Source organism: Schistocerca gregaria, chromosome 8, assembly GCF_023897955.1.
Source record: "Schistocerca gregaria isolate iqSchGreg1 chromosome 8, iqSchGreg1.2, whole genome shotgun sequence".
Lineage (NCBI taxonomy): Eukaryota > Metazoa > Arthropoda > Insecta > Orthoptera > Acrididae > Schistocerca > Schistocerca gregaria.
Genome location: NC_064927.1, coordinates 157512932 through 157657110, shown reverse-complemented (window position 1 = coordinate 157657110; position 144179 = coordinate 157512932). Strand labels below are relative to the sequence as shown.

The 144179-nt window shown below is 42.0% G+C and overlaps 1 protein-coding gene across 1 annotated transcript; it reads left to right on the top strand.

Moving 5' to 3' along the window:
- The first annotated feature begins 30196 nt into the window (after positions 1-30196).
- Positions 30197-111594, top strand: LOC126285085 (odorant receptor 46a-like). Its single transcript, XM_049984409.1, has 7 exons — positions 30197-30448; positions 47369-47509; positions 54881-55347; positions 66631-66730; positions 73921-74034; positions 90910-91065; positions 111523-111594. The coding sequence occupies exons 1-7, from the start codon at positions 30197-30199 to the stop codon at positions 111592-111594; spliced, it is 1302 nt and encodes a 433-aa protein (XP_049840366.1).
- Positions 111595-144179: the final 32585 nt, after the last annotated feature.

Below are 144179 nucleotides of genomic sequence, written 5' to 3'. Positions count from 1 at the left end.
CCATGGAGGAGCTCAGCCAGACTATGACCATCAATTGGCATGGTGCGATAAGTGCTCAGGAATAAGGTGAGGACCGATGTGGTGGCACAGGATTTTTTTGTCAGCTGATGTTTAAATGTCCTGATGGATCGTTCTGCTGTGCCATTAGAGGACGGGTGGAGCTGAGGGGATGCAGATGTGTTCGATACCATCGGCCTCACAGAGTGCATGGAAGGAGGCTGCTGTGAATTGGGGGCCATTATTGGAGACCAAGGTACAAGGCAGGCCTTAGATGGTGAAAACCTGAGCCAAGGCAGTGTGTGTGGTATCAGTCGTTGTGGACACGATGCACACCACAAGAGGATATCTGATGTATACATCCACAATGAGTAACCTCATAGATCCAAAGAGATTGATACGGTCCCATGCCCAGGCATCTCAACACATGGACCTGGAACGCAGTAAGTCCGAGATGCATACACGAACTATGGCGAGTACCAGAATGCCAGGGTAGTGCCATGTGGCCTCCTAAATACACGACAGTCGGAAACGCGATTGGCTGCAGATTTCACGTGATACGGAGGGTGGCGCACTCGCGCGGCGATGCTTGTGGCGCAGGTGCGAGTCGGAGAACACAGACCCCTATTGGGTATCCAGGTCAATGTCCTAGGGCGTGCACTCAACTTCCGCGCTTTCTGACACCATAGCCCCCTTTCCACTGCTTGCACAACGTTTATCAGAATGGATTACCACATTACACCATGTGGTATGCAACAGTTTGAATGTTTATTTAGAAATAGAAATCTAGTTTAGTCGCAGCCTGCTTCCCAGTTGCTGTTGTGCTTTCAAGAAATCTGCAACGATGTTGTCAAGATGCCAGGTAAGTGGAAATTCTGATGAGGGCCAGATAATTGTTTTACTTCAGGTGTGCATTTAATATAAAGACAAGTTGTATTCAGACCAGTTACAGTTCATTTCCAATTAGGTTCTGTTTAGTCATAGGTCAGCATACGATTTTAAAATGAATAACAGTTTGTGGCTACAATGTTTTGGTAGTACATAGATTTTTTATAGAGTGATAAGTAAATTTGAGCTAAATGTCATACAAAAACACATATGGTGAGAAGGTTGTGCAGCTTAGCTCAATGAGCACTTTCCAACAAGAACACAGGGTTATGACAACATATTCCAGGAAGCAAAAATGTAATAGTTGACTTGTTTTTAGTTTGCCAAACAGTTCGGAAGAAGCATTTATGAAATGCAACATTTGAGAACTATACATCCTCATGTTTGGCAGATATAATTCACGAGCAAAATATGTTTCCTACAAAAGAGAGGTAAAGCTGAAATGCTATGACAGATGAAACGTGGACTTATAGCAGTACTATTTAGTCATTAATGATGTCCTATTTAAACATAGAGATCTCAGCGATTCCCTTGATTTCTCATCAGTTGATTAATAACCTCATTTGGTGGTTGTGGTCACTTTCGTCCATGTAGTATTTTAATAAATTTAGGCTGAATGGAATGTGTCAAATATTAAAATGTGTAAAACGTATCAGGAAGTGAAGTCGCCTGCAGTACCCTATCCTGCGTCTGTTTATTCCAGTGTTCCAATGAGATTATGGGACTTAGATGCGACCAATTTATTTGTATCTATTCCCCGAAGTAACGATGTTCTTATATTTTCGTGGTCATAGAGCTACCGGCAAAATATGTTAGTCTTATGCTATTATGGAAGGCTACAGGAGAAATAATAACTCTTACTATTGAGAAACTCTTCTTGTTTGAAGTGTGGTCAGTTAGAAATGCGATCTCTTAAATGGACCCAAATACCGACCATTGAACTGGTTAAATGTGTCATTACCACACGGTATCACCTTTCATACAAATCATTGTAGTGGATGATGAGACAAATAGGGAATTATTGCAGGCACTATTTTTTAGGAAACGTACTACATGGGATGTGCACCTTCCGTCATTTCAGGGCATTATGAATTAACTTCTAAATGAATCAGTGGTGCGATGGAAACGATTTAGACACGAAAATCCCATGGGCTGCATTACATCTCTTATGTCAAGCTGTGGCCGGAATTAAATGATTACGTGTGAATGGCTAAGAGCAATGAGTATCCATAGATGGTGACTATAAATATGTTAAGTACGTGGCGAACGTAAAAAGTCTTCTTTTCAGTTGCTTGGCGATATGTTATCGGTATATTTATCTTGTATGTGCGATTTTGATAGTTTCGGTTATGACTACTGATTATGCATTTTTCAGTGAGTCAATTATATGGAATGCTAAGGTACTGTTCTGAGTTACAGGAATCAAAATAGCAAACTGAATGTCACCATGTGATGTTACACCCATTTATAGGTAAATTATTGTGAGTAGGGAATAGAACTATGAGGAATATCAAGCAGAATATCTTAAAGTCAGGAAGGACTGAGAAAGGAGGTAGTAAGGTTACTGTATGTCAAACACAGGAAGAATCAAACAAGAGAATTACAGTAAAGTTATGGATAGTGATTTCATTTTTATTTGTTTATAATGATGTTCGAGAAGTGTGTTTAATTGAAAAAATATGGATGGTGATTCCACTTTTATTTGTGTTCTATGATGTTTGATAAGTATGTTAATTGAAAATGGTTTTCTTTTCTCGATTTACTAACGGATCTCTATGTAGCTGCAATCAGTGCAGGAGTGCTCCCAACAGTGTAAGTAGAGTAGAGTGACTCTGGGAAACTGGTGCATGGTAGAGTGTTGACAGTCTAATACGAAATTTCTGTGTAGGGCAATGGTAATAAGCAACGCTTAGTCCTTGAGATGAGTAGTTACTGCATACTGTGAGGGAGTACATGGCTATGGGATAGTAGGCAGACAAATGAGTCTGAGAAAAAATGTGAGCCATGAATGATGAAATTAATCAATGATGTGGATTTTTTTAGGATTCACCACATCTTGACTGAGGGTGACATATGATGTGTCATTTTCATGAAAGCAGAACGATTAGATCCTATATATTTTTATTTCTGACAAACGTGTTAGAGATCCGAGTGTTAGATTCCTTCTCAATGATTCTGAATTAGAATAAGAACCTTACCTCTTTTCTTAAGAGTTATCTGAGGAAGCATATTTTTAAGAAATATTGTGTTTTGCGTATTTATGTTTGTTATCAGCAGTGTTTTGTTTGTAGAGAATGAAGCAGTAGACACTGGAGTACATGATGAAGCAGAGAGAGCAAGTGCAGGCCTGTTTCCTCCCTAACTAGGCAGGTGAGGAACATTTAGCTAGCCTGGGCAGTGCAGCGGCCATTTACTGTGGTTGCTTGTGATGGATGTCCCATCCTACGTCCAGGTGTGAGATTAAGGACCGTTAGAGGGAGCAAACCGTTCTTCTACTGACGTCGTCTGACCTGTAGATGCCCGGACTGTTTGCTTTCACTCATCTGACGCTGGTTGACCTTGGGCAGACACCATACTGTTGATGTTGGGCGAATACTGTCACCTGCAGCTGAGAGTGGCCAGGCAGATGTTCAGCCAAATGCTACAGCTTTAAAGCTTGTTGCAGTGCACGTACTAAGGTAATCGTATCTGAACGACAAAATAATAGCTCCAAAGCGAATCAGGAGAAGAGATTTGGCGAGAAGAAGACGCTTTCCTGACCGCTGTCATGATAATCTTGAGCAGAGAAACTACCATGCCAATCATGTCTCTCGAAATGAAATTCAGTTCGACACATTACAGCGTATCTCTGACTGAGACTGTAAGCATTTGCCAGTTGACTAGCAGGGCACGCAATATCGTGGAGACATCCGCAGGTACAGCGTGTGAGGCAGAGTGATGTCGCAGATCAAATGTCCATCCTCACCACGAGTCTTCAGCGACATCGTCCCACATTATTCCGACAAGTCACTTACTGAAGACATAGCCCACCCAGTGGCTCCATGACACATCACCATTGCAGTGTGTCAGTGAGCAACGAATTGTGAACCGTTAATACGGTGTGACATGTAGATTCAGTGTGATCATGGGTGTATTTGTTTGTCAGACTTCGCTAAAGTGAGTGTTTCGCCATATCTGGAGGATTATTTCTCTGATTGTGTTTATTTGTTTTAATGATGAATTAAGTATCTTACTGTTAAACATAATGATTTCTTAACAATCCTTTTCAAAACAGCTACATTTAATCGTTTTGATTTGGAACGGGTGAAGGAAAGATTTGAGTAAACATTACAGGGCAACACTCTTGAATTTTGATCATCTACATATATGTTAACATATTTATAACAATCTTGATATGTACCCTAGCTGTCAATGTTTGTGTACCAATAAACACATGATAGTCATTCTTTTATTTTATAGGTAACATTAAATTGTGATTGTGGACTTAGATATATGTTTGCCTTAACTTGAAAACACAACTACACAGTTCAGCATCATGAGCATAAGTAATTTACTTCCCTTGTTCTGCTGTTATGTATGTTGTACATTTTTGACACTAGCAGGGTAAAAATATAGCTTTTACATTCAACTTTCTTTCATATGCGGCATAAATTAATTATTTACAATGACAGTGAGTACATAACTGATGTTTCTTTCATACATTGCCTTATGAATAACAGTGATCACGCTAAAACATTCGATATTTCTGCTTCATTTCATATTACTATTTGAAATTAATTTTAATTTTATTCCATGTATGTGCTAGTGACTTCCAGTTAGTGTGAGATCCTGTAAATTTTGTGTTTTTATTCATTGTTCCATACTGGTGCTTACTCTCTTATGACAGAGTTTCCATTTTTTTATCCAGAAATTAAATAACTTGAGTGACTGAACGTTTCTGTTACTGTTATTTTGTGACACGCATTTTTGGCTATTTTTCACTCATGTTTCTACTTGAGTATACCATGGTATGGTAACTGATTTGATATAGCTATGCACTCATTATTTCAGTTTTGTTCACTTAGTTTACTATAGTTTATTCTAGTAATATTAAATGACTTGTACTTTTAGTTCTATTAGGCCATTTTAAGGTCGCTTGATAACTTTGTTCATCTTTAAGACACTGTTGCATCAATTGTAAGTTAATGTTGTACCGTTTGGTAACAAAAGTTAACTTAAGAAGAGTTGAATACTCAGAAGGTGATTGAGATTGTATGTATATACATCTATGTCATTTGTGTCATAATTTTGTTGTATGGACTATTTATTTCCACTTTAACAAATGTTGTGTATTGTATGCGAGGTCAAGACAAAATAGATTAAAAGTTGGTCCCTAAATTCACAGACCTAATTGAGATGTCATTGCATTATGCAACCTGCGTTGTTTTTAGAGAGCACAGTTAAGGAAACAATGTGAATTCATGTTACGAACGTGCCTGAAGCTAACGTTGCAACACAGGGCTAGTTCTGCCACTCTTTTTTCCACGAGATGTGTGATGAGAATCCACCTCATCTATCTTCCTGCTAATTTCCTTATATCTAATGTTTTTCTGTGCCACGGGCCTCTAAAAAGAAAGTGTGTCATTTCTTCTCTGTGGCAATGAACCTTTCCCATAACCTTGTCCTATCATTTAATTTGTTGTATGTGATTGAAACTACTGACTGAGAGTTTTCGTAATAACAACCAGTAGCTGTTGCCAGCTACTAAAATTTCGCAAGTAGCTGTCGTCTAACCAGGAATACAAAGAACTACGTTGGCAGGTAAAAACCCTACCCATCTTTGATGGCTAGCATCACCACAGGGATAGCGAAAGCGGCGGGTTCTTTAGTATGTGCGTGCACTTTACTGTTACGCAGTGACTGAGTGAGTACGGATGCACACTATGTGATCAAAAGTATCCGGACACCTGGCTGAAAATGGCTTACAAGTTCGTGGCGCCCTCCATCGGTAATGCTGCAATTCAGTATGGTGTTGGCCTACCTTTAGTCTTGATAACAGCTTCCACTCTCGCAGGATACGTTCAGTCAGCTGTTGGAAGGTTTCTTGGGGAATGGCAACCCATTCCTCACGGAGTGCTGCACTGAGGAGAGGTATCGATGTCGGTCAGTGAGGCGTGGCACGAAGTCGGCGTTCCAAAACATCCCAAATGTGTTCTATAGGATTCAGGTCAGGATTCTGTGCAGGCCAGTCCATTACAGGGATGTTATTGTCGTGTAACCACTCCGCTACTCGCCGTGCATTATGAACAGGTGCTCGATCGTGTCGAAAGGTGCAGTCGCCGTCCCCAAATTTCTCTTCTACAGTGGGAGGTAAGAAGATACTTAAAACATCAGTGTAGGCCTGTGCTGTGATAGTGCCACGCAAAACAACAAGGGACGCAAGCCGTGTCCATGAGAAACACGACCACACCGTAACACCACCGCCTCCGAATTTTACTGTTGGCACTACACAAGCTCACAGATGGCGTTCACCGGTCATTCGCCATATCCACACCCTGGCATCGGATCGTCACATTGTGTACCGTGATTCGTCACTCCACACAACGTTTTTCCACTGTTCGGTCGTCCAATGTTTACGCTCCTTACACCAATCAAGGCATCGTTTGGCATTTACCGGCGTGATGTGTGACTTATGAGTAGCCACTTGACCGTGAAATCCAAATTTTCTCACCTACTGTCTAACTGTCATAGTACTTGCAACGGATCCTGATGCAGTATGGAATTCCTGTGTGATGGTCTGCATAGATGTCTGCCTACTGCACATTACAATTCTTTTGAACTGTCGGAAGTACAATGCACCTAATATGAAAACCATATGTTTTTGGGGGTGTCCGGATACTTTTGATCAAATAGTGTATCTAAGAATAGTCCCTGGATGGGGTATTTGAATTATTTAGTATGTTAATTGTAATCAGTTTATGTCATTTCCCTTGGTAATCAGGGGTTATCATGCTAGTTATCATAGGAGTGATATCGTGGGGGATTTAAAGTTATTCTTCAGTTCCTATTAGGGAATACATCGTTTCTGATTCAGTTAGGCTCCATGTATAAGGCAGGGCAAATAGATCTTATTTTTCCAGCTAGCTAGTATATTAGAACTGTTTCCAGTGTCTAAGATAAATGTATTTAGTGTAAATGTGAGAGGTGTGAGAGTGATTTTTAGATTATTAAAGCGCTTCCATAACTGGATGATTTAAGTCTGTTCCTCGTCAGTTTCAGTAAAAGTATGCATTATCAGTACATGAGTGTTTTCCATAATACATTCCAAATTTAAGTTGAACTTTTCCCCATTAAACTGATACTGTTCATTGAATGAGCCTGCATTTTCTCAGCCACTTGTGTTCAAAGTAAGACGTATAGCAATCCCTTCTCAATCAGCAGATGGACCTCAGTCTGAAGAGTGAAATGAGCAGTTACATGGCCAAATTATTTCATGAATCATGTAACGTAGTGCATTGCCGTGGTTTGTGGAACTCGTTCGATTTGAACCCAACCCTTCATTGATTCTCCGACATGAACACAAGTCTTCAACATTCGTGGATCATTCACGCATGTTACTAAATTTCTGTGTTCTTTATCGTGGTTGTAATGGAGTTTTCCTTTATGAGTGTGATGGCATATGTGAGCACTTGTTGTTCAGGACGTATTCCATTTGACCTCCCTAGTAAAAGTCCTCTCTGCTGAGTATGCATTGGATTTCATGGTGCTATTGCTGGTAGTAATAAACAGTTTCGATTTTTTGTGGTGTGAATGAGTATACGAATGTTAGATCGGTTTCCTAATTCACATATGTTTCGTTATCTCGTGTAACCCAATCGTTATCATATTTGGTGAACCGATAAACTTGATTCAATTTTCGTGTGGAGTAGGTATCATACCGATGTAATGTACTTTTAAATGCCATTTTACAGTCTGTATTTGGTCCAAATTTAACATAATTGTTCAATACTATTTTCGGAGTGTATTTTCAAAAGTTGATCATGATTTCTGCATTGCAAGCCCTTGCCCCATCCTTACTGTTCTTATGGCAGAAACCATCATTAATGAGTTTAGATAAGATATTCTTTTCCCCTGATTAATATATTAAATTAAAAAAAATGTTTTTAGTTTTTAAAGTAACTGTCAAATGCAGACTATAAACGGGCCAATATGAATTATTAAAGAGAAGCGTGTGAATAAATTGAAGTAACAGCTTGATATAGTTTACTTACAATGGAAATCTTCCATATCATGACCGAACCAAGAAAGGCAAAGTGCAGCAGCATTCTGTTTAGCATTCCCGCTAGCTTAGGTGAATTTTTGATAGAATATAAATCTTACGTTTGTCTCCCCTTCCCAGAATAGCTGATAGCACCTAACTAAAAGATCACTTTCATTTATCCTACTCTAACAGGATTCACCATTCACCAAGAAACAGATCTCTCTTAACGGCCGGAGTGTCCGTGCGGTTGAAGGCGCTTCAGTCTGGAACCGAGTGACCGCCACGGTCGCAGGTTCGAATCCTGCCTAGGGCATGGATGTGTGTGATGTCCTTAGGTTAGTTAGGTTTAAGTAGTTCTCAGTTCTAGGGGACTGATGACCACAGCAGTTAAATCCCATAGTGCTCAGAGCCATTTTTGAATAAAAGAGGCAACTGGAAATCGGACAGACAGGTAGACTCTGCCTTAAGAAAGGAGAATAGATGATGTAGGCTTCTTGGAAGACTTCTTGGAAAACACGATGTATCTTAAAAGAAAATCTCATGCAAAACGCTCATACGAGCAGTTGTAGACTATTGCTCCACTGTCTTGCATCCTTATCAAGCAAGCATGACGAAAGACAGCGAACGAATTCGTAATTGTACCTGGTATGATTATAACACATCGGTACACGCTATATGCAAGTGTAACAGAAATGTTCTCGGAACTTTAATGGGATTCCTTGGATGAAAGACGAAGAAGTTCTCGCGAAAATGAATTGCGTAAATTTCGAGACCCTAAAGTCAAAGATGACTCTTTGCGAATTATACTGCCATCATCTTTTATCTCTCGTATAAGAGAGATTATGGCGCGAACAGAGGCATTGAGACATTTTTCCCTCACTCGGTATGCAAATGGATAGGACAAAAAAATTGATAATATTGGTACGGAGTATCCTCCGCCATGCTGGCTTACTGGGTTTCCGTATAGAAGAAAATGTGAATATCATCCTCATATTAGAAAAAATAAAGCGAATTCGCTCTTGAAATTGCAGTAAAATCGTTCTGGAACATGGACAGATGTTATTTCGCTAAAGATTTCGAATGGAGCCTTATTGATCTTGGTTTTTTCCAGTTTTTTCTTTCTCCAGACGTCATTAACGCGTCGCGAGACGGTCGGTTTATCTTCCTGAATATTTTAGTAATGATCGAAACGTTCTCTTTAATCGAGATTTTCTCACTTACGACAAGAACCTGAAGACTGAAAGAATCGTCAAGTCATTTGCTGGGTTCATTATCGCTCATCTGCATAACTTGTTTCATATTCCGAGTGATGGACGCTGAACAAACAACAACAGCTGTCCCTTCAGGGCACGTGATTAGAAAAGCACAAAAGAGAGTTTCGCCGATCAACATCAATTCGTGTCGGTCGCCTTCCGCTGTGAAACCAAGTAACAGCGTGTTGCAACAATGGTGGGACATCAGATACCGGAGCTTTGCATAATAAACAGCACATGGTGACGACTGCAGAGAGTTTGTTTCTGCTCTGTATCTCTTTTTCCCAGGCGTCGTTTCGATATAAAAATTTTAAGGTCTGGAGGGAGAAAGAGACATACAAGCGACACTGCCTAAAACAGATGCTTTTTTTTCCTTTTTTTTAAGGGGCGGTTAGTTCTAACGAATGGTGCAGTCACGCTAAGGGAGCCAGCGTTGTGTCGCAACGTGGACGATCGCTTCTTTTTAACAGCAGCGAGCGGCGCTCTCTCCACATCCTTCTAGACGAGGTCTGGACGCAAGGAGCGATATACTTGCTGCGGCAGAAGACTTGGGAGCAAGGCAGCCACGCCCAGGTAAGCAGAACGCTTTCACTCACATGCTACATAAGAAAAAATTTTCTACTCTGTAAACTCCTTGGCAGATTAAATGTTTGTGCCCACCAACGTTTGGCTTTAGTCAATAACGTTCTAGTCATCTGAGCTATCCGAACACACCACAAGGCCCGAACTGTACTCAATTGCGGCAGCGTTAGTGGTTATAGCAAAGGCAGGGTTTGAGTGTGTGTTGAACACATTGTTTCAGTATTTTAAGTCAACTGACGTGAAAGAACACTAAAACGTGCTACAAGCGTGGACGTCAGCAGAAATCTTACCAAGAGGGGGCATGGTTCTGAAATAGCCATTTTTACATAACTGGTTCGGTGAATTGGAAAACATTTTGTGCCCCAGGAATTAAATTTGACAAGAAGTTATTATCCCTCATTCATAGTTATTTAGTTAGTATTTTTAAGATAGATTACTTTTATATCTTAAAATGTGACCACAGCCACTTGAATATGCAAATTACATCCCTTATGTTATTAATATGTATATGTATTCCACCTTTTTTATTCGACGATCTTAAATCTCATCCAAACATGATTAAATCCAGTGAATCACGCAAGCTATAAAATAAAGACTGAAAATCTTTGTAACATTTTTTTTTGTAAGCTCACAGTGTGGTGTGTAACTAAAATCAAAAATCTGAAACACAAAAATCGGAACGACTCAGAATATCCTGTTGAATATCAATAAAGGTAACCAACATTAGTGGAGGAACAGGCTGTCACTCTGAAAAAAGCATTTTAGTCTGACGTCATCCACAACATCTTCTTTGCTTAAAAACACTTCTGATCACCTTCATGGTTTTATTCCATGACTCTCACGTTTCTTTTTTCTTTTTTTTAGCAGAAATTGAACAAAATGTGTTTTGAGAACTACACTTTTTGGTTTGGTTACGTAAAGTGTCATCTAAGGGCCTGTAATCGACTAGATGAAAATGAGAAACCTTGCAAAACCGCCCTCAAACTGGCCAGTAGAATCTACTCTTAACAGCCTATGGCAGGACCAAGGCATTCTGTTGTGCAGTCTGTCCAACTGGCCAGCAGAATTATTGCTCTATGAATGCATTTGGCGCTTAGTCACAACTCGTTGAGTTAAGCAAGGAGGACATACAGGGTGTAGTGTTGGTTTCTTTTCTCTGTGCCCAACTGTCTTTCCACAAACACGTCAGAAACTATACGAATTGATGTTTTCTTCGCCTGTCAGTATAGCCTGACCATTTTTCGTCCACACTTCAACATTGCAACAGCTGACCTGCTGTCCAGGCGTAACTAATGGCTTACGCTTGCAACATGTTCTTGCATGTATTAACCAACTTAAAAACACACTACTTGTTATAGCTATACTTATTATTATGCAAATGACGTAAACACTGATGTAATGTTGTTCAATACACCATCCTTAGTCACCAATAAATATCTGCACTTACTCTCTTATACGCTGTATTTTTTTCCTTCAAGATCTACGCTTTTCTCCTTGCTACTAATGCATAAAATGAGATTTTATGTTTTGACTGAAGCATTTGGCCTCATAGATTAAGTTCAATATTTTCAATACACCCTGGTATTTCAAATTTCCACATGAATCAAACGTTATTTCACATAAAATATAATTATATTAACTTCCACGTATATAATACAACCGCAATCACTATGTTTTACTTTCATCAGAGTATCTTCCTTCGGATTTAATGACTACCTTACAAACTCGAGGTGGACGGTCAAACAGTTTTCGTAGGTATCGTGAATCTATAACATTCCACACATCCTTAATAATATTCCAGAGATGTTCCTTGTTCGATATATTAATTTCTCTGATACGTCTGTCCACTTCATCCCAGACCATTTCAGCGGGATTACAATCGGGGTTTTGCCACGGCCATACCATATCAATCAGTAATTTCTGTTTTTGCTTTGATGCAATCTGCCGATCGATGTTTTTGGTCATTAGCCTGTTGTAAAGTGAGCCCTTTCTCTATTAACCGCAATCCACTTAGTATTGCATGATACTGAAAATGCAGTGGTACTGCTTCTGACCCATACATTCCTCTATTTTGACGATATCGCCAACTCTATTCCTGGCAAAACATCCCCAAACGATAAAAGAACATCCACCGCGTTTAAGTGTAGGTAGAACACACTGCTGCGCTACTCCTTCCCCTACAAATCGACAAACAAAAATTTTCTCCTTCTGGTTCCAAAAATTTCGAACTTCGATTCATCGCTGAATAACACCTTCTTCCGCTTTTCCGATATCCTATTACGATGTATTCTAGACCGTTTAATCCTCTTCTGTTTATTTACGGGGCTTAGAAAGGGTTTTGTTGCTGTGGCACATCCTTTCAAGCCGGTTCCACTCTCCTTTTTACTGTTGACACAGATATTCTTGTCGTCTTCATTTCTACCAATTTTGCACGAATTTGGGGCGCTGCTTTGAATATGTTTCTTATACCGGTAATTCTGATACATTTATCATCACCTTTAGTAGTTTTACGAGGTCTTCCTGGTCGTGGTATGTCCTTATTGCTACCTGTTGTCTTTCGACGGTGAAGGGTGTGTTGCACTCCCCCTATACACACACTACACTGTTTCGCAATTTGGCGAATACATAAACCTGCTTGGTTAAGTGCTACAATTGCAGCACATTTTTCTACGGACATCGTCACTAGTGGAGCCATACTAACGATGTGCACACTTCGATGTCACGAAGGAACTGACGTGCAGGAACCACATGCTGTGTATCGTAGCAATGCTTGCCGTTCGCTGCGGACATCACTTCACTACAGTGAACAACACAGGTGCACCAAATTCGGCGTCCGTCGGTACACAGATAAACAAACATATCAGATAGGTACATAACGTTTATGTACACAACATTGTTTGCTGGATGCTATTGTATCTCGATGACCACAAAAAAATCATGACATATACACAACTGTTGTGCTATAATTTCGCTTCCTGAACCGCACTGCCGGTATTAGACCTTATCTACAGAGAACTACGAGGGTAAATCAATTATTATCCGCAAAGTAGTTACAAATTTTTATTGTACACAAATAGGAAACTTACAAGAACATCATTTTTCGGCATAGTCTCCTTGCATTTCAACGCATTTGGTCCATCGTTGTACAAGCTTCCTGATGCGCTCCTAAAGAAGGTTCTCGGTTGAGCTGCGAGCCAGGAATGCACCGCCTCTTTCACTGCTCCGTCCGAGGCAAATCGACGGCTCCTTAAAGCATGTTTGAGTGGACCAAACAAGTGATAGTCAAAGGGGGCAAGATCGGGGCTATATGGAGGATGATCAAGTATTTCAAATTTGAGATTCTGGAGCGTTTCAACAGCGTTGGCAGCAGTATGCGGACGGCGATTGTCGTGCAACAACACAACACCTTCTGACAGCAATCCTCGGCGTTTGCTTCGAATTGCAGGCTTTAGCCTGGCAGTAAGCATCTCACAGTAACGTACACTGTTCAGTGTTGTGACCCTTGCCCCATAATGTTCCAGTACTGGACCTTCTGCGTCCCAAAAAACCGTAAGTATAAGTTTTCCTGCGGACGATTGGTCTTGAACTTTTTCCTGCACGGCGAATTTGGATGTTTCCATTCTACACTCTGCCGTTTACTCTCCGACTCGTAATGATGGATCCATGTTTCGCCACCAGTAATGATCCTGTCTAAGAAGTTGTCTCATTCGTTACCATAGCGATCCAAATGTTTTTTTGCAGATGTCCAAGTGCGTTTGTATATGCAACTGTGTGAGCTGTTTTGGAACCCATCTTGCACAAACTTTATGAAAACCCAAGTCTGTTGTGGATTATTTCGTAGGCTGAACCGTGACTAATTTGCAGACGATGAGCCACTTCGTCAATAGTTAATCGTCTGCCTTAGACAATCATTTCACGTGAACGCTCAACGGTTTCTTCATTTGTGGCGGTACACGGTCGTCCGGCTGTTTCATCGTGCATAACACTGGTGCGACCATTACGGAATTTTTCAATCAATTCGTAGACACTCCGTTGTGGCAAGACACTGTTCCCTTACTGCACCGCAAGTCTCCGATTAATTTCGGCCCCTAATGCGCCTTCTGACCACAAAAAACGGATCACTGAAGGTTACTCTTCTTCGGTGCAAATAGACAGCGGAGCAGCCGTGATTAACAGCATGGCAGCGATAACGAAACTAATCCAGCAGCTTGAAAATTGCAAAGATATAACAACTAATAAACAAAGTATGCGTCATCAACGTAAAACAACAGTACTGCCAAAATAAACAAATATATAACTAAACTGCGAATAACAATTGACTTACTCTCATAGATGTCATTTATTGGGTGTATTGAAATTAATTAGCGGTAGTGTAGCTCTGTCGCATAAAACTGAATGAAGAATTTTCAAACCATCACTGGTCTTACTCGTGCACAGACGAACGGTAAACTACTGTATACATTCTGCTGTGCAGCAAGGATAAGGGTAGTTTTTGTGAAACTTGTCGACCTATGACGAATACTCAAACTTCAGTCACGCTTATGTTGTATTGGAATTCGCGCCATAGGGTATTGACTCCTTCCCTTTCTGCAATTCGGAAAGAGCGTTACGAGTACAAACACAGAAAACATTGGTGAGACTATTTCAGCAATGTTCTTTAAAGGTTAGCATCCATATCGAATGCGGAACAGCGCCGAAACTGCCACCGTGCCAAGCAATTAGCATAATTTCTAGTGAACGATACAGGAAAAAAAGGTCCCAAGACAGTTAGTCATCGCTAAAGTTACAGTTCTGGCCGACGCAACACGCAGTGTTACTAGCAGCGCATAGAATGAATGCTAGAAGTTACGGAGAAATCTGCAATGAACAAAAAGGCTATCCCAAAATCTGCAATGAACAAAAAGGCTATACCCAAAATCTGCAATGAACAAAAAGGCTATACCCAAATTCCAGGACGGTGCTAGTTCTCCTCTTGCCTTCGCTTGTGGACGCCTATGTCCAGAAGTTGTATCACCTACATAGATCGAAGAAAAGATAACGTGTATTTATAATAGTTGTGCATTTAGAGAAAGCTTTTGACAGGCTTGACTGGAACAAGATCTTTGAAATACTGCAGGTAGCAGGAAGCTTGTACAGACGCAAGACCACAGTTGTACGATTCGAAAGAAATGACAGGAAGGCTGTACGACAGTGTTGCAGCTGTCCGTTATGTTTTTCAGTCTATGTATTAAGCAAGCAATGAAGGAAACTATCAATAAATTTCGAATGGGAATTAAAGTTCTGGTAGAAGAAATAAACATTTTAACATTTGCTAATGATATTGTTATTCCAGCAGAGTCTCAAAGAACTTTCAAGATCAGCTGAACAGAAAGCATAGCATCTTGAAAAGTGGTTGTAAGATGAACACCATGTACGCTGTAAGAAGAGTAATGGGATGTGTTGGAATTAAACCAGGCAATGCTAAGAGAATTACATAAGTAAGTCAGACATTAGAAGTACTAGATGGGTCCTGAAATGTCGGCAGCTTAACAAACAATGGCGTATGAAGTACAGCGTTATAAAATGCAGACTGGCATAAATAGAGAAGCAATTTTCAAAAGGAAAAATCCGTTACATTGTATACAAATTTAATTGTTAGGAACTCTTTTCTGAAAGTATTTATAGGGAGTGGAGCCTTAACAAAAGAAAAACGTAGACACTAAAAGATCAGTCGAGAACAGAATGGAGGATTTTGAAATGTGATGCCACAGAATAACGCTGATGATTAGGTCGATGGATCACATAACTAATAAGTAGGTACGGAATTCAAAAGCGAAGAAAAAAATTTGTGTCAAAGACCAAGACTTCCAACGGCTACAGCAACACTAGAGGTTTTCCCATCGTCATATGAGCCAGCGAAAACGAGGCTGTAATTTCAGAAGTGTGCTGGTCACATAGAGCAGAAAAGCTGTCGGTCTTTGGCAGTCAGATGGCCAGGTACATACACCAGAGATGTAAATTCTCGAGAACACTAATGAATAATGGTTAATTGGATGTTAATTCAATTTTTTCACTGTGTTTATTAGGCGCTCATCTTCGCCCAATTCAAGACAGAAGAGGAAATGCTGAATTCGGTCTACACTACGTGACAGGTCCACAAATGTATAGTTCTTTCGCCTGCTTTTGATCCAAAGGAATATTCCGACATATTTCTTGATTATTATCGAGTGTCAGTTAATGCATTCAAAAACCTGTGATCTATAGTGAAAACTGGTATTTCTAAAACAAATTTAGTAATCAAGCAACATTTCTCTCGATTGTTCTAGTACCTGTGGTAAGTGGCAATTGCTGTTTCAGGTAAATTGAAGTGGGAACAGTGGTGAGGCATAACTTGACTACAAGAAGGGATCGGTTGGTAGGACACGTTCTGAGGCATGAAGGGAGTACCAATTTAGTATTGGAGGGGAGCGTGGAGGGTAAAAATCATAGAGGGAGACCAAGAGATGAATACACTAAGCAGATTCAGAAGGATGTAGGTTGCAGTAGGTACTGGGAGATGAAGAAGCTTGCACAGGATAGTGTAGCACGGAGAGCTGCATCAAACCAGTCTCAGGACCAAAGACGACAATAACAACAACAAAAAATAATCAAGTGACATGGAAAGTTTAAAATGGCTAAGCACTATGAGACTTAACATCTGAGGTCATCAGTCCCCTAGACTTAGAACTACGTAAACCTAACTAACCTAAGGCCATCACACACATCCATGCCCGAGGCAGGACTCGAACCTTCGACCGTAGCAGCAGCGCGGTTCCGGAGTGAAGCGCCTAGAACCACTCTGCCACCACGGCCTGCTGCAAAGCTTAAGAGCGTACTATTTAAACCGATTATAACATATACAAGGCAATGCCATCTTATGATATAAAAAAATTACAACTGTGGTTCGCTTTCTTAAATGATGAATCCTATGCGTCTATTCCTCCTGATAATTGCTTAATTACATCGTTGATAGGACACTAAGTGTCACGGTGAGTGTTCTACAGAGCTAGGCCATTAAGTCGATCCTCTTTCACTGTCTTTGTAAGCCAAAATGTTGAAAAACTTCTTTCTACTGTAGCAATAGATGCAGTTGGCAATGCGGGTGGCCCAACAAGACGGTGGGGGAGGAGGGCTGCCCCACAGATGTATCCGCCACTGTGTGGGAAGCTATGGTCATGAAAGAGACTCAAATTTGTTCGAAGCAGCTGATCTACGGAAAAGCGATTTACACACAGGCATAAAAGTTTGTCCCATTTGGAACCTCTTGCCAAACTGCCATCGCAGGACAATTCTTCCACCTGCGGCTTGCCCATGTGAAAACCTTTTAAGACATCTACCTGAAAAAAATTATGACTCTCAATATATTTTTTCAACTATTAACAAAATCTCTTGTTTTTATTTTTGTTTGTTGATTGCGCATTTGGCATTTTAGCCGATGGATGTGAGTGTTGAATTTGTTGGCATTATAGTTACAATGTGTTGAGTACCTCAAAATTGTGCAGGATTTTTTAAGATTGCGACTCTGGGGACACGTTGGCATGTTTATTAAACAAGTTGTTAAGTGTCTCTGCATGCGGAAAATTTGTCAGAGATCACTTGACAGACTTTTTTTGTATTCTAGTCATGGATCAGCCTTGGCAAAACTATTTGTAAGAGGTAAATCTTAAGTGGCTGGTCTAACCGGAAATGAATAAGAAACGTATATACAGGGTGTTGTTACACATAGGTATGGCCACACTTTCAGGAAACATTCCTCACACACAAATAAAGAAAAGATGTTATGTGGACATGTGTCCGGAAACGCTTAATTTCCAAGTTACAGCTCATTTTAGTTTCGTCAGTATGTGATCAAATTGTAAATTTTCACAATCAACGTGTGTGGACTGATGAGAATCCGCACACAATTGTGCAATCACATCATTAGCACAGATTTTCTGTGAACGTTTGGGCAGGCATTGTTGGTGATGTCTTGAATGGGCCCCATGTTCTTCCACCTACGCTCAATGGAGTACGTTATCATGATTTCATACGGGATACTCTACCTGTGCTGCTAGAACATGTACCTTTACAAGTACGACACAACACGTGGTTCATGCACGATGGAGCTCGTGCACATTTCAGTCGAAGTGTTCTTACGCTTCTCAACAACAGATTCGGCGAGCGATGGATTGGTAGAGGCGGACCAATTCCATGGCCTTCACGCTCTCCTGACCTCAACCCTCTTGACTTTCATTTATGGGGGCATTTGAAAGCTATTGCCTACGCAACTCCGGTACCAACGATAAAATTTTATGACTTAATTATTCCCAGTCCATTCATTAATGTTATCGTTGTTTTATCATTTTCGCCACAGTCATTGTTGTGTGAAAGTTGACCATTGTTGTTAGCTTTGTGGAGTTTGTGAAGGGAGTTAGATTTAGCATTGTATTCTGTCAGTGAAAATGAATAAAGAAGACAGTGACTCATGTACTTGCGAAGAAAACTATAGAATGTTATCAAAGAAGCTGACAAAGAAAAGAAAGAAGTATGGTGGCGTTAGAGCTGCCTCCAAACGTTTAAGATTGCAGTCACATGAAACAGGAGAACCACGTAAGTGCAAAAACAATTGTTTTGATATTGTCAGTGATGAAAATAAAAGTAATATTATTAACAACATGAACCACTTTCAAAATCATGATGAAATAAACCTCTATTTAAGTGGTTTAATCACAGAGGCCCCTGTACAGCGCAGACGTCCTATTAGAGAAGAGCAGGAACCAAAGTTTCGTGATGCATCATATAAATTCAGTGCTTGTATTACCATTGATGGAAGTGTCCAAGAAGTACATGTGTGCAAGCAAGCATTTAAGTCGTTTCATGGAATAAAGAAGGGCAAGGTAGATCATTTACTGAAGAAACTTAAATATGGAGACCAACCTCTACGAGACGACCGAGGGAAACACAGATCCCGGCTACAGGCTTTGAGAGATGAAACAGGCGCAATAATAAGACGGCACATTAAATCATTTAAATGTCGAAACAGCCACTACAGTTTGACGAAGTCAGAAAAAATTTACCTACCAGTCTTTGAATATTAAAAAAGTGCTCCATATGTTCATGGAGCAGGCTCAGAACGCGTCGAACGGTACATACTGTACTATATTCAATTCAGATTTCAATATAAGTTTTCGATATCCACGATCTGATACTTGTGGCTCCTGCGATGAGTATCTGGCTAAGAAGAAAAATTTGGAGAAGGAACTGACTTTAACATCATCTGTTGAAAATAAATTAAGGCATCATTCCGAACTTCATCCAATGAAACAGCCCATGAATTGCATCTCAGAAAACAAAGTGTTCTATGACAGGAAAAAAAGGCAAAGATAGAATGAAAAAAAACCATCAAAGGTTGCAATACCGATGGACTATAGCAAAAACTTTCCTTGTACAAATACACTCCTGGAAATTGAAATAAGAACACCGTGAATTCATTGTCCCAGGAAGGGGAAACTTTATTGACACATTCCTGGGGTCAGATACATCACATGATCACACTGACAGAACCACAGGCACATAAACCCAGGCAACAGAGCATGCACAATGTCGACAATAGTACAGTGTATATCCACCTTTCGCAGCAATGCAGGCTGCTATTCCCCCATGGAGACGATCGTAGAGATGCTGGATGTAGTCCTGTGGAACGGCTTGCCATGCCATTTCCACCTGGCGCCTCAGTTGGAGCAGCGTTCGTGCTGGACGTGCAGACCGCGTGAGACGACGCCCAAACATGCTCAAAGGGGGACAGATCCGGAGATCTTACACCTTCTAGAGCACGTTGGGTGGCACGGGATACATGCGGACGTGCATTGTCCTGTTGGAACAGCAAGTTCCCTTGCCGGTCTAGGAGTGGTAGAACGATGGGTTCGATGACGGTTTGGATGTACCGTGCACTATTCAGTGTCCCCTCGACGATCACCAGAGGTGTACGGCCAGTGTAGGAGATCGCTCCCCACACCATGATGCCGGGTGTTGGCCCTGTGTGCCTCGGTCGTATGGAGTCCTGATTGTGGCGCTCACCTGCACGGCGCGAAACACGCATACGACCATCATTGGCACCAAGGCAGAAGCGACTCTCATCGCTGAAGACGACACGTCTCCATTCGTCCCTCCATTCACGCCTGTCGCGACACCACTGGAGGCGGGCTGCACGATGTTGGGGCGTGAGCGGAAGACGGCCTAACGGAGTGCGGGACCGTAGCCCAGCTTCATGGAGACGGTTGCGAATGGTCCTCGCCGATACCCCAGGAGCAACAGTTGCCCTAATTTGCTGGGAAGTGGCGGTGCGGTCCCCTACGGCACTGCGTAGGATCCTACGGTCTTGGCGTGCATCCGTGCGTCGCTGCGGTCCGGTCCCAGGTCGACGGGCACGTGCACCTTCCGCCGACCACTGGCGACAACATCGATGTACTGTGGAGACCTCACGGCCCACGTGTTGAGCAATTCGGCGGTACGTCCACCCGGCCTCCCGCATGCTCACTGTACGCCCTCGCTCAAAGTCCGTCAACTGCACATACGGTTCACGTCCACGCTGTCGCGGCATGCTACCAGTGTTAAAGACTGCGATGGAGCTCCGTATGCCACGGCAAACTGGCTGACACTGACGGCGGCGGTGCACAAATGCTGCGCAGCTAGCGCCATTCGACGGCCAACACCGCGGTTCCTGGTGTGTCCGCTGTGCCGTGCGTTTGATCATTGCTTGTACAGCCCTCTCGCAGTGTCTGGAGCAAGTATGGTGGGTCTGACACACCGGAGTCATTGTGTTCTTTTTTCCATTTCCAGGAGTGTATAAGGACAAATGAAGTTTATTATAAGCGACAGCTTTCTGTATTTATATTTAATGTTCATGTTTTGGCAACAGGGAACATGTTATTTTTACATGTATCTAGAGAGCGCAGGCCGAAAGGAGCACCGAAGTTTCATCGTTCCTTCATCATTTTGTACACAATTTTCCAAATCCAGAAGTCAGACATCTGGAGATCTTCTGTGACAATGCAAGAATGCCACTGTGTTCGGGTTCCTTCACCAACTGGTCCATACAGAAAAACGATTGGACTATGTAAAGATGACGTTCCACATAAGAGGTCATACGTACCTCGAATGTGATAAAAATCTTAGTATGATAGACCAAACTCAGGAATGTCAAATTCCAAAGAACTGGTATTAGGTTTTACAGAATTCACACACCCTTCGCCTTTTGTCATCAGTGATGTTGAGGAACAACCAGACATAATCAAATGCTGGACAGAGCATCTGCATAATACAATATCCAAGAAGAAACTCCCTTTCCACTCCAGGCCAATAAGAGAATTGGAAGTCACACGATACCATGCAGCACTGGATCGGTATAGAGGAACCTACAACGGAGCATATGAGCAAGCTTCATTACTTCTTCGTGGAAAGGAAGGGCAATATTCCAGCCTGAAAGACGGCGATTTCAACCTACCCTCTGCTGAATATGAAGGTATAGTAATTCTTTTATAGCAATATGATTTGAATTTTTTTTTATTTATTGAAATAAGTATTTTTTTAGTATTAGGCACATAGCTGTTTAAATTAAGGGATTCTAATGTTTTGCAAGTGACCTTAAAATATCTGCTGAGAAATATAGAGATTTACAAGACTTTAAAAGATTTTGCCTTAGTGAAGTGCAAGTGTATTTTGATCGTCTTTTGCATTAACGCACCATCGAAAAAGCATAGGACCATTTATAGATGATTATTAAGTGATTATATGAGACAATTTGTTGTAACATGAATTTGAAATCTTGTAGTTACCTGCAACATGTTATGGACTTGTCATATTTTTCTCTGTACGACCTGCCTTCGTAATAAAAATGCATCATATTATTGTAAATCCTATTCAGATGTGTATAATTTCAGCAGTACTCTTTCCCTGAAAGATATATTAAGGTCTGAAACAAAAAAGAATATAACTTGAAAAACTAAAATTTTATGAAACTTTAAACTTCGTCTCCTAAAAAAAAAAAAAGAATTGTGACTTACGAGGTTTTTCCCCTGGACTCTTCAATTGCGAGTCACCACTCCGCCTTGATACTCTTGTTTTTATACTCTGGTCATTTTATACTGTAAATACACGGATATTTTTGTACCTACAGAATTAACAGTGAGCTGTCGCAAATCCACGCTGCACACCAACAACGAAACGTTCTGGTTGGGAGTGAGCAACGGAGTGAACGCCACGTTAAAAAATACTTGTGTGACCAACATGGCAGCTGGAATTTCTGAAGAGAAATAGGCAGGGCCGCATTCTGCTACGCTCCACCTTGAAGAAGCACCCCACCTGTGCAGTAGCGGCACCAACTCCAGCACTGTGTGGCCACCGTCACTCTCGCTTTATTTACACGCTGCAGCCTCTGTTGCTCAAATTCCATGGAAAACTTGCACGTGCAGCTATAGCCGACTGCAGTAAATGGATTCAAATAGAAAAGGATTGTAGTAGTTACGCAGAGTACTAATTCAATACATCGTTCACCAGTAAAAGGAGCACATTTAATTTATACTCGGAATTTAAAAGGATTGATGATAACCATTTCGGACTTCATAAAAGTACAAAGTTTTCTTTTTATGTTACTGTACAAGAAACCATATTATTGTAGATCCTATTCAGATTTAAAAGGATTGATGATAACCATTTCCGACTTCAACGAAGTTAAAAATCTTCTTTCATATTACTGTCCAAGAAAACAGTGACTGGGCTAAAATTTTGGGAGCCTGAAATTACATGAGCAACCTTTTAACTGTGCAAGTGAACAGTAGTTGGCGTCAAATTTACAACTCGAATTTACATAACACAATAACTGCAATCAAAGTAAAGCCGCAGTAAAATAAATTAATAGTATTAAACTATCAAAATACTAATCAATGGAGAAAAGCAGCATTTAACTTTCAAGCAAATGAAAGATCCAAAGAAACATTTGAAAAACGCGTAACTCCTTCTTTGGCCGTGATAATAGAGCAGCCAAAAAATACTGGTTTACAAAATACACGCAGCCCAAGCTGCATGAAATTATGGCTAATCCTTTGCTGCCTGCGCCCAAACATTAAGGTGCAAGTCTAAACTCGCCGGTACCACTGAACGCCGGCCGTGATTGAAAACCAAAATCCTTTGCTGAGATAGGTCAAAATACAGCACCAATATAATCTTTATCAAGCCTCTATACAACATATGTATGCCCCGGAGCACCAGTAGTACAGGAGGAAGACTAGGTACAATAATTATTCAGTACCAGAGTCGATACGAAATACAGAGTGGAATGGGCAAGTTTCTAGAAAGACGATCAAAGCAAGCTAAAAATAATGTAAATGAAGAACCTTTAAAATTTACTCCCTAACTGGTATCATTACTGTGACAATAGTTCATTAACAAACTTTATAGCCGAATTAAGAGAAAATGAATCAATTAGAACTGGTCTAAGTACAAGTGACACATCGTGTTAGCTATTAATGACACTTATCAGCAGGTAATTTACATAAGAGTAGTGCACTTTAAAAATTTGTGGCCTTAGCGACACAATAAACCAAAGAGAGGGATTTCATATAACAGATAGTTATACACCATGACAGGGATTTCTAATCAGAAGATAGGTACTCAAAACATATATCTCAAACAATAACATTAGCGCGGAACACTTGACTTTCCTGTTATCCAAGAAGTAAATCATAGACCAAGGGGAAGCATGACAACGCTCAACAAGGCGCTACGGCAGGACCACCACGAAGTCATGCACAACACACACTTTCGTGTCTCTGCTCACTTCGCTCCCTTTTTCTTTCTCTAGGCGCCCGCACTCGCCGCCGCACGCCACCTAGCCGAAACCAACAGCCGGAAACAAAAGAGCGTGACTCGTGCCGAAAATGGAATCGATATGACTGATTTTACGCTGTTTCATACGCATGTCAGAAGTATGATAGAATGTGATGAATGCTGCTTCATACACCCGAGAAAATAATTAGTTTAAGCTCACATACACATGCTTCTATATGGTGCTCTACACAAAATCCTTTTAGTTTTCATACTATGATAATTTTTAATATTATAAGTCAGTCCCTCCTTTTTCCACATCGTCTCTACTAATAAGTTCTGAAAGCTTATATCTGCTTACACTTACCTGTACGATGTCTGTACATATACGATGTTCTCTGAGGCTTTTTTTGTTGTTATAGTTATCTTTGAACGGTCCGAATATTTTCATTGAAATGCCATTTCGCTAGTTTTAGGTACCGACATTTCTAACTTATATTTTTTGACTATTTGTAGATGTATATCCTTGAAGATCATCTGTTCTTTTTTCTATGTGACTGTAAGATCACCCAAAACCAGTAAAATATTCATGGTTGTATCAGGATTTATTTTTCTCCTGTGGTATAACAGTGCTTTCCAATCCTTAAGGATATCATAAGTGTATATGTTATTAATATTGAAATGCTACACTCTCTTCTTAGTCCTTGAGTAGCTGGTAATTTAGTATTGTATCCTCACTCCTTTCACTACTGATTAAATATCAGACGTTTGGTATATTATTCTCAGTATTCGAATTAAATGGCGGGATTATCCTATGAAGCTTGTAATATAGCGTAGTTTCGATGTTTTTAGGAAGATATTATCTATGCATTAATGAAACTTTCTAAATCCTGCTTCTTTTTCCTCTAACATTACACCACTTACTTTCTTACATCTGTCATTCATTAGCCTGGAATATATTTTATATTTGGAGTTGAGCAGGCTTAGCAGTAGTTTTCAAAGCTTTTTTGAGTGATTCGTTTGTTTAGTTTAAGAACTGTAGTTCAGAAACCATTCCTCAAATTTTAACAGTTCACTGCTCATTCTGTCCATAGCATGAGTTTAAATGTTTTGATTCTTTTAATGCTTATCTTAATTCTAATAATGTTATAGGGTTTCTCTCTGTATAATTCACTATCAGTGTCATCTTCTACAGTTTTAATGTCTCTACACCCTAAAACTTTGTAGCAGCTCTTCTGTGTTTCATCATGAAATATATTTAATCTTACTGCGCCTTTTCTGTTATATTGAGATGTTTCAGTGCTTTGTAAACAGTTAATTGTCAGTCATGTATAGCTGTTACATGTTGCTTACATATTTATCCCAGCTTGTCAATAAACTGTTCTAGTAAAAGCTTTTGCTTGATTTCTCTTCCTCCCCCATTCTTCATGATTTCATTTTGTCAGTAATTGTAAGTATTTTCTTCTGCTTGATTATTTCCCCAAATTCTTCATTTCATGTCCGTAAGCATCTCCATTTTCGAACTTTCTTCTTCTTTCTCAAGTCCACTTTCCTTTACACTTGTCGTTGTACTTTCACATTCTTCGTTCACATCTACAGTTGTTGTTACATTAACTATAAAATCTTGTAATCATATTTTGATGTAAATGTTGTACACTCTCTTCTCGCATAAGGTTTGGTTTTCATCGATATTCTTAACATACTAATTTCTGAAATAACGGAATTGTGGTCTGATCCGATTTATGTTGACTCTTGAAGTTCTTCTCAGTTTCTGTTTGAAACAATTTCTATGAAAGTTCCTACCACTCTAGCAATAGGGATTTTCCCCGCCCTAGAATTGAGGTCCCCTGTAGTGCAGAAATGATCTGTTTTTACTGTTCCATTCAGTGCCTTCTGGAGTGTGTCAGAGAGTATTATTATTATTACACCTGCTTTTTACTCTTCTAGGTCATAAACACCAACAACAGTCACGTGCTCAATATCTATTTTTAATCTTACGGTTATGATTCTTTCATAGACAGAGGAGTGGCTTAGTATTACTGCAACTCCAAGAACAGCTCTTCTGTTCTGGAAATTGCACCATGTATCTTCACATTATCTTCAAGTTCATTTGTACCCTTTGCTTTTGTTATCATGACTACATCGCGTTTCTGTAATTTTCATTCTCGTCTTAACTCCTCTTCTTTTGCCCCCTTACATTCCATGTACATATCTTCATTGTTCATTAATTTTGAACTCTCTTATTCTTTTATTGCTAGGTTCGATGTGTTTTGAATTCGTCTGGAGTTTCTCTGTATCTGAAGTTAATGAGAAATTGTGGATGATCTCGGTGTAGGTTACCAGCCTTTAGCAGAATAAGTCATGTGAAGAGGCTGCCACTGGAGGCTTCATGACCTTCCCGGTTTTTATTCAAAGTTGCCTTTCTCTTGACGAGTTGCTTTCCCAGCAAGTACAGAGTCTCATTTAGCATCAATTCCTACAATAGGTAAGGTGGCCTCATCCACAAGCTTCACCATGTCATGGTCCTCTTCTTCTGTTACTACGCCGAAATCTTCGTCATAAAACTGATAACGAGTTCCTACAAGATGTTATCATCTGGAACCAGGTGAATAAAGGTTTTTTAACAAAACATTGTTTTCCCTCCTCCGAACTCTAGGCTTGGCACCAGCCAAAGTGAAGCTGTAGTATGTTGAACACAGGCCACTTTCCATAATGTACTGGGTTCTAGTAGTTAAGTAGGCGTTGGCCCAGTTGCACTTGGGCAGAATAAGATGTGAAGTCTATAGCAGAAAAGCTTCACAGAACAACACTGAATGAAAGGAACGTGTTGTATATATGTTGCAGAGTTAGGATCCCAAATCCTGGCTGACGTTATGCACATTTCAGAATATCAACTGGCAGACTGAGTACTAGACGGTAAAAATGGAAAAGGCTTATCTCGAGCTGGTAAATCACAACAAGAGGAACTTCAGTCGCCAGTAATATGTCAGTCGTGTTTTGTTTACATAGATGGAGGCGAGTTAGTCGCACATTCTGTGGCCACGTCACCTGTGTTGGTGGGTCTGGGTCTCCTGATGCTGTGTGTTCCGCCCCTGGAACGCTAATGGCGCCACCTGCTGCTGCTCACCTTCGTGACAGACGCACGCGAAGGGCAGCTCTGATCCGTATGAATATTACATACATATATTGACGGGGGGCGATCTAATAAGACCGGCTGTTCCTTCTGTCGTCTGCAGCGAGGTGTCTGAGACTCCTTACGGGTTGCACCACCTACCACCTGCTGCAGATGGCCCCACCTGTCGGTACTTGCCTTCGATATACATACCCTCCAAGGTAGCCATGCACTGGGTTGCGGTGCTGTTACTAATTGGCTTGGTCGTTAAGTACACACCAACAGATATCTTTGTAGTCCAGTTTTCTCATGATTCTTTGTTCCTGCGTTGCGATAATGTTCAAAATAGATTGTATAGCGATCACATATGAGATGGTCCTACAAAAGTTGTCATTGCCGCCAGAACATCGTTATAGGATCCACGATGTATTTGATTGAAGTGTCATCTTTCTTTTTTCTTAGAGCCTGAGAAAGAAAATGTCTTTGAAACAACTGATGCGCCCAGTTTTGGGGTGCGGTTTAGTTTAGGAAAACACTTCAAAACCCTGGAGTAACATGAGATTACTATGGAGGCTGAGTCTTTGGGATTAGGCAGAATAATCTTCGAAAAAAAGTATAACACGCAAATTGAAAAGAAAACTAATTTCAAGTTTTTAAAGTGTCATGTTCAGAGAACAGTTAAAGAGAGCATCTGCAAAGGCGACTGCTTGCAAAACACTCGTATGTCCCTTGTTTAAGTAAGTCCTAAGCATTTGGTACCGATACCAGATAGAAACAGGGGAGACTAACCTAGTGATAGAATTGGCTCATCCAATTTAACAAGGAAAAATATCTTGGAAAAAATTGGTTCTTTCGCATTAACAAATCGTTGCCTGGTGTCTAAGAAGCGGTAAATGGAAATAAAAAAATATGGCATCCTTATAAAATTAAACCTCTGACCTGTAGATTAAATAGACTATATTTATTGACTGAGGTACCGAACCCAACATATATGTTCACTTCTTTACTAGTGAGGAACTTTATCTCTTTCTACACTGACAGAAAAGAAAAATGCAACACCCTCAAGGAATATCTTCAGTGCATCAGGTTACAACATCTGCATACTCTCAGATTATAATGTTAGTGATTCATTTGTTATGGTCATCGTTGATCAGATGGTGATCAGGAAGCCTAACTATGCCCACATTGTTTTGACCCTGCAGGGAGTTTGGAAGTGATCAGTGTTTGCAACATTCAGTCTAGGGTATAACCACGCCCCACTGATAAGTGCGTACTCTTGCTGAACAACTTCAACCATTTGAATGGGCTCACACTGTAGGCGTGCAGGAAGCTGGATTCATGTATCGACGGATTGCTAGACATGTTCGGCACAATGTATTGTTGGTGTGTCTCTTCTTTTGGCGATAGTCTGTGGAACATTCCTGCACCTGTAAACCAGCTTCCGGATGTCAACATAGAGCAGATACATGTCAAAATCAACGTGTGAGCAGTGGGAGCAGAGCGAACATTTAGCCACATGTTGCACTTGCTACGTCATCAAAGATCATTTGGAACCGTTTGTTTGTAGCAGAACTACAATCATGAGCGCCCTAGCCAGACTAACACTGACATCACGACACCCTCAAATGGTGCTCTATTACCGTGAAAGAATCGACTGGGACGGCACGGTTACCTTCAGTGACCAAAGTACTTTCTGTATGTATGCGAGTGGTGGATGTACACTTTAATGGCTCAGATCTGGTAAGCAATCTATTCTGGAGTGCAATCAGTCATGAGACACAATCCGACCCAAGGCTTGCATGGGGCCATTAGTTACACCTCGCAGTCACGATTGGGATTCTGAATCGACAGGTAACTGGTGCCCACTACATTGTGCAGGTTGTTATCCTCATGTCATTGCCATTTCTTTGCCAGAAAGATGGTGTGCTTTTCAGCAGAACAGTGATCATCGACCTAGGGCTGCTGTGACGAAAGATCCTCTTCATGGAGAACAATAACTGACCTGGCCAGCAAGATCACCAGATTTCTCGACAATTGAACTCATTCGAGACGTGATGAAGCGGGAACTTACTTGTTGTCTGGAGTCTGCTAGAACCATTGCCATATTGCAAGAAAAGGTGCAAGTTGCGTGGTCTAATCTATCACAAGATGCAATTCGGCACCTTTACGATCGTTTGCTTGCGAGAATACACGCCTGTGTTGCTGGAAGAGGGAATATACTAGGAACTTATGGGACTTTTTTGGTATCCTTTAGTTTTTTTTTTTTTTTTTTTTTTTTTTTTTTTTTTTTTTTTTTTTTTTTTTTTAATTGAGGTGGAGCCCCTCCACTCCTACACCGGCATGATGGCCAACACAAAAGTTCTACTGCCATCTCTGCATAAGGGTTAAGGGTTAGTATTCACTAAAGTGAGGTGTCGCAGGATGTGGGTACTGCGATGTTTGCGTACGTCTGGTCAGGATTAACCATTAATACGCGCTCATCTGGAGATAGATTGGTCGAAATCTGACGAAGGGTAGCGGTTTTAAGGGCAGAGGAAAAAAGTGCCAGGGCTAGAGCCAAGGGAAAAAAACCTCTGCGATAGTTAGATCGGGTGGTAAGAGCAATTGCGGTTTTCTTGCTGCCTGCGATAGGTTGTGCAAGGATAGGCTTGGTTAGTAGTGGGTATCATGCTTGTCGATACCTTGGCGTTGTGCGTTGTGCTGCTCGGCGGCTGGCGCTGGGTGCTGGTACGGAGTCCTCGTTCAGCGTCAGCAACCTGCAACAGTTAGGTTTGTTATCGATCTTGTGTCCGATAGGTCATATACCGGGGACACAGTGTGAGGGAATGTTGACAGTTGGTATCCTTTAGTGTGGTGTGTGTGTTTTAATTGGTCTGAACTTGATATCACACACTCCTACAATGATAAACTCTCACCTCACTTTGCAATAAAATGACCTTGTCAGTAAGAATGACGCATTTTTCGCTTTCCAACAGTCGTATAAAACTGAAGAGCAAGAATGAAATTGGTATCTTCTGAGTCACAAAGCGTGAAAAGCCAATAATAATTTCCAAAATTGCAGAAAGCGTCGCTTGAAGATATAATGAAGTGCCGGCTTACTTCATCTGGCGAGCATACCTACCACCGTGGCGTACTGGCAGGGTCCATGGCCAGCCTCTCGAGACAGGAAGAGACCGATGACAACGTAGCCTGATCCCTTTAAACATCAAACCAACCAACCAACCAGAAGGGAAGCCTTTGACGTGAACATCCACAGAGGATAACTCTGGTCTCCAATAATACAACAGATTCGTTTTGTTGACAGAGATGGCAGCGACAGAGCCGGAGCTGGTGTGGCCGCTGCCCCACGTGGTGAGAGGTCTCGGCATCCTGGGGCTGTGGGTTCCGCCCCCGGGCCGCAGGTGTCGCCACCTGCTGGTGCTCGCCTTCGTCATGGTCTCACACGTCTGCCTTCTCCTCACCGTCAACGCCAGCATCATCATGGACACGCCGAGCGACCTTCCACGACTATCATTCATTGCCTATAACTGCTTGACTTACATAGGTCTCGCTTCAAAGGTAGATACGGTAATAGGAAACATGATAAACTGTCTTACAATAAACAGAGTGCCATCTAATTCGATAAAAAAAATTCAGTGTACACACTGTCTTGTACTGCAGTGTTATTGCAGCAATGTTTCAGTTATCACAAATTAATTGTAAACAAACCAGATCCCCTATATCTTAGACGAAAAGAGTTAATTTCACGATTTTTTCGTACTCCTAGGTAACAGTCAAGTAATAATGTTCGAATGATATTTCCGCCATTTGACTGTAAAAATTTCTTTATTTTATATTACTATGATGATTTCGGCCTTAAGTCATTATTAAGTACAACGGTGTTGGGTGTAATTACACTTTGTTAAGTGAAGTTATCGGCAAGGTCTACTGAACTTGGTGTCCAGGCGTGTAGCTAAGTACAAAAGTCACTGACATATGTATATTGCAGACAGGTAGCAAACATGTTTTTCAGCTATAAAAGCAATTGAGCCAAAGGAACGTCACCATACAACACTGCTGTGGTCGAGCGGTTCTGCGCGCTTCACCCCGGAACGGCGCTGCTGCTACGGTCGCAGATTTCAATCCCGCCTCGGGCATGGATGTGTGTGCTGTCCTTAGGTTAGTTAGGTTTAAATAGTTCTAAGTCTAGGGGACTGTTGACCTCAGATGTTAAGTCTCATAGTGCTTAGGAGGAGGAGGAGGAGGAGGAGATTAGTGTTTAACGTCCCGTCGACAACGAGGAGATTAGAGACGGAGCGCAAGCTCGGGTGAGGGAAGGATGGGGAAGGAAATCGGCCGTGCCCTTTCAAAGGAACCATCCCGGCATTTGCCTGAAGCTATTTAGGGAAATCACGGAAAACCTAAATCAGGATGGCCGGAGACGGGATTGAATCGTCGTCCTCCCGAATGCGAGTCCAGTGTGCTAACCACTGCGCCCATAGTGCTTAGAGCCATTTGAACTCATACAACATAATTCCGTTTTTATACGTAATTCCATGTAAGTTGCTGCATTCTAGAGTATCTGTATGATTATTATGCAATTTAACTTAAATTCATAGAAAACCATCGACCCACTTTCAGACAATTTTTCTAGAGCTCTCGGATAGCACGGGGGAAAAAATTAACACCTAAATCATTCCGTGTGAACTCCTGAATGTCTTATCCTATCACAATAGCCGTTTCTTCCTGTGAAGGAGTGAGTCATAAGAATGTTTTGACTTCTGGAGGAGAAATCTGTTGGCTGTTATTTCATTAAGAAATATCTCAGAAACGGTAAAAGCCGTTGTTTCAACTATTGACTCCCCAACTCTTTTTTATTTCCGTGACATTCTCTCCTGTTTTTCATCATATAGTATAAGAAGTTACCCTTTCTTGACTGTTGCGATGTCGTCCATCAATTCTATCTGGTAACTGTTCGCTGCCGTTCATAAATACTGCAGAAGAGAACGGACAAACGTAGTGTAGGCAGCCACTACAGCAGACTCCTTGCATCTTCTAAGTGTCCTGCCAGTCAATAAACCGAAGTCTTTGATTTCCCTTCCACACTACATTTTCTTCGTGATGTAAAATTTAAATTATTCGTAATTGTGACCCCAGGTATCAGGATCAACGGACAGCCTTTGCGTTTGTGTAATTTATCGTGTAATGGAAATTTAGGGTAATTTTTTACTTGGAATTAATCATCAAACAGATCGTAAAGACGCGTTTATTATATGGTGACGTGGTTCGATCACCAAATGATTATCTTCAGACCTTCAAAACCATACTGATGGTCAGCGGCTGTACAGGGAATAGTAATCAGTGAATGGCGATAGTCTGCAGCTGACTACAGTCATTCAATGATTCCTGCTCCGTGTACAGCCATTGTCCATGAGTATGGTTTTGAAGGTCTGAAAATGATCATGTGGTGATCGGAATCGGTTACCTTGTAATTAGAGTGCCTTTGCGATCTACGCTCTTTTACAATAAGCATCAAATTATCTATTTTGATAGCTGACTTCCTCCAGCAATACTTAAAAAAAATTTTGCTGCTCCTATGGATGACTCCAAACTTTTCATTGTTCAGGGTCAATTGCCACTTCTCGCACCATGCAGATATCTTTTCTAAACCAAATTATAATTCGTCTGGCCTTGATATGAGTTTAATAGATAGTAAACTACAGCATCATTTGCAGATAATCTACAAGTGCTACTCAGATTGACTCATAATTCATTTAAATAGATTACGAACAGCAGGTAGCATGTAACAGTTGTTTAGGAACGCCAAATATCTTCACTATGTGATTTTCCATTCGTCACAACGAACGGTGACTTTCCTTACAAGAAATATCGTATCCAGTGGCACAGCAGAGACGGTACACCACAGGTACACAATTTAATTGGATGTGGCCTATGAGGATCACCATCAAAAGCCTTTTGAAAATAAACCAAATGTGGAATCAACTTGAGAGCCCTAGTGGATAATATACGTTACTTCATGTGAGTTAAGGTTCAATTGCGTTTCACACATGATGTAGATGTAGAATTGAGCAGTTTCTTCTGTTTCCATTGTTGTACTAGGGGCCTTCACTAAGTAATACATTTTTTTCTGAGAGTTAGTTGGTTTTATTCGGGATTCTAGAACACCATATTCTTTCTTCCCTACTCTTTGGGCACAAAACCGTGTTTTTCAACATAATCTCAGTTCACTGCGACTGTGGGAGTCTGTATGAGCGCATGGTACTGCTGGTAGTAGTAGCAGCCAACTTCCCGGGGAGAGCATTTTCCGTTGGGCAAAACAAATGGAAGCCGGAAGGTGCGAGATTCAGGCTGTAGGGCGGATGAGAAAGAACAGTCCAATGAAGTTTTGTGAGTTCCTCTCTGGTGCACAGAAATGTGTGAAGGCTTGTTTTGTCATAGAGGAGGAGAAGTTCGTATACATATTTGTGGCGACTAACAAGCTGAAATCGTTTCTTCAACTTCCGGGTGTAGTACAGTAAAGTTCAAAAAAATGTTCAAATGTGTGTGAAATGTTATAGGACTTAAATGCTAAGGTCATCAGTCCCTAAGCTAACACACTACTTAAACTAAATTATCCTAAGGACGAACACACACACCCATGCCCACAGTAAAGTTCAGAGTTGGTGCTTGCGCCATAAGGGAAGACATCAGGCAGAACAACCCCTACAGGGGCCCAGAAGGCCGTTTCCGTCACTTTAAGGATGCGGCTTTGAACTTCTTCTTCAAAGGAGAGGTTGCGTGGCGCCATTCCATAGATTGCCGTTTTATTTAAGGTTGAAGTGATGAACCAATGTTTCGCCGCCTGTGACGACTTCCGGCAGAAAATTGTCTCTATCAGCCTCGTAACGAGCAAGTTATTGTCGTGAGCATCTACGCAAAGTGGTAGGAGGACGGCGAAAATACGAGCAGCCGACAGTATCCAGAATGAGATTTTCACTCTGCAGCGGAGTGTGCGCTGATATGAAACTTCCTGGCAGATTAAAACTTTGTGCGCGACCGAGAGTCGAACTCGGGACGTTCGCCTTTCGCGGGCAAGTGCTCTACCATCTTTTTTTTTTTTAATCTGATTTTGTTCGCTTTTGGTCGTGGCGTCTGCTCGGTGCGGACGTCTTAAGACATCCGTTTAAGTTCTTGTTGGTCGATTAACTCAGTATTTTTATTACAGAGAGCAGCTAACCCTCTGACCGAACACGCTGAGCTACCGTGCCGGCAGCTTTGCAGGACTAGTTCTGCAAGGTTCGCAGGAGAGCTTCTGTAAAGTTTGGAAGGTAGGAGATGAGATACTGGCAGAAGTAAACCTGTGAGTACCGGGCGTGAGTCGTGCTTTGGTAGCTCAAATGGTAGAGCACTTGCCCGTGAAAGGCAAAGGTCCCGAGTTCGAGACTCGGTCGGGCACACAGTTTTAACCTGCCAGGAAGTTTCAGCCGACAATATGTTTGATATGCACACGCCTCATCACAGAATGCAGTGGTCGGAGGGTTGCCCGCCCTGTAAACCAGGGCAGGCGGAGATCTGTGGCAGATCTGACTACAGAGCGTAATGTTGATGGAAGCTTTCCGAAGGGCACCGTTCGATGGACATTGTCGAACACCGGTTTCCACAGTAGACGACCTCTAGTCGTTTCCATGTTCACCCAACGACATCGCCAGCTATAATTATATTGGACACCGAATGACTGAGACTGGACCGCGTATGAATGGAATCGTATTTTCTTTTCGGATGAATTAAGTCCATTGTTACATTGGATTGTTGCTTGTGTCTGGATATACTGTCATCCAAGTGACTGAATGCTCTGAACAGACATCACGCCGGACGCAGCGTTACGCTATGGAGGATATTCAACTGTGCTTCCATGCTGCGGTAGTAATCGTAGACAGGATGACAACTGAGGAATACGTGAACGTTGTTATGGACCAAGCACGTCCCTTCATGCTTGATGTGTTCTCGACAGCGATGGTATCAAGCAACAGGATAACTGTAAGTGGGACGCTGTCAAAATCGTAATATGGTGGTTTGAGAAGCATGATACTCAACTAATGTTGACGTCGTGGCAGCCGGACGGTGTGGCCGAACGGTTCTAGGCGCTTCAGTCTGGAACCGCGCGATCGCTACGATCGCAGGTTCGAATCCTGCCTCGGGCATGGATGTGTGTGCTGTCCTTAGGTTAGTTAGGTTTAAGTACTTCTCAGTTCGAGGGGACTGATGACCTGAGATGTTAAGTCCCATAGTGCTCAGAGCCATTTGAACCATTTTTGACGTCGTGGCCACCAAATGCTCTTGACATGAGAACGATGAAACATGTCTGGGACATTATAGGGCATCAGATCCAAACCCACAAACCATCGGCCAGTACTTTACGGGAACTGCATGACACGTGCATAGATATGCGGTGCTACATATATCCGTCATCGACTTGTCGAATGCATGCCAATCAGAATCGTTCCTGTATTGCTTCGACATGTGGACTATCACGTAATTAGCTAGGTGGTCAAAATGTTCTGGCTCATCAGTGTAAATCGCCGAATCTTCCGAACTATTTATGCAATGTTTTGTTACTAAAACGAACACTCTAAGATTAAAAGAAAGACGCACCACGAAGAAATTGACTGCATGGTATGGAAATTGGTAGATATGCTGTACGAGTACAAGCAAACAAACGATTATATGTTTAGAACAACTGGATGATTTATTCATGGGAAAGTGATTCACAAATTGAGCAAGTAAATATCGTCTTGATCCACCGCCGGCCCTCATGCAAGCTGTTACTCGGCTTGGTATGAATGACAGAGTTGTTGGATCTCCTCTTGAGGAGTATCGTGCCAGATTCCTCTGGATTCTCACTTCCTGGAGTAGAATTGTCTTCATTGATGAATTTCGCTTCGAACTGAGCTCCAACGACCAGCAAAGAAGTTTCTGGAGAAGCCCTAGATGCGGTGCGATACCAGCCTACCTGTCGCCCGCCATACAACCTTGAGTGGTGGTCTAGAATGTCACTTCTTTTCATAGCAGGACCCCTCTGGTTGTCATCCGTGGCACTCTTACAGGGCGGTGGTACTTCGACGATATTCTACGCCGCGTTTTGTTGCCCAACATGCTCGCCATCCTGCTTTTACATTTCAGCAACATAATGTCCACACACACACAGCGAGAGTTTCTACTGTTTCTTATGCTTGTCAAAACCGTACCCTGACCAGAAAGATCGACGGATCTCTCCCCAATCGAGAACGTTTGGAGCATTGCGGGCAGGGCCCTGCAACCATCTTGGGACTTTGACAATCTAACGCGACAACTTGATAGAATTTTGCACGGAATTCCTCAGGAGGACATCAAACTCTGACAATCAGCCCTAATACGAATAACTGCTTGCGGAAGTACCAGAGGTGGACCAACGCGTTTTTGCCTCGCTCGATTTGTGCAACTCTTTCTCTTGAACAAATCTTCTAATTTTTTTTGAAATGACATCTACCGATTTCCGTCACATTCAGATAATACCTTCGTGCTGCGGCTTTTTTTCTTTTTTGATTTCTTTTAGTCTTAGAGCGCAGTTCAACATGAGTCATATAGAGAACTGTTTCTGAACAGGATTTGAAGACATATTTTTCAGGGAAGGGGTGAAAATTCTGTCTGTATGGTCCACAAAAATCTACCCCTTGTACAGAAAACAATTCAAACGTTGGTATGTGGGAGGTAATTTTTTTATGTCCACCATTAATGCGTCTGTTGTCTTAATATTTCCACTAAATACGACTAATTAGTTATAACACATTGGTCTGTTGACAGAAAACAAGCTGTGAAGGGGATGCTGGAAAAAATATTCTGATATAAAAGTGCTGTCGCTATAAGGACTTTAGAAACCATCCATAACATCAGAGGAGAAAGAAAAATGTTGTCATGTTGTATCCAAATATATGTCTTAGTATTGCTAGGCCCATTTTGCATTATTTTTGGTACGTTAAAAGACGAATTTCGAAGATGCTGTAGCAACGATAACACATGGACACAAAATCCTTCAGCAGGAGGTACATTTGGGACTCCTTCAGTGCGAATGGTTATGTTCTAAATAAAACTACAAGACACTGTTTTTTCGCTATTTTACAAAGTAATGAAGCTTTGAGATATCGGCAAGAAAAAATGAATGTCCCAGTTAACGTCAGGTATTACAGAGCTGCCTCTGCCTCTGGTTTTTAAGAAACTCACAACACCTTCAAAAATCACGTGCAAGATTTTCATATTCTCTCGCTCGTTACGTAAAAAGTATTAGTCCTATAGAAAAAAATGAACACGGTCTTTTTGTAGGCAATTTCGGTTACTTACATTTTGTACTGAGATACGTTTTCGCTAGGGCGATGATTCTGACACAGCATCCCCTACATTCTCTGTCCCGAGTACATCGCGGTTTCAGTACTCTTGACTGCGTGTGAAGAGCACACGTGTTCAGCGACCGGTTGGAAGCAACACAAAATGGTGCTGGCGATAAAACAGTGTGTTGTCGTTGTCGAGTGCTACGTGATGTACAGTTCGCAGTAAACGTGTGCGGTACAGTCTGCGCAAGACCGGAACCGGTTTAGCAAAATCCTCAGCAAAGTTTGAAATGCAAAACTTAGTGAATCAGTTAACGTAGAGGAAGGTATCAGTGATCATAAGACTGTTATTGCACCCACGACAACGTGTCCTAGAAGTAATTTTAAGAAATGTAGGTAGATATTTTTGCTTAGCAAGAATGACAGGATATTTCGGATTATCTGTGCAGTGAGCATCAAATATTCGGTGATGATGCCGAAGATGTAGAGAACAAACGGAAAAAAATCAAAGGGATCGTCTAATGTGTTCTAGACAAGCATGTCTCGAGTAAAGTCTTAAGAGATGGGAAAGACCCACCACGGTTTAATAGGCGTGTTAGAAAACTGCTACGTAAACGAAGAGAGTTTCATCTCACATTCAAGAGAAGTAGAAAACGTAGCTGACAAATAAATGATGAACGAAGCGAAAATGAGCGTAAGGAGAGTAATGACTTTTAAAATAAAACTTTAAATCCTTGTCAACCGATGTGACTAAAAGCGCTAAGAGGTTTTGGTCCTATGTAGATTCAGTAAGTGAGACTAAATAATCTATTCATTCACTCAGTGACCATACTGGCATCGAAACAGAGAGAAGGCTTAAATACTGAATTCGATCTTTTGAAATTGTTTCACCTCAGAGGATCGTAACACGGTCTCTAATTTCAATCTCTGTATGAATATCGAAAGGGCAGATATTGAGATAAAGATCGCGGAACAGAAAAACAACTAAAATCGTTTATTGTGCCGCGCGGGATTAGCCGAGCGGTCTAGGGCGCTGCAGACATGGACTGTGCCGTTGGTCCCGGCGGAGGTTCGAGTCCTCCCTCGGGCATGACTGTGTGTGTTTGTCCTTAGGATAATTTAGGTTAAGTAGTGTGTAAGCTTCGGGACTGATGACCTTAGCAGTTAATTCCCATAAGATTTCACACACATTTGAACATTTGAAAATCGTTTATTAGTGGAAAATCTCCAGGACCAGATGAGATACCTATATGATTCTATAACGATTATGCAAAAGATCTTGCTTCCCATCTAGCAGTAATTCATTGTAAATCACTTGAGAAACTAAGAGTACCTACGAGTACATCTGTATGTACATCTACATGAATTCTATGAAAATAGTACTGAAGTGACTGGCAAAAGGTTCATCGTACCACCTTACAATAATTATCCATTATTCCATTCTCGAACAGCGCCCAGAAAAAAACACCTATATCTTACTTCATTTTATAATTATGATCGTTCCTCCGTATGTACGTCGGCTTCAACAAAATATGTTCGCATTCGGAGGAGAAAGCTGGTGATTTAAATTTCACGAGAAGATTCCGCCGCAAAGAAAAACGCCTTTGTTTTAATGATGTCCCCTCCAAATCCAGTATCATATCAGGGACACTCTCTCCCATTTTTAGCGATAATACAAAACGTAATTCTCTTCTTTGAACTTTCTCAATAATCCTGTCTGGTAAGGATCCCGCGCCGTGCAAGAGTACTCGAAAGTCGACGGACGAGCATAGTGTAGGCAGTCTCCTTAGTAGGTCTGTTACATTTTCTAAGTGTACCGCAAATAAAACGCAGTCTCTCATTTGCCTTCCCCACAACATTTTCTATGTGCTCTTTCCAATTTAAGATGTTCGTAATTGAAACTCCTAGGCATTTAGTTGAATTTACGACCTTTAGATTTGACTGATTTATCGTGTAACTGAATTTTAACGGATTCCATTTAGCACTCATGTGGATGACCTCACACGTTCGTTATTCAGAGACAACAGCCAATTTTTATACTGTACAGATATGTTTCCTAAATTGTTTTGCCATTAGTTTTGGACTTCTCATGACTTTACTCGACGATAAACGACAGCATCATCTGCATACAACCTTAGGCGGCTGCTCAGACTATCTCATAAATCTTTTGTTGTTGTTGTTGTTGTGGTCTTCAGTCCAGAGACTGGTTTGATGCAGTTCCCCATGCTACTCTATACTGTGCAAGCTCCTTCATCTCCTAGTACCTACTGCAACCTACATCCTTCCGAATCGGCTTAGTGTGTTCATCTCTTGGCCTCCCTCTACGATATGTATCTTCCACGTTGCCTTCCAATACAAAACTGGTGACCCCTAATGCCTCACAACATGTCCTACCAACCGATCCCTTCTTCTAGTCAAGTTGTGCCACAAATTTCCCTTCTCCCCACTTTTATTCAATACCTACTCATCAGTTATGTGATCTACACATCTAACCTTCAGCAATCTTTTGTAACATTTATATAGATAAGGAACAGCAGAGGGCGTATACACTACCTTGAAGAACAGCAGAAAAGCGACTTAAAGAAGTCGCGTTTCTGGTGTTCTTCAAGGTAGTGTTATAAGCCCTCTGCTGTTCCTTATCTATATTCTCTAGTGCTAAGAACTATGACACACTGTACTGCTCTGTAGTATTTCCTGTCATGCAGTCCAAGCAACAGGTAACACACCCACAGCGGAGCACATCAACGCCCATTCTTATCTCGCAGAGCGGTGCCAGCAGCGCTCCGAACTTCGCCGATTGCGCTTTCATTGTTAACCAGGTACGGTTCCACAAGGAACTGTTCTGCACAGCAACCATAGGATATTATAAGGAAGGATAAGAAAACAGCAATCAGTCGCAACCCCATAAGCTTTGTATACTTTCCTTCTGCTTAAACGCCAGTAAAAACATATGGTGACAAGCACTGCTGCGAGTTTGTTGGATCATAACTCACTCAAATGCACTGAAGATGGCTATTGATAGTCGATGGTTATTTATATCTGAAATCTAGATATCTAAATATGTAAGAGTAATGAAAAACCTACGGGACTGCGACTGATTGCTGTGTCCTTATCTTTCACTATGATATCATTGCTAACACGACCTGCTGAGTTGAGCTGGTAACTAGACGAACTGCAGATTACAAATTCGAGGCTCATAATCATCTGTCATACGCAAATAAAAGATCTTTTCTCATGTCTACATGTCTATTTCTCAACATACTCGCCCTGGTGACGAACATATTTCTCCCAACGAGAGACCAGTTTGTTTATATCTCCAGCTTAGAACGTTTGACTGTGTTGACGGAGCCACGACCTCACCTCTGTTTGCATCGCTTCATCACCATCAAAGTATAGTGCTTGTAGGTGTTCTTTATGTCTTGGAAACAGATGAAAATCGGAGAAGGCCAAGTTGGGACTGTGTGGAGCATGATCGACGGCAGTGAAACCAGGGCGTCCAACTGTTGCGCATGTCGCTGCGCTCCTGTGTGGTCTGGCGTTGTCCTGCTGAAGGATGGGATACTCCATGTGTGACTAACTCTTCGAATTCGAAACTCGATTACGGCACGTCATGTCTCACGCGCCGACAAAGTTACAGTTTGGAGCCCTTTAGCGGTAAATGGCTCCAAATATTTAGAAACAATAAACAAAATGTATAATGTTAATAACGTTTGTTTTATTTAAGAATTCTTAAGAGTTTCCAAAAAAAAGAATTCGAGGCATTACTTTTCAACACCCCTTTGTACGTAGCAGCATCGTCAACGAACTACCTTACCGGACTGTTGATCCAGGCTGACAAACCGGACATGTATGTTGAGAAGCCCCATTATACATTACTTTAGGTTCAGTGGAATAACTGCCTCTGAATATAACGTACTGGATTCTATAAGAAGTGATCAAAAAGTTTCTATTTGAGGGCACTGCTCCAGCGTATATGCAGCGAAGCGCGATTCCGATGTGACTGTACACTGAAGCGCCAAAGAAACTCGTATAGGCTTATCTATTCAAATCTATCTAAAAAGGAAGAATACGGCGATGCGGTCGGAAACGCTTATATAAAACAAGTGTCTGGCGCAGTTGTTAGATCGGTTACTGCTGCTACAGTGGCAGGTTATCAAGATTTAAGTGAGTTTGAACGCGGTGTTACAGTCGGCGCAAGAGCAATGGGACACAGCGTCTCTGAGGTAGTAATGAAGTGGGGATTTTCTTGCACGACCGTACGATCATTTCACAAGTGTACCGTGAATATCAGGAATCCGGTAAAAACAGCAAATCTCCGACATCGCTGCGACTGGAAAAAGATCCTGCAAAACGACTGAAGAGAATCGTTCAACGTGACCGAAGTGCAAGCCTTGCGCAGATTGCTGCAGATTTCAATGCTGGGCCATCAGCAAGGTGCGAATTATTCAACGAAACATCACCGACCTGGGTTTTCGTAGCCGAAGGCCACTCGTGTACCCTTGATGATTGCGTGACGCAAAGCTTTACGCCTCGCCTGGACCCGTCAACATCGATATTGGACTGTTGATGAGTGAAAACATGTTACCTGGTCGGAGGGGTGTCGTTTCAAATTGTATCAAGAGGATGGGCGTGTACGGATATAGAGACAACCTCATGAATCTATGGACTGGAACTGTTCAAGCTGGCGGAGGCTCCTAATGGTGAGGGGCGTGTGAAGTTAGAGTGATATGGAACCCTGATACGTCTAGATACCACTCAGACAGGTGACATTAATGTAAGAATCCTGTCTGAACATCTACATGTCCACTGTGCATTCCGACGGGCTTGGGAAATTCCAGTAGGACTATCCGACACACCACTCGTCCGGAACTGCTACAGAGTGGCTCCAGGAACACTCTTCTGAACTTAAACACTTCCGATGGACACGAAACTCCCCAGGCATGAACGTTATTGAGCATATCTGCGATACCTTGCAACGTGCTGCTCAGACGAGATCTTCACCCCCTAGTAGCCTTACGGATTTACGAACAGTCCTGCAGGATTCATGGTGTCACTTCTCTCCAGCACTACTTTACATGTTAGTCGAGTTCATGCCACATAGTGTTGAGGCACTTTTTCGTGCTTGTGGGAGCCCTACACGATATTAGGCAGGTGTATTAGTTTCTTTGGATCTTCACTCTTCAGTGTACAATCACCAATATGTAGGTAAAGGGTTAGTGTCGCATTTGTGTTTTCAGACATGCATATAGTAAATGCATGTGTGTGAGCTATAGCGACGTTATTACTAAACGCAGGACCTTTGTGATGTTATTCTTTTATTGGCTGCAGAATGACCAGAGTCGGTAGACATCCTCTGGAGAATGAAGAATGTGCATGGAGCAACCACTGTTGTGGAAAGGTGCGCGAAGTCCCGTGCTGCTCTCGATTCGATACAAGACAGTAATCTTTCGTCTGCAGGTCGTGGTCGCGTTCTCGCTTCCCGCGCCCGGGTTCCCGGGTTCGATCCCCGGCGGGGTCACGGATTTTCTCTGCCTCGTGATGACTGGGTGTTGTGTGATGTCCTTAGGTTAGTTAGGTTTAAGTACTTCTAAGTTCTAGGGGACTGATGACCGTAGATGTTAAGTCCCGTAGTGCTAAGAGCCATTTGAACCATTTTTTGGAGTAATCATTCTGGAAGGCCAGCCTCATCTGTTATGACGACGAGGGGGGCACTCGAGTACCCGCTCTGTTCTCCTACTCTCGCCCCACTCAATTATCACACCTTCAGTCCACTAAAAATGGCCTTCAAGAGTCGACGATTCCTGTCCGACGAGCATTTTCAACTGGCATTACAGACTCCTTGTCACATTAGGACACATTTTACGAAACGGCTATCTTCAGCTGATGTGTCAGTGGGATGATTGCTTCAGTGCATGATTAGCATATGGATTATGGATTTTACAGCCTTCGAATGGAAGATTTTTCATCGTCCCTTATGTTAGTCAAATACTCCTCAATCCAAAAAACATATTTGCCAAGACAGTCCATATGATCTTATGTTGGTTAGTAACTGATGATGTGATGCAGTGTGGGACGCCTTACAGATATCAACAATGGCAGGGTCTGTGTGGGTCAGCAATCGTCCGACTCCACAGCGAAAAGTCTGGAGTTCAATACTCTGTTAGTTCTTAATTATATTTGTGTCATATAATGCTTTTTTCACCTTAGGCAATGGTTCAGAGTCGACATTAAGTTATAGAGTTCCTCCACCACCCCACCTTCTCCTCCATGTCTTCGAGGCATGCTCTGGGTAGGTCAGTTCAAAAATTGAAGGAAGATGAGAGCATAACACATCGAGTAAAATCAAGCCTTGTGAAGCACTACAATGTTTAAATCAACCTTCGTGATGAGGACAGGTTTACTTTACTACACAAAGGTTGATTTAACTGCCTCTACGAATGGAATTTATGCAAACTGCAATGCATTCAAAAAGCACATGCTGCATTTGACTATTCTGTTCCTACAGAAAAAAAAAGAGTAGGACGTTTATGTAGAAAATTCAATGTAATTAAATTTTATTCTAGCTGGAGGCGTGGTTTTTGAGTTATTAAAGAGAACTATGTTTGAAGGTCACTTTTGTACAATTTTCTAAAATGGTTCGAAAATTATGTCCTCTAGCGACAACTTATCCCAGTAGAAAATTAAACAACATTGAATTTCGTATAAAAAGGTCTTGTTCATTTTTTCTGTAGGACTAATAGTTTGTACGTAACGAGCGAGAGAACGTGAAAATTTCACACGTGGTTTTTTAAGTAATTACTGGTTGCATAACACCCATAGGTAAGGGCAGATGCGAGCGGTTCTAGGCGCTTCAGTCCGGAACCGCGCTGCTATGGTAGCAGGTTCGAATCCTGCCTCGGGCATCGATGTGTGTGATGTCCTTAGGTTAGTTAGGTGTATCTAGTTCTAAGTCTAGAGGACTGATGACCTCAGATGTTACGTCCCATAATGCTTAGAGTCATTTCAACCATTTTAAGGGCAACTGTATTCGTTAGAGGTTTTGCCGATAAAACTTGAAAATGGCGCACTGCCGAAACTAGCCACTCCTTACGAAATTATAGGTCCACTTTCTAAAGAGTCAAACAGGAGAGGTACAAAACGGAATGATTTCAACCCGCAAGATTTTTGGAGGCTACAGAACCCAGGAGTAAGAAAGAATCCTCCGGCGGGATCGTGATACAGGGTGGTTAGCAGCAGAGTGAAAAGCTTGTAATGAAGATGCCTTCACTATGGGTCTAACATTCCTGGAGGAAAGGATACTGCACAGACATGGCTTACCCACAGGCTGTGGAACTGTTTCAGCATCGAAGTTTCAGTCAGCAGTGGAGTGTGTGCTGACTAGAAACTTCGTGGCAGATTAAACCTGTACCGGAACAGAATTCGGTGCTGAGGCCTTTCTCTTTCTTGGGCAAGTGCCCTACTATTTGAGTTTCCAAGTACGACTGACGACCCGGCCTCACGACCTTCCACTTCAGAGTGAAAATTTATTCTGAAAAAAGTCTCTCAGGCTGGGCTACGATATGTCTCCACAATATTCTTTTTACCAGGAGTGCAAGTCCTGCAAGGTATGCAGCAGAAATCCTATGAAGTTTGCAAGGTAGGAAGTGAGGTACTGGCTGAAGTAAAGCTATGAGGGATTGTGCTTGGATAGCTCGGTTAGTGCAGCTGGCCTAGGAAGAAACATGCAGCCCTAAGCAGGAAAATCGAAGCAAAGATAGACACAACTCACACAACTAACACCGACCGTCAGGTATAGCCAGAAGCATAAAACAAAGTTTCATTTGGATCCTTTGTCTATATGTTTACTTCGCGATCTCTACAAAATTTATTCCCTTGCAGCACTACTTAATGTCTCTCAAGATGCAGCACTAAAGTATGAGAACACACAAACATTGCTGCTTTCGAAGAGCTACAGATCCTACGAAGAAATCATCTCAGTCATCAACTTAACAAACAAAACTAACAATTGAACAGAAGACTTTTGATACTTTGAACTTCAGAGGTGAAACGATATGCTGCCTAAAATTCGGAATCATGAAGTTTAACAAAAAGCGTGGATTCACAACAAAAGTAAAGGAAAAATTCCGAAATTTGTAAATTTGTAATCATATCACACGAAAAAATATTTTTTGTTATTTGCTATCTGTCAGTCTGTCCGTCCGTGAAGCCTCTCTTTTTCTCAGGAACAGATTAGATAGATCAAGTTCAAGTTTGCGTCACGTGCTAAATTCTGCAATCCTTTGCCAATATAAAAAATGTAAGCTTCTTAGTAATTGCAATCAGAAGGTAAGGCGATTTATGTCACACACTCTGATACTCGTGAATTCACTCGTAAAGTAACAGCGTTAATTCCGTTGATGTAGTGTCAAGAAATTTGGCACGAAACAATATTTTATGGTACAAGCTAAAGAGAAGTCAGAAAAATATTAATTTGTGATTACATCGTATTGAACAATTTTTGTTTATCGTTTGTTATCCGTCTGTCTGTCTGTCGATTATAACCACTTTTTCTCAGGAACGGTTAGAAGTTGAAGTTGAAATTTATGTTACATACTAAGGTCTACAGTCCCTAGAGGGTTAAAAAATTAAGTTTCTAAGTGATTGCAATCAGAAGATATTTTCATTTATGTCACATATTTTTATACCTGCAAAGTCAGTCATCAAGACCTATAGGTACTTCCCGTTGACCTAGTATCATGAAATGTCACAAGAATCAAGTTTTCACAGTACAATTAAGGGAAAAATCGGATAATTATCTTCGAATTGATCTCGAAAGTCTTGAAATCACCGGAACCATTATCTAGCCTGTAGCAATGTCGATAACAGGCAGAAACCTTCGAGGTTCACGATTCCCAGGATGGATGAACTGTCTATGAACGTAATTCAGTTTGTATGGAACCGTCGGTGGGCGACTCCTACTCACACTTGATTGATTTATTATTATTATTATTATTATTAATCCATTAATTTGCCGTAGCCTTCATATTTCGCTGTCAACCTGCTGGACAAGGTTCAGCAGTATTAATGCGATGGAACGGAGAAAGGATTTATCCTACGTTGTGTTGTCAAGAGACCCATGCCGTCAAGTCAGGGATATATTGTAATCCTCCAGGAACATTCACTTTTAGATTAGTTGGATCAGGCAGTCAATATACCCAAACCACTTCGTTCCACTGAGAATACCATTTTGTCTAGTGACTTTTTCTTGAGAACCGGTTAATGTACAAGTCTGCTATTGGCTTCGCTTGACAGAGTGAAAAGATTGTAGTCTGACAACGAGGTCATACAACACGGAGCAAAAGCGCATATTGCGAAACGACTTAGTTCGAACTGTTTAAAGGAACAATCTAAGTACTTGCCTTAAACGATGCAATGACATCACGTATGCCACTAAGGCGGCAGTATTGTTTAAGCTGTTGAAGAGTATGAAACTCTGTACTCGTTATAGTATACCACAGCAGTTTTATGTTTAAACGGCAGACGTATGTGTGGATGTGAAGATGTGAAGTGAAGTGTCTTTCATTGTGCTCTGTGACCCAGACAGATATATTTCCAACAAAAATTACTGTATTTCATACATAGCCTAACTGGCACAGACATCAAATGAATCTAATAACACTTGAAATAAACATTTTGAAAATGTAACTGGAATTCACCTGATGACGGTAGCATGCTGCCGAAACGCATCGTGTTAATTAAATATTAGTAAGGAGGTGACCGAAACAGTAGAAATTATTTCATGAAGTTGCAATACAGTCGCAGTTCTCAATACGGTCCATATAATATGGACAAACTGTAGACGTCATTGTTATCGATAAGCATTTCAAAATGGTACATCGGCGAACCAGATGATTGTGTGAAATAAATGACTGTGATAGTGATAAGCCAAGGTGAAAAATGGAATTATCTTTTAATAAATTTGTAGCTGTGGCATCCGACATGAAAAATAACTTATTGTGTCCGGTGTATTGATCACTGCATCACTTTGCTTAGGTCTTGTTACAATTAACTTACCGTTTAGCCACGAGTGTGGAACCGTAGAGGTCATCGAGTAATTTACATTTTGGTGACAGCCTCTTGTTTGATTTCCACTGTACAGATGTTCTCCTTTTCCCTGGACGGGCACCGCCTCACGGAGCTGCTGCGACTGCTGGCAGCGTCTCGTCAACGATTCCCGGACACACAAGGTCGCAGAGCTCGTCATCACGTCACAGCTACGAGGCTGCATCGATTTCTGCAGGTAACTTATGCTCAGCAGAAACCGCTCCTCTAAGGATATTCGTGAAAGTATACGTCAAACATTTTCCGACGTACAAGCGCGTTAGCCGCATAATATTGCAAAAAGGTGCAGATCTAACATCGTTACGAGAACGAGACAAAGTGCACTTGTAAACATTTTTCTATACTGCTAGACATTAAAATTGCAACACCATGAATGTGACGGGTTACGAACGTCAAAATGATGAAAAGTGTACTACGTGCTTCGATATACAAAATACGATTATCACATCTACGCAGCCGCTCAAAGTTGATGGAATTATCGCCATATACAGTATATAGTCCACTCTATATATACGAGGGTTGGAACTTTAGTAGTGGCAACTATTTATTTACAGCTCGTACAAAACAGATACGAGTTTCAAAATTTTACTAACCTTCAAAGTAGACAACAGCATTATGTATAACGCGTTGCCTGTGATGTGAAAATCGTAGGATACTCTCAGCAGTGCCAGTTGTGTTGACCGAGCGGCGCAGTCTATTGCCCGACGAATTTCTGGTAGTTCTGAAGCGAATGCCGTGAAGTGTTTCCTTCAGTATAGAAATCGAGTTGAACTCACGAGGGCTTAATTCAGGGGAATAGGTGGTATAGAACTTAGCAGCCCCATCAGTCAAAGATATCAGTAAGCTTGCACTGTACGTGCTTGAGCATTGTCCTGCAAAATGATGGTCAGGTCCTGCAGAAAGTGTCATCACTTGTATCTCTAAGCTGGTCGTAGGTTGTGTTCCAAAAATGAACATCACAGAGACAGAAGTGATGACACTTTCTGCAGGACCTGACCATCATTTTGCAGGACAATGCTTAAGCATGTGAGTGCTATACCACCTATTACACTCCCCTGACTTAAGCCCTCGTGAGTTCAACACCATTTCTAAACTGAAGGAAACACTTCACCGCATTCGCTTCAGAACTGCTATAAATTCTTCTAGCAATAGTCAGCGCCGCTCGAACTGGCAACACAACTGGCATTGCTAAGAGTATCCTACGACTTCCACATCGCTTGCAACAATACTGGTGACTACTTTGAAGGTCAGTAAAACTTTTAAACACTTATCTATTTTGTTCGAGCTGTAAATAAACAGTTTCCACTATTAATGTTCCAACCCTCGTATACACTGATCAGCCAGAACATTATGACCACCTACATGCTATCGACATAAACCCACCCAGGCTACAGCAGCGTCATCTGTTCAGGAATGACTGCTAGTTAGGCTCACCCACGATGCATTTAGTATCAGTGAGAGTGCTATCCGTGTGTAGAATGGGGAAGGCCCTGAGTTTCAGTAAGGGCAGATTGTGATGTACCGAAGACTCGGCACGAGCATTTCGGAAACTGCACGACTTGTCGGGTGTTCGAGGAGTGCTGTGGTGAGTGTCTTCAACGCGTGCTGAAACCAAAGTGAAACCATGTCCAGACATCGTGGGGTTGGGCGGGAACCTCCGCATTACAGATGGCAGACGTCTCAGGCAGAGCAGACTGGTGAAACAGGACAGTCGACGAGCTGTGACAGAACTAACGTTATACTTTAAGACTGAGCAGAGCACAAGTGTGTCTGGGCACCCAATGCATTGAACACTCCTAAGGATGAGTCTCCGCAGCCGATAACCCATGCACGTGCCAATGTTAACACCACAACATCAGTAACTACGACTGAAATGGGCACGTGACGATCGGCACTGGACGTCAGCACAGTGGCAGAGCTTTGCATAGTTTGATAAATCCCGAAACCTCCTTCATCATCACAGTGGTAGGGCGTGAACTCGTCATCTTCCAGGGCAACAGCTCCTTGACACATGTATTGCAGCACCGAGACAAGTTGCTGGCAGCTCCATTATGCTCTGGGGAACATCCATGGTTCCAGTGGAGGTAGTGCAAGGCATCATGATGGCAAAGATGTATCTTACACTGGTGGAAGACCAAATACACCCCTTCATGACATTCACATTTTCCGACGCCAATGGCGTCTTTCAGCGAGATAATGAGTCATGTAACAAGGCGAGGATGGAAAGGTTCGAGAAACACAGTAGAGAGTTCCAACTGATGTGCGGGCTCCCCAACTCACTACATCTGAACCCGATCGGACACGTCCATGACGTGACTGAATGCGGCGTCAAGGCTCATCGTCCCCCTCCCAGGAATTTACGGGAATTAGATGACTTGTGTGCAGATGTGGTGCCGGCTCCCTCCAGAGACCTACCAAGGCCTCATTGCTTCCACGCCACGATGCGTCGCCGCTGTTATCCGTGCCAAAGGTGGAGATACCCGTTGTTAAGTGGGTGGTCATAATGTCTGGCTGATCAGTGTATTAGCCTATTCTCCGCGGCTTCACCAGCGTCCGCGTTCGACACATGTATTGTACACATCTGCTCCTCCGCCTTATCTCTTCCTTCCTTCCCCCCACCCCCACCCCCTTCCCATCCCCCGACGCTCTGTGCGTGAGATAGGAAGTGTTTATTTACTCTAATCTGTGATTATTTAAAAATAATGTGAACAGTTTTTGCAGCACACATCAACAAAATCTCGTTCACATATTATCGAACAGCAGCGTAGAAATTACAAACTATTCACAGAGAGAATTGTGCAAACCGAACAGCATATCCGTACGTACATCAGACACATAGACAATTGACAGTAACTCAAGGCCTGACTTTACACAATGTTTTTCGTTAGGATGTATATATTCTCGGGTAAGCTCACTCTAGATCAAACGACGTACAGATATCTTTGGGGAAAGCACTGAGGTAACAAATCAACTACGCAGTATGTAGCAGACTGCCCCTGTGCCTTGTTTATCGTAATCTAAAATGCTGTTAAGAACGACTGCAGAGGAAAAAACAACACGTCACATTGTTGTGCACACAATTGCATTTAAGGAGAAAAAATGTGTTCATGAGAGAAACAATTTGTCTAATGGTTTAAATCCCCTGCTATCACAGTTAACATGGACTGCCAAAAAGGAAGCGAAAAAGCCATTTTCACAGCCCAGAACAGCAAAGCACAGCATTTTCTTTCTCGAAGTCGATTTTTAACACGAAAGTTTAAAAAAAAGGCTTTTACCAATATTTATTTGAGTATCGTGCAAAAGTTTAAAGTAAATCGGTCAAGAACTTTTCTAGATTTTTGCTAACAACGTTTCTCAATTTTACATATATATGAGTGCATTAAAACCATACATAGCCTATGTCTGTCCAAAGGTTTATTAGAGCATCGTGCAAAAGCTTGAAGTAAATCTGCCACAAAGTTTTCGAGACTTTTGCTAACAATGTTACTGTGGTGGACAGAATAATGATGGGAGTCATGACTGATTTACCCTACAAGATGTGTTCAAAAGTCCCTCACCCATCTCAGTGCACTTGTCAGCGACTCGGAAAGTGTGTTGCGTTGAACATCAAACATCTCATCTGTAGACTTTAATGCGAGCAACACCATCGGTGATACGAGAAATAAGATCTTTGTGTGTGTCCAACTACGTTATGTAAACATCCCCATTTAACCAGCCCCATAAATAGAAGTCTAAAGGGGTTATGTAGTGTGATCTGGCAGGCCACTTAATGCGCCTGTACGACAAGTCCAACGTTGAGGAAATGTGTTATTCATATACTGGGATTGTTTTCTAGTGCAGTGAATCGATGATCCATCATGTTACAGGTACATGAGTCTTCGTTACTCTGTAGCCACGTCTTCCAAAACTGCAGGTAGGTTTTCTATCATGAAATGGGCATATGCTGCGGCTGTCACGTGATATGGCAAGAACACAGGCACTATCAACAGGTTGTCAGTCATACCACACCTGACGTTCACTGAGAAGCAAACTTGTATTCTTGTATCCCTAATGTCTTGTGTGTTCCCCATCGCCCACCTATGAGAATTGCAGGTGTTCATGAAACCATTGTGTGTAACATCACCTATAAATAAAGTGTATTGCACGACGTCTCTGTGTACAGCCAACCATTCACAAAATTGCTGTAAATTTGGAAAATTGTGGTAAGGTCTTTTGGGACCAAGCAGCTGAGGTCGTCGGTTCCTAAGCTTACACAATACATAATGTAACTTTAACTATATTACGCTAAGGACAACACACACACACACCCATGCCTGAGGGAGGACTCGATCCTCCGACGGGGTTGGGGAGAGGGGGAGCCGCGCGAACCGTGACAAGGCGCCGCTGACCGCTCGGCTGCCCCGCGCAGCAAAATGATTGTCTGCTTACTCAGTCACACAATGAATTTTCTCAATTAAACAATCCTCAAGCACGGTGTGTACACTGTCTTACGACTGCTTACCGACCCAACCCACGACTGCACACTGGGTACGCTTGCAGCTGTTGCCTCGGTGCGAAGCCACAGTTACTGCTATCTGTTCGAGAACCCCCAGACCTCTTGTAGGATGGATTAGTGATCTGTCCCACCATTATTCTGCCCACGATGGTGCCTACACAGCATTTCGGTAATTAATATTCACATTTGTCTTCATATACGTTGATGGATTTGTGTAGTTTTCAACCTGCTGCAGTTAAGTAACGATAAGAAATGGGCCACATGTTCAGAGGACTTTTTCGGTTTAATTTCATGAGTTGAATCACCTCATAAATCATGACATTCATTCTGTATCACCCAGTATATATATTAAAATAGACGTGCTCTATGTCTGTACAAATGTTTATCAGAGTACTGTAAAGGTTTGAAGTAAACTGGTTAAGAACTTTTCGAGATGTTTGGAAACAATGGTAAACGTTTTATTTTTATACAGAAACCAGAAGGCAGTTATAAGAATCGAGGGGCATGAAAGGGAACCAGTGGTTGGCAAGGGAGTGAGAGAAGGTTGTAGCCTATCCCCGATGTTATTCAATCTGTATATTGAGCAAGCAGTAAAGGAAACAAAAGAAAAGTTCGAAGTAGGAATTAAAATCCATGGAGAAGAAATAAAAACTCTGAGGTTCGCCGATGACATTGTAATTCTGTCAGAGACGGCAAAGGACCTAGAAGAACAGTTGAACGGAATGGACAGTGTCTTGAAAGGAGGAAATAAGATGAACATCAACAAAAGCAAAACAAGGATAAGGGAATGTAGTAGAATTAAATCGGGTGATACTGCGGGAATTAGAGTAGGAAATGAGTTTTGGTATTTGGGGAGCAAAATAACTAATGATGGTCAAAGGAGAGAGGATATAAAATGTAGACTGGCAATGGCAAGGAAACCGTTTCTGAAGAAGAGAAATTTGTTAACATCGAGTATAGATTTAGGTGTCAGGAAGTCGTTTCTGAAAGTATTTGTATGGAGTGTAGCCATGTATGGAAGTGAAACATGGACGATAAATAGTTTGGACAAGAAGAGAATAGAAGCTTTCGAAATGTGGTGCTACAGAAGAATGCTGAAGATTAGATGGGTGGATCACATAACTAATGAGGAAGTATTGAATAGGATTGGGGAGAAGAGAAGTTTGTGGCACAACTTGACCAGAAGAAGGGATCGGTTGGTAGGGTATGTTCTGAGGCATCAAGGAGTCACAAATTTACCATTGGAGGGCAGCGTGGAGGGTAAAAATCGTAGAGGGAAACCAAGAGGTGAATACTCTGAGCATATTCAGAAGGATGTAGGTTGCAGTAGGTACTGAGAGATGAAGAAGCTTGTACAGGATAGAGTAGCATGGAGAGCTGCATCAAACCAGTCTCAGGACTGAAGATCACAACAACAGCAACACTATGGGGCTTAACTTCTAATGTCATCAGTCTGCCTAACATCGTGTAGGGCCTCAGCCAACACGCAGAATTGCCGCAACACGACGTTGCATGGACTCGACTAATGTTTGAATTAGTGTTGGAGGGAATTGTGAGCATGAATGCTGCAGGGCTGTCCATAATTCGGTAAGAGTACGAGGGGGTGGAATCTCAACTGAACAGAAGGTTGCAAGGCACCCCAGATATGCTCAATAATGTTCGTACGCGGGGATTTTGGGGGACAGGCGAAGTGTTTAAACTCAGAAAAGCGTTTCTGGAGCCACCCTGTAGCAATCAGGACGTGTGAGGTGTCTCATTGTCCTGCCGGAATTGACCAAGTCAGTCGGAAAGCATAATGGACATAAATGGATTCAGGTGATCAGAGAGGATTCTTACGTACTTGTCAGCTGTTAGAATCGTATCTAGACGTATCAGGGGTCCAAATCACTCCACCTGCATGCGCCTCACACCATTACAGAACCCCCACCACCTTGAACAGTTTTACTGACATGCAGGATCCATGGATTCATGGCGTTGTCTCTATACCCGTACACGTCTCTCTATACCCGTACACGTCAGTCCACTCGATACAATTGGAACGAGACGCGTCCGACCAGACAACATGTTTTTAGTCATCAATGTCGGTGTTGACGGGCCGAGGCGAGGTGTAAAGCTTTGTGTCGTGCAGTCATCAAGGGTACACGAGTAGGTTTTCGGCTTCGAAAACCCATATCGATTATGTTTCGTTGAATGGTTCACACGCTGACTTCTGTTGACCATCCAGTAGTGAAATCTGCAGAAAATTGCAGAAGGGTGGCACTTCTGTCACCCTGAACGATTTTGTTCAGTCGTCGTTGGTCCCGTTATTGCAGGATCTTTTTCCGGCCGCAGTGATGTCGGAGATTTGATGTTTTACCGTATTCCTGATATTAGCGGCACACACGTGAAACGGTCGCACGGAAAAATCCCCACTTCATCGCTACCTCGGAAATGCTTTGTCCAATCGCTCGTGCACCGCCTACAACACCGCGTTCAAATTCATTTGAATCCTGATAACCTGCCATTGCACTAGCAGTAACCGATCTAACAACTACGCCAGACACTTGTCTTGTATAGGCCATTCCGACCGCAGCGCCGTATTCTGTCCGTTTACATATCTCTGTACTTGAATACGTCCAATTGCTTGTGAGAGTATCATGAAAGAGTCTAAAGTAAATCGGTCAAGAACTTTTCGAGATTCTGGAAACAACGTCTTGTCTTTATACGATAGTGTAATTATCCGTTTTGCCCTATAGCACACTCATAGTTTCCTCCAAATTTCCAGCGTCTTGCACCATTTTATACCGCCGAAAGCGGTGCTCTTACCTACCCGAAATCCAAACTGATAGTCTTCTAATGGATCCTCAATTTTCTTTTCCGTTCTTCTGTATATTATTCTTGGCAGCAACTTCGATGCATGCACCTTTCAGCTGACTGCACAGTAGTTCTCGCAGTTATGTACCGTTGCTACATTCGAGGTTGTTTGGATGATCTGTACATTCTAGTGTATTGTTACGGTGATTAAACTGCTAGCACTATTCTTAGCGCTCTGCGAGAATGCGCCGCCTTTTGCAGGTGACTTACCGGATGAACTCGGCCTACTGGAGCGTGGCCCCCATCATCAGGATCGTGGCGGCCGGGAGCGCGTCCCGCGCCAGCAGGGACCTGGTGATCCCGCTGTGGCTGCCGCTCGACACGCGGGCCTCGCCGGCCTACGAGACGCTGTACTGCCTGCAGCTGGCCTTCGGCTGGACCGTCTCCGAGACCACGGTGCTGGTGGACGGCTCCCTCATAGCGCTGATGCTGCAGGTGGCCGCGGAGCTCGCCGTCCTCAACGACAGGCTCGCCGCCACCGCAGCGGACATTGGGGAGGGTATTCCGGGGACCACTCGTGTGCAGGTATCGCCGGCGTCCCCATCGTCTTTGGTGGTTGGAGAACGGTGTGGGTCCTCAATCACGACCATGTCTCGAAGTATATATCCACCTGACGAAATGTATCAACAGTTGGTCGACAACATAAAACACCATCAAATGATTATCAGGTAAGGCACGCTTTAGAATCTCTTGTTCTTATCGTCATCCTTAACATCCATAAACAGAAGCCTAAGGCTTTCTTACAGGCTACTGTGAGAGTGATTTCTATCTCATAAATTTTAAGTTGACAAACCAGAATAACTCGAAAAATGAGCTTCACGCGAAAAAATGTGGAGAATCCAAAGTTGATTATTTTCAAGGGGGACATCTGCTGGTGCTAAAATTAGCCCGCCATCCCAGCCCCTGGGGGTGGGACGGGAGGCAACTTTAAAATTTCAAATGGGAATCCCCAATTTTTATTGCATAATCAGATTCTACATAAACTACGCACATTTTGTCTTAAACATTTGTTTTCATTCTTGGTAGTTGGAGCTGTAATTCAAGAAAATCCATGTTCTCATTTTTGGGTGGAAAATGGTCACGGTAAATAAAAAATACTTATTTACTTCGTAAATAGGGAGGGGTTTGAGAGAAAGGAATTAGTTTTACAAATGTTGACTCAAACGAAACTTATCCCAATCTGCGAAAAAACTATGTTTTGAGACAAAATGTACGTAGTTTTTCCGTGTAGAATCTGATTCTGCAATAAAAAAATGGAGGTTCACATTTGAAATTTTAAAGTTGCCTCACGTCTCACCCCCAGGGGGGCTGGGGTGGAGGGCTGATTTTAGAGCCAGAAGATGTTCCCCTCGAAAATAATCAACTTTGCATTCTACACATTTTTCGTGTGAAGCTTATTTTTTTCGAGTTATTCTGGTTTGTCAACTTTATATATATATATATATATATATATATATATATATATATATATATATATATATATATATATAATTTTTTTCTTGCTTCTTTGTTAAAGCTGCCACATATGCATCTAAACTGACGGATCCAGTGCCAGCACGACATAGCTTGCCATTTTTTAAGTTAAATCGCTTGTACTTCGGAGCTTTGTGCGGCTATGAAATCATGTTGGTTAGTCATGTCTACTCAAGAATTTTTGTGCAATCCCATCTCAATAATCAAGCACCGCTGTAATTAGGTCTAACACTACCAAGCATCTTCCAGTTACTTATTCATTTCTTCATTAAACGCTTGATGCTCTTGGACAGTCACAACTACATTAACTATTGAAAACGGTGAAATTTTAAAAATCTACTTTATAAACAAAAGAAAGAAATGAAAGACCAACGGGCAGGTATTTCCAGTTGTTACGCTTTTGCTGTTTCAGTGGATAACTGAGTTTTATTGCACGAGTCTCCGTATCCAAAAAGTTTAAAGGTTTTTCTCTCCGGGTAAACATTCCTGTTTGAAGTCTAATATATAGCTATCCTGATATACCAAAAGAAAATCCCACTGGCGCCCTGAAATATGCAATCTGATTACATTTAAATGAACCAACTTCGTACGAAAATAAAGTTCTGCCTCTCCTGGCTTGTGATAAATCGAGAGTACTCCACGTTATCTGTAAAAGCCTCGCCCAACTTCAAGTGGCAATCATTAAATAAAACAGAGAAAGACACACTTCACCCATTTTTAAAATAAGTTCAGTAAAATATCACAAACATCTGTCAGTAAAATAAAAGTCCTGTTGAAAGCTCTGTTTATTATCTTGGCAGAAGGTTGCTGAAAATGAAAGTATATTATTACCAGTTAGCCATCTCTCTTTCCTTTTGCTTTCCACCCTTACGTGAGCAACTCTGCCTGTTGCGTCAGTTATTGGAATTAACTAAATCACTCCCCAGTGAACAATAATCCAATGTCGCAGAAAGAAATACCGACTTATCAACAAACAGATGTTGGAAAGTGTCTTGGGGAAGAGTCGATGCTGTGTGTTCTATTTATCACTATGACCGACAAGTGTCTAATTTTAATTCTTCTCCTTTAAAGATTTTTGTGTGTTTTTAAATTTTTATGTCCTCTGTGTACATCCTAGCTAAGTAATTATTAGCTCTTGCTGAAACCAGTATGTCAGAGAAACGAATTAGGTGGTTCCCTGGTTCCAGTGCATAATCTGCTACACCTGATTTATGCGTCACGAACGGACGTTTGTGTGCTTACATATAAACAGTTCGACTTTCTGACCTTATTAGAACTGTGATTACTTTCTGAGTCGTTATAACCTCTGGTCGTGTCTTCAACATTGGAAGACGAATCGTTAGGCAGAGAACTGTGCTTCGCATCACGGCCTTATGCCCTTGAAATAAATATCAGCAGTAACGCAAATACTTGGCCGTGAAAGCCTGCGCTCTATGGTGAATTTATCGCTCAAGACAAAGTTAACTGGTTCGACATGCATATTTACAGTTACAATAAGGATGCTACAACAGCAGTGAGTGGTCTTCTAACATGCAGCTGTTCAAGGTTCAAACAAGTTCTCGTCTGGGGAGGAACTGAGATAACCATCAGCGGTGAAAGAAAAATATCACTCTCTCGTATTCCTCATAGGTGCACATGGAAAATATGCTTTTCTATTATTTACCATTCACTACTGTAAAACAGTGATGACACAGCAGAGAAGTATCATTGCGGAAAGGAAAGCCTACGAGACTTTTAGCGAGTCTAAAACTCCGTATGAAATGTGATAACACCGCAATCTGCGTCGCTATCGTAACTGAGATGAAGTAAACGCAATTGAAAACGGCAAATCTCTCCCCTTACCAGACAAAAATAAGCTTGTGTGCACGTCAGCTAATTTACACAGTTCAGCAAGAAGTGTTTGGAAAAGATCACTGCTAGCGAAAAGACTTCTCTGTCCTAAACGGGAAGGCGGGAGAAGGGGGATGAATTCGTTGAGTTTGGAAGTGACCAACCAAAATCTCTCCATCCCGTTCTACCTTTCTCATTCCTGTCTGTAGCTGTCTCTTTCTCTGTCGTATCAATCCTCCACACTATCCAGAGAGCGGCCCCTGCGTTTAAAAGATAGGGTCGGGAAGGTCGTTGGATTTGAAACACTCACGCTACTTTCTCGTTCCGTGACTGTTGTGCTCCGTTCGCTTCTCCCTTTGCATACTACATTAACTTCAAGCCACAAAAGATTAATCACTCATGGAACACTGGACCAAGGAAATTATAAACTGCGTCTATAAGAATAAATGAAACACCTAGCTTGGTCCATCTTTTCTACAGAGGTTTCAGTGCAGTCTTGCCTATATAAAAATCTAGCGTGGCAGACTACAGCGGTGCAACAAACATGATGCGCAAGTGTCAAATTTATTCAAGTACGGATACGTTACTTTATCGTTGAATAGTATTTGTAGCTTACATCCCTCAAAGGCAATACGATAACTGTGCCTAGTTGTATTTTAATGTTAATGTTTTTAAAATGGAATTATTCAATATTAAAGGCAAGTATCCTGATTTGGCTTACATAAAATATTATGTCAGTCGGTAAAGAATCTATAACAACGGCTGACGTGTAAAGCTTTTTTCTTTTTTAAACCTCCTTTCGGCACGGCAAGAGCATCTGTAGGCTGTACGTCGCCTAGCTCATTGTTAATCGCCTACAGCGATTACGCATCTTCCGTATGCTTCCTGGGAGTATAGGCGCATCAGGCGTCCTTAACAGGGAACAGATTTTCCAAAAAGTTAATAAAAGCTGTTTACCACGCCCTGCAATCCTTGTTTCATCACTCAGCAAACTGTTTCAATACAACAGCGTACCGTTTCATTTTAAACTTTAGGATGGAATTAAAAGGAATGTGAATTAACAGGACCATAACACAGTCGCCTGCTTTACAGCCAGCTTGAAGGAGTTGTACCATGGACCCAGCGAAAGCAGGTGTGGAGCAGTCCTGTATTATATATGGCAACATCGGTGCCACTTCGCTCCAGTCATAGAAGTTCTCCTGTGAACAGAAGTCTGGAAGATAGGAGACGAGGTACAGGAAAAATTGAAGCCGTGAGGACGGGTTCTGACTCGTGCTTGGGTAGCTCAGTCGATAGAGCACTTGCCCGCAAAAGGCAAAGGTCTGGAGTTTGAGTCTCGGCCCAGTACACAGTTTTAATCTGCCAGCAAGCTCCATTTCAGCACACACTCCACTGGAGAGAGAAAATTTCATTCTGGTAGCAAATGGAATGTCGCGATACGAAAAATGGAGCTCAGATGATAGTTTGTGTAGTTTTCCTTTATGAAACAACTAACAGAGTACCTAGCAATGCCCAGGTACTTATTTATTCCAGGCTTCAATCTCCTCCTTCACCCCCTCTGCCCATCCCCTTTTGAACCTCTTACTGCCCATCTCCTACTGCACCTCTCTCTGTCAATCTTCTCGTCTCCCTTCTGTCCCCCTTTGTCTTCGGCCTGTTCCTCTACTTCCATATCCTCCTCCTCCTATTTTCTCTGTCCATTTCCTCCTCCCCCTCTGTTGATCTCCTCCTTCCCCTCTCTCCATCCTTTCACCCCCTCTCTCCATCCATTTCTTTGTCTTTCCCTTTTATGTCCATCACCTCCCACCATAACTATTCCCATCTACTTCTTCCCTCTCGCTCTCTGTCCATCACCTCCTGTCGCCTCTTCTCTCCACATAATCACGTTCACCCCAATAGGGGACTGGTGCTCTTTACCCCCATAGTTTTGTTTCCAGACTGTAATTAATATGTGTACCAAATTTGGTTGAAGTCAGTCCACGGGTTTAGGATGAACTTCGTATTCATAGCCTTGCCCACGTACGTACATGTTAGATATATTCCACATATATTTAACATATTTCACATGTGTGTCTACCTAATTTCGGCCTGCCATTCCACTTCCACGTACCTCAAAGCTTATGGCGTCGTAGCCCATGAACTATGTGTTGTACAATAATATAATTTTGCAGGTACATCCAGTCGTATATGTGATTACTGCCTGCGGAATGTGTTGTGAATAGAGTTAGCAGTAAGGAAGTAATAAATAAAAGCGTCATACATTATGCCAATTTTTCACGCATCTCAGTATCTGACGTCATATCTCCTCAACCATCTATCTTACAGTGACATATTTTTGCATGGACATTCAGCGGCAGACGTAGATACAATCATCGAAATGTGTTGCAAATAGAGTTAGCAGCAGTGTCTTGCACGATGCGGCAGTTTTCCGTCTCAGTGTTTGCGATGTCATACTTGCTGAACTACGTCTCGCACAATAATATAATTTTTTTGTACGTTCATTGATATATGTGAATACTGTCTGCAAAATCTATCGCAAATAAAGTTAGTAGCAAATAATTAATAAATCAAAACATCATGCTTCATGCGACAGTTTTATTAAGTTAACTGCGAAAGTGTAGTAAGTGATAAACTTTGTCTCCTTTCACCATTTTGTGGGACCCATCAGCGAGAAAAAGTTTCTTAAAGGTTTGAAATCCTGTGTTAAGTTTCTTGCAAGCCTCTAAGTGCCCTCATTCTCAAATAACAAATGACTGAAGTAGGGTATTAGCGCGTAGTGAGCTCCTTTTCACCCTCACCACATTAACAGGTAGGTAGTTATTACAACACATAGCGCTGATTTCCAAACAGTAAATTAGATGTGTACCGAGTTTGATCCAATGGTTTAAGAGGAGACGTGAAACATAAATACGCACGTATGTACGTACAACCATTTTTATAACGCCTATGGACGTGTATATAAAGTGTGTAGCGTGTGCAGTGACTGGAAGTGAGGAGTGAGTGAACTATATAGTACTGGCCTTTCACATTATTAGATAACTTCTTATTGTTACCTTTCGAATTAAAATAAATTGAACATTTTAGATTCGTGGAAAGGAAATATTTTGATACAGTAATGTCATAGAAGGAGAAATGAAAATGGTGACTAGAAATAAACATGCCAATTAATAACCCTCAAATACAGGTATTCCAATTGCACTACTGAGGAACATTTCAATTCTCACACTCGTGATCGTTGTTGAATGGTTGGTTTACTGGAGGGAGGGGACCAAACTTCGAGGTCATAGGTCCCATGCTCATTGTCAATTACTGGTATTCGCCGCTGCACGTCTGTTGTAAATGGGTGTACGTGGGTGTACCCTCCGTATAGAGGAATGCCTAGTTAGTCCGGTTGCTACAGCTTTCTTCCTTCCCAAGTCTTGACGCTCTGTGTTGCTGCGTCTTGATGGTGATAGGAGCCCATCGGTTTGCTGTTGTTAACCAGTTTGTTACCCAGGCTGTTCGTTGACATTCGTCGTAGTTTTTTCTAATGCTGTAGTCAGGAAGTTGATAAGGATTTTCTTATATTTTGTTGTTTTCCTTCTTTTTTCATGTCGGTCCCATAGATAAGTTACAAATTGCAATTTCTCAGGCTGGCACATGTGGAAGACAGTGTGCTGTGTACGCATCTGTCCATATGGTGGCTGGTAAACTGCACAGGTCGCAGCCATCTGTCCCGATCCTGTATTTACCTCCAGTTTTTCAGTGGCCAGCATCGTTCTGTTTACAACTTCGTACCGTGTGCTGTGGCTTAGTGGCAGTAAAAAGGTCCTGAGACATTTCCCCGTACGATTTTTCATCGGTCCTGCGGGAATATCGACTCCTGCTATTCTTGAGTGGGTTGCTTTAGACGCTTATTGCAGTTGCTTTAGACGCTTATGGCAGTATTTAGCAGTAGGATGAAAGGCTGTGATTACTGACTTGAATTACAAATTGCAAAAAATTGTACATTTATTCAAATAAAACCCTTCAGATACATAACAGACCACAATAACAGTTTTCAGTCTCGAAATATAAAACGAGGGCAAGTGACTAACAACTTCAAAACTTAGAATTATGTCACAAAATGTTTAGTAAACAGAAAGAAGATCAAAGACATAGACTTCCTTAACAACTCTTAAAACATCATGCTTAAGAACAATATCACTTTTAAAATACAGCTTAATGGTAGCGAAACCAATATTTAAAACACAACTTCCGAAAGATTACGGAAGCTGACAATTATACACCGAAGCGCCAAAGAAACTGGTATAAGCCTGAATATTCAATATTCAAATACAGCTATATGTAAACAGGCAGCTGAGGTCGGCAATGCCTATATAAGACATCAAGTGTCTGGTGCAGTTTTTAGATCGGTTACTGCTGTTTCAGTGGCAGGTTATCAAGATATAAGTGAGTTTGAACGTGATGTCATACTCGGTGCACGAACTATGGGGCACAGTATCTCCGAGGAAGCAGTGAAATGGGGTCTTTCCCGAACGACCATTTCACGAGTGTACCGTGAATAACAGGAATCCGGTAAAACATCAAATATCCGATATCGCTGCCGCCGGAAAAAGATCCTGCAAGAACGGGACCAACGACGACTGAAGAGAATCGTTCAACGTGACAGAAGTGCAACTCTTATGCCAGTCCCTCCAGATTTAAGTGCTGGGCCATCGACAAGTATCAGCTTGCAAACCATTCAACGAAACATCAGCGATATGGGCTTTCGGAGCCGAAGGCCCACTTGCATACCGTTGATGATTGCATGTCATAGAGCTGTACGTCTAACCTGGATGCATAAACACCAACACTGGACTATTGATGACTGGAAACATGTAGCATGGTCGGACGAGTCTCGTTTCAAATTGTATCAAGCGGATGGACGTGTGTGGATATGTAGACCACCTCACGAATCCATGTACCCTGCATGTCAGCAGGGAACTGTTCGAACTGGTAGACGCTCTGTAACGGTGTGGGGTGTGTGCAGTTGGAGTTATATGGGACCCCTGATAGGTCTAGATACGTCTCTGACAGGTGACTGATCACCTACATCCACTTATATCCACTGTGCATTCCGGCAGACTTGGGCAATTCCACCAGGACAATGCGACACCCCACACGTGCAGAATTGTTACAGAGTGGCTCCAGCAACACTCTTTTGATTTTAAACATTTCCACTGGCCACCAAACTCCCCAGAAATGGACGTTATTGAGCATTTCTGCGATGTCCAGCAACGTGCTGCTCAGAAGAGATCTCCATTCCATCGTACTCTTACGGATTTATGGACAGCCCTGCAGGATTCATGGTGTCAGTTCCCTACAGCACTACTTCAGACATTAGTCGGGTCCACCCCACGTCGTGTTGCGGCACTTCTGCGTGCTCGAGGTAGCCCTACACGATACTAGCAGGTGTATCAGTTTCTTTGGCTCTTCAGTGTATAACACAAGGTTAAAAATCAAACATTTAAGAAAGGTAGCTTAGTTAGAGAATGACTTCGACGGAGCTTGGATTCTAGAAAATTTTGTTCAATCGTAGCTGCTATGAAACAATCACCTGGTTCCATTACGCCTGCCGACTGGTTACATGATTGTTTTGGCTGAACAATTAATCATCATCCGTGCATATAGTTTACACGAAAAGTAGGCATTACTCGAAGGTGTACCTGAAACAGTTCAGTGTTAGACACAAGACACCACTGCATACTACAACCTCAGTTTAAAGTTCGCCTCCCGTGTGTCGTTATTAGACTAAATATTTTAGAAACCTTTTCCAGATTCGCGTAGTAAGTTTTAATCAGTACCCACTGGCCACTGGAAACACTTCCATAAATCACTTAAAACAACAGTTGATTCCGAGTAGTACACCCTTTTACATGCAACGAAAACTTCATTCGCTGCGCATTTAACCTGATTACTGACGGCCAGTTCATTTGACAAAGAAATACATACGTTTGCAGCCAAATAAAACGGTAAGTGAGAGTGGCATTAGCGAAACACCAGCTTACAGTATCTGATCGAAAATCTATCTTTATGAGCACATGCTGATGACATTTACTTGTGGGTTACATACTGACGCACCGCGTCCAAAATGCCATTTATACATTCAACACTATGGAACCACACGTTCCATAACGTCGATTGAGTACTCTGAGAACTCAACCGGACCGGACTTGACACGTCTCTTTCGCGGAAAGATATTAGGGCTCGTACAGAGGCATATAGGCAGTCATTTTTCCCTCGTTCTGTATGGGAGTGGAACAGGGAGAGAAGATGCTAGTTGTGGTACGAGGTACCCTCCGCCACGCACCGTATGGTGGATTGCGGAGTATGTATGTAGATGTAGATGTAGACACCCGTCGCCTCAAGCACTCCGCGGACGATAGCCCTGAACTTGGTTCACAGGGAACTTCCTTGACAAGGCTCAGAGCCACGATATTACACCTTGTCTCCAGAGGGACCATACACCAGATCTTTCCAGCGACCCACAGACCTACTGTTGTGCTAAGCTTGTTACATAAACAAAAATAGTGCCACCCTTAATATACACCCCGTCCCGATTTGATTACATAAGGCTAAACGATCAGATCAGTCTCAAAAACCAGCTTTATTTGGCAAAAGAGAGCTCTCACTTCTCTTCCAGCCTGAATATCAATTAACAAAACTGTTGCTGGAGATAAAAACGTTCTAATTTGGAATGGTCTCTTGAGCTTTGGAAGAAGCTTTTCAGTGATTAATTTCAGTGGCTTTACTAATAACCAAACAGTTCCAAACAAAAACGTTGCTCCCAACTCCGTAGATATTGCAAGGCCGTTCCATGTGAATTTGGAATGGACCCTTGAGCTTGGGCAGAAGCTTTTCAGTGATTAATTTCAGTGGCTTCGCTAATAACCAAACAGTTCCATACAAAAACGTTGCTTCCAACTCGGTAGATATTGCATGGACGGCCCATGTCTTACCGCTTAGTTTCCTCTTGATGTGATCCTTTAATCTTCCTCTTAGAACTTCTCCACTCAGTGGCTACTTCTTGAAAATTTCTCCTCTGTGGCAAAAGGTTATCAATTGGCCAAAAGTTACACAGTGGAGCTACTACTCAAGAACCCAAGAGCAAATTAGCGAGGATACATTGCTGGCTTCTATAACGGACATTATTAAATTCTATGGTTAACCACGGAAGCAATCGATCCCAGCCACACTGGTCGCTCCTATCATAAGCTATGAAGGCAGACTTCAGGATCTTATTAATGTGCTCAGCATATGAAATATATGGGTGGTAAAAGAGGTACAAGTGCAGACATGTCTAGTGATGAATGAACAACATTACTTAAATATTTTCTTCATTTGCACTCTTATACTTGTAGCTATTACGAGTAGTGAGGTTTTAGGTTGGTTATAAGCGCCAAATATGCATGTTACAAGCAAGCCACTACTGTTTATTTTCCCCTGCGCATTTGGTCAGCTACTGAAGTTTGGATGAATGGACGCAACAATCTATACCGATTACTCCTAACATTCTCTATTTGAGTTCCCACCCTTAGGCAGCATTGTTTAAAACTATGGGCCATAAAAGATGTAGCATTATCAATTACCAAACACTGTGGTGCAGTGAAGTTTCCAAAAAATCCTGCAAATTTTATACTACCACTTGAGCAATAGAAACCTTGGTAGGTAGCAGCCAAACAAAACGTGTAAATGTATCGACATAGACCAGAATGTAGCGATTACCGAGCTTTGATCAAGTCAAAGGACCTACAAAACCCAAATACTTCTTCCAAAATGCCACATAAACTTCTGCCAAATTTTTTCATACATTTAATAATTTTATGCCTAAATACCCTCCGCCTCCCCTCTCTTGTGATTTGTGAAAATATCGAAAAAGCAAAGGAGTCAGCTCTTTTGGAACAACTACATTATTTTTACTACTAGCCTGGGACTAATAACTGATGACCTTTTCTCTTAAGGCATAAGGCATTACCTGCTCATTTCTGCCACATTTGTCGTTAACTTCCGTCAGTCAGCCAATCATCCTGATGTTGAAATTCCTTAATATCAAGGAGTAATTGAGGAAAACGCATTAAAATCAGACTCATTAAAAGAACCTGACTCCGATCTTTTGCGACCTGATTATTTATTTGCTAACAATCACGCCGATCGAACATTCGACTCATCAATCTGCCACCAAATTATCCAACCTCTTTACTTTGTGCACCACAAATCTGAAGGTTACAATGCAGATTATGCGCCTGGCAATAAGCCCAGTTTTCCGTTGCCTAGCTAGTATCCAGCTGAGAGCTTGGTTGTCTGTCCCTAAGGTAAAATTTCGATATTCTAAATAATAGCGAACTTTCCGAAGAAAATCTCTAATGCTTGTAGCTCATGTGTGAAGTATTTCTTTTCTGAATCATTCAGTGTCATTCACAGTTTTTGCGTAACTTTATCATTACACTTACAACACAATACTTTATACAGACAGAAACACTCTTTATTTAATAAATTGTATTTGAAAATGGTTTAGGAAAATAGGCATAAGGTACTTGTCAGTGATGACAAGACAAGTTACCGTAAAATGATAAATATCATGTATACTTAAACACCGTAATAATTTATGTTTCTCTGCTCTCTTTCAGGTGTGTCAGCTTGCTGCAGAAGTTGCTGAGTCGTGCGACTTCGGTGCTCCTCTTCTGCAACACGGTCTCCATCTGCTTCCAAATCATGGCTACAGCTGTGGTAAGTAGCATTTGGTCCACGAAGGTATCGATGTACAACAGGCACCGACTGACTCTGCATAACAAAAGCCTAGAGAGAAACGGTGGCAGTAAATACTTCTGTTGCTACTACTTTTTAATGAAACTTTTCACCGCAGACATTGTACTTCCAATATAATAAGTTTTATAAGCAGCATATGCATGGAGTCAGCGCTATTAATACGTACTTACATGTAGATCTTCGGTACTCACAGAAAGAGGAAATGAAAGAAATGCAACATATTAGAGAGAAAGATAGGGGAAGACAGATGGATAGAGAAAGAGAGTGAGGGAGGGTGAGAGATTAATGAACAAAGTTGACCATAAATTAAGAAAAATACTGGCGCACTACAAATGCCAGACGTAAAATCACCATCTTGTAACTGATCAGTAAATAATAAAAAATTTATTTACCAACGCAAGCATGTTTTATTAAATGTGTTGTCCTCCCACAATTATTTACTGATCTCTTACAAGGTGGTGACTTTACATCTGGCATTTCATGGGGAAGCAATATTTTTCTTAAGTTACAGCAACTTTGAACTTCACATGTTAATTCTTTTGCAATATATGTTAAAGACATAAAATCAAATACTTGAAAATGGCATAAAATCCCGAACACTGAGTTGTGCTTAAATAAGCAATAAAACGGTCAAGTGGGGAGTGCTCCTTTAAGAAATATTGTATGACTGTTGCTAAGCAACATCAAAAACTACACTCCTGGAAATGGAAAAAAAAACACATTGACACCGGTGTGTCAGACCCATCATACTTGCTCCGGACACTGCGAGAGGGCTGTACAAGCAATGATCACACGCACGGCACAGCAGACACACCAGGAACCGCGGTGTTGGCCGTCGAATGGCGCTAGCTGCGCAGCATTTGTGCACCGCCGCCGTCAGTGTCAGCCAGTTTGCCGTGGCATACGGAGCTCCATCGCAGTCTTTAACACTGGTAGCATGCCGCGACAGCGTGGACGTGAACCGTATGTGCAGTTGACGGACTTTGAGCGAGGGCGTATAGTGGGCATGCTGGAGGCCGGGTGGACGTACCGCCGAATTGCTCAACACGTGGGGCGTGAGGTCTCCACAGTACATCGATGTTGTCGCCAGTGGTCGGCGGAAGATGCACGTGCCCGTCGACTTGGGACCGGACCGCAGCGACGCACGGATGCACGCCAAGACCTACGCAGTGCCGCAAGGGACCGCACCGTCACTTCCCAGCAAATTAGGGACACTGTTGCTCCTGGGGTATCGGCGAGGACCATTCGCAACCGTCTCCATGAAACTGGGCTACGGTCCCGCACACCGTTAGGCCGTCTTCCGCTCACGCCCCAACATCGTGCAGCCCGCCTCCAGTGGTGTCGCGACAGGCGTGAATGGAGGGACGAATGGAGACGTGTCGTCTTCAGCGATGAGAGTCGCTTCTGCCTTGGTGCCAATGATGGTCGTATGCGTGTTTGGTGCCGTGCAGGTGAGCGCCACAATCAGGACTGCATACGACCGAGGCACACAGGGCCAACACCCGGCATCATAGTGTGGGGAGCGATCTCCTACACTGGCCGTACACCTCTGGTGATCGTCGAGGGGACACTGAATAGTGCACGGTACATCCAAACCGTCATCGAACCCATCGTTCTACCATTCCTAGACCGGCAAGGGAACTTGCTGTTCCAACAGGACAATGCACGTCCGCATGTATCCCGTGCCACCCAACGTGCTCTAGAAGGTGTAAGTCAACTACCCTGGCCAGCAAGATCTCCGGATCTGTCCCCCATTGAGCATGTTTGGGACTGGTTGAAGCGTCGTCTCACGCAGTCTGCACGTCCAGCACGAACGCTGGTCCAACTGAGGCACCAGGTGGAAATGGCATGGCAAGCCGTTCCACAGGACTACATCCAGCATCTCTACGATCGTCTCCATGGGAGAATAGCAGCCTGCATTGCTGCGAAAGGTGGATATACACTGTACTAGTGCCGACATTGTGCATGCTCTGTTGCCTGTGTCTATGTGCCTGTGGTTCTGTCAGTGTGATCATGTGATGTATCTGACCCCAGGAACGTGTCAATAAAGTTTCCGCTTCCTGGGACAATGAATTCACGATGTTCTTATTTCAATTTCCAGGAGTGTATTTACTGACATACATTTGTTTTGGAAATCATGTGCTTCATTTAAAAACGGAGAAACTAATAATGGTGAGGTCATGACCTTATCATGGGTTTGCCCAGCTGCAAGCAAAACAAGGAAGATTTCGGTTTACACCGCCACCTCTACTGCGCTAACCACATAATGGTGTGCGGCGGAAAAACGTTGTGACCACTGTCACAAGTCCCTTTGTTGTTCCAGTCCCTAATAGTCCCAGGAAAGAATGTTTGTTGGAAACCATTCGCGTGGGATCGAATATCTCTATTTTTTACTTAATGGCGTTTTCGGAGACACGTAGAGGGAAGCAATATACCGGTTGACGTTTCTCAGATCGATCGCTCTCGGAATTTTAACAGTAAACCACACCGTGATGCGTAATGCCTCTCTTGCAGCGTTTGCCCATGGAGTTGGCTGAGCGTCTCCTAACGCTTTCACGCTTAGTAAATGAACCTGTAGCGAAACATACTCCTCTTCTTTGGATATCCTCTGTTTCCTCTACCAGTACTGATCTCACAGAAGTCATTTACGACAGATGCGTAGTCTTTCAAAATATAAAAGAACTAAGGCAACCAAACTGATCGTTATCGTACGCTGTTAATTGCAATCGAACTGTTTTAAGTTAGCTACGATTATTTACAATGAAAGAGAACACGCACCAGTGGTTACACAAAGCCATATCATCATAAGGTTGCTAACGCCTTACATTATTCAATCGACTGTTATGTAATTACTCATGGGACAACAGAATCCGCAATTGTGATCACACGAGCTGTTGGTGACAACAGAATAAAAGCCGTTACAACAAACAGCGTCTTGTCATGATGTCGTAAAAAACTCTAAATATATGAAATGGGAAGTTTTTGTGCGTTGCCAACAAAACGAGCTGTGGTTAATTTGCTACATGTCTGTACAACAAAGGAACAGATTCCAAAGCTTTCACAAGGTTGCATTTACATAGATAGATAGAACAGTGAGTAACCACTTACATATGAAAAGTAATTGCACGCGACAGAGCAAAAAAACCGTAAATGTTCTCATTCCGTGAGCACTGAAATCTGGAGTGCTAAAACAATTAACTGGATAGTTTCAGCCATGTACTGACAATTAAAATCTAGCTGTGTTTGACTTTCTACTATTATGTACAACTATAGGACTAATAAACAATAAACGCCACTACATAATTGATCCAAACAACTGAAAACAGCATTGGTTTTCAGTACAATTACGCACAATGACAAGGGATCAGATAACATACCTTACACCAAACTGTGTCCTCTTTTGACACATTTGACCATAAGTAGATAGCTGCAAAATAAGTTACAAAATAAACAAGAATGATAATTAAAATCCTTCAGAACTATCGTATGTCGTGATAATATAATTACAGAAAACACATTGCTATTGAAAATGTAAATGCGTTAATCATCCGTTGTGGTTGTTATCGTGTACTGTTAATAAAATTACAATAAGCGACAATTATTTACAATAAAAGAGACAAATGCCAGTGGTTACCAAACACTAAGTTGACAGGACCACACAATTTATTGTACAATCGACTGTCGAATAACTAGATACACTATAACAGAACCAGAAATTGTGATTACATAAAAATGATCATGTTTACAGAAGAAAAGCAATGAAAAAATAAAAGTTTTCATTGAAAATATAGAGGAATAAAAAATCACGACTGGGTAGCTTTGTATGTCACTAACAAAGTAAATGCGAGTTGTGTGAGTTTTCTACGTGTCTGTACAGCGGAAGAACAAAATCACAGCTTACACAAAGATGCACTAACGTTTCCAGATGAAACAACGAGTAACTGATTTCACAAACGAATATGAAGTGATTGTTCACTACTGCAGGCAGTAAATGTGCTAAAGAAAGTGATGATGAGCAGAGAATAAAAGCGGTTACAAAAAAATGTGTTTTCATTGAGAATGTGGAAAAATAAAAGAACTAAACTGAGTAAATTCAGTCATTTGTTGACAACTAAATCCAGTTGTGTTATATTTGCTATTGTTATGTACGATAAAAGCGGAAATGACCAGTGGTTGCCAAAAGGTATATCATAATTAAATAGATACATTAGTGGGTGAGTGATTAAACAAAAGATTATGATGTAAAACATCTAATGGTTCTATCACCATTAAAGTGTGTCAAAAGAATATAAAACATCCAAAAGTGAGGTATGTATAAATACAGGTCTGCAAGACATAAGCTTTACGACCAAAACAACGTTGCACCATCGACGTTATATAGCTAAAAGTATCAACGCAAAAAATTTAAGCGTACATAAAACCTCATCACAAGCAGAGTAACTAAACTACGCACTAAGAGCTGCCTAAACATTAGCTGCATCGTTTCTGTATTGGAGTGGACATCAGTATACTGTTCAGAACACTACGACTTGAATGAATATGAAAATATACGAGAAAACTTCAAGGGAAGTGAGTTCAGTTACTGTTGCTCAAGAAACTAGCGTTCATTTAAGAACTTCGGCATTTATTGTTCTATTTTATAGCTACGTAGAAAAAATTTTCAGTCGTTTGAATTTATTATGTAGTGGCTTCTATTCTTTATCAGTTTTGTACTTGTACATAATGTTAGCAAGGTAAACACAGCTAGACTTTAATTGTCAATAAACGACTCCAACTACCCAGTTTAGTAATTTTAGCATTCCATATTTTGAGCGACATCATGTTTTCTTGTAATCGTCTTTATGCATTGCTCAAGGTCACTTAACAGTTTGTCTACTAAGTTGTGTACAGTTACTTGATGTGTGTAAGTGGTTACTCACTATTTTATGCATCTCATCCATCTATGTAAGTGCAACTTTTTGTGACTTTTGGAATCTGTTCCTTTGATATACAGAAATGTATCAAATTAAGCATAGCTAGCTTTTAGTTAGTTAGCAGCGCATTAAATCTGCTCTGATCAGCTATTTTCAGTTCTTTCATACCTTCAGTGACATCATGTTTTGTAGTGGCTTTTATTCTGTTGTCATGATCACATTGTATGATCACAACTATGCGCAATTGCTTTCGCCTAGCGGTCTACAGAATGTTTACAATCAGTCGTCTTGGATTTGGTCTTCAACATTACATACGACAGCCAGACCATTTATCTCTTGACTTCAACATGATTCGGTGGGTATTTGCTAAAAGTGTGTTATCAGTGCGAGTTGCTTATTGCATTCGTTAAGATGCTGCAGCTGCAGCCCAATTTCCTGTTTTGTTTAACGGTGGATAATCCGTAGATATTCAGAGAAACTAAACCGGTCGTAACACAATAAATATGTAACAATACAGCCAAGGTGGTTTTCATTAATTATTACAGTAAAAGTAAAGTTGTCATAAACCCAAGGTATAGCCTGAACACCACAGCCCTTTACCAGATACGGTCATACTGGAGATAGAATGCCTACCTCTGACTTCTGAATTGACCTACCAGCCAGTTGTGGGGAGAACTACACAGGGTGTCCCAAAAAGAATGATCCGAATTTAAATAGAATTATTTATTAGGAGTAAAGGCTTAACACCAACAAATTACATACTAAATTACTCAGAAAAGAGAGAAGTTTATAAAAATTCATCATAAATGTTCAATATGTCCTCCACTGGCTGCACGGACGACATTTAGCCGATAGCCGAATTCATCCCAAACTGAGTGTAAGGTGTCTTCTGTCACTGAAGCTACAGCAGCTGATATTCTGGTTTTTAGTTCATCAATGTCACGAGGCAAGGGAGGTACGTAAACACATTGTTTAACATATCCCCACAGGAAGATATCACATGGTGTTAAGTCAGGGGACCTAGGAGGTCCTGTTCGCCCTATCCAACGTTGAGACACGTGGCACTGAGGAAACTGTGCACGTTGTTGTGCCAGTGCAGTGGTGCTCCATTTTGCTGATAGATGAAAGTGTCAGAGTCAAGTTGTGCGAATAGCTAGTTCGGTAGCATTACAAGCTATTATTGTCCTGTTCCGGTTCTTCCTCAAAAAAGTAGGGCCCATAAACCTTGCTTTGCGAAACATCACAAAAACATTCACTTTCGGTGAATCACGTTCGTGTTAAATTGTTTCATGGGGATTTTCGCGCCCCCATATGCGCACATTATGACGGTGAACCTTAGCGCTAATGTGGAAAGTTCCCTCATCACTGAATATAAACCGTGACATAGAAGTGTCGTCTTCCACGTCCTCTAGAACAGCACTGCTAAAGTCCACTCGCTTCACTTTGTCAATATCTCGAAGAGCTTGTACCAGTTGTAATCGGTATGGTTTGAGGGCTAAGCGACGCCATAACACATGCCACACTCTCATGCGCGGTAACGCAAGTTCTCGGCTAGCACGATGCGTAGACGTGCAGGGGCTCGGCTCAAAATGTTCGTCGGATTTGTTCCATTGTTTGTTCAGGAACACGTGGCCTGGCCGGACTTTTGCTTTTACAGGGGCACCCTGTTTCTTCAGACACTTTATACCACCGTCGAATGTTCTTTGGTGATGGTGGTTAAACACTAAATCGAATATGAAACAACCGCTGAACTGCGATCGCTGATTATGACTAAATTCAATACCACAACAGGTCTTCTGTTGCGCGGACGCCATACTGTGCGAGACTGGCTGCATGCTCCAGGTCAGTGCTCGTAGCGACATCTAGCGGATTTTTTTCTGAAGCTCTAGACCATGCCGATTACATCTAGCGCTGTTTCAGTTCCCTAGTGACATTTGTCTCAGTATTATTACATGCTAAAATCAGGTCATTCTTTTTGGGACACCGTCTTGTTTAATGTGTACTTCAAGCTATTGTGCAACTCAGCAGTTTTCACATAAAACATTTCCAGAGATGAAATTGGTAGTAACTGATGTATACAGATCGTAGACATGTGGTATCGAATCCAGACTTCTACATAAGCAGCCTGGTTTACTACTATTGAGCCAAGAACACCACCGAATGACAACAAATATTGGTAACAAACGAAATTGTACTTCAGTTAGAGGATTATACAACAATTAACATTTGTTGTTTCAGTTGCTGCAGGAGGACGTGGAGGTCATCCAGACGGTTAAGATGCTGATGAGCTCCACCTTGTACGCTTACCAGGTGGCACTGTTCTGCCTGCTCGGTCAGAAGATCATCAATGAGGTCAGTATCACTTGTAACCTTTGCAATGCTACCAAGACCTCACATCGCAGTTTGTAAGTCTAAGGCATGCTCCTTAAAGCAACAAAAATCTTCAACGTCGTGCATGCTTTCACCCTTAACGTTGCCAATAACTCCATTTCACGTATCTGAAACGAAATAGCTCCGGTGGTAAATTTACATGGTCCCTTATTGTTTTTACGCTCGTTCGTACGTAAGGATGATTTATACACTAACAAGAAAAGACCGCAGTACCGTTGTTGTTGTTGTTGTTGTTGTCTTCAGTCCTGAGACTGGTTTGATGCAGCTCTCCATGCTACTCTATCCTGTGCAATCTGCTTCATCTCCCAGTACCTACTGCAACCTACATCCTTTTGAATCTGCTTAGTGTATTCATCTCTTGGTCTCCCTCTACGATTTTTACCCTCCACGCTGCCCTCCAATGCCAAATTTGTGATCCCCTGATGCCTCAAAACATGTCCTACCAACCGATCCCTTCTTCTAGTCAAGTTGTGCCACAAACTTCTCTTCTCCCCAATCCTATTCAATACCTCCTCATTAGTTACGTGATCTACCCATCTAATCTTCAGCATTCTTCTGTAGCACCACATTTCGAAAGCTTCTATTCTCTTCTTGTCCAAACTAGTTATCGTCCATGTTTCACTTCCATACATGGCTACACTCCAAACAAATACTTTCAGAAACGACTTCCTGATACATAAATCTATATTCGATGTTAACAAATTTCTCTTCTTGAGAAACGCTTTCCTTGCCATTGCCAGTCTACATTTTATATCCTCTCTACTTCGACCATCATCAGTCATTTTACTTCCTAAATAGCAAAACTCCATTACTACTTTAAGTGTCTCATTTCCTAATCTAATTCCCTCAGCATCACCCGATTTAATTTGACTACATTCCATTATCCTCGTTTTGCTTTTGTTGATGTACATCTTATATCCTCCTTTCAAGACACTGTCCATTCCGTTCAACTGCTCTTCCAAGTCTTTTGCCGTCTCTGACAGAATTACAATGTCAGCGGCGAACCTCAAAGTTTTTATTTCTTCTCCATGAATTTTAATACCTACTCCAAATTTTTCTTTTGTTTCCTTTACTGCTTGCTCAATATACAGATTGAATAACATCGGGGAGAGGCTACAACACTGTTTCACTCCTTTCCCAACCACTGCTTCCCTTTCATGCCCCTCGACTCTTATGACTGCCATCTGGTTTCTGTACAAATTGTAAATAGCCTTTCGCTCCCTGTATTTTACCCCTGCCACCTTTAGAATTTGAAAGAGAGTATTCCAATCAACATTGTCAAAAGCTTTCTCTAAGTCTACAAATGCTAGAAACGTAGGTTTGCCTTTTCTTAATCTTTCTTCTAAGATAAGTCGTAAGGTCAGTATTGCCTCACGTGTTCCAACATTTCGACGGAATCCAAACTGATCCTCCCCGAGGTCCGCATCTACCAGTTTTTCCATTCATCTGTAAAGAATTCGCGTTAGTATTTTGCAGCTGTAACTTATTAAACTGATAGTTCGGTAATTTTCACATCTGTCAGCACCTGCTTTCTTTGGGATTGGAATTATTATATTCTTCTTGAAGTCTGAGGGTATTTCACCTGTCTCATACATCTTGCTCACCAGCTGGTAGAGTTTTGTCATGACTGGCTCTCCCAAGGCCGTCAGTAGTTCTAATGGAATGTTGTCTACTCCGGGGGCCTTGTTTCGACTCAGGTCTTTCAGTGCTCTGTCAAAATCTTCACGCAGTATCTTACCTCCCATTTCGTCTTCATCTACATCCTCTTCCATTTCCATAATATTGTCCTCAAGTACATCGCCCTTGTATAAACCTTCTATATACTCCTTCCACCTTTCTGCCTTCCCTTCTTTGCTTAGAACTGGATTGCCATCTGAGCTCTTGATATTCATACACGTGGTTCTCTTCTCTCCAAAGGTCTCTTTAATTTTCCTGTAGGCAGTATCTATCTTATCCCTAGTGAGATAAGCTTCTACATCCTTACATTTGTCCTCTAGCCATCCCTGCTTAGCCATTTTGCACTTCCTGTCGATCTCATTTTTGAGATGCTTGTATTCCTTTTTGCCTGCTTCATTTACTGCATTTTTATATTTTCTCCTTTCATCAATTAAATTCAATATTTCTTCTGTTACCCAAGGATTTCTAGCAACCCTCGTCTTTTTATACCTACTACCGCAGTACCAGAAAATAATTAATTTCTAGTAATGGATTTCGGGATTACATTTGTCTAGCTAACACATTTAAGTGATGAACATTGCACAACCACTGATTAATTGAACCACGAGATAAGCCATTGCAACAGTGAATTCTAACAGATGTAATAAAATATAACTTACTATTACATTTTACTTGAAAGAATGTTAAATCTTGTTAAATAGAGAGAATATTTTATAACTGAGACGACTTCTATTGACAGTAAATAGTAACTCTTATAAGTTAAGTTGTTGTTGTGGTCTTCAGTCCTGAGACTGGTTTGATGCAACTCGCCATGCTACTCTATCCTGTGCCAGATGCTTCATCTCCCAGTACGTACTGCAGCCTACATCCTTCTGAATCTGCTTAGAGTATTCATCTCTAGGTCTCCCTCTACGATTTTTACCTTCCACGCTGCCCTCCAGTACTAAATTGGTGATCCCTTGATGCCTCAGAACATGTCCTACCAACCGATCCCTTCTTCTAGTAAAGTTGAGCCACAAACTCCTCTTCTTCCCAATTCTATTCAATACCTCCTCATTAGTTATGTGATCTACCCATCTAATCTTCAGCATTCTTCTGTGGCACCACATTTCGAAAACTTCTGTTCTCTTCTTGTCCAAACTATTTATAGTCCATGTTTCACTTCCATACAGGGCTACAGTAATATTAAATTTACCTTTTGTAGTTTTTGTAGTGAAGTTCTGGAAGAGGTCATTCAGTTGTCTGTATACAGGTTAGCTTATAAAGAGCATCGTAAAACTTTTCTAAGAAAAATTCTTTTTCTTATTAGTGTCCAGACGTGCGGTCGACTAACTATGAAATATAGAATACCTGAGACTCTGGAAATCTGATTAATAAATAATTTTGTGAAAGCCATCCCGTTTTTATCTTACAGCAATTCAAATTATTATTTAGAAAAATTGTTTCGTACATTTACAAGTTTCATGGCAGACATCTTCTGCAAAGAAAACACAATGGAATTTGCCAACTTACAGCGAAAATTAGTTATCGTTTACAGAGTTTAGTCCTTTTTAGAAATTAGAATGCTCATCAGCAGAGGAAATCATCGTGGAAAATAAGAATATCGTAGTAACTGCGATGCATATCATAAGACACAAGGAATAATTACAATATTAAGAAATAGAACTCACTAGAACTAAAATGTCTGACAAGATAGAATCTGATAGTTCGAGAGGCTAACAGAAAGGCACATCGTAATTTATAGTAGTAATAGAGATGTTGATGCCACGCCAACCACACTAAGCTTAGAATTAACACTCAGACACTCAGTGTTACATGATCGCTGCAGTTAACGCAAAATATATCTTTCCTTAGACATATATAATTAATTATTTCTACCGGGCACGGGAGGCGTTATTTCACAGTAACCGTAAGAATGTTTGAATGCAAGCATGCAAACGCGCATCGACTGCATTCACAGGTGCCGAATGTCAGTTTTCGGATGGAGTTCCATGCATGTGGCACTCTGTCAGTCAATACAGCGACCGCTAATGCTGTTTGCGGATGCTGGAGTAGTCGACCGATGATGTCCCTTATGTGCTCGATTTGGTGATCGAGCAGGTCAAAGCAACATGTCGACACTCTGCAGAGCATGCCGGGTTACAACAGCGGTATGTGGACGAGTGTCATCCTGTTGGAAAATATTCTCTGGGATGTTCACAAGTGGCAGCATCACAAGTCGGATCATCAGACTGACGTACAAACTTGCAGTAAGTGTGAATGGGATAACCACGAGAGTGTTCTTGCTGTCACACGAAATCGCACCCCAGACCATAACTCCAGGTGTAGGTGGAGTGAGTCTAGCATGCAGACAGGTTGTTGCAGGCCTTCAACTGGCTTTCTTCTAACCAACACACCGTCATCACTGGTACCGAGGCAGAACCAGTTTTCATCGGAAAACACAAGTTGCCTCCACCTTGCCCTTGAGTGAGCTCTCGCTTGACACCACTAAAGTCGCAAATGGTGGTGATTTGGGGTCAGTGGAAAGCACGGTGTAGGGCGTCTTGCTCGGAGCTGTCCTTGACGTAAGCGGTTTGTAACAGTTCGTCGGGTGACTAAGGCGCTAACTGTTGTTCATATTACTGCTGCAGATGCAGTACGATGCTCCAGAGCCATACTCGGGACACGGTCGTCTTCCTTCTCGGTAGTGCCATATGGTCGTCCAAAGCCCGGTCTCCTAATGACCGTACACTCTCGTGTACAACGCTGCCAGTAAACATGTACAGCAGCTACATTTCTGCCAATTCTTTCTGCAGTATCGCAGAAGGAACATCCAGCTACCCGCAGTCCTCGCTCAAACTAAGTGCACTGTTCATAATGTTGTCGACGACGCCTTATAGACGTTCTTGACTGACATCAATTCACCACATCCAGTCTCAGAGATAACTAACGCTCACAACCGCTACAGAGTGTATTTAAAGGGAAGCTGATTTGCATCTTCATACTGCCCCACTATCGCCAGTTTCAAGCGACTGGCGAGAAATTTGAATAGATATCATCTTTCACCATACACGCCTAGAGACTTTCGTTTGTACCAGAAAACTCTTTCTTATAGTTGCAGCTTTTTCCGTCAGGTTATGACCTGCTGTCAGACCAGGATCTAGGGGGGAGGGGAGGAGGGGGAGGGGAGGAGGGGAGAGGGGAGGAGGGGAGGAGCGAGGACGAACCGGGGTATCTGCCACGGGCGGCAATTTCAGAGGGTGCGAAATTCACATTCTTTGTTTCACAAAGCGCCTAGCATTCAGCACACATTGGTCTGTCGATTATTATACATAAGATTTTGAAAAGCAGCCGTTTGCTTTCGAGCATTTTTGAATAGATTGTAAGTCGATTTCTGGACAAATTACAAGCTGATTTTTGAATGTGTGCATAGTGTATGCCATGTCTCTGTCATGGGAATCCCCGTCGCATCTAGAAATAAAAAACTTTCCCTCAGACAAAAGGGAATGGGGCTGTATGAGCTGTGCCGAATAAACCCGAACGGGTGAATGCCAATCGCTGTTTTGCGGTTGGTAGGGTGAGCGAATGATCAGCGTTGTTATAATTACTAGCGAAGTCCATAGATTCCACCTACCAGAGTGGAAATAAACGACTGGCAGGAATAACAGGTAAGAAAGATTACATACCATCTTCTCGGTGTATGTGTTACCGGCCAAACCCCTGTTTTATTATGAACTAGTTTCGCCTAGGTCAAACTCGTTCATCCTGTTACCGATAGGATAAAACAGTTTGGCCTAAGTCGAATCGGTTGGTGATTTCTGTGGATGGATACATGTAAGGTGATCTAGTGACACATGTGAAATTACTGATTATTTAATAAATAACTAAAATGAATCACATTGACTATTTTGTTTCTATTCATTTGTTCAGTTTACTTTGAAAAGCTTATAGAAGATACAAACTAGGTAAAATTAGTTCAGACTAGGAAGTACTACTTAATCCTAAAGCATATAAATTCTAACTGGGATATGCCGATTCGACCTTGGCTAAACTGTTTTATCCTATCGGTAACCGGATGAACTAATTTGACCTAGGCGAAACTAGTTCATCCTAAAATCGAGTTTAGACGGTAACATATCCAAGTTAATGAAATTTTGACAGTTGTAAGTAGGCTGTTTAGGTTTTTTTATTGGTAACGCCACATAGCGCTCTGTGTGAAAAATCACTGGCTGTGCTGTGTGCAGTCAGTGGCTGGTTGGCATTGTTGTAATACTCGCCATTGTAGTGTTGGGCGGCTGGATGTTAACAGCGCGTAGCGTTGCGCAGTTGGAGGTGAGCCACCAGCAGTGGTGGATGTGGGGAGAGAGATGGCGGAGTTTTGAAATTTGTAAGAATGGATGTCATGAACTGATGTATATATTATGACTATTAAGGCAAATACGTTGTTTGTTCTCTATGAAAATCTTTCATTTGCTAACTATGCCTATCAGTAGTTAGTGCCTTCCGTAGTTTGAATCTTTTATTTAGCTGGCAGTAGTGGCACTCGCTGTACTGCAGTAGTTCGAGCAACGAAGATTTCAGTGAGGTAAGTGATTTGTGAAAGGTATAGGTTAATGTTAGTCAGGGCCATTCTTTTGTAGGGATTATTAAAAGTCAGATCGCGTTGCGCTAAAAAAAATATTGTGTGTCAGTTTAAGCACTTTCGTGTATAATTGTTCATAGGGGACGTTTCACAGTAAATTTTTGTCAGATCGCTACACTACTAAGGACGAGTTGTACACTCCCGTAATAGCGCGGTAAATGCATTGTACGAATATGTTATAACGCCAAACCGGAGAATAAACACGGGATAAATGAACCTGTGATTGTGGCAGGTTTCGTGAAGTTAATCGGCGAGTAAGTTTTGGCAATGGCAGGAATAGTTACAGAATTAGTTATGACAAGATTGTTTGTTAGAAAGAAGAAGGAGAAGGAACAGGGACATTATACAAATTATATGGAAAAATATGACGATTCCAAATTTATATAAAAATTTCGTACCACTGCTTTTCGATCTCATACTTGAGAAACTTAAGCGTATAAGTGAAACGTGAAGCTATTTCATAACTTAAAACTTTTTGCGTGTAGTAGGCACAATAGGCATTTGATATTAGTACTTCATAAATTATGTTCTGTTGTGTTATTTAAGTAAATGAATAAAAATGACTATATGTGCCAAAACAGTCTGGCTTATTAGGCGTGTGTTACAATTGCTGTGAAACTAGAATGGCCTATTTCGCTTTAGCTAACAGACAGTGACGCATAGACGTAATCAAATCGAGAAACCACATCACTCTTGAGTTCTAAACGTATTAACAGCTTTTTCAGTATTAGACAACGACCTTTTGATTTTTCATGTAGGAAACATTTGACGAATTTTAGGTAATAGGTTCTTTCGCAGAAAGGAAAGCAGGCCCTGTAAATCTGTAGCAAGACTAGAGAGAAAAACATGGTGGGACCTAAGGATTGAAGAAATTTGTACTGTCTTTCTTGTCTCTTTTCTCTACTTGTTTTATGTTTCCTTTATTTAATTTTATTATAGCTAGTAGCCAATAAAGAGTGCAAATATTCTGAAGAGTTCTTATTCTTCCGGTCACAAATAACCCTATCTAATACTAATCGTGAGTTTTTTTAAGGCGGGGGGGGGGGGGGAGGGTAGAATGTCAAACTAGCCGACTGGGAAAAGGAGAGACACCACAGAACATTTTAATTTCCACTGTCCTGAATATAGGTTTGATGGCTTCCGTTACAAAATGCACACCTTGAATTCCACAAAGCGAAATACAGTGATGTGCTATAGAAGAACGCTGTGTGAAGAGGCGTGACACTACACTTCAGCTCACTTAAGACCGAATAATATGCCTTACATTTCCTCGAACATATACATTTTATATATCAAAATCTTCAGAATGACGTGCGCTGCAAAATGAACATATTTTTGAAAACCGATTTTTTAAAAATTTTGACGTCCTATCTCAAACGCTCGAAGGAGGGAGGGGAGGGGGGGGGGGGTGAGCACCACTATCAAGTTTATGCCCCGATTCGGAAATACTGTAAATCCAGAGCTGCCTGATGTACGTCGATTTATAGGCAAAAAGTAACCAACACCGAGGTTATTCCAAAACCATAATAACGTTAACCATTGTTATGACTTACTAGTAAGAAGTACATGAGTGATTATTACAACGCGCGCTGTCGTACAAGTGTCACCTGGAACGAAAATGAATTCCATGCAAGTTCTCATTACAGTGTGGTTTGATTTTGCTGGACGATTTCGTAAGGCTGAATTTTCCACACTCCGACCAAGGCCTTACGATTGGCGTTCTCCGAGCAGCTCTTCACAGCATTACAGGATTTCATTACCGTTCCGCAGGGAATATTTAGTCTTTGACGTTGGTATTTGAATGTAATTTTCTGCTTGGAGTGTGAATCAGTAGCTGAGTCGTTAAATTTGAGACTAAAAGCCCAGAGGCTACGAGGTAGCTACAGTCAGCGAATTCCGAAAGAAAGTTAACTGCTATAAAGTCTGAATTCGAAGACTTGGCTTTATCACGGGACCTTAGTTGCTTCGCTACACCATTGGGAATTACTTCTAAGTTACTCATGCTGGCAGCTTTCCTTCATCCGTATTCTGGAATATTTACTTTGTCCTCTTTAACGAAATAAGTTCGGAAAATCTTGTTTACACACTCTGCTTTATTGGCACTGTAATCGGTAACATTACCATTGCTGTCATGTAATGAAGGTATTGAGTGTGTGTAGCCGCTGGTGTACTGACATATGACGAGAATCTCTTTGGATTTCCTGCTGGACTTCCAGAAGAATTTCGCTTTGGAACTATTAAAAGCATCGAGAGAAACTCCTGTACAACAGCACCACTCTTCGTGATTTTGCGTTCTTTTACTTCTGGCGTGATTTTTTAGTTGCTTTTCTGCTTCATGGTTCCGACCTGATTTGTGTACCATAGGGGACATGTTCCGTCTCTTATTAATTTATTTGGTAGGCCATCAGTACTACACCTATGAATTTAACTCACACCTGGTCTACGCTTACAGCCAAACTATAATGGAACACTTGAGGTAGTTCGCGGTCATTGACTCTCTTCACCACATATGAAGGAATAACTATCTTGCTTTGTTTTTCTGTAGTGGATTAGAACTGGACCTTCTCACGAAGACACCTTGTACACATATCCGGTAGAAGTGAATAGTACTCAGAGTGTACTAGGGCTATTCGGAAAGTAAGTTCCGATTGATCGAGAAATGGAAACCACTATGATAATCAGAAATATTTTATCTCCAGCAGTTAGCTACAGCTTCCAACCACTGCTCTGCACAGTCTCCACTTCGACTTAGACATTTGTCGTAGCGGTGTACCAACTTTCCAATACTCTCGTCATAGAACGCAGCCACCTGTGCTTCCCGCCAATTCTCTGCGCTAATATATAGCTCGTTGTCGTAGTTAATGTGAGCTGAGATGGAACACAGAGAAAGCCAATTACAGGCTGTAGTGCGGGTGATCAAACACTTCCCATCGAAAACGCTGCAGGAGCATCTTCATTGCCCCTGCAGATAACGACCGAGAATTGTCACGAAGCAGAAACCATATGACAGTTCTGTAATGTGGGCTGCATAACATCAGGCGAACTCTTTCACCAGGACCCCACACTCGGCGGGAAACACTATTTTCTACGCATCTTTATGTGCTCATCATACGCTCAGAACTGAAAAGAGCGAAGTGATGCAACTGACAGGCGTATTAGAGACACTGTAGAACACATAAGTGCAAAGCTTTATTAGAGTTTCACAGTAGTTTCCATTTCTTGACCGATCGCAACTTACTTTCCGAATATCCCTCGTATAACAAGTGTGGTAGCACAAAGTCGCCATTGACTTAGAATGCTGGAATAAAGAGACAAGAAAATTTTTGAACATTTATTGATCTACTGGGCCACTCGGCCTCGCGATAACAGATTTATATTAATATTTTTGGAAGCTCTTAACGATTACGCTACACGGTCTATAGTGTAAGCCGCTTCACACATAGTATATTTTATCACTTTTAGCTAAGAAATGTAGTAAAAGGTGTTGCATACAACGCAATTCCAGAAGAGAACGCATATTCGGATGCAGTACTCAACACTTTTACCCATACTCAATAGATATACTGCCTTTTATGAAATTATTTTATTTATTTTTGAGTATCAGGTCACATAAATGACATAACCATGTTACAAAGTGTAGGACTGGTGACAGTAGGTGATGCGACGGTCTACCGCTAAAGTAAGCCCTAGCAGTTTAGTGGCGTCTATGTGCCGGACGACTGTAAGAAATCAGTGCAGAAAAATAGGCCGAAGTGGAGAAATCGTAGAATAGGAAAAAGAAGGTATCGTGTTTTGACGTACCTATCTTCAAAGACATCGTGAACGAAGTTGCCCACTTTATTGATATATCAGTGTGTAAATATGTACAAGGAATTATGTGTAGCTCGCAGCCACATACCACTGTTTGGAAACAGTGGTAATAAAGAAAGTCTCACCGACGGGGACCTCAGACAAGGATCACGCCCTGTCAACTACACTGTTTGCAAACAAGACAGGAATAGCTAGTCAGTTAATGTAGGTCCATCTCAATTAGTTTCGTTAATTATCAGCGCAAACCACCTCGGGTGTATTATTAGACATTTGATGAAACGATGATATTTTTTTCCGTCTCAGTTGCATGGATATACTATTAACCCTGTAGTGGTTACAGATATCGGGTTGATTCACCCATTCTCAAACCACACACCTAAAAATTACGAAGTACAGAAATAATTACATACAATATGCATGTTCATGCTACGAGTACCCATATGATTATAGACATACTTTGTAATTAATCGTTAACCAGGTGTACAATATTGTGCCAGACACAAATTGCTTTGTCAAGAAAGTTAAACTGTGAACATGATATACTCTCATTGATAAGTTAGCCTATGCCCCTACTGTCACACCTGAACGACACCACCAAACTGGCAAATGAAAAACTTCCAGTAGTCAACAGAACACCTTGGTAGCCGTCGCCCTCATACATATGCGAATGTTCATGTAGCTTTCTATTAGTTTGATATAGTGCTCCCTCACGTCATTTATTTGCTAGCATTTGTACAATATAGAGAACTACAACATTTATATTACAAGAAATGTCATTCAATGTACAAATTTAGCTTTGGCTTCGAATGCGGCCTTCACACCATGGATAATGATTGTGTCGGATGATACTTAGTATGGGGTTGTGTAAAGTTATTCATTGCGCAATTGGAGGTTTGTTAACAAGGGTTACATAAATAAAAAATATGTCACTTTTAATATATTTCACCTTATTTTTCTTCCCCTTATTGACTGTGAATAACATATAAAAAGGAAACGACATTATACACTCCTGGAAATGGAAAAAAGAACACATTGACACCGGTGTGTCAGACCCACCATACTTGCTCCGGACACCGCGAGAGGGCTGTACAAGCAATGATCACACGCACGGCACTTCGGACACACCAGGAACCGCGGTTTTGGCCGTCGAATGGCGCTAGCTGCGCAGCATTTGTGCACCGCCGCCGTCAGTGTCAGCCAGTTTGCCGTAGCATACGGAGCTCCATCGCAGTCTTCAACACTGGTAGCATGCCGCGACAGCGTGGACGTGAACCTATGTGCAGTTGACGGACTTTGAGCGACGGCGTATAGTGGGCATGCGGGAGGCCGGGTGGACGTACCGCCGAATTGCTCAACACGTGGGGCGTGAGGTCTCCACAGTACATCGATGTTGTCGCCAGTGGTCGGCGGAAGGTGCACGTGCCCGTCGACCTGGGACCGGACCGCAGCGACCCACGGATGCACGCCAAGGCCGTAAGATCCTACGCAGTGCCGTAGGGGACCGCACCGCCACTTACCAGCAAATTAGGGACACTGTTGCTCCTGGGGTATCGGCGAGGACCATTCGCAACCGTCTCCATGAAGCTGGGCTACGGTCCCGCACACCGTTAGGCCGTCTTCCGCTCACGCCCCAACATCGTGCAGCCCGCCTCCAGTGGTGTCGCGACAGGCATGAATGGAGGGACGAATGGAGACGTGTCGTCTTCAGCGATGAGAGTCGCTTCTGCCTTGGTGCCAATGATGGTCGTATGCGTGTTTGGCGCCGTGCAGGTGAGCGCCACAATCATGACTGCATACGACCAAGGCACACAGGGCCAACACCAGACATCATGGTGTGGGGAGCGATCTCCTACACTGGCCGTACACCTCTGGTGATCGTCGAGGGGACACTGAATAGTGCACGGTACATCCAAACCGTCATCGAACCCATCGTTCTACCATTCCTAGACCGGCAAGGGAACTTGCTGTTCCAACAGGACAATGCACGTCCGCATGTATCCCGTGCCACCCAACGTGCTCTAGAAGGTGTAAGTCAACTACCCTGGCCAGCAAGATCTCCGGATCTGTCCCCCATTGAGCATGTTTGGGACTGGATGAAGCGTCGTCTCACGCGGTCTGCACGTCCAGCACGAACGCTGGTCCATCTGAGGCGCCAGGTGGAAATGGCATGGCAAGCCGTTCCACAGGACTACATCCAGCATCTCTACGATCGTCTCCATGGGAGAATAGCAGCCTGCATTGCTGCGAAAGGTTGATATACACTGTACTAGTGCCGACATTGTGCATGCTCTGTTGCCTGTGTCTATGTGCCTGTGGTTCTGTCAGTGTGATCATGTGATGTATCTGACCCCAGGAATGTGTCAATAAAGTTTCCCCTTCCTGGGACAATGAATTCACGGTGTTCTTATTTCAATTTCCAGGAGTGTAGATTTTAGCATTGGCTTCCTGTATGGAATGTAGCAGCTTTTAGTGTTGCATTATCTCAAGAGATAGATAGAAATATTGTGCCTTGCAATGAAAATACAATTTTGAATACGGAAGGCAGTGCTAGTCGTCACCTCCTCGCTTTGTAGGTTTAATTTAGATGCTACGTTATTTTTTAAAATACAATTGTTAACATTTCCTGTGATGTGAAACTGGTAGTTTTGTATGTTTTACGAATGTTGTTAATAAATGACGTTGGGGGCGACAGCACTATAGCAACTTAATAGACAGTCATATGTCTATGCGGGACAGTATGAAAGTGACACATACCAACGTGTCCTGTTGACCTCTAAAAACTACATTTGTCAGTTTGGTTGCTTCGTTCAGGTGTAACAGTAGGCACATAGGCTGTTTACCAATGAGAGTATTTGTTGCTCACAGTTTGACTTTCTCGTACAAAGCTATTCGTCTCTTTTAGCTCTATGTTGTATAAGTAATTCCGGTAAATTACAAAGCATGTCTAGAATCATGTAAGTACTTGTAATATGGACATGCATCCTGTATGTAAATATTTCTGTACCACACGTACTGTGTAATTTTTAAGTGCATTCGTTGAGAATGAGAGAATCAGCCCGGAACCGGTAACAACTGCAACAATTAATTGTATATTCTCGCAGCTGAGTGGGACAAAATATAAATTGAACAAAGTTTCCTCAGTACTATGTGGTTGTGAACCTACTACCCCCAAGCAGAATGCCTCGAATCAGCCAGTGTTAGATATTAATTGTGTTACTACCGGTTTCTTTCGTAGAACATCTTCAAGTTGCCTAATTGTGTTTAAGTCATGACACAAGCAGTCTGGTTGTTCCATTTAACGTTAAAGAGGAAATCCAAAACAGTGCTCATAAACATTGTACCAACCGTCTGGCAGAAGTGTTCTGCATAGAGTTTACTGTCAATTTACGTTGTTCGTTTCCAGTATCTTTCACATGTGCGCCAGTGTTTTTCATATTTACAGGAGTAGCTCTTTTTCTACATATCGCTTGATCACCATGTGGAGTGTCGATTCAAAAGGACCTTATTTAGTTAAATTTTTTTTTCAAGCCGTTTCAATCTCAATGGCTTAGATATATTGAAGTGGTCTATTTTCACGTAACGTGGTCTTGGAATACGAAATTTCCATATTTTTTAACGGACTTTGCAATTGGGTCATTGTTTCAGCCACATTTCGTGTGATAGGATCGATGCCTTTTTCTTTGGTAGTCTTTCATAAGTGTTCGCACTTTCAGTGTCTGCCTAGAATGTGGATGACGTTCCACTAAAATGAATTTTTTTTGTGGCTACATAGTCGGATTTCGTACATCGCAGTTTCGTCAAGGTTCTACCACGTTCTCACTATTTTGTAGTGAGAAGGCTATTCATATTCATCATAGAACAAAACTTAACTTTCTTCATAAAATGAGTATCTATTTGTGTAGTTAAATTTCATCTCTTTTTCTGATTTCGTGATTTTCTTATGTGCATGCTTCTGTCCGTCGACATGCTTATCAGATAATGCTACAGGGCGCTATAACTTTCTGTAACCGATTGCTTTCTTTCTTCGATGCAGAAATAGTTTAACTGGTTTTTAATTTTAGTCAGTTTTAAAATTTTCCCTGCATATATATATATATATATATATATATATATATATATATATATATATATATATATATATATATGTTTCTGATTGAAATAAACTGGATCACATTCCCATAATAGTATGTTTATGGTTAATCTTATTTTGAGTATATATAATTGTCTTATGTAGGATATTGACTGTCCCATGTCACATTTGATCTCTGTTTTGAAAATAAATTTGATTCATGAAGTCTTTAACAAACTCTAGGTTTTATACATCCATTCAGATGTTACTATGGATAAAGTACTTGACCTAGATGAATAAAGAAAACGTTGCGTTTGCGTCGTCTAAATAAAATATGAGTGTTGATACATCTTGATTTATGGTCAAATATATTGAATTTGTCCTCCAATAGCCCCAGGATAATTATGTTACAGATTTCATAAATAAGGTATAGTTGAATGAATGTAAGGAAACGGCATGTTTCACTAACAAAGGGAGCGTACGAACTTCCCCTAGTCGATTGGATTCATTTTGGCACGTTTAGGATTGCAACACACGTAAGTAGCAAGACGCCACTCTCCAACGTTTTCAGGAAAATCGAGTTTCTACATTTTATTCTTGGTTATACTCTTTGTATGGTTGCTACTAACCAAGTATTCCGGAGCTAATGGAGTAAGCGCTTAGTTCCATAAGCGCGAGGTCTGTGGATAAAACCAGGCTTCCAGTTTTTCTTATTTTATTTCCTCGTTATTCTAACAACAGATACGCGTGGTACGCAACGAAATTTTATGATGACCGAGAGTAGCGTATGGACGCAACCCAAGTATGTTTTTCAATAGACACGTTGAGAAAACGGGACACATGCAACGGTTCTGTGTTCATTACAGGTGCTGTAGGTCGAATTAATTATTGTTTACCACTTTTCTATGATCAGTATCACCCAGATTCGTACAGTGCTCCATAGGTGACCCATTATATTTGCCATACACTTATAAAAAATAATATAAATAAATAAAGTGATTATGATGATTTGATTGGGAGCCCTTGTGTATCCATTTTTTTCAATCCCATTACAAAAACTTTTTGTCCTTTTTTTCAGGATAAAGGTTATAAAAATAGTAAATTGATCACTCAGTAACGACAGTCTGCACAATCAAAACATTCCGTAGGAAAACTAACGATTTAATATGTTTTTTAGTCGTTTTTCTTGGCATTCGGTCTGGGCCGACGTCACGTGACCCCCCCCCCCCCCATCTTCATCCTAGAATAATTCACTCAACTATTTTGTTTACAGAGGGCAGCCAGTCCTGTGACCGAAAACGCATAGCTATCATGGCGGCAGTCGGCTGTGGATTTCCTGAATATTAGCGACCTTATAAAATATATAAATAGGTGTAAAATTTTCAAACTCGATTTTCTCGAAAACGGTTGAGAGTTGTATCTTCCTTTTTAGGAATGTTGAAATCTTAGTCATGCCCTACAGATCCTGCCAATACGAAAAAGTCGGTGAGTGGAAGTTAATTCTGTTCCCTTGTAAGCCACAGAGCTCAGGATATATTAAATTCTATAGACGGTAGCAGATAAGTATCTTTCAATTACAGTTCTTCATAGGAAACGTTCACTGTCTTCATCAGTAGTTATAAACCAAAACACCACACAAGAACCCTCCGCTCTTCTATTTCTTGGGCAAGTTGAGGTCTGGACGGGGGATTAGTGGACTTTTCCTCAACCATTTCCAGCCACAAATTCCACTGCACACATTTCAGAGCACCAGTGTGAACTGCTTGCGCTGTCATTAACCCAACTGAAAATGTTTTTGTGTTCTCCCGTAATCTAATCTCTCTTTCTAAGCATTAATCTAGACTTGTGGGGTCTGCTGATTAATCGGATGTAGCAAGTTAATTTTAAGGGGTGGCCAGTTGCCCCCCCCCCCCTGTCGCCACCCCATACCCTCCGGGAAGGAATTAGTGGACCCCAACTGTCTGCAACTAGTCTAATCCATGGAGTAATGCGAATGTATGAAGATATCTGCGAGTCTTGTAACTGAGGCGGAACATGGCGACCAGCCCGGCATTCACCTAGTGGGATGTGGAAAACCGCCTAAGAACCACATCCAGTCTGGCCGGCACACTGGCCCTCGTTGTTAAGCAGCCGGGCGGATTTCATCCGGGGCCGGCGCGCCTTCGAGTCCAGGAAGCAGCGCGTCAGCGCTCTCGGCTACCCTGGCGGGTTTCTCCCGTAATATAATATAGTGTTACATTTTGTATGGTCCTGCAGCCTGTTTTCCAGTGAATGGGACTGGCTGTTATCCGACCAAAGTGTTAAGCCACCCATGCAAAGGCTGACAAGTCTCAGCCAACTTTGCCCCCTCATCGTTGAGCAGGCCACTGACTCGTCTGATTGCATGTGGCCGCACTGACTGCATGGCGGAGCCCACCCAATTTTCACCATACCAAAGCAGAAGAGAGAGGGACGGAGTGTGGAGTGGCAGGTAGAAGTCGTGGCTTGCAGGTAGTGGTGTGGCTGTGGAGCCGATGTACCCAGGCTGTGGGATCCGACTTTTATAAAATCGTACAATATAAGTGAACGTGTCGGGGCAGACCAGCTCGGCAGAGAGGTTGGTGCACTGGTCGGCCTGTGAGTGGGCGGCTTTAGCCTGAGTGGCCACCTGGTGTTGCAGAGCGACCGCCTGCCGCGCTCCGCCTTCAGCTGCGGATGGCCGGAAGCCGACACCCACTGTTGGCGGCTGCTGGTCGCCCTCTGCCGGCGATCCTCGCGCGCGCTCAGCCTCAAGGTGTGCGGCCTCTACACGCTGTCCAGGGAGACTCTGCTGCAGGTAGGGGCCGTCTAACGGCCATATAGCTTTTCTAAGCTCGTCCGACTAAACACACACATCAACAAAACTTCTGCATCACTGCATTATGTCATGCGGGTATGTTGCTGTTGTGACTGTTCCCGATCAATAAGAAGGCTAACCCTGAAAACAACGTTCCCAAAGCATTCTGTAATACTTTCATGTTGTTCGGTAACAAATCTAGCCCACCTTTGGATTGATTCAATGTCTTCCTTTAATCCGACCTGATTCCCACCCAAAACACTCGAGCAGTACTCAAGAATAGGTCGCACTAGCGTAGTATATGCAGTCTCCTTTACAGGTGAACCACACTTTGCCACAGCTCTCCCAATAAATTGAACTCAGCCATTCTCGTTCACTGTTACAATCTTCACATGTTGGTTCCATTTCATGTTGGTTTAACTTTAAATCCGAACATTTTAGGTTAGCCTTTACTGTGACTGTTACTGACATTAAATAAAACAACAAGTTTACTCCACGACGCCTTTCAAAGGTTTAAACCTCCATCATTTGGTGGATTTACATTTGTTATTATGACATTTGTGTGTGTATTGTGTTACGATTTTTTGGAGGAACTTGAGGCACTGTCTAGTGTAGAACACAAAACGCTATTTCACAACATGGTTTTGGGTTTCTTTTGACAAAAAATTAACGTATATCCAACGGTAAACACAAAATAATTAAAATACAGTACCTGCAGTGGTCACAGGTTCCTTTCGCTGTCGTAACACTTCACTTGAATATTTTGTAAACAAATATGGGGTCTGGAAACTATTCGTTGCAAGGATCGTATAACAGAAGAGAAAACATTATCGCACAGAACAAAGAATATACATCGTAACAACGTTATTACAGAAAAGTTTTTTTTAAAGATTTGGAGGTGTTTGTTTTGAGGTGTCGCATACATGCGCTGGAATAAATACTTCAGGTGGTATCTGAATCCTATTCTGACAAGTTAAAATAACTTAAACTTTATACTCGCTTATAAAATCACGTGAAATATATTAAAATAGATTAAACTTCATTCTTGTTTATACAATCAGGTGAAATGTTATAAACTTTAAATACAATAATCATATTGGCTACAGCGATAAAAATATACATGAATAACCATTTTGATTGGGATTAATGGATAGATATGAAAGGGTGGAGGCAGAGGGACAGAAAGAGAAAGTGAGACAGAGAGAGAGGGGTGGAATGAGTGACTGTACGAGAGCAGACTTTTACCTGGCAAGGGGTCTTCAGATTATAAATGTTAGATGTAATAACTGCCTAAAGGCTGGGGTAATACATTAGTTAATGCTTTAAAATATGCAGATGGATGTACAGTTTGCGCCAGTAGTTGATGTACGTATAGTGTCAACGTCAGAAGTTGTACAAGCTATTGGTGTTATGTTATATATGTAAATGAGGTCAATCTCTTGTACTCACACACAAATATCTTGTACTCACGCAAAAATGTCATATTAACAAATGTTAATCCACCTGATGACGGAAGTCGTAGAGATAAATAAACAGTGAGTGGTAACAGTAAACTTGTTGTTTCATTTAATTTCATATCGGTTTGCAACGTTGCACCCAGGTACTTAAATAACGCGACTATGTCAAGCAGGGGATTACTAATCCGAAAATGATTGGATTGCATAACCATGTTACATGAAGGAGACTCTTTAACCAGGGAAATTGCACGACGTGTGAACTGGAGTAAAAGTAGTCTTGGGCAGACGTGGAATCGTTTCGGACAGATAGGTAATGTTGTGACTTACACTGCACGGGCTGTCCAAATTCGACTGGTGCACACAATGATCGATACCTGCAACTTCTGAGTCAGAGAAACAGTGAGGTGAGTGCTCCAGAACTGAATTACGCTTTCAAAGAGGCTACAGGACATAATGTACGACATGTTAAGGGACAAATGCGTGATGCATACCTCCATTCCTGACAAACAAATTAAGCACCATGTTGTGAACTACTACGGCATTGACTCCGGAATTTTGGTGACAATTTCAACTTGATGGATGATAACTCGTGTGTTCATTGAGTTACTCTCGTGAACACGTTCCTTCACCGTGCTAGGATCACCAGAATGAAGTGGACTGTGTTTCCTAGGCTTGGAGCCAACAGAGCAGTTGATCAGTTGAAGCGAGTATATATATATATAGGGTGAGTGACCTAACATTACCACTGGATATATTTCGTAAACCGCATCAAATACTGACAAATCGATTCCACAGACCGAACGTGAGGAGAGGGGCTATTGTAATTGGTTAATAAAAACCATACAAAAATGCACGGAAGTATGTCTTTTAACACAAACCTACGTTTTTTAAATGAAACCACGATAGTTTTGTTAGCACATCTGAACATATAAACAAATACGTAATCAGTGCCGTTTGTTGCATTGTAAAATGTTAATTACGTCAGGACATATTGAAACCTAAAGTTGACGCTTAACTACCACTCCTCCGCTGTTCGATCGTGTGTATCGGAGAGCACCGAATTACGTAGGGATCCAAAGGGAACGGTGATGGACCATAAGTACAGAAGAGAATGGAACAGCACATTACGTCCACATGCTAACACCTTTTTATTGGTCTTTTTCACTGACGCACATGTACATTACCATGAGAGGTGAGGTACACGTACACACGTGGTTTCCGTTTTCAATTACGGAATGGAATAGAGTGTGTCCCGACATGTCAGGCCGATAGATGTTCAATGTGGTGGCCATCCTTTGCTGCACACAATTGGAATCTCTGGCGTAATGAATGTCGTACACGCCGCAGTACATCTGGTGTAATGTCACCGCAGGCTGCCACAATATGTTGTTTCATATCCTCTGGGGTTGTAGGCACATCACGGTACACATTCTCCTTTAACGTACCCCAGAGAAAGAAGTCCAGAGGCGTAAGATCAGGAGAACGGGATGGCCAATTTATGAGTCCTCCAAGTCCTATGAAACGCCCGTCGAACATCATGTCAAGGGTCAGCCTAGTGTTAATTGCAGAATGTGCAGGTGCACCATCATGCTGATACGACATACGTCGACGCGTTTCCAGTGGGACATTTTCGAGCAACGTTGGCAGATCATTCTGTAGAAATGCGATGTATGTTTCAGCTGTTTGGGCCCCTGCAATGAAGTGAGAACTAATGAGGTGGTCGCCAATGATTCCGCACCATACATTTACAGTCCACGGTCGCTGTCGCTCTACCTGTCTGAGCCAGCGAGGATTGTCCACGGACCAGTAATGCATGTTCCGTAGATTCACTGCCCCGTGGTTTGTGAAACCCGCTTCTCTGTTAATGCCCATTGACAGAATTGCACACGATGATTAAAGTCATCACCATGTAATTGCTAATGTAGCGACACATGAAACGGGTGACAGCGGTGATGATGCAGTATGCGCATGACACTACTTTGATTCAGTCCACCGGCTCTCGCAATGTTCCGTGTACTCATGTGTGAGTTCATGGCAACAGCAGCTAACACACCAACTGCACCCGCTTCTTCTGTGACTGGCCTGTTACGGACCCGTTTTCGTGCTACGACCATACCTGTTGCATACAGTTGGCGGTAGATGTTTTGCAATGTGCTGCACGTTGGATGCTCTCTGTCCGGGTACCGTTCTGCATACACCCTGCAGGCTTCAGCTGCATTTCGTCGACACTCACCATAGATGAGTATCATCTCCGCCTTTTCAGAGTTCGAATACACCATGGTCACAGCTCCTACAACACTACACTATCACAGACGTCTGGTAACACGGTGTACTACAGTTGGTCTGCGCGCGCAGACGAATGCAGAATAACAATAGCAGAAAGCGTTACATGCGGACACTGCGACAGCTAGACTAAACCACAACAGTGCACTACAGCCACACTCGTAAACATGTCCCTGCAGATGCTGCTCACCGACCGTGGCCCATGTTTGTTATAACACGCAACTGAACGTCGGAGGTTTCAAGCGTCAACTTTAGGTTACAATATCTCCTGATGTAATTAACATTTTACAATGCAACAAACGGCACTGATTACGTATATGTTTACATGTTCAGATGTGCTAACAAAACTATCGTTGTTCCATTTAAAAACGCAGGTTTGTGTTAAAAAACATACTTCTGTGCATTTTTGTATGGTTTGTATTAAACAATTACGCTAGCCCCTCCCCTCACGTTCGCTCTGTGGAATCGGTTCGTCAGTATTTGATGTGGTTTACGAAATATATCCAGCGGTAACGTTAGGTGACTCACCCTAATATACACTCCTGGAAATTGAAATAAGAACACCGTGAATTCATTGTCCCAGGAAGGGGAAACTTTATTGACACATTCCTGGGGTCAGATACATCACATGATCACACTGACAGAACCACAGGCACATAGACGCAGGCAACAGAGCATGCACAATGTCGGCACTAGTACAGTGTATATCCACCTTTCGCAGCAATGCAGGCTGCTATTCTCCCATGGAGACGATCGTAGAGATGCTGGATGTAGTCCTGTGGAACGGCTTGCCATGCCATTTCCACCTGGCGCCTCAGTTGGACCAGCGTTCGTGCTGGACGTGCAGACCGCGTGAGACGACGCTTCATCCAGTCCCAAACATGCTCAATGGGGGACAGATCCGGAGATCTTGCTGGCCAGGGTAGTTGACTTACACCTTCTAGAGCACGTTGGGTGGCACGGGATACATGCGGACGTGCATTGTCCTGTTGGAACAGCAAGTTCCCTTGACGGTCTAGGAATGGTAGAACGATGGGTTCGATGACGGTTTGGATGTACCGTGCACTATTCAGTGTCCCCTCGACGATCACCAGAGGTGTACGGCCAGTGTAGGAGATAGCTCCCCACACCATGATGCCGGGTGTTGGCCCTGTGTGCCTCGGTCGTATGCAGTCCTGATTGTGGCGCTCACCTGCACGGCGCCAAACACGCATACGACCATCATTGGCACCAAGGCAGAAGCGACTCTCATCGCTGAAGACGACACGTCTCCATTCGTCCCTCCATTCACGCCTGTCGCGACACCACTGGAGGCGGGCTGCACGATGTTGGGGCGTGAGCGGAAGACGGCCTAACGGTGTGCGGGACCGTAGCCCAGCTTCATGGAGACGCTTGCGAATGGTCCTCGCCGATACCCCAGGAGCAACAGTGTCCCTAATTTGCTGGGAAGTGGCGGTGCAGTCCCCTACGGCACTGCGTAGGATCCTACGGTCTTGGCGTGCATCAGTGCGTCGCTGCGGTCCGGTCCCAGGTCGACGGGCACGTGCACCTTCCGCCGACCACTGGCGACAACATCGATGTACTGTGGAGACCTCACGCCCCACGTGTTGAGCAATTCGGCGGTACGTCCACCCGGCCTCCCGCATGCCCACTATACGCCCTCGCTCAAAGTCCGTCAACTGCACATACGGTTCACGTCCACGCGGTCGCGGCATGCTACCAGTGTTAAAGACTGCGATGGAGCTCCGTATGCCACGGCAAACTGGCTGACACTGACGGCGGCGGTGCACAAATGCTGCGCAGCTAGCGCCATTCGACGGCCAACACCGCGGTTCCTGGTGTGTCCGCTGTGCCGTGCGTGTGATCATTGCTTGTACAGCCCTCTCGCAGTGTCCGGAGCAAGTATGGTGGGTCTGACACACCGGTGTCAATGTGTTCTTTTTTCCATTTCCAGGAGTGTATATATACCAGTAATGACTGCGTACATGTGCTGAACTGCCACTGAAGATCGGGACAATTTGGACCAATTGATGATGTCATCCGACTGCTACGGTCGCAGGTTGGAATCCTGCCTCGGACATGGATGTGTGTGATGTCCTTAGGTTAGTTAGGTTTAAGTAGTTCTAAGTTCTAGGGGACTAACGACCACAGCAGTTGAGTCCCATAGTGCTCAGAGCCATTTGAACCATTTGATGATGTCATCAGTAGTATACCACAATGGACTTAAGCCTGCAACCAAGCAAGACGACGTTCCTCACGTATTGACTTGGCTCGGGAGAACTGGGAAGCACCTCCCATGGGAACAGATGACTGTGTCGTTACACAATAAAAACAATAGTCCGCCCTACTCTAGAATCTCTTGCCGAGGGCGTTTAGCGCTGTCAGCGATATTAATACAGTGCTGCCAACATACAAACATATAAAGAGGCTACCCTCAACCTTACTGGTTGATCTGAGACAAGACATACTAAAACAACATTGTCATTGAACGGAATGTCGTCGACATGCACTCCATCGTTCCCATTGACCTCAACCGTTCTCCCCCTGCTTCGAGCTGGTGCTCCGGTATTTTAAGACCTATCCATAGTTCTGTGATGTGCGGTGTACTAGCGATGATCGCATGTGGCCTCGTTATTCTACTACCCTTCCTTTAATTATCTCTTAGCAGCTGGTTAAATTGGTCTATGGATGTTTTCCCTAGTCGTGTCTATTGCTTCTTCCAGCATCCTACTGCGCGAACGAGAGTGCGTGTTACTTTGCTTAGTTGCTGTCCTTTTCTGTTTTCCTACTCGGTGTGCTCTCTCTCACTCAGCTACTGCAGAGCTTCAGACAGTGCTGCCCGTCTGTCTTGTATCACCGTACTTGCTGGTCCGCCGCTAATAGTGACGTAAGCAGCCTATTACATCAAGGTGGTTGAACTCTGTTAAAATTTTATAACTTGGAACCCATATTACTCTGTGCCGTAACACATCCCACCCCTTTGTTAAAATTCTCCCCAATTTTCAGCTTCACTTGTTCTTAGTTAGCCTATACATTCTTAAACATTAATTTACATTTCTCCTTGTGCTAAGTTACAATGGAATATTGAGTCTTGGTTGATTCTGCTATACTTATCTAATTGCAGTGTTTTATTTTCAGTTTCCGTCTTATAACTAGGTTGTGTTCATTTTACTGGCATTTGGTGGTTTGCTATTTCACTTGAGTGTACCATATTACGTTTCAGACAGAAGTAGATTGCACAAATAAATATCAGAACCAAGTTTATGCTCATGGTTGACAAACTGTAAATAATTGTCTTTTGCCTATGCTATTCATGATACCGTTTCACATACTGCAATATTTGGTTTACTGAGATTTGTTGGTTTTCGAAATTTATCAAGTCGTCTGTCGAATGTAGCGAAGTTGAATCAAACGAGTTGTTGATAAAAGTTAGGTTTTGGTGGGATAGAATGTGTGAAGGTTTCTCTGGCCAATACAACATTGTTCTGGACACGTTAATTAGTATTGTACCCGTAATGGTAATTGGAAGATGAAACTGTCTTCCTGCTATCTCGCATCTGGTCCCATTTATTAGCAATCCGTTATCTTGTAGTTCTAACTGTACAATTCCTGTAGATTTTCCATTTTCGTAACAAGTAATCATTACTGTTTCTGACGTAACATACAATAAAGCCAGCGGACTCTGATTCGCTTCTAGCTTCCCTAAAAGCAATTACATTTCACGTGACTTTTGGTTGGTTTGTATTTCCCTTGCTGGACAAATAATAATTCTTTCCTGAATGCAATTGCTGAAATCCGCTCCGGACATGACAACATGAGCATCTCTTTTCTTACAAACTAATACTCCTTCTCCTTTTGTTTGATTTTGGATAGGGTCCGCCTTTAGCAAAACACATTTTTTCTTTTTTAACCCAAACATGTTTCACTGCAGTTGTAGCATCTTCAGTGGGCTTTTATTTTCCATCTGTTAAAGATAAAGAGTGTTCTTTGCTGTTTGTATACATGTAACTATTAATTTTTAAATCGTAATTACAGATATTTGGAAAATCACATAAATTACGAATTCATACCTTTTTACCACATGGTGTGGTTTTTCTGATATGTTGTGTTTCTACAGTGACCGTTTTGTTGCACAGTTTGTCATCTGCAACCACTTATACCTTAAAGGGGACAAATTGTTTAAGCCAAAAACTTGTTATTTCTATATCTGAAATTATTTAATTCTATGTGTGTGTCTATTTACAAAATGTTTCACTTACATTTTCCGTTTAATCATCTTCATCACTCCCAAACACTATGTATTGCGTTATCACCGTCACCATCACTGTAACTGTTTCACTGCTTTATCAGCTGTAAAAACAAACATGGCGGGCAGTGGAACAATTGAAGGTGTAAAAACAAGATGGCTCACAGTGGAACAACTGAATATGTTCCTGGCAGTTGCTCTGAATCTTTCAGAGGTGTTTGTGATTTTGTTTTCTCTCTCTCTCTCTCTCTCTCTCTCTCTCTCTCTCTCTGTGTGTGTGTGTGTGTGTGTGTGTGTGTGTGTGTGTGTGTGAAAGGGTTCTGTTCTCTGCCCTCAAGGAATTATTAGACAAGACCAACCAACCAATAGAGCTCTCACCCCGCCCCCCCCCCCCCCACACACACACACACCATCCCCTCCCCCCACACTGAAACACGCTCACTCACACACACACACACACACACAAAATAAAAATAAAATAAAATAAAATAAAATAAAATAAAATAAATCCCTAAACCTATTGTCACCTTCTTTCTCTCTCTCTCTCTCTCTCTCTCTCTCTCTCTCTCCCCCTTACACACACACGGACACCATCGTTCTCATTGACCTGAACCGTCCTCCTCTACTTGGAGCTGGGGCTCCGGTATTTAAAGAGCTCTCCGTAGTTCTGTGACGTGCGGCTTACTAGCGATGACCGCATGTAGCCTTGGCATTCTGCAACCCTTGCTTTAATTTTCTCTTAGCAGCTAGTTAAATTGGTCTATGAGTATTTCCCCTGGCCGTTTCTATTGCTTCTTGCGGCATCCCGCGGCGCTCACGAGCGTGCATGTTATTTTGCTTAGTCGCTGTCCTTTTCTGTTTTCCCGCTGCGTGTGCTCTCTCTCACTCAGTTACTGCAGAGTTTCAGACTATGCTGCCCGTCTGTCTTGGGTCACTGTGCTTTCTGCTCCACCGCTAATCGTGGTGTAACCAGCCTGTGTTACATCTCGGTGGTTGAACTTCGTTAAACATTTTATGGCTCGGAACTGTGCCATAACAGCAGTATCGCTAACTTCCTCTTTTTAGTTCTCTGATGGTTTAGGATTGTCTTCCTTATCATGACGTGGTATCTTTAACTCAGGTTAACGTGTGCATGCCCGCATTGTAACAAAGTGCAGCCACTTTTTCAACATTTTCATCATGCGAATACTGTGGATGCCCCCGTCTTCCGCGATGTTCAGAGAGCTGCAAGTCTACGTTTCTGGTCTGAAGAACAGCCAAAATCCCTACTACATATCGATTGCTCCTCTAAATCATGACCTCTTAATACTATACAAAATGTTCGAGACTATTTGGAACGTCGGACAAAACGTAGACAATCAACATCCTTGCAATTTGGTAGCTGTGTGGAATCCAATCAAAAATAATTTGCTTCAGCTAGATATGGATTACCTAAAGAAACCTGTAGTCTCTCTTTACCGCTGAAGTAATGCCATTACCACGGCCAGTGGCTTTGCTGCACGGTATGAGCGTGACGTCCTCCAGCAGTGACAGGCAGTTTGTTGTCCGGTATGTCTATCATAGAGTTACCCATAAAGATGTTGCCTCACTGTGTTTAGTCAGTAATACAGTAAATGAAGGTAGATGATAATCTAATAATCTTGGGGTATTGGGATGCTGTAACGCTGTGGTGGGGCAAGGAACTGAGGAAGGTCTTACGGGAAAATACATAGTGAGTTAGGAGGAAAGGTACATGTTTGAGGAGTGATAGTATTAATGATTCATATACTCTTGCAAAAGTTTCCGGAGTAGAACACATTAAATGTACATTGTTTTCTATTTTCTGTGTTAATCAAACTTTGTCATTGTAGTGTGGAGGAAGCTGAGAGGAACAATTTAATACAGGACACTTGTGGTCTATCAAATCTGAAAACTATTTTGCCACAAAAACTACCTAAGCTACAGCACACAGGTCTCGCGATAGGTTTTCACTATTCCTGTTGGATTACATCTTGGTCAGAGATTCGATATCAGGTGTTAGATTCGAAGACTTACCCAGGAATAGGTATAGTCTCAACTCATAATTCAGTAATGATGAAAAGTAGATTGCAATTTAAGACAGTTTTCCAGAATAATCAGCGTGGGAACAGGTAGGATACTGAAGTACTGAATAACGAGGGAACACATTAGGTACTGTGAAAATAGTTACAAAAGTAATAAGTACAGTTGAAAAGGAAGGATATCTGTAAAAAGGGCAATCACATAAATTGGGAAGACAAATACACGTACAAGGAAGGTAACTGCGAATAAACCTTGGGCAACACAGGAAATTCTTCTGTTGATCGACGAAAGAAGGAAGTACAAAAATATTCAGAAAAAGACACAAATACAACAGCATAAAGCGCTTCGGAATGAAAAAATAGGAATTTCACAGAAGCCAAGACGAAATGGTTGCTGGAAAAATGTTGAGAAAATTAAAAAGAAATGACTGTTGGAAGGACACATTCGACGCACAGAAAAATCAATACAGCTTTCGGTGAAATTAAGAGCAAGGGCGTCAACGTTAAGAGTGCAATATAAATTCCTCCGTTAAATGCAGAGGAGAGAACAGATAGATGGAAGAGTGCACTGAAGGCCTCTAAGACCGAGAGGAAGTGTTTGAGATCATGAGAGAAGATGAAATACTGTAGGAGTCAATATGGAAGACATACGGGACCCAGTATTAGAGATGAGAGGACCTTTCGGAGACTCGTTATCGAACTAGACAGGAAAATTTGAAAAACATTGACAAGGACGGTATGACTCGTGTTAAGATAACGAGATAGAACAATTAGGTACTTGAAGAGCTTTTGTTTTTGTATCGTCTTCTGGCTGGTTTGAAGCGGCCTGCCATGAATTTATTTCTTGTGCCAACACTTCAACTCTGAGCAGCACTTATACTTCCTCAGTCATTTGTTGGCTGTATTCCAAAATCACAAACGGGTATAAAGGAAGACGAAAGGTGCAAAGAACAGAAATTTGCCATAATAGGCCCTGTTTACAAGAAAGGAGGCAAAATGGAATGTAGTAACCGCAGAAGTATCAGCTTGCTGAATGTAGCCTTAGGAGATTACAAACATTCGTAGAGAACAACATACAGGGATACAAATATGGATTTCGACAAAACCGATAGACAATAGATCACATTTTCAATCATAGAAAATGTTTTGAAAAACACTGGGAATGTGATAAAGGTCTCTGCAGAGCGTTCGTCGATTTTCAACGTGCATGCGACGGCATCCACAGGAATAGCCTATACAATGGACTTCAGATCTCCTGGGAAGCTAGTGCAAATGCTGTAAACCTGTCAGGATCAATCAAGGGGATCAGGGTGTTTCTGCGAGATCACGTCGAAAAAATAAAAGACTAAAGCATTTAAGGCATGTCTCATACAAGGGGACACTCTCATTTGTCCTGTTCAGTGTCATGTTATAGAAAGTAATAAGGGAATGCAAGCAATAGAAGTGAGCTTGAGTGCAGATGTATAGTAATTTCAGTTGTCTCGCATATAGATAATGTAGTATTACTAAATGAATCAAACCATGAGTTGAAAGAAATATTCCAGAAAATGGACAGCTATGCACAGAAGATTGGACTAAAGGTGAATCGGGACAAAACGGAGTTCATGCGATTAGGACTTGGGATATCTGTTTACCGGTGACAACACCATAGAAATGAATATCAAGGAAAGAACAGCAGTGAGAATGAAATTCATGTATTCCCTCAGAGAGATACTCACTTCGAAATAAAAAACACAGCGAACACTAAGATGAGAACATATAATACAGAGACACGCTCAGCAGCCATGTACGGTTCAGAAGCATGAAGCATGGCCAAACGAGAAGAGAAAAAAGTAAATAAAATTTTAAAGGAGATATGCGGACCGATCTTAGATAAGTGAGAAGGAGGAGGAAGAAGAACGACGAAATCCACCTCTTGATCCAACAACCAACAGTCCTACAGACGCTGAAGAAAGACAGGTGAGGACCGCACTTGAGGCAAAACTGAACACCAGACGCCTTACAGCACGACCAATTCAGCGCTGGATGGACGACTTGGCGATGGACCTGACAGCCCTGCGGATTGAAGACACCTTAAGGAACCGAGCACAAAACATAAAGGAATGGAGGCAGTTTGTGGTGGCAGCAAATGGTGTGCAGGGCCAGTGGTCACTGAATTATATGTATGCGTGTATGAATTTATGTATGTATATGTATCCCTAGAAACGTTGGAACACGTGAGGCAATACTGACGCTACTACTTATCTTAGAAAATAGATTAAGGAAAAGCAAACCTACGTTTCTAGCATTTGTGGACTTGGAGAAAGCTTTTGCTATGTTGACTGGCATACTCTCTTTCAAATTCTGAAGCTGGCAGGGGTAAAATACAGGGAGCGAAAGGCTATTTACAATTTGCACAGAAACCAGAAGACAGTTATAAGGGTCGAGGGGCATGAAAGGGAACCAGTGGTTGGCAAGGGAGTGAGACAGTGTTGTAGCCTATCCTCGATGTTATTCAAACTGTATGTTGAGCAAGCAGTAAAGGAAACAAAAGAACAGTTCGGAGTATGAATTAATATCCATGGAGAAGAAATAAAAACTTTGAGGTTCGACGATGACATTGTAATTCTCCCAGAAACAGCAAAGGGCCTGGAAGAGCAGCTGAACTGAATGGACAGTGTCTTGAAAGGAGGATATAAGATTAACATCAACAAAAGCAAAGCGAGGATAATGGAATGTAGTCGAATTAAATCGGGTGATACTGCGGGAATTAGAGTAGGAAATGAGTTTTGGTATTTGGGGAGCAAAATAACTGATGATGGTCAAAGGAGAGAGGATATAAAATGTAGACTGGCAATGAAACCGTTTCTGAAGAAGAGAAATTTGTTAACATCGAGCATAGATTTAAGTGTCAGGAAGTCGTTTCTGAAGGTATTTGTATGGAAGTAAATATGGACGATAAATAGTTTAGACAAGAAGAGATAGAACCTTTCGAATTGTGGTGCTACCGAAGAATGCTGAAGATTAAATGGATAGATCGCGTAACTAATGAGGAGGTATTGAATAGAATTGGAGAGAAGATCAATTTGTGGCTCAACTTGACTAGGAGAAAAGATCGGTTGGTGGGGCACATTCTGAGGCATCAAGGGATCACCGATGTAGCATTGGAGGGCAGCGTGGAGGGTAAAAGTCGTAGAGGGAGACCAAAAAATGAATACACTAAACAGATTCAGAAGGATGTAGGTTGCAGTAAGTACTGGGAGATGAAGAACCTTGCACAGGATAGAGTAGCATGGAGAGATGCATCAAAGTAGGCTTTGGACTGAAGACCACAACAACAACATGTATGTATTCCAATATTGCAAGATCTGATACGCTGGACAACCGCAACTAAGAGGCATCCTAATTAATGTAGAGAGGGCCGCTTCAGTTCTAGTAATATTTAAACTACAGTCGGTTTCTGGATTTTAAAATACCATCTTCAGGTGTATGAAAGTGTATTATTTCGTAATGCATAACATGCGGACGGCCCAGTCACTGCAAGAGATCCACATATTGCGTGTTGGCGGAAAATGTCTGCCGCTGGGCAGGCTGAAGGTAGGAAGGCCAACCATTTCCTACCTTGCGCAAGCCCAGCGGTAGACACTTCCCGCCAACACGCAATGTGTTGATCTCTTGCGCTAATTGGCCAATCGGCGTGTTTTATATTACTAAATACTACACTTTCATACACTTGAAGATGGGATTTTAAAATACCGAAACCGGTCCTGATTTAAATAAATATTATTACAGCGGAAGAGGATCTCTCTAAATTAATTATTGTTTTCCCCTGACAGCTCCATTTTCTACCATATATGCCATTCCATGATGTCTTAACACATCTCCTATAATGCTGTTCCTTCATCTTGTCAGTGTTTTCATATATTCCTTTCTTCGTCGACTCTGCAGAGAACCTTCACACTCCTTATTTTCTCTAATGTACAATGCTGTGCCCCAAAGATACATTCCCAGGCATTTTTTCCTCAAATTAAGGCCTATGTTTGAGACTAGTAGACTTCTTGTAGCCAGTAATGCCTGTGTTAGTCTACTTTTTACGCCCTACTTCTTTCGTCCGTCATTCGTTAAGCTATGTAGCAGAGTTACTTAACTTGTCTATTTCATGAACACCAGTTTTTATGTTGAGTTTATCGCTAATTTTATTTCTGCTATTCCTCATCACTTTGTCTTTCTTCGGTTATATAATATGTTGTGTTCATTCCATTCAACAGGCCCTGTAATTCTTCTTCGTTTTGGCTGCGGATAATACTGTCAATAGCGAATCTTGTCACTGATATCCTTTCACCCTGACTTTTAATCCCGCTCTTGAATCTTTCTTTTATTCCCATTATTGCTTCTTTTGATGTACAGATCATACAGTAGTAGAGAAAGGTGACATACTGATTACAATTTTTAATCCCAGGACTTTGTTCTCGGTCTTCCATTTATGGTTCTCTCTTGGTCTTGTACATATTGCATATTATTCGTCTTCCCTATAGCTTACTCCTATTTTTCTCAGAATTTCGAATTTCTTACATTTTCCAAGGCATTTCCTTGGTCGATAGATACCATGAACATCTCTTGATTTTCTTAACTATCACATTCTTTATCAACCACAACGTTAAAACAGCCTGTCTTGTGCCTTTACCTTCTCTAAAGCCAAACTGGTTGTCATCCAACAGAACTTCAGTCTTCTTTTCCTTTATTCTCTATATTACTCTTGTCAGCAACTTGGACACATGAGTCCTTAAGATGGTTGTGTGACAGTTCTCGCCCTTACCTGTTATTTTTGTGAAAATCTGATGGTAAATCTCCAGTCTCATAGATTCCATACAACAACTTGAATAGTCGTTTTTTGACGCTTTGCCAATGGGTGTAGAAATTCTGAATGAATGGACTGTACCTCATCTACCATACGTGATCGCAGCTATTGAAAAGCTAAATTCTGTCTATAACACTGTGTATCCTATGTCTGCTTCTGTCACGTGATCATAAAAGTTCATCCTCGTAGGTGCTCTTCCCATCTATCTGCTCTCTCATCTTTGTTAAACAGTGGAACGCCCATTGCACCCTTAATGACGACGCCCTTGCAGTTAACTTCATCAGAGGATTCCTTGTATTTTCCATATACTGACTAAGTCCTACCATGATCATTTCTTTCTCGACTTCTTTACATTTCGCCTAGGCTCCCCTGAACTTCCTACTTATTTCATTCGTAAGTAATTTATATTTCTGTATTCTTGTTTCTCTCTGAACGTTAATACAGTTCTTTTGTCAACTAGTCCAACTACTCCTACCGTTACCCAAGATGTGTTTGCTCTTACATTCCCTGTATCTATGTTTGGCTGTCAACGCTTGTGATTTCCCTCTTTAGAGGAGTACGTTCCTCTCCAACTGAACTACATACTGCAGTTTTCATGATCGCAGTTATCTACAGCCTCAGAGAACGTCAAAGGCATCTCATCTTTCCTCATTTCTTTCGACGGTGATTCTCTTGAAATTCAGTCTCCCTATCATCTGTACTATATTGTGTTCTTGGTCTATATCAAATTAAATAATTTCTGGCTATAATGTAATCCAGCTGAAATCGTCCCGTGTCTCCAGGCCTTTTCCAATAGGTCTACACATTTCCCTCTTGCGATTTTTGAACAACGCAATTACTATTACTAGCTGAAATTTATTGCAAAACTCAATTAGACTTTCTCCTCTCTCATTCATGCTATCTAGCACATATTTCCTCATAACTCTTCCTTTTATCTCTTTCCCTACTACCGCGTTAAAATCCTTCAAGATTATTAGAGTTATGTCTCTTTACATACCGAATTACCTCGCCTAGTATGGCGGTGCATGTCTCCCGCATCGTCCCCTACGCTCCTCGGAGTATGGGACCTCAACATCATCATATACCGAATTACCCGTTCAATACTCTCACGTCTTTTCTCTATATCTTCATCTTACACTCTTGACGTTGCCAGGTACACATGGACTAATGCTATTGACGATATCAGTAAACACTTCCGGGCTAAATTGCCGTGGTCGATCTGTAGAACTTCTTCTCCCTGACTTTTCGTTCTCAACTACGGAGAACAACTTCCGAGGCGAGTCGACGACTGGCTCCTAGCAGCCAGTCGTCGACTCACCTCGGAAGATGTTCTCCGTAGTTCAGAACGAAAAGTCAAGGAGAAGAAGTTCTACAGATCGACCACGGCAATTTAGCCCGGAAGTGTTTACTGATGAAGACGCCGGCCGTGAAAGCCTACATGGGATGCTATTGACGATAGTTTGCTGTCGGTCCTGATGAGGACAAACTTATCACTAAACTGTTCACAGTAATTCATTCTCTGTCCAAATTTACTATTCATAACGAATCCTAGTCCCATTATACAATTTTCTACGGCTGTATATTCAGCAACCAGACATTCTTATCGACTTGCCACTTCACTTCACTTGCACGCATTAAATCTAGATCTAGCCTTTGCATCTCTATTTTCAGATTTTCTAACTGCTCCACCACGTTCAAACGCTGCGACTCGTGCCTTTCATTGGCGGTTCGGTACTGGAGATCAGAATCGATGGAGAGATCATCATGAACTTTTTTTGTTTCTAATTATAAGCTAGGTGTCCTGTGGGTACGTCTCTAACGCAGAAGTTTCCACTGCCTTCTATATCCCGGAGTGATTAATCATTGCTGATCCTTCTGCTCTTTCGGTGCAGTTTCCCAACGAAGAGCAAGTGGCTGCCCTGATAATGTCCATTACTCACCGTCGTTGAGGAGGCCTTTGGCAGAAGGAATGTGACTACTTATACCGGAAATCTTCGGCTGCCGTTGTTGGTAAGTCTTTTTCCAAAATTTAGGCAGTGTCAGGGGATTTCTTATCAAAGACACTACCCCCAGAGCAGAGGTGAAGTTTACCGAGAGGTGTAGAGGGTAAAAATTATAGGGAAGGACTGTGATCGGCGTATATCCAAAAAGCAATTAAAAACGACTGGTACAAATGCTGACCTGACGAGTAACTGAGGACTTTGGGTTCAAGAGCTGCTCGGAGATGAAGTCAGAAGTTTGATGACCCAAAAACAATCCCTGGAAACCTTAGGAAGATCAAGGTTTAACGTCCGGTCGATGTCGTGGTCATTAGAGACGTAAGAGCAGCTCAGGTCATTAAGGGGTGGGTAAAATAATCGCCCCGCTTTGGTATAGTGAAACTGAATGTTGTAAAATTTATATGGTGACGGAAGTGGGCGAAACGCCGTAATAAATGAATATATTATGCAGTCTAGAGGTTTTATGTACAAGGTACTCGTGATGACTGTAGACTCATTCAGGACACGCAATGACGGAAAAAATCGCAACACAAAGAAACGATTAATGTGGAGCACTGAAATTTCGGGAATGCATTTGTCTGGGTAACATATTTAAGTGATTACACTGCAAGATCACAGGTTAATGTAAGCGAGAGATAAGCCATTGCAAATGTTGAATGTTGGTACTTTAGTAACTAGAGTGACCACCAGAATGTTGAATGTCAGCACACAAGCATTCATGCATGGTGTTGTACAGGTGCTGTACGTCAAGTTTTGGGATGGAGTTCCATGCCCGTTCCACTCGGTAGGTCAGGAGAGGGAAGGTTAATGCTGGTTGCGGATGACGCTGGAGTTATCGTCCGATGATGTCCCATATGTGATCGAGTGGAGATAGAGCTGATGATCAAGCAGGCCAAGGCAGTAATCGACACTTTGTCGAACCAGTTGTGTTGCGATACCGATATGTCGGCGAGCGTTATCCTGCTGGAAAAGACCCCCTGAAATGCTGTTCACGAATGACAGCCGTAGACTAAGTGCCCAAAAATGTCTTTAGATTAAATTATGTTTCTTGAAAAAAAAACGTTTAAGCACCCACACAGAGAGGAGGAATCCAAAGGGTATGTGATGTCATTTGAGTGATTATTGAGTGAAATTTTGTAAAAACTTGGCAGTATGAATCCACCTATCATTTTCTCGTTCTACCCCTTTTGACCTGGATGCGTGCACTGATTCTGCTGGAAAGGGTGCCGTGAAGCCATTGCATTGTCTCCTGAGGCAAGCTAGCACACATCTGTTGTAACTGGTCTTTGATTACTCTGAATACTGCCACTAGGACGTAGTTGGCGTCAGAGATGGAACACACATGTTCTGTTCGGACAGATCTTAAGGATCTTGCTGGCAAGGGGAGAGTGCCTCAGCATCACGCAGACATTTCATGCAGTAACGTGTCAGGTGCAGACAAGCATTGTCCGTTTGAAAATTGGTACCACGATACTATCGCGAGAGAGGTAACACATCCATGATGTATCGCTGTGCCTTCAGAATTCCCTCAACAACTACTAGGTGAGTTTTGAATTCATACCTGACGGTTGCCAACACTACGACGCCAGGAGTAAAACCACTGTGCGTCTCCAAAACATTGAGAGAAAGGGATCTCTGCCAAGGTCGTCGCCATACTCGCCGACAAAGGTCATCTGGGGCAGTGCACAACCGCGATTTATTCCCGGACACTATGCGACGACGTTAATCAGTAGTCCATGGTTCCCGGCCACACCATCAGGCCCATTACTTGCTCTCGGATGGTAAGCGCAGGTGTAAAGGCGTTACGATTTGCTTGGTGCTCAATACGGTGATCCTCCCTTGTGGCCGACCGATACCTTGACGATGAGTACGCGTGCCCTCACGTTCCGGTGCAGTCCAGCGTAGCGCCACTGCCCACCAAATCTGATTACCGAGTGAAATGACCTGTCCTCCAAATGGAGACATACAAAGAGGCCTCTTTCAAAATCTTTTCAACTGATAACGCTGGCTCACATGAGTACGTGGCATCTTCAAGTCCTTCACAGTAATCACTCAAGATCTAACGCTATTCACGGACCTGACAGGCCCTACCAGGCCTGCTAACAAAACGAAACACGGTCGACACAAATATGCTTTGTAGTCACTCTACTGGTCGCAGGGAATTGCAACTCTAGTCATTCATATAGCCGGAAATGGTGTGAACATTTTCGAAGTAGACACCTGGCCATACCTTATGGGCGTTTCATTTTTTGTCAAACTGTGTATTACTTAGCAAAAAATAATAAAAGGTATTTTTTTCACGATCTGATATATTAGCTACAAAAATAGGTCTAACATTCTCTATAGGCGCCGTAATGTAAATGATGAACTACAAATTTTGTTACTTTCCTTAAAAATAAAGTCATAATCAAATACATTTGAAAGATAAAGAAAACTCGTAAACTATATTATTGTCAATAAAAAGCACAATAATCTCATTATAGGTATCCATATACTGGGTGATTCCAGCTGCCCCTACTGGTGCGTTTTATGCAACTCATAACGCCTTGACAATCTACACGAAAGATTTTCATGTCCTCTCGCTCGCTATGTGTAAGCAATTAGTCCTACAGCAAAGACAAACAGAACCTTTTTGTAGGAAATTTATTGTAGTTAAATTTTGCTCCAGGTTGTTTTCGTGGTAGGGCACGGATAGCGCGTTACTCCACAAAAACTTGTCTGAAGGTCACATTCGTACACTTTTCTTGAATAATTCTAAGACTATGGGTTGTAGCAAAAGTATTTCGCAATACAAAATTTAACTGCATTAAATTTCCTCCAAAAATATCCTGTTCGTTTCTCCTGTATGACTAATAGTTTCTACACAGAGCGCGAAAGAATACAAAAATCTTACATGTAGTGTTTGAAAGCATTGCTGGTTCCATAAAATCCATCGGTAGGAGCAGCTCAGTCACTCTGCGTACAGACGTGCGTATTTAGTATCAAATTTTTCTCTGGTTAAACAAGGGTGACAGTGCCGTCTCCTCCTGCAAAACATTGTAAAGCCATAAAGCGTAAGCAAGTAAAACTTTCAAAATACGAGAAATTATCAGAGATCTGTATCAGATGGGACTTACAAGGTATATTAGAACATCAAGCGAGTAAGGGAGCAAATCATGAAATATGCTGCAGAAGACAGCATATGCGTTTCTTGCCAAGGGGAAAAAGCAAAGAAAAGTCTAAAGAGAAGATCTTTGGCTGATCCTATAAATATCAGAAATGATAGGAAGCCTGTGGAGGTCCATTGGTTCCATCTGCAGAACTTACTTAGGAACACAACAAGAATCGACGAGTCTTGATGGTATTCGTGAAATGCTATTATCTTATGATGTCGGTTGAGCAATGTCATGATGTAGCTTGTCTTGTTCCACCGACAGGTCTACCGATAATTTTCCACCATTCGGAACAATCATTGTCGTACTGGACGAGACTCGTCCATGCTTTTATAAAAGTTATAGGCACAGCGCAATTTCCATTTCAATTTGAAATTATTACCTTGTTAATATCTTGCAATAATTTTACTTTTAACCATACCAGTAGTATCATTTTGTTGCAGATACTTAACGTTTCGTACAGCCTGTTCAACTTCATGTACCAGACGGATAAAAGTGCGGCATCACGTCACTGAACAGTCTAGTGTCAGCAAAGAAGAGGCACAATGAATGGCATGTAATTATTTATGTTTCACTGCCTGTATAATCTCGTCACAAATAAAAACAAGCCTTAATCATTATCCGCTGGATACTATAGTATTGGTAAAATATACATGAATTGTACCTTTTTCCTGTATGTATATCTATTCATAAATTTTAGAAAATGTCATCTTCCAGTGCTTAGCTATTAATTTAATGACATCATCATAATCTTCCTCTGAAGCATTTTCACTGTAACCTATCGTAATTATCACAACCAGTTGGCCTCGTTTTCTGTTATTTATTTCGTGCAGTGAATGCATTATTTCGTGGAATGCTTGAATTCCCGCCTCGCGCAGGGGTCGGGCACTCCACTCGCTCCAGAGGGCGCGGCGATCGTCGATTTGGCAGAGGCAGCTCCTCGCTGAGCGGCGCGATCAAGCGGATGGCAGCCAGTGGAGCAACAAGCAATCACAACAACTTCTAGCCAGTTCTACCCTCATTGGCTGCTGTGGCAGACAGTCTTTAAGTAGGGGGCCACGACACGCGTGACGTGCCACCTGGGCTTGACCACCTACCAGAGTTCCATGCTCTGGGAGTTGACCATCGGGCAGTGGGGTCTCGAGCACTGCTGGCAGTTGGCTGCCGTTGGTGTATGGAGTACGGGACATCTGTGGTCATCGTGGAGCGGCTTGGGGCCTCAGTGGAGCAGGCATTTATGCAGAGGACAGAGAGTAGTCGTAGTACATGACTGGTGTGGCAGCTTTCGAAGTGGGAGCCAGCGCCTGGCCATGGCTATGCCTGACTTGCCTTCAGTGAAGTTTCATGTTTGACTTGCTCGCCAGACTTTTATATCATCAGTATGACTGTTCCATGGGAATGCCACAGCGAATGCAGTTAAATGTAAACAGATAAGTCGCAAGGAGTTAGAATCTACTGGTCTCCTACTGTGAAGAACTGGTCATCTGCGAATGCAACTGTGTACAAAATTTTGTCCCCCACCGCGACTCCCGTGCCTTTATATTTGTTCCTCTAGTGCTTCCTCCACATAAAGTTTAAAATAGTGTCAATATTGTAGCACTGCATTGCGGTACACGTTTTGCAACAGAAAACTCCAGTGACACTGAATTTACTATTTTGACAGTATTCAGACAATCTCTGTAGAACTATTTAACTGGTCTGATGTACGCAGTCAACGCTCCCTATTCTTCATACTAGTACACAAATTATTTTCTGGCACCGTATCTGGCCTGCCGCAGTGGCCGAACGGTTCTAGGCGCTTCAGCCTGGGACCGAGCTGCTGTTGTGGTCGCTACCTCGGGCATGGATGTGTGTGATGTCCTTAGGTTAGTTAGGTTTACGTAGTCCTAAGTCTATGGGACTGATGACCTCAGATGTTAAGTCCCATGGTGGTTGGAGCCATTTGAATCTGTACCGTATCTGCAAATCCAATGGGTGTGTATCCCTCTAGTAATTCTCTTCTGTATTACATACCAAATACGAAGATTCCGTCAATACATAAACACACTGGTCTAAAAACATTCTTACTTCATTTATTATAGGCTCCCTCCCGATTCTTTCTTTTAAAATTCTCTCACGTAATTGTGCTAGTAATGGCCCCAGTAATTACACAGTCGTACCTATTTGCACTCTTACTGAAGTAATAACATAACTTTTTGCATTTCCTGAGCATTGGGTTCCCTTTCTAACATGTATTATACATCTGGGCAAATACTACCATTGGACCTGCTTATATTGACTGTATGTTTATTCCATCCAGACCCAGTTGTTTCCCATTTTTTATATGCTTGACAAGTTAACAAATTCTTTGCAAGGTCAACTATCATGTACGTGGAGGTTCATCCCCTTCCATCGAATTTAACACTGCTTGTATAAAATTCTCTCTCTTCTCCGTGTGCATGGTCTGGTAACAGTATATCCACTCCTCCATCCTTTTTTCTTCGGCACAGTAACGGTAAAATTGTGGGAATAGCAAAAACACAAGCATTTCACAGTATTTGGCCTCTTTGTCCGAATACACAGCAAGTACAAAATGAAAAATAGCTTTCAAACAAAACTAACTTAATACAAACAATGAAATCAGAGTATAGCCCTCAGACTTCATAACTGAGCATTTATATGTTTACAATAAAACCAAATACATCTGCTAGCCATTCCCTCCAGCACCTGCTTACTCTGCTGCCAATCAACTAGAATATTATCTAAGTAAAAGCAATTACAGTTTTCTGTACAAATATACAGGGTGTTTCCATAAGAGAGCGCAAAAATGTAACAGGACATAGAACATGGAACAAGCTGAGGTGGGGAACCTGTGGTCGCAGAAGCCAGCATAAGGAGTTATGGAAGTACTTGTCTACTGCTTTGTCTAGCATTAATGTTCCCCAGCTTATTTACAACTAACATGCGTACACGTTTACGCATACTGTGTTATTTATCTACATGTGCATTCTTATTTCCTGCTACAAAACAAGGAGGACGAGCCTGATTATGCATGATGCAGGTTTCGTTTACTTTTCCAGAAGATGGCTCTGTTTTGTCGTATTTACATTATCTCATTACAGAACGTACTGTATACCAACACCAGACCCATTCATTACTCATTGTATATCTTTAAGTATTTATTTAGTTCGTTAATCTGGGTGTAAGATTGCCCAGTGCAGATAGAAAATACGCTACAGTTTGTTTTTTTTTTTTTCCTAGTAGAGAGATGGTGGAAATTTGATACGGAATTGTGGGTCTCAAACAGTGAAACAATATTAACAAGTACATGTAGTGAAACATTGCAAGCAACTTGAAATATTAAAAGAAGGTGGCATTCTTAAATTTCCCACTCTAGCTGTAATAACTTTATTATTTCCAAATGATTTTGTGATGCTGTACAAAATAGAATATATTAGCTCTATATTCTCCTCCCCCTCCAAAAATAAAAATATAGTGATGTCAGCATAAAATTATGAGAAATACGATTACCTGCAATGTAAAATCTTGTCATGTGTATTGAAGCGGCAGCATTTTTAAATTTGTGTCTTCTGTTAGCGTTGGTTCACGAATACTGTGTTGTTCGTTTGACAGCTTGACAACTTGACATTTACAAAGGTATTATACTCATCGAAGAGTGAAGCTAAGCATGGAATAAGAGAAACATTTATTTGAGAAGAGTTGAAAACTTAGTAAGGAATTAAATAGAATGGTAAATAAAACAAAATAAGGAAATGTTAAAATATATTATGAGATTAGGTTAAATTTTAATTTTCATGTTATTGCGTAGATGATTTTCGACTGGTCATTAGCAGAATGTTACTGCAGTTATCGAGAAATTTTTTGTTCTGTAGAAACGTTCATTCATTAAGAAGTTTATTTGGTTGGCTTTTTGAATAACTGAACATTTCTACTTATTCTAAGATATTCGTTTGCATCCCTTTTCTTAGCCGCATGCAAAGTCTGTAGCTTTTCATTAATGTTTTTGGACATGTGTTTGTTCCTTAGCAGATTTAGTGCAATGGCACTTGTATTGTTTTCATTAGATTTTTGTGCTCTTCGAAACATATTCAAAAGAATCTACCACCCTGACCGATGTGTAATTTGTCACATTGTTAAATCCAATTTTGTAATTCCTGGCTTATTAAATGGATCTTTCGTACTTATGGGGTGCCTTATAATACTACTAATATTTTTAATGAACGTCAATCTTCTGAGTACCCACAAATTCAAGAGTAGGTCCAAGCTACAATTTGGGAGTGGATCCACAGGTACTATGTCTGGAATAGTGTCTGGGGGTTAATTCACCCAAGCTACATAAGGGTGATGTTTGGAAGTGTATGAAACTGTGCTACATACAGGTCAGTATTTGGCAGTGGATCCACCTATGTTACACACAGAAAAGTGTCTGGAGGTTGACCCACTAGCGTTCGTCCAGAGCAGTGTTCAGAAGAGGATCCACCACACTACATCTTGGATAATTTATGGAGATGATCCAGCAGCATTACATCTGTGGTGGTGTTCAGATGTGGATCTACCATTGTTGGGTCTGGACTGCGGTCTGAAAAGCTCCCCCCCCCCCTTCTGACAATACACCAACACCACAAATTTAATAGTGCTATTGGGCTAGGTTTTTAGAACTGGATTGCATCTACAAACAATTGTAAATCCTGTGACTGGAAGTACCATCATGATCATGTGAAGGAAAGTTCTGTCATCTTACGTCCTTAGATAATGTAAGAAGCTTTAAAACAAGGCTCTCTAACATAGTAGATGTTTGGGAAGCAGGGGAGGTATGTCTTTGAAAGTCTGTCTCTAGTCAGTCAAATGTTATGACTCGAACTGTTTTCTTGTACACAATGGGAATACAATTGCTTCATCGCTTGAATCAGCATTTTTGGGCATTTTAGTGCATGATCTGTGAGTAGGGTTAGCTCATCCTAACTATAGAACATGTAAGGCGTGGCCCACAGCCCACATCATCTGATAGTGGGTCATTTGCTATTAGGCAAGACCCTGAAAAACTGAGTTAAGCTGGATTCTTTCATAATGGTAACTTAGATCAAACCATGTGCTTTCAATTTTGTGGATGGTTGAAGGGTTAGGAAGAAACGAATAATCCATGGGTTGAACATACTCTGTTGTTTTTTAAATATTTGTTTGTGATTCTTGAACTGGATAAATACTTTGTACGTAACATCTGTCACAACGAAGATGACAGAGTTATTACACTGAAGGTGGTATCAGTACAGCATATGACTATGAAAGCTTTTAACAATTCTTACCTGTGTACAATTTGTTTCCAGGAAGAAATGGGAGTGTTTGTGCTAAATGTGTGTCTTGCCTTTCTTCTTGTGCTGTGTACTGCAAACCTGAATCAGCCACAGTAATAGCATTTTTGACTAAACGACAATTTTGTAAGAAATATAATTACCTTGTTAAATACTTTTATTTACTGTTAATATACAATGTCCAAAATAAAGCACGTTCATCAAAATATATTTCTTTTTTTCCTGTTTCAACCACACATAGGCCAACTATTAATGTGATATCTATGACTACACCATGATGTTAATTAATCCCTCGAAAAAAAACCTGACCATTAAACTAGCATGATTTTAGTGTCAAGAAGTGGAGCTGTCAGACAATACCATAGTTTTTCGATATGGGCAACCCACATATCGTAAAAAACATTATTTTATTCCCCACATAGTAATTTTGTTAAGTTATTTGGGCCTGTACTACACAGTTACATGTCATCATCTGTTACTAAATGCTTTGCAATGTGAGAATGGTGCAGCATTCATGCTGGTTTCAATTCGGTACTCCTCCCCACCGCTTCATACTGGTGTGGGCTATCATCAATGGTAGATATAACCTGTGGTAGGAAGGAACTTTGGGTCCATAAACCGACTAGTTCACCTAGTCATCAATGCAATGTTGGTATTCAGAAGTACGAGATGGTAATTGATGCAGAAAGTGTACCGCACTGTAGGAAGTTTCACTCAAATAGAATGGAAACAGTTGGGTGATAGACCATCGTCTGTCAACAGCCAATTTATCATCAAGTACAATCCAGAACAAATCAATGTCAATTTTTTTTCCAGCAGCAACAATGTCAACACCAGGAAAGGCAGCAGCAGTAGCTGTCTTAGTGCCTTGATAGTAACCAATTTTGGCAGCACAGCACGTAAACAATTGGATCAGGAGTTGACACATACTGTCCTGTTAGCATAACAAAGACACACAAACATCTGTAAGTTACACAATACATTTTGTTTTTTCTTGTGACCGAATAGATCAACTAAGTGAAAATGTGAAAATTGTATTCAGTAACATTGTGAATAGTATAATAAACATTGCCAGTGTAAAGCTCCCAGCTGGATACAGCGTAGCTGCACGCAGGGATCATAACATACATGCTGCGTTTACCATATATAAAAACGATTATTTGACAGATACTGTCATATGACATACGGTTTTTATGAGAGAGGAGGAAAACTTAGCATGTTTAAATGTCTGTAACTGTGAAAAAATGTAACAAACTGTTATTGTTTTAGAAGTTACAGTACCATCTATATTACTATACTTTTCCTCATAATACATTAATTCAGCTCATACTTTTTGTGGATAGATACAGTTGCTAGACTTAACACAACTTCCACACAATCAGAACTGGGAAAATGTTATAGGTTACGTTTGTCTGCCTATAGTGTCAGTTACCTCCTTGTAAACTACGTGGAAATCTATGTTAAGCATCTGATTCCAGTGCTCTGCTGCAGTACTGACTATTCTCCACAAGCAAATTACATTTCATAATCACGAGTATGGAAGTTGGAGATATATGTGTTAGAAGACAGTAGTTCTAATGGAGTATTTGTTAACAGCAGAAGGCAGTACTACACAGCGATATTATGCTAAAGAAAAGGAAACTAACAGTCAATTATAAAGCAACTTCTACCAAAAATGGACCTGACAGGGAGACGATCTTTGTTACCACAAATTCTGAGACAGACAACATAGGTATTATACATAAGATCTATATTAAAGGTAGGGAAATATATTTTCCTCAACCTAGGACATTTTTAAAGTAATATACCATCCACTGATATTCTGCTTCCAGATGGATAATATCTTAAGGAACCAACATGCTGAGCATACTCGCATACATCTAGTACTGACGATGTTCCTGTCATACACTTTGTCTGCAAGGGTAATAAGAACATATGTGAGTTTTCTGGTGCAGCAGTACACCTTCCTGATCAGCAAGTCCAAGATGAGGTTATATTCTCTTTCAGTCTATAGTTTTAATTTTACATATATGTACATATATCAAACAATACAAGTATTGTGCAGAAGTCTTGCTGTATGTGTTTAATAATACCTATCAGTATTTACAGTAAATCCTCTGCTAAGTGCTATTGTTATGTCGTAAAGAGATATGTACCCATTCGTTTGCTGAAGTTCTACACATAAAAATATAAGTGAAAGAGTTGCTGACATGCATCCAGGAAGATGTTTGTTCTGTCTGCCTATAGTTTTAATTATTTAAAGTAGAAATCACTAACACAAACTCATATAGTTACTGTACTCTTATAAATAAATTCAGTATGAAATATTTCCTCCAGAGGGTGCATAAGTGTAGCTTCCATAAGGATGCTGAGTGTTAACCGGTTGTGTCATTCTCTAACAAATCTGTCTGGTATAAAGTTCTCATACTGCAGGGCAAAACCCTAGATGAGGACAGACAATATTAATAGTTTGATAGATATAAGTATTTCACAGTTTTACCCACTGTTGTACAGGAGGCAGTAGCACTTATGCACCATATGGCCGATCTGGTATACATACACAAACCTAAGATCAATCAGTTTCCTTCATATGTATTCTGTGGAACTTGCTACAGGAAAAACTCACAAAGGACAATATACCAGGTTGAGGCTTCTTAATAACAACAATTAGCTTGTTAATAACAACAATCAGCTACAAATGTAATGTTGGTGGCGTAAACTTATGAACACATTGTGAGTGTTGGGCATTGCCTCCTGGCTGTCAACAGGAGCGTCAAGACAGCCATTTGTTATCAACACTGGGGTGGGAGACTTGATTGTCTGTGCACGTATGGTCCACTTCCCAAACCCCTCTGTAGCTACTGACCATGCCAAGAGTCTTTGGTGCACTGTGTAGACGTAGTTCCTCAGTTAACCACTGGAATCAGTAACAAGCTTATAATAACTAAGTAATGCACTGTGCTAATTGTTAAACTTAAAATTATTGGGACATTTGTGTGTTTGTTTAAGTAAAGGAATGTGGAGCTAACTGCTAAACATATAAAGTGGGTAATTCGAATACCAAGGGAAAATCGGCAGAACTGCAACAAGCAGCCCCAAAACGTTTAGTAGCAATGGTAGCTGATCATATGTTGGAATGCTTGCATGAAATTCCTTCGGCCAAAATACTCTGCTTCACATTGCAAAAATGAAGTTGTAAATACTACATCAACTGTAGTTTTAAATCCTGTAACATCATCATTGCCTTATAAATCAAAGTAATGAAGATAATTCAGCATTGCCTGGCCTCGAACAATGCCCCATCTACCTGTCTTGTTTTTCACACCATTTTAAGCATTACAATTGGCTTACAGAAACTACAGAAGATGAATGTGACTGTCCTCACCCCAAACTAATAAAACAATACCACACTCGACTGCTTTCTTTTTCCTGTCATGTTTTACGAGATTCAGATGACCGCAGAAAGTGTTCGCAGGATATCTGGCAACAATGCAGACTACAATGATATACCCAGCATTAGGAAGCCATTTTTTTTTAGTTTCCCATTATTATTTTCAATTTTCTACCGTTTTTTTTTTTTTTTTTTTTTTTTGGATTTTCAGCCAATTGTAAGTCACGCAATCGGCCTAGAAGCGTGACTAGGCTCGTTTCATGATGGGGAGATGTGCCAGTTTGGGTCAACCTTGATTTTTTCTCCACTGTTTAGTCATAAAATTTCCATAGAGGCGTGGGTAGATATGTGTCATGATTGATGACCTTGATACATGCCAGTCTCTAGTGACCTCGATTTTCCTGCCATTTTTGTCATATTGTTGACCTAGAACAATGTGGTTGGTGGAGGGGAGAGGAAGGGGGTTTATATTGACACATGTCATGAAAGGCGATCTTGAGCTGTTACTTTCAAAGTAAAAGGTTAAAAAACCCACAAATCAGTGCTCCTCTTTTTGATCCACTATTCATTAAACAAGATATAAAAATGACGACAGAACAGCGGGTCAGATCTGCCGGTCCTGTCAGCTATCGTAAACAGGTAGTTCCACAGTGGCGTAAGACAGTTTAAAAAACAAGGAGTAAATAGAAAAATCACATTTTGTCTCTCAAGAATGTGTCAACGTACAATAAAAGTATCAAAGGTATGGAAAATAAACTGGATGTTTAAAAGCTGTTGTGCATTTCTCTTAGAGTCACTCTCATAGTACTGATCTGAATTCCAGGAACTCGTCGTACCCTCAATCGATCTTCTGGCACGAAGCAAACAAAGAATTTTTTTCATTTATAACACGTCGTTCGAAAAAAGCCTATCATCAAGATGCAGACTGATACACCACAAAGCAAATGTACACTACATGTCGAAAAGACACCGAACAGACAATGTTGACATCTACATGGCTAAGCATGTACAACATGAACACTTCAGGTCCCAATACGTATGTAATTCAAGAATAATAGCGTTTTGTTATGCCTTGAAGAGGAAAAGGGAAATATCCATGTTCTTTTTAGCAAACTACCTGATTACCGTCAACAATTACAGGAGAGAGCTATACGTTAGAACACTTTTGAGACGTTTGCCAGTTGCCAGCTTTGTAACTGAACTTCAATACTTTTCTTGCTCCATTTTAAACGATAGCGTTCACTTTCAATGTCCTGTAGTACTTTCCTGAAATTACAAAAATTATTCCAGAAAAGCATGTTTTTTTTTTCAAATATCAAAAAGTTTTCCAAAGCAAAACAAGGAACAAACATTCGTTTCCAGTTTAAAAGCATTCAAGTCACGAAAATCTTAGCAACATTGCAATCACTGGTCTGTCTGTTACAGTATTAGTCTATCACATCCCAATAACCAGTAAGTGAAATCAAATTAAATAGAAGTATTATCAAAAATCAATGCATTTCAATTTATTCTGAAATAGAAGCTACTGAAAAATAGTACAAATTTCCTACTCAAGGCAGGAAAAGTTGATAATACAATAAAGAAACAGTTCATTTGCAAATACCACATGTTCCATAGAATAGAACCTTCTTCCGTTTCATGTCAGTAGATGATGCCCTACTGATGAAGTATGGCTTAACTGTCCACACGTAAGATAAACAGTTTTAAAAACACAAAAAATTACATTCGCCATGAGACTCTATAACTGAATAATTAACAATATCTTCTAAACAGCTTTACTGTGTTATGCAGCACTTACATGTCTGCCCCGGATAGCTGAGTGGTCAGCGGGACAGAATGTCAATCCGAAGAGTCCGGGTTCGACTCCGGCTGGGTCGGAGATTTTCTCCTCTCAGGGACTGGGTGTGACGGTAATAAATTCAAAATATTGTCATTTCCTTCAACCTTAATATATGACCGAGATAAATAAGTACCTGGGAAAGTGACGATCCTACCTGGCACACAGATCACGATGAGCTACACTTGAAAAGTGCAGGAAAATATCATAATGTCAATTTAAATATAAAATAATAGTTTGAAATCTAGTTACATATGATAGACGATCTGCACGGTGAGCACCCTGGAAAGAAAAGAAATTTAAAAAAATTATTATGAACTAGTTTGACACCTTCTTGAAGAGATTCGAGCTCCTCTTGAAAACTACATGTCCTTGATATGACGAAAGTCCTCCTAGCTTCCTTATAAACAGATCTGTTTGAGTTGAAATTCTTGCACTGAATTTGGCCATAAGAACAACAATGAATCCCAACCCTCTTTCGAAAGAAAACCTTTTTCTGATAACTGTAGGACGAGGAAGTTACGAAATTTTTGGAAGTTGGTGAGTTCCTATGGGACGAAACTACTGAGGTCATCGGTCCCTAGGCCTACACACTACTTAATCTAACTTAAATTGACTTACGCTAAGGACAACACACACACCCATGCTCGGGGGAGGACTCGAACCTCCCACCGGGCCAGGGATGTAACAAAAGTCACTCAAACTAACCTTCTTTCGTCCATTATTATTCAAAATTGAAAGAGACTGGATGTGCCTAAGTGCTGGTGTTGTTGATAATTGCCGTCTTTCTTTACTGTGAGAAAAAGATTCAGTACTGTATTAGAATTTCCTCAATTTTGAAGTAGTTCACCGCTATTTTAGTTTGCTGGGTACCAAATTCTTTTGCATGTGGTTCCAAATTACGATTTGTTCCTAGAAAGTGGACAAATGTGCTATTCTTGCAACATTTTTCATTCGTTGCAGTGTGGGGAGGCGGTGAACCGAATTTCAAATCTATTTCACCCGTTTGAGTATCATGCCGCACAAGCAGCTGCAGGCGTTAGATCATCCCCGCATTTATTCAGAGGAGTGGCGCTAGGAAACGCTCCCTTCAAAGTATTTAAGGAAGGAGACAGCCTCAAATGCCAGTTTGGCTTCTTGAGGGCGAGGACACGATACAGGCAACGAGATAGAATGCACTCCGAGACACCAAAGAGGAAAATACTAGGCAGCCTCCGTACATTTCAGGCAAGCATTCTACTCAGTGAATAGAACTATAAAGGAGAAACTGAAACTGATGACCAGAAAGGAAAACCTGCTAGTGAGAGCAGTTGAGCCATGCCTTCAAAGAAATCTGATACACATAACCAACAAAGACGAAATGTCAGATAAAATTATACCGACGAATGGAGTTCTCCAAAGAGACTCTGCGAGTCAAGTTCTGTTCAACACGTACTCAGCAGATGTGAGACGTATGACATTAGGAAGACACAAATGCAGAAATTATTCTACACGGAAGTAACACCATGATAGGATCAGTTGTAAGAGAGAATATGCAGAATTCACTACAAAAGCTAGAAAACTGGGCAAAGGGAATTGGTTGTTGAAATGACATTCAGGAAGAAAAATATCACTGAACGCCAGTATAACAATGAATCACCACAAATACTGGGGAATATGTTTATAGGGATATGGTGTCTGTTCATTCGGACATGTCCGAAAGAACAGACACCATATTCCTAAACGTTTCTGGCAATACCGGCCATGACCTTCCTCTTCTGTCCGGATGCACACCTAATACCCGAACTCTTACGCGACTTGGTAAGAATGTCTTCCACGAGTAATGAGTGTGTTGGGTAAGGACACTACGAATGTAGTGTGTGGACATATAAGCTGACAATGTGGGTTTCGCGGGAGGCGTGTGCAAGGTAGTCCCTGCAGTCGCACTATCTTTTGTGCCCTCGGTGGCTCAAAAAAATGGTTCAAATGGCTCTGAGCACTATGGGACTCAACTGCTGTGGTCATCAGTCCCCTAGAACTTAGAACTACTTAAACCTAACTAACCTAAGGAGATCACACACATCCATGCCCGAGGCAGGATTCGAACCTGCGACCGCACAGTTCCGGACTGCGCGCCTAGAACCGCGAGACCACCGCGGCCGGCTCGGTGTCTCAGATGAATAGAACGTCTGCCATGTAAACAGGAGATCCCGGGTTCGAGTCCCGGTCGGGGCACACATTTTCATCTGTCCCCGTTGATATATATCAACGCCCATCAGCAGCTGAAAGCATTAATATATAATTCTAATTTCGTAATACTGGGGAAAAACACTGAAGTGGCAAAGTAATTCGTATGGGCATGCATATTCAAATACAGGAATATGTCAACAGCCAGAATACGGTGCTGCGGTCGGCAATGACTACGTAAGATAACAAGTGCCTGGCGCAGTTGTTAGATCAATAACTGATACTACAATGACAGGTTGTTAAGGTTTAAGTGAGTTTGAAGGTGGTGTTACAGTCAGCGCACAAGCGACGGGACGCAGCACTCAGAGGTGGCGATTAAGTGGCTTTTTCCCATAGGCTACGACCATTTCACGAGTGTACCGTGAATATCAGGAATCTGCCAAAACATCAAATCTACGAAATCGCTGCTGCCGGAAAAAGATTTTGCAAGAACGGAACCAACGAAGACTGAAGAGAAGCGTTCAGCGTGACGGAAGTGCAACCCTTCCGAACATTGCTGCAGATTTCAATGCTGGGCCATAAACAAGCGTCAGCCTGAGAATCGTTCAATGAAACATCATCGATACGTGCTTTCGTAGCCGAAGGCCCACTCGTGAACCCTTGATGACTGCACGCCTTAGCTTTACGCCTCGCCTGGGCTCGTCAACAACGACATTGGTCTGTGATGATTGGAAACATGTTGCCAGGTTGGACGTGTCTCGTTTCAAATGTATCGAGCGGATGCACGCGTACGGCTATGGAGACAAACTCACGAATCCATGGAACCTGCATGTCAGCAGCGGACTGTTGAAGCTGCTGTAGGCTCTGCAATGGTGTGGGACGTGTGCACTTGGAGTGATATGGAACACTGATAGTCTAGATACAACTCTGACAGGCTATCATGTATGTAAGCATCCTCTCGGATCACTTGCATCCATTCATACCCACTGTGCATCCGACGGACTTGAGCAATTCCAACAGGACAGAGCGATATCCACAGGTCCAGAACTTCTGCAGAGTGCCTCCACGAACATTCTTCTGAGTAAACACTTCCGCTGGCCACCAAACTCCCCAGACATGAACATTATTGAGAATGTCTGGGACGCCATGAGACGTGCTATTCAGATCTCCATCCCCTCGTACTCTTACGGATTTATGCACAGGCCTGCAACATTCCCTCCAGCACTACTTCAGATATCAGTCGAGTCCATGCCACGTCGTGTTGCGGAACTTGTGCATGCTCGGGGGTCCCTGCACGATATTAGGCAGGTGTACCAGCGTTTGGCGCACCAGTGTATGACAAAATATTTTATTTTGGTGAAAAAGATTATATTTTCGTGACATCGACTTTTCAGGAAATCTCTAGACAACTGGATCTAGAAATCTGGTCTCTGAGTATAGAACTTCAGCGTGTCTGCAGATTCATGAGCTCTCCATCGTCCGCCATGCTGCAGATTGGCAAACAAATTTCCATCGGCCTGTATGTAACAAAGAATTGCAGACTAATTTCCAGATTTGAACTTTACGTCACCATTGGATGTAATAGGGTGGTGCGGGAGAAGACTCCAAAAGTATTCTTTTTTTTCGTGTTCTAGTGATATTTCTTAGCACCCTTTGGGTAGTTTAGGAAGAAATGAAATGTGAGCATCTATAGCTGGCACGGTCAGACAGCTGAAGCTCAACTTTCAGGTAGTATATAGATCATTGGATTTTTCACATACTTGTTATCTTTGTCTTGTTGCGCCATCGTCTTTAGATAAGTTTTATCTCTTTCTTAGTGAAGCGCAATCTTTGGTCTTCTTGTGAGAAATGTAAACATTGCAAAAGTGGTACATCACAATGAACGTCTTACCTAAACGCCTTGTTCCTTCCTTTCCAAAATCATGCATATTTAGTTTGTTTGGCTTTTGGCTATGGTGTGTGTTTTTACATCGCATATTTTGATTAGGTTTTGTTGTTATTTAGTAGTTGAACGTAGTAAACGCAGTCAGTAAACGTTATAGAGAGCTTTTGCATCATAATCACGACTGGCCAGTTTGTAGGACTCCTCGAAAGTCCGCTTTATTCATAGTTTTATTCTAGTACGTCTGGTTCAATATATACTACATATTGCCGACATATTGTCGGTGGAACTGTGATCAATGCAATACTGAAAAAGTGTGTATTTTCGTCTATAGCCGCAATAAATTTATTATGCCGATTGGCTACCAGTTATGGCACACAGTACCATCTTCAGTCCATCCCCTAACATGTAGGTGTGTCAGTATCATTTGACACACCTTCTTGGGTAGCCAGTGTGATGACTGCGTGCCATGGCTGGCGCCGAAGTGGTACTGTGTACCAAAGCTGATACCCACTGGGCAAAATAAATAAATTGCGACTATAGACTAAACACATACTTTTTCAATCAGTACTACTTATAAAACTAAAAACTGTATGTCTGAACACCCTACTGTGCAAAACTACGACACGTATTTTCATGAAATTTCAAATATAAGTTTAGCGTAGCCTGGGGCGACATATAGGCTTCATTTACCCAAAATCAAATCGCAGAAAAAAGATATAATTTAAAGTTTTATCTAACATCGTCTGCTCAGGTTAGAAATTTTGGTGATAATAGTGCACCAAAGAACCAATGTATGGTGCTGTTAGCTTTTTAATACACTACATAATGCATAGATGACACTTTTGGTTCTTGTAACTCAGTAACAGGTGTTTTTTTTGGAAGTTTACGCCTGTGACAAAATTAAGAACCCCAATATTATCTTTATGAATACAAACTAACAGTGAATTTACTTGGCTAGAATATATGGATTAACTGAGTCCACTTCGTGTATCAAAAACTTTACGACATTGCTTTGCTGCTTTTGATAGGTTTTATTTACATATGACTTCTTTACTAGGAAAGATTTTTACCTCAGTAAAAGAAGTATTTTTTGGAAGTTGGCGTCAGTGACTTAGTTGAACACTGCAACCTTATCCTTAATATTACAAATTAATTTTGAATTTACTTGGCTAGGAAATAGGGACTTACTGAGTTCGCTTTGTGTATTGAGAACTTACTGCCATTGCTTTGCTTCTTACAATAGGTTTTAACTGTATTCGTTGCTAAGAAAAATGAATTTATTGAATTTGTTTCGTGATTTTGATGCTTACCCATTACATTCTGAATTTGTTTGTTTACGAATAAAAAGTCTGGGAAACTCTCAAATCTTTCTGAATAGACCAGAATAGCTAAAATACTGAGGACTATGTGACCTCAAGAATTCCTATGCCTATCGTGAGCTGATATTTCTTGGAGCTCAAGAACATCAAACTTTAAGTCACTGTTTGTAAACTCCTTCCACACATAGCTAGGTGCAAATAGAAAAGCAATATTAGGCTGCTAGTAACATCGATTATAGTTTTTAGCGTAGAACATTGTGCATGATCTTCGTCCCTCCAAAAATGATACTTGCTAAGACAAAGCATTACTGAGAAACTCGTCAAATCGGTAAATGGTGTCAGTTTATACTATGAACAGCCAATAACATTTCATCAGAGTGAAATGCCAACATCCTTTATGTATTCTACCTGTGGAGATACCACTGTAACACCTAATTAGCTTTACAGAACAATTTAGATGTAGAATTATTTAATTTAAGAGACACTGTGTGTTGCACCAGTGTAAGCCTGAAAATGTAAATCATTGCATTCTCCCAACAGCTGGCAGTAAATTAAAGTGCCTGTTTGTTTGTGCACTTGCATCCTTAGTACTTAGGCAACATGCGTTTTCTGCAGTCATACGCTTGGTCAGGTTCCTTTTATGACATCGTCTAAATTAGGCTTAAACATGTAGTTTACCCATCTGTTTAGCAGGTTATTTCTTAACCAAATGTTTTTAGTCATGAAAATGTCACTGAGGAACTTAGTTAGAGCATTCATAGTCATATTTTTAGGCATCAGTTTTGAGAGACGTGTGTGTGCACATACATGTGTGTGTGTGTGTGTGTGTGTGTGTGTGTGAGCTCTATCACCTTGGACCTTTTATTTCCCACCATCGCCATCTCCCATTTTTAAATATCCCACGACGCCCATCTTGAATTTTTTATATTAACCACCGCTACCATCCTGCATCTTACAATTTTCCGCTCCTGCCACTTGGATTTTTTTGCTGCTACAGCGCGGACTAAAGGCAGAATCTTGAACTCTGCGCTGAATAATCCGCTGGTATATACTGCAATTGCCAACCATTTATACGGTATTAAGTAATGATATCGAGTACGAAAGACATGCATTTTGCTTATGGTAACAAACAAACGTAATTACAGACATCTGGTCGTGAACGAATATTCAAACTTTGATTACGAATTACGATTGTATTATTTCTAAACGATGCAAGATTTCTACCACAAAAAAGTGCTGCACTTATCCTCATATGGCAACAGGTGGGAGGACATAATGCATGCATGAACATCGTCTACCAAGATCGTTTTGATGGTATAGGGCTATGATGTTAGGAGGCATAATGTTGCATGGGTATGCTAACCTCCAAATCTTTGAATATGGTACTCTCCCCGGTCACTATTGTTATGACACTGTACTTCTACCCCATGTGCGTCTTTTCTGGGGTGAATTTGGTCCCAACTTTAATTTTATGTATGACTGTGCAGCCATATTGAACAGTGCAGGTAGAGGACCTTTTGGAACATGGGGAGATTCGTTGAACGGACTGGTCTTGTGACTCTGATTTGATTCCGAAGATGAAGGAACCACTTCATGGCATTCGCTTCACAACTGTTCCAGAGATTCGGCAGGCAGTAGACCGCACCATTCGCACCATCAACAGAACAGGCACTGCTAACGGTATACTACACCTTCCACATCGCTGGCAACGGGTTCTACACAACGCTGGTGACTACTTTGAAGAACAGGAACAGGTGCAAATATGTAACTCTTTTGTATCGGTTGTGAATAAATAGTTGCCACTATTTAAGTTCCAACCATCTTATAATGCTCCATTCCTGTCCAAGAGGAAGAACATGTATTGGTATACTAAAGAGAAATTGAGATCAATCATCCTCACAGCGTACTATATTAAGGGCGATCCCCCTCATAAGATTAATCCCCCATTTCCAGGCATTTGGTGTGTACAATTATAATGATGTGCCATAGGACGTTACCGGCCTTATAGTGTGATGTGCTGTATAGCATTCCCAAAAGAACCAACACAGTAGTGTTTGTTCTCATAAAGCACATTCTGTCTGTCTCATTTCATTTATTTACGACTTCCTCAAACTGTCTCAGTTAAATGGCGGGTTGTTACCTTAAACGATTTACGCCCACTATAGTTCTTCATTCTTATTCAGCAGAAGCAGCACAACAATTGTTAAATCTAAGATATTTCAACGAGTGATGACTTTTCTCTTTTATCTTCCAAATGCCTACTGGAGGCTGTAATGGCTCTCGACATCGTGCAGTCTTCAGTTTATGGAAACATTCCTAAAGAATGACACAATTATGTCTCCAGTTTCAGAGTGCTGTGGCACTTTTTATTAACAGTTGTGGTTTTGTTACTTACTATCATTTAAACACAGATTATTCATCTACGACAAATAAAACTAATATAACTTTTGCACTTTGACAGTTCCAGTAATAATAGGACCGACACAAAGTTTTCATATTAAATCGGTTACAATGTTTTGCTTGTGTGTATAGATAATAAGAGGAGTATTTATATGAAGACAGTGCTGGAAGACACTATAACGCTTCAGACAGAATACATAATTTTAAGACAGATTTTGAAACCTGATTTAAAATTGAAAATATTTCCAAGGACAGATGCGAACTCTGAGCGTAATTTATTTGTTACAAACTGCAGATTAAAACTGAAAAAACTGCAGAAAGTATTTGTAACCTGGACAAATTAAAAGAAAAGCCTTAGGGCTTGTTGAAAGTTCCAAAGATAGCGGACGGGTAATGGGTGGCTAAAGCAGGGGAAATGAATACAGCAGAAGAAGAGTAACTAGATTTGAGAGCTCTAAAATGGTAACAATGGATCGTACAGGCAAAATGGGGTATTCAATCGAATTGACAGAACGATAAAACGTAAAATAAGAGCAATTAATTAGGCAAGAAGAAACAAGGTATAAAAATCGAGATTGATCGGAACTGTAAAATGACAGAGCTGGAATGTTTAGAGGGAAATGTGTGTGTGTGTCTGTGAAAAACACAGAGAGGAAAGATGGAAGGGGTGGTGAGAAGAACGGCATTTCGGCAACCTGTACCTCTAATATTACTGAATCCTAATTGACATGTAGATCCCAAGAAAGTGTGGCATAAAACCCAGGAAAAAGAAGAAAATGGATAAGGACTTAGAATGTGAGTTGAACGGAATGCACAAGGTGTTGAATAGACGATATAAGATGAACAGCAACGGCAATAAAACAATGGAATTCACTCGAATTAAATTACATAAAGCTAGCATAATTAGATAAGGAAATGAAGCAGTATGGCCCCTTACAGCATTGGTGGTAACTGAGAAAGGCAGCCATTCCATATGAACAAAGATGACAATTGCATATACGAAGACTGTACAGTACATCTTTGATATCTACATGTACTTTTGTTAAATGTTTTGTATTGGCATTCTAGCCTGAAGTGAGGTTTAAACCTTGGAAAACGTTGGATCACTAATAACTTAAGAAGCCAAACCACTTGTGACTGGCGGTGGTCTCTGAAAAACTTTTTCATATTTTGAAACAGCCACGACCGATTAACAGTCAATAATGCATTATGTGTTTGGAAGTCCTATCCCCTAGGTTTTCGCCTGGAATGTAGCCTTGTATAGAAAGAATCATGCACGATTAACAGTTCTGACAAGAGACTCGTTCCTTTTGGAATGTGACAGTACAAAAAAAACTGAAATTAGAATAACTGATGAAGAGGTACTGAATCGATTTGGGGGGAAAAGAAATATATGGCACAGCCTGACTAAAAGAAGGAATCGGTTGACAAGAGACAGCCTGAGACACAGGAATCGTCTATTCGTAACCGACAATTTTCTGATTGAAGAAAGGTGGGGATGGGGAGGAGACAGAGATTATAGAGGGAGACTACGGCTTGACTGCAGAAAGCGAGTTCACATGACTGCAGGTCACGGTAGTCAAGCAGAGAAGAAGAGGTTTCCATTGGATGGACTAGCGTGGAGACCTGCATCAAGCTAGCCACAGGGCTGAAGACCAAAAGACAGTAACGGCCCCGGTTAATTGCGGAGCCAGGTTCCAAAAAATCAATGAAAATGATACCACAGTGATCCCAGAAGTAGGAGGCCATCATCTTTCGGCCTGCTGTTCGTGAAAGTCTTGGTTTCTTCTTCCGAGGGGAACCAAGAGGACGCCACTCCATGGGATTGGGTTTTGCTCTTAAGTTCGGACAAAAACATATTTCATTCTGGGTAATTATGTCGTCAAAAGACTGTTTCCACTCTTCAGTAAAGATGTTCATGAGACCCTCGCACACATTCTTCCTCATCGTTTTCATTTCTCTTGGCGATTATCTAGGCACCCAACGTGCATAGATTTTTCTGTACTCTAGTGATTGTACCAGTGATACCACACTACCCAATTACAAACGAGTCACTTCAACTAGCTGTCGTGTCGTCAGACATCTTTTGTTTTGGATGATTTGATCAATGGTCTTCTTACTCACATCACTCACTGCCGTCGATGGTCTCCCGCATCGTGGATTGTCCAGTAGAGAGAAATCACCTTCTTTAAACCTCTACAGCCACCGCTGGATACTGCTGCGGTCCACTGGGTACTCCCCATAAACAGGGAGCAACTTCCTGTGAATCGATGTGGCAGAGCCAGCGCCGGTCTTTCAGAGGAACTCCATCACCGACCGTTGTCGCAACCTGACATCTACTTCACAGTCCATTATGGCTCACCTGTAAATAAAAGAAAATACTTTTATACACCAACTTATAGCTAAATGTTACAAATATGTTCACAAAAACTTTCAGTCTCCTGCTGCAAAAAAAATAAAAAGATAGAGACGACTGTGGAAAACTCTTTGAAAGTCCTTAATATGTAGTTCTGTAAGATTTGTTGGCTGATGAGTCGCACGAGTTATTTCTTGTACTGTCGTGTCCCGCACGTGCCCGATTGGAGACAAGTCCGGAGATCGTGTTGCTCCACGTCTTATAAAGCACGTTGAGTTTCATGTGCAGTGTGTGGACGAGCATTATCCTCTCGGAACAACACATCGCCTCGTTGTTGCGATAACAGCAAAAGAATGGGTCTAACAACATGCTTTGCATACCCAACGCTGGTCATAGTTGCACCCAGCAGCACCAAAGGTGAACGACAGTTGTAGCTTATCGCACCTCAGAGCATAAGGTGTTGGAATGGAGCCAGTGTGCCTTGGATGAATGCACTCTACGAGACAGCGCTGGTCACCCCTACGTCGTTCGAGCAAACGACCACCAGTTGTCTGCTGGCAGCACCTCCTTTCATCACTGAAGACCACTGTGCGCCATTTTATGTTCCAATTGATCCTTTGACGGCACTAGTAGAGCAGGACACGTCGACGCTGTGGAGTGAGTGGAAGACGGACTAGAGCTGTGTGTGCCCGTAGTCCCACTGCAAATAACCGGTTTGTGCTGACATGTCTGGGCTCAGAAGCGCTCTCATCTGTTCTGTGGTAGCTTTACGATCTGCCACGGCTGCCCTTACAATACTACGATCCCAGCGGGCATCTGTGCTGTGTAGACGTCCAGAACCTCGTCTACAGATGTGAGAATGTTCACCACTGACCACTCATACCAGCGTCGTTTCACAACTGACGCAGCTGTAGCAATTCTTGGAAAGGACTATCCCGCCATTCGGAAGGCAACAATTTCACCCCTTTCAAACTCTTGGCTGGAGGAAGCACAAGTGCGTCTCCGCAGCATGGTTGCCTCCTTGCTTCACACGTTTGTACTACACTGAGTTTTCCGGCTGTGAGCGTTCCCTACAAAAAGGTAGACAAAATAATGCTTTGTCCCCAGCTACGCCACTACGCTTGCCTGTTGGTAGACGGCGTTGAAACAATTCTCAATATACACTCCTGGATTGGAAAAAAGAACACATTGACACCGGTGTGTCAGACCCACCATACTTGCTCCGGACACTGCGAGAGGGCTGTACAAGCAATGATCACACACACGGCATAGCGGACACACCAGGAACCGCGGTGTTGGCCGTCGAATGGCGCTAGCTGCGCAGCATTTGTGCACCGCCGCCGTCAGTGTCAGCCAGTTTGCCGTGACATACGAAGCACCATCGCAGTCTTTAACACTGGTAGCATGCCGCGACAGCGTGGACGTGAACCGTATGTGCAGTTGACGGACTTTGAGCGAGGGCGTATAGTGGGCATGCGGGAGGCCGGGTGGACGTACCGCCGAATTGCTCAACACGTGGGGCGTGAGGTCTCCACAGTACATCGATGTTGTCGCCAGTGGTCGGAGGAAGGTGCACGTGCCCGTCGACCTGGGACCGGACCACAGCGACGCACGGATGCACGCCAAGACCGTAGGATCCTACGCAGTGCCGTAGGGGACCGCACCGCCACTTCCCAGCAAATAAGGGACACTGTTGCTCCTGGGGTATCGGCGAGGACCATTCGCAACCGTCTCCATGAAGCTGGGCTACGGTCTCGCACACCGTTAGGCCGTCTTCCGCTCACGCCCCAACATCGTGCAGCCCGCCTCCAGTGGTGTCGCGACAGGCGTGAATGGAGGGACGAATGGAGACGTGTCGTCTTCAGCGATGAGAGTCGCTTCTGCCTTGGTACCAATGATGGTTGTATGCGTGTTTGGCGCCGTGCAGGTGAGCGCCACAATCAGGACTGCATACGAACGAGGCACACAGGGCCAACACCCGGCATCATGGTGTGGGGAGCGATCTCCTACACTGGCCGTACACCTCTGGTGATCGTCGAGGGGACACTGAATAGTGCACGGTACATCCAAACCGTCATCGAACCCATCGTTCTACCATTCCTAGACCGGCAAGGGAACTTGCTGTTCCAACAGGACAATGCACGTCCGCATGTATCCCGTGCCACCCAACGTGCTCTAGAAGGTGTAAGTCAACTACCCTGGCCAGCAAGATCTCCAGATCTGTCCCCCATTGAGCATGTTTGGGACTGGATGAAGCGTCGTCTCACGCGGTCTGCACGTCCAGCACGAACGCTGGTCCAACTGAGGCGCCAGGTGGAAATGGCATGGCAAGCCGTTCCACAGGACTACATCCAGCATCTCTACGATCGTCTCCATGGGAGAATAGCAGCCTGCATTGCTGCGAAAGGAGGATATACACTGTACTAGTGCCGACATTGTGCATGCTCTGTTGCCTGTGTCTATGTGCCTGTGGTTCTGTCAGTGTGATCATGTGATGTATCTGACCCCAGGAATGTGTCAATAAAGTTTCCCCTTCCTGGGACAATGAATTCACGGTGTTCTTATTTCAATTTCCAGGAGTGTATATACTATCCCCCCAGGAGGCAAATGCCGTCACTGAAACGCATTCGGGAGGACGACGGTTCAGTCCCGGGTACGGCCATTGTGATTTAGGTTTTCCGTGATTTCCCTAAATCGCTCCAGGCAAATGCCGGGATGGTTCCTTTGAAAGGGCACGGCCGACTTCCTTCCCTAATCCGACGAGACCGATGACCTCACTGTTTGGTCTCCTCCTCAAACAAACCTCCCCAACCATCATTGAATCATAATCGACGTCTTTCCAAGTGTACTAACTTTTTTCCAGCATTGTATTTAAAGAGACTTACTATTTGAAAATTAGTTCCCACAGTTTTCTACAATTTCATGTTTTGGTCGTCTGATACAAAATAACACCACCACTATTCTTTTTGTACATTTTGAGAACTGTTAAGAATAATTATTGTCAATTAAACCAAATACTTGAAATTTAGCCGACTCCATTATTTTCAGAACAAAGTCTACTTAAAAATGAATCTGCATTGCTTTTACCTTGCAATTGTTCAAGAGTGCCATGTTTTAGTCTCACGCTATGTGCAAATTGAAAGTATTCGTTGGTTTCTAGACTCGGTATGGAAAAGAACTGTACGTCACGCATTCAAGCTGTGATCTTGTAATATTGGCGAGGTTGACTGCAGAATGATATTATGTGTCAGTAGGAAGAAAGTTATAATCAAGAATAAAAACTTGAAGAAGTGCGAGTAACACTCGCGCACTCAGGGTTCTGTACAAAATTACGAATCAATATATATAGACGGATCATCCATCCACGAAATCGGGAATTTCAATGATTTTTACCTCTCACCGATGTCGCTATTGCCAAGATATCGGTCCTGGGAATTTCAAAAGCACATCAAAATCTCTCCACTAATTCCTAGACACACGCAAAAAAGCGAGCAGGGGACTTCACTTTATATGCGTAGAGGGAGCAAGGAACTTCAGTTCATATTTGTAGATGGAGAAGATTTAACACTTTATGTTTGCATGCAGTAATATTTTACTATTACGCTATCGACGAATGATGACTGCAATTCAAATTCTGATCGGAAAATATTTTATATGTGAAATGATTACAAGTTAACGATTTTCTGATTTTTTTCCCTGTACTTTTACTGTCGGACCTTACTTCTTGCCAAATTTTATGACTCCTAAGTCAACGAGAAGTACCACATGGGTTTTGATGTGTGAGTTTACGAGTATGATTATATTACCAATGAATCACATCTGGAATCGGCCAACACATACGAATATCTTGGTGTAACACTTTGCAGAAATATGAAATTGAATGATTACATTGGCTCGGGCGTGTGTAAAGCAGGTGGTAGATTTTGGTTTATTTGTAGAATACGGGACAAGTGCACTCACTCTTCAATGAAGACTGCTTATAAATCACTCGTGCGACCAGTTCTAGAATACTGCTCAAGTGAGTGGGACGCGTATCAGATAGGCCTAACAGGACAGCACGAATGGTCATAGGCTTTTTTGAATCGTGGGAGACTGTCATAGTGGTAGAGAAGGAACTGGAATGGAGAACTCTTGCAGATAGACGTAAACTATCCGAGAACGTTTATTAACAAAGTTTCAGGAACCGGCTTTAACTGATGACTCTAAGAATATACTACAGCTCCCTACGTATCGCTCATATACGAATCGTGAGGATATGATTGGTATCATTATTACAGGCACAAAGGCTTTCAAACGATCATTCTTCCCGGGTCCGTATGTGAATGAAACGGAAAGGAAACCTTGTAACTGGTACAATGGGACATTCCCTCCGTCATGCACGTCAAGGTGGTTTGCAGAGTATAGATGTAGATGTATCGAAATATGTGACATAAACGACAGTATCTTTTGATTGCATTGACGTATAACATTATTTTTTTACACAGACAGGGGATCATAGACGTGAGTATGTGACATACACTTCAACTTGATACGTCTTCCCGTCTCTGAGAAAAAGAGATTTTAGCTGACGAACAGACAGTTGGATAATAATTGATAAAAATATGTTTTTCCTCTGATGTAATTACAGTTTAACCATATTCGGACAGACTGACAACAAAGCGATCTTATACTTAACAGATTTCAAATTTACAGATGAGCCTTTCTTTTTATTACCATTGCAGGCTTTTATCCTATTTACTTTGGCCATCGACAGTTATTTTGCTGTCCAAATAACAAAACTTAATTTTTAGTTTTTTTTTCTAGCACTAGAGGCGTTCAATAAGTTTATACCGACGGAGGTTCAGAACCCCAAAAGCCAACAGTGTATCAGCTTACTACCTATAGCCTTGAAAAATCTGAACTGAAATCTTTTTATTATAAATAGTTACACACACGAACACGAAAATTCTCACTGACATAAGTAACTTTTTTATTCGATTCATTTATATAAATTTCTTGCTCTTTACGATCAGGAGCAGGACAATGCTCCCGCAATCATTACAGTTTTATGTTGAGAAGAATTATTTCGCTACAGGCATGTAAAACAAGTATTCCTTTAAGATTTCCTTTACTTGTAGAAAGACAGTTTTGATGGTTGTACAAAATGTTCTTAGAAGGTATGGTATCAGAGTAAAGAAAGGCAGAATTTCGTGCCATTTTTGCATTTACATTTTTATTCCGCAAGCCGCCATGCATTCTGTCGCGGCGGTTCTTCTGGTGGCGCAATGATTCCCTCTCCCCCCCCCCCCCATCTTCCTGCAGATCTTTTCCTTACTATTTCACCCCCACCCTCCACCTCTCCCGCCTCCAGTTTCCCCGCTCCATTGGAAAATAGCATTACTCCGTAAAGGTTCTGTTTTTTTAGTCGTCGCAAAATGTATGTGAGAAAATTTAACATGTAATCTGACTCTCCTTGGAACGAACGCTCTCGGTATTTTGAACAATTAACGTCGCAATAATGCACAATGCGTTTCGTGTAGCTTCTGCCACAGGAGTTCGATGAAAATCACCTCAAATCTCAGACGCATACTAAACGAACCATCTTCTCCATATGTCTTGTAGTTTTCACTCCAAAGACTTATCTGATGCGACTCTCCCAACTAGTCTATCTAATCTAAATCTCTTCTCGTCTAGATAACTACTGACACCTATCTTCATCACTGTTTGTTTAGTGTGGTCAAGAATTGGTCTCCTCTATAGTTTTTACCCGTCCCCAACCCCCTCCCCGCTGCACATTTACATCCATTACGAAATTAAGTTTTCTTTGATGCCTAAAAATGTATGCTATCCACCTGTCTTATCTGTAAACCTAATTGTGCTCTTCAGTTCGATGCATACCCCTTCATTACTTTATCTACCTGTCGAATTTTCTGCATTCCTCTGAAGCCACAAACTACACTCATGCTCATAAATTAAGGATAATTGCAGAATGTAGTGCCACACAACGTGGTGGCAGTACACAAAACTGGCGCTAATAGCACGTAGGGAACACACACGACACAGATCTGTAAGTCCACGGTATTGGTGATGAGAAAACCGTCCCGAAACACATGTGCTACAAAACGCCACTGTTTCCTGTGCATGTACCCCGACATGAATATGGGATATGATCACCATGCATACGTATACAGGCCGCAAAACGGGTTGGCATACTCTGGAAAAGATGGCCGAGCAGCTGCTGGGGTATAGCCTCACATTGTTGCACCAGTGCCTGTTGGAGCTCCTGAAGTGTCGTAGAGGTTTGAAGACGGGCAGCGATACGTCGACCGAGAGCATCCCAGACGTGCTCGATGGGGTTTAGGTCTGGAGAACAGGCAGACCACTCCATCTTCTGTTTCAAGATATTCCTACACGATGACAGCTCGGTGGGGCCGTCCTTAATCATCCATCAGGAGGAAGGTGGGACCCACTGCACCCCTGAAAAGGCGGACATACTGGTGCAAAATGACGTCCCGATACACCTGACCTGTTACAGTTCTTCTGTCAAAGACATGCACGGGTGTACGCGCACCAATCATAATCCCACCCCACACCATTAAACCACGATCTCCATACAATTCCTTTTCAAGGACATTAAGGGTTTGGTAACTGGTTCCTGGTTCAAGCCAGTTGAAAACCCGGCGAGAATCGCTGTCCAGACTATGCCTGGACTCGTCCGTGAACATAAACTGAGACCACTGTTCCAATGACCATGAAATGTGTTCTTGACACCAGGCTTTACGGGCTTTCGTGTGACCAGGGGTCAGTGGAATGCACCTTGCAGGTCTCCGGGCGAATAAACTATGTATGTTCAGTCGTCTGTAGACTGTATGTCTGGAGACAACAGTTGCTGTGGCTGTGGTAAGGTCCCGAGCAAGGCTACCTGCAGTACTCCATGGCCGTCTGCGGGCACTGATTGTGAGATATCGGTCTTCTTGTGGTGTTGTACACTGTGGACGTCCCGCACTGTAGCGCCTGGACACGTTTCCTGTCTGCTGGAATCGTTGCCATAATCTTGAGATCACACTTTGTGGCACATGGAGGGCCCGTGCTACGACCTGCTATGTTTGACCAACCTCTAGCCACCCTAGAATTCTACCCCTCATAACGACATCAGTATGTGTTGTTTGAGCCATTTCCAACACACAGTCACGTCTGAAAAGGTCTGCACACTTATTCGCTGCACCGTACTCTGACATACACCAACACACCTCTGCATATGTGGACTGCTACCAGCGCCACTGTGCGACGACCGCAGGTCAAATGCACCGCATGGTCATACCCCGAGGTGATGGAAATCCGCAAATCGCCTATCAGAGCGTTGTTTCACCATGCATCAGCATTATACTTAATTTATGAGCATGAGTGTACAAAATCTCCTATTCTCTTCGTGTCCGCACTGTTTATCATCCATGTTTTACTTCCAATTATGGCTACAATCCAGGAATATACTTAAGAGACTTCACCTTTAAAGATGATCCTTTCTTGCTACTACCAATGTGGATAATTATACTATTTACTTTGGCTATCACCAGTTATTTTGCTGCCCAAACAACAAAACTAGATTCTAAGTTTTCTTTTTCTAGTACGATGGGCTTTCAATAAGTAATGCAACACACTTTTTTTCTGAAAGAAGGTTGGTTTTGTCCAAAACTCCAATACATCTTATTATTGCCCGCACTTTTGGATGCTAAACTATATTTTTCAACATTATCTCTGTCCAATGTGATGGCTTTACGCCACCTCACTGAGATGGCCTTTATGTCTGCATGGTACCACTGTTTTGCTGCGTCAGTAACCTCCCCGTCACATACGCAACTGCTTCCGGTGCAGTCCATAAGTTTCGCTAAACAGATGGAAGTCGGACGTCACGGGTAAGGGCTGTAGGGTGGATAGGGAAGAACAGTCCCGTAAAGTTTTGTGAGGTCCTCTCATATGTGCAGACTTGTGTGAGGCCATACATTGCCATGCATTATTTTGGCGACGAGCACGCTGAAGTCCAAAACTGCAGGTTCGCAGCTGTGTGCTGCCGTCCAGCACGCGGGAGATCGAACAAGTTTGTGCAAACTTATTGTGATAGTGACAGACGCATCGCCCATCGCCATACGTTTCACTGCTAAATCTCCGAAGAGCTCCTGCAAGCAGTTATGAATATCTGCGACGCTCTGGTTTTCCGCCAAGAAGAACTCAATGACAGCTCTCTGCTCGGAACGTACCTCCGTTGCCTGTTAAAACTGCTACTCACAGCACCGCTAATTTCTAGAAACTATAAGGGCCGAAGCGGTAATATTTTACGATCACCCACAATAAATTCTGATTTTTTTAAACCGAAATTTGCGGAGAAAAAAAAGTATTGCAGTACATTTTGAGCAACCTCGTATGATTACCCGAGCTGCACATGATTTAATTTGCTTACACTCTAGTATTTGCCTTTTAGTTTTGTTGGTTGTTGGTCTCGTAAGCTGTTTATAAGTCACTATCCATTCCATTCCGTGGATCTCCCATGTCGTTTGAAGCCTCTCACATACACCTAATTACAATGTCATCGGCAAACCTTAAAGCTTTTATTTGTTCTCCCTCAACGTTAACTCCTTCTCTGAATTTCTCTTTGGTTTCGTTAACAGATTGAACAGTCTGGATGATAAGCTAAAACCCTGTCTCATTCCCGTTACATGTATTGCTTCCCTTTCACATCTTACTGCTCCAGTAGTTGTGGTCTAATTTCTATTCAACTCATAGATAACTTTTTCACCTCTGTATTTTTTTCTGATAACTTCAGAACTAGAAGGTGTACTCTACTCAACATCTCTCTTCGCTCTCCATATTTTATCTCGGATAACTTTAGAACTGAATGATTTAATCTGCTCAAGACTATCGAGTAAGAATCCAAGAGTGACGAGCAGCCATCCAGTAGCGATAGAAAGAGAATTATCGAGCTTCTTTCTTCCTGAAAGAATTACGCTTATTTATATGATTCCTACAATTAGTTTTATGTGTTAATTTATCTTTAGGTCGCTACGGACGGCTATTCTGGGGCATTTTACCGTTATTAACATTCAAAATCATTTATCGACAATCGTGTAATTGAACAGTAATACATCTATCCTCCTATTAATGTGCAATAGTTACGTTTATTTACGTTCAGTGTCACTTTCCAGCCCCTGCACGAAACATCTGACCTCTACATGTCTTACTGTATTTTGAAAGTATTCTGGCGTTGCAACACTTCACATACACGAAAACATCATCCGTGAACAGGAGAGTCGCCTTAACAAGTACGACTCAAATTTGCCACCTTTTTCTGCATGAACTACTAGCAGATCTTTTCCAACATGGTAACCCTGTGTGGCAATGACACCGTATGGGAAAGAGAGTCTATGGACTACGCTGGTTTATCCTGCATTTAATTTGCATACAAGATCGTCACAGATAATAACCGCGACCACTGCGGTAGTCCATTACCTCTGCTTATTGAACAAGTTGACTTCTCTAAGCGAATATACTTTCCGAAACGACAAACATATTTGTCTTTGTCGCCTTCAATAGTGATTTACGTTTTGCTACTACAGCCTAACGAACAGCGCCATTGTTAAGTTGGGATATGGTTTCACCGGTACCAAAACGCGCCGTTGGGATCGACGATCGACTCCTGTGAGGAGGAGGAGAAATTATGATTTTCGGCGAGATTTCAGACAGGTTTTGCCCTTTGTCAGGCACGGAAGAAGAGCGACCTTTCTTGAAGAGCATCTACCATTCTGGTCAACAGTTAAAGAGAGAAAACTTACTAGAAATATGCGAAAAGATGATCGAGAATGCAGTACTTGGCTCCTACAACTAGGTAACGGACAAACTGCCATCCAACAAGACGTTTCACCGGACGCTATCAAGATTCCAAAGAAAACCTACTGTGAAGAAGACGAAACAGTATAGATATTTCCAAGTAACACCATTATTGCTTTATCAACACATCAATATTGTGCCCAAAAATTTAAGATTGCACTAAAATAAATTAAGTAACTGTGAAGAACATTATGAAAGGAACTGAAAAGATTTTCTACAGTTGTGACTCCATGTATTCCGAGTAGGCGACAAACAACCAGTTCTACCCTATAGAATTCTTACATTCATTAGATGCTTCAGGATTACCACTACATTAATTTATACTACAGAAAACAACTTTTGTCATGTTGATAAGAAACCTAAACTCTAAGTAGGCAGTCAATGGAGCATTCATGATTGTAACAAAATTCAACGAATTTACGATTGATGCTCAGCCGCAGCCGATTGACACCGGGAAAACTGTTGTAATAGCAAGGGTAAACATAACACCATCAGCCGTCCGTTGTGGCCGAGCGGTTCTAGGCGCTTCAGTCTGGAACCGCGCGACCGCTACCGTCGCAGGTTCGAATCCTGCCTCGGGCATGGATGTGTGTGATGTCCTTAGGTTTAAGTAGTTCTAAGTTCTAGGGGACTGGTGACCTCAGACGTTAAGTCCCATAGTGCTCAGAGCCATTTGAACCACTTTGAACATGGTGGACAGAGGTTGGAACCCGAGGCCTGGCCATGACACCTCCCCCTACCAATCCATGAACCACCACGTACAAATTTTGTTGATGTTTGTGTGTATGTGTGTGTGTGTGTGCTTGTGTATGTGTGCAGCAGGAAGGCAGGTTAAACACAACATATTTATTCCTACAATGGCACTCCCGACTGGGAGTAAAGAAAGTAACTAAAACACAAAAAAACAAAATTAAAGCATAAATATAACATAAAGGCTGCCCTTCCAGCGGAACCAAGATTAGACACTACATCCACCGCTACCACCAATCAACTTGTTCATGGATCTTTCAAACCATCATTATGGCCGGGCATATTTTCACGAAAGAACGGTAAAGGTTATATCACTTGTTCCCGTCCGTTTCCTAAACTTGACATACACATAAGATTAACTCCTTATACCCGACGCATCCCAACAGAGGGGAGGGTCGAAGGAGACACTATCCAGATAATTAGCGGTAGCGGCAGCACAGGTGCCGTCGTAGACGAGTGAATCGTTCCAATAGGAAGGTCCAAAAATTGAGAAAGTGTTTCTCACCACCACGATAAAGATACAATATGATCAAGCCCTTGATCCACTCACTGCATTCATCTTAATACGTGGATAAAACATCATATCTGGGATGGAAAGGATCGTTCGCTGAATGAGGGGAAGCATCATTCTCGTTTACCTTTACAGCAGGTCGGCATTCCAAACGGTGTTCATCTGTATCAGGTAGGTGGCCCGGAGACATAATGGGGAATCTGCCATACGCAGGGAATGGAGCCTGGCGATTCATATGTTCGTGGTAGACCACTAAATACCGTTCCGCTCTTGCGTCAGAATCGAAGAGGGTACCATGTACTGAACGCCAGACCGCCGGCCAAGTAACCGACGCTAGACCGCTTTCCATCGGATTTCGGGGATTGCTCTTATGTGGCACCATTCTGACTGTCCTCCCCGATAGCGTGATGGACTGCCGTCCTACGGGCCCGGGTTTGGTTCCCGGCTGCATCGGGGATTTTCTCCGCCCAGGGACTGGGTGTTGTCTTGTCTTTCTCATCATTTCCTCCCCATCCGGCGCACAGGCTGCCCAATGTGGGTCGCATGTAAAAAGACCTGCACCAAGGGGCCGGAGCTGCCCCGCAAGGGGCCTCCTAGGCAATGACATCAAAGGCTAATTTCCATTTTACCACTTCGACTACCTGTGCACGCTGTCCCTAGGACCAACCGAAACTTCCATATGTCGCCCTGTCTACATCGCTATATTGTAGTCCACTGAATTCATCACCTAATGCTCGCAACCTTATTATGATTCCCACAACAGGGAGAACGAGACGAGGAATCGAGATCAGTGTCATCATCATGTGGATTCCTGTCTACGCATATGGAGGCTTGTGTCCATCAGGGGAGCATGTATAGAGAGCCGAAATGGTTAAGACGATCGCACGCGAAAAGAGAGAAATCCGGGGTTCAAGTCGCGGTTCGGCACAAATTTTCATGTCACTACTGGGTACTAGATCATGGAATCGCAGTCACCGGTTTAGTTTTGAAGCGTTGAATTCTGTGTGCTAGGAAAACCTTTACTGGATTACGTGGTATTCGTTTATCAAAAGAAAGGGTTCAAATGGCTCTGAGCACTATGGGACCTAACTTCTGAGGTCATCAATCCCCTAGAACTTAGAACTACTTAAACCTCGCTAACCGAAGGACATCACACACACCCATGCCCGAGGCAGGATCCGAACCTGAGACCGTAGTGGTCGCGCGGTTCCAGACTGTAGCGACTAGAACCGCTCGGCCACCCCGGCCGGCTATTCATTTATCAAACACTTGGCGTACTTGTTTCGCTGCTGTCTGCTGAACACGAAACAACAGGTGC

Excerpts from the sequence above, each read along its gene's own strand:
- LOC126285085 (XM_049984409.1), top strand. The coding sequence starts at position 30,197 with ATGGCAGCGACAGAGCCGGAGCTGGTGTGGCCGCTGCCCCACGTGGTG. Across the intron at positions 30,449-47,368 it reads ACATAGGTCTCGCTTCAAAG|ATGTTCTCCTTTTCCCTGGA; the intron begins GTAGATACGGTA and ends TCCACTGTACAG. Across the intron at positions 74,035-90,909 it reads GTCAGAAGATCATCAATGAG|AGCGACCGCCTGCCGCGCTC; the intron begins GTCAGTATCACT and ends CTGGTGTTGCAG.